We start from the raw sequence: 131,949 nt of genomic DNA on the forward strand, positions 1-131,949 counted from the left end.
TGAAAATTGTCCACAGTGTCCCTATCAATCTAGTTTGAACAGTTCTGTAAAAAATGTATTTCCAGAGTGCAACCAAACATGATTTTAGACCTTGTTTGTGGAAAAGTGGCATTTCTGGAGTTCAATTGCTGCAACTTGCTGAAAATTGTCCACAGTGTCCCTATCATCTAGTTTGAACAGTTCTGTAAAAATGTATTTCCAGAGTGCAACCAAACATGATTTAGACCTTGTTTATGGAAAAGTGGTTATTCCTGTAGTTCAATTGCTGCAACTTGCTGAAAATTGTCCACAGTGTCCCTATCATCTAGTTTGAACAGTTCTGTAAAAAACATTGTTTCCAGAGTGCATCAAACATGATTTTAGACCTTGTTTGTGGAAAAGTGGCATTTCTGGAGTTCAATTGCTGCAACTTACCTATCAACTAGTTTGAAAAGTTCTGTAAAAAATTTATTTCCAGAGTGCAACCAAACATGATTTAGACCTTGTTTATGGAAAAGTGGTTATTTCTGTAGTTCAATTGCTGCAACTTGCTGAAAATTGTCCACAAAGTGTACCTATCAACTAGTTTGAACAGTTCTGTAAAAAATGTATTTCCAGAGTGCAACCAAACATGATTTTAGACCTTGTTTATGGAAAAGTGGTTATTTCTGTAGTTCAATTGCTGCAACTTGCTGAAAATTGTCCACAAAGTGTACCTATCAACTAGTTTGAACAGTTCTGTAAAAAATGTATTTCCAGAGTGCAACCAAACATGATTTTAGACCTTGTTTATGGAAAAGTGGCATTTCTGGAGTTCAATTGCTGCAACTTGCTGAAAATTGTCCACAGTGTCCCTATTACATCTAGTTTGAACAGTTCTGTAAAAAATGTATTTCCAGAGTGCAACCAAACATGATTTTAGACCTTGTTTATGGAAAAGTGGTTATTTCTGTAGTTCAATTGCTGCAACTTGCTGAAAATTGTCCACAAAGTGTACCTATCAACTAGTTTGAACAGTTCTGTAAAAAATGTATTTCCAGAGTGCAACCAAACATGATTTTAGACCTTGTTTATGGAAAAGTGGCATTTCTGTAGTTCAATTGCTGCAACTTGCTGAAAATTGTCCACAAAGTGTACCTTTCATCTAGTTTGAACAGTTCTGTAAAAATGTATTTCCAGAGTGCAACCAAACATGATTTTAGACCTTGTTTATGGAAAAAAAGTTCAATTGCTGCAATTTGCTGAAAATTGTCCACAAAGTGTACCTATCAACTAGTTTGAACAGTTCTGTAAAAAATGTATTTCCAGAGTGCAACCAAACATGATTTTAGACCTTGTTTGTGGAAAAGTGGCATTTCTGGAGTTCAATTGCTGCAACTTGCTGAAAATTGTCCACAGTGTCCCTATATCATCTAGTTTGAACAGTTCTGTAAAAAATGTATTTCCAGAGTGCAACCAAACATGATTTAGACCTTGTTTATGGAAAAGTGGTTATTTCTGTAGTTCAATTGCTGCAACTTGCTGAAAATTGTCCACAAGTGTCCCTATCATCTAGTTTGAACAGTTGTGTAAAAAATGTATTTCCAGAGTTCAACCAAACATGATTTTAGACCTTGTTTATGGAAAATTGCTATTCCTGTAGTTCAATTGCTGCAACTTGCTGAAAATTGTCCACAAGTGTCCCTATCATCTAGTTTGAACAGTTGTGTAAAAATGTATTTCCAGAGTTCAACCAAACATGATTTTAGACCTTGTTTATGGAAAAGTGGTTATTTCTGTAGTTCAATTGCTGCAACTTGCTGAAAATTGTCCACAGTGTCCCTATCATCTAGTTTGACCAGTTCTGTAAAAAATGTATTTCCAAAGTTCAACCAAACATGATTTTAGACCTTGTTTATGGAAAAGTGGTTATTTCTGTAGTTCAATTGCTGCAACTTGCTGAAAATTGTCCACAAAGTGTACCTATCAACTAGTTTGAACAGTTCTCTAAAAAATGTATTTCCAGAGTGCAACCAAACATGATTTTAGACCTTGTTTATGGAAAAGTGGTTATTTCTGTAGTTCAATTGCTGCAACTTGCTGAAAATTGTCCACAAAGTGTACCTATCAACTAGTTTGAACAGTTCTGTAAAAAATGTATTTCCAGAGTGCAACCAAACATGATTTTAGACCTTGTTTTGGAAAAATTTCAATTGCTGCAACTTGCTGAAAAAAAAGTGTACCTTTCATCTAGTTTGAACAGTTGTTGTATTAACAGAGTGCCAAACATGATTTTAGACCTTGTTTATGGAAAATTGCTATTCCTGTAGTTCAATTGCTGCAACTTGCTGAAAATTGTCCACAGTGTCCCTATCATCTAGTTTGACCAGTTCTGTAAAAAATGTATTTCCAAAGTTCAACCAAACATGATTTTAGACCTTGTTTATGGAAAAGTGGTTATTTCTGTAGTTCAATTGCTGCAACTTGCTGAAAATTGTCCACACTGTGTACCTATCAACTAGTTTGAACAGTTCTGTAAAAAATGTATTTCCAGAGTGCAACCAAACATGATTTTAGACCTTGTTTGTGGAAAAGTGGTTATTTCTGTAGTTCAATTGCTGCAACTTGCTGAAAATTGTCCACAAAGTGTACCTTTCATCTAGTTTGAACAGTTCTGTTTAAAACATTGTTAACAGAGTGCAACCAAACATGATTTTACCTTGTTTTGGAAAACAGTTCAATTGCTGCAACTTGTGAAAAAAAATGTACCTTTCATCTAGTTTGAACCAGAGTGCAACCAAACATGATTTTAGACCTTGATTGTGGAAAAGTGGCATTTCTGGAGTTCAATTGCTTCAACTTGCTGAAAATTGTCCATAAGTGTCCCTATATCATCTAGTTTGAACAGTTCTGTAAAAAATGTATTTCCAGAGTGCAACCAAACATGATTTTAGACCTTGTTTATGGAAAAGTGGTTATTTCTGTAGTTCAATTGCTGCAACTTGCTGAAAATTGTCCACACTGTGTACCTATCAACTAGTTTGAACAGTTCTGTAAAAAATGTATTTCCAGAGTGCAACCAAACATGATTTTAGACCTTGTTTGTGGAAAAGTGGCATTTCTGGAGTTCAATTGCTGCAACTTGCTGAAAATTGTCCACAAAGTGTACCTTTCATCAACTAGTTTGAACAGTGCAACCAAACATGATTAAAAAATGTATGTTCAATTGCTGCAGAGTGAAAACCAAACATGATTTTAGACCTTGTTTATGGAAAAGATTTTGGCATTTCTGTAGTTCAATTGCTGCAACTTGCTGAAAATTGTCCAGAAAGTGTACCTATCAACTAGTTTGAACAGTTCTGTAAAAAATGTATTTCCAGAGTGCAACCAAACATGATTTTAGACCTTGTTTATGGAAAAGTGGTTATTTCTGTAGTTCAATTGCTGCAACTTGCTGAAAATTGTCCACAAAGTGTACCTTTCATCTAGTTTGAACAGTTCTGTAAAAATGTATTTCCAGAGTGCATCAAACATGATTTTAGACCTTGTTTATGGAAAAGTGGCATTTCTGTAGTTCAATTGCTGCAACTTGCTGAAAATTGTCCACAAAGTGTACCTATCAACTAGTTTGAACAGTTCTGTAAAAAATGTATTTCCAGAGTGCAACCAAACATGATTTTAGACCTTGTTTATGGAAAAGTGGCATTTCTGGAGTTCAATTGCTGCAACTTGCTGAAAATTGTCCACAGTGTCCCTATTACATCTAGTTTGAACAGTTCTGTAAAAATGTATTTCCAGAGTGCAACCAAACATGATTTTAGACCTTGTTTATGGAAAAGTGGCATTTCTGTAGTTCAATTGCTGCAACTTGCTGAAAATTGTCCACAAAGTGTACCTATCAACTAGTTTGAACAGTTCTGTAAAAATGTATTTCCAGAGTGCAACCAAACATGATTTTAGACCTTGTTTATGGAAAAGTGGCATTTCTGGAGTTAATTGCTGCAACTTGCTGAAAATTGTCCACAAATTGTACCTTTCATCTAGTTTGAACAGTTATGTTTAAAACATTGTTAACAGAGTGCAACCAAACATGATTTAGACCTTGTTTATGGAAAAGTGGCATTTCTGGAGTTAAATTGCTGCAACTTGCTGAAAATTGTCCCAAAGTGTACCTTTCATCTAGTTTGAACAGTTCTTAACAAAAATGATTTAGACCCAGAGTGCTGCAACTTGCTGAACCAAACATGTAAAAATTTGATTTTAGACCTTGTTTATGGAAAAGTGGTTATTTCTGGAGTTCAATTGCTGCAACTTGCTGAAAATTGTCCACAAAGTGTACCTATCAACTAGTTTGAACAGTTCTGTAAAAATGTATTTCCAGAGTGCAACCAAACATGATTTTAGACCTTGTTTATGGAAAAGTGGCATTTCTGGAGTTGATTGCTGCAACTTTTCCACAAAGTGTACCTTTCATCTAGTTTGAACAGTTATGTTTAAAACATTGTTAACAGAGTGCATCAAACATGATTTTAGACCTTGTTTATGGAAAAGTGGCATTTCTGTTGTTCAATTGCTGCAACTTGCTGAAAATTGTCCACAAAGTGTACCTTTCATCTAGTTTGAACAGTTCTGTTTAAAAATTGTTAACAGAGTGCATCAAACATGATTTTAGACCTTGTTTATGGAAAAGTGGCATTTCTGTAGTTCAATTGCTGCAACTTGCTGAAAATTGTCCACAAAGTGTACCTATCAACTAGTTTGAACAGTTCTGTAAAAAATGTATTTCCAGAGTGCAACCAAACATGATTTAGACCTTGTTTATGGAAAAGTGGTTATTTCTGTAGTTCAATTGCTGCAACTTGCTAAAAATTGTCCACAAAGTGTACCTATCAACTAGTTTGAACAGTTTTAGACATTGTTTGTGGAAAAGTGGCATTTCTGGAGTTCAATTGCTGCAACTTGCTGAAAATTGTCCACAAAGTGTACCTATCAACTAGTTTGAACAGTTCTGTAAAAAATGTATTTCCAGAGTGCAACCAAACATGATTTTAGACCTTGTTTGTGGAAAAGTGGCATTTCTGGAGTTCAATTGCTGCAACTTGCTGAAAATTGTCCACAGTGTCATCTAGTTTGAACAGTTCTGTAAAAAATGTATTTCCAGAGTGCAACCAAACATGATTTAGACCTTGTTTATGGAAAAGTGGCATTTCTGTATAGTTCAATTGCTGCAACTTGCTGAAAATTGTCCACAAAGTGTACCTATCAACTAGTTTGAACAGTTCTGTAAAAAATGTATTTCCAGAGTGCAACCAAACATGATTTTAGACCTTGTTTATGGAAAAGTGGCATTTCTGGAGTTAGATTGCTGCAACTTGCTGAAAATTGTCCACAAAGTGTACCTTTCATCTAGTTTGAACAGTTCTGTAAAAATTATTAACAGAGTGCAATCAAACATGATTTAGACCTTGTTTATGGAAAAGTGGCATTTCTGGAGTTAAATTGCTGCAACTTGCTGAAAATTGTCCACAAAGTGTACCTTTCATCTAGTTTGAACAGTTATGTTTAAAACATTGTTAACAGAGTGCATCAAACATGATTTTAGACCTTGTTTGTGGAAAAGTGGCATTTCTGTAGTTCAATTGCTGCAACTTGCTGAAAATTGTCCACAGTGTCCCTATTACATCTAGTTTGAACAGTTCTGTAAAAAATGTATTTCCAGAGTGCAACCAAACATGATTTTAGACCTTGTTTATGGAAAAGTGGCATTTCTGGAGTTCAATTGCTGCAACTTGCTGAAAATTGTCCACAAAGTGTACCTATCAACTAGTTTGAACAGTTCTGTAAAGAATGTATTTCCAGAGTGCAACCAAACATGATTTTAGACCTTGTTTATGGAAAAGTGGCATTTCTGAGTTCAATTGCTGCAACTTGCTGAAAATTGTCCACAAAGTGTACCTTTCATCTAGTTTGAACAGTTCTGTTTAAAAATGTAACAGAGTGCAACCAAACATGATTTTAGACCTTGTTTATGGAAAAGTGGTGGCATTTCTGTAGTTCAATTGCTGCAACTTGCTGAAAATTGTCCACAAAGTGTACCTTTCATCTAGTTTGAACAGTTCTGTAAAAATGTATTTCCAGAGTGCAACCAAACATGATTTTAGACCTTGTTTATGGAAAAGTGGCATTTCTGTAGTTCAATTGCTGCAACTTGCTGAAAATTGTCCACAAAGTGTACCTATCAACTAGTTTGAACAGTTCTGTAAAAAATGTATTTCCAGAGTGCAACCAAACATGATTTTAGACCTTGTTTATGGAAAAGTGGCATTTCTGGAGTTAAATTGCTGCAACTTGCTGAAAATTGTCCACAAAGTGTACCTTTCATCTAGTTTGAACAGTTATTTGTAAAACATTGTTAACAGAGTGCATCAAACATGATTTTAGACCTTGTTTATGGAAAAGTGGCATTTCTGTAGTTCAATTGCTGCAACTTGCTGAAAATTGTCCAGAAAGTGTACCTATCAACTAGTTTGAACAGTTCTGTAAAAAATGTATTTCCAGAGTGCAACCAAACATGATTTAGACCTTGTTTATGGAAAAGTGGTTATTTCTGTAGTTCAATTGCTGCAACTTGCTGAAAATTGTCCACAAAGTGTACCTATCAACTAGTTTGAACAGTTCTGTAAAAAATGTATTTCCAGAGTGCAACCAAACATGATTTTAGACCTTGTTTATGGAAAAGTGGTTATTTCTGTAGTTCAATTGCTGCAACTTGCTGAAAATTGTCCACAAAGTGTACCTATCAACTAGTTTGAACAGTTCTGTAAAAAATGTATTTCCAGAGTGCAACCAAACATGATTTAGACCTTGTTTATGGAAAAGTGGTTATTTCTGTAGTTCAATTGCTGCAACTTGCTGAAAATTGTCCACAGTGTCCCTATTACATCTAGTTTGAACAGTTCTGTAAAAAATGTATTTCCAGAGTGCAACCAAACATGATTTTAGACCTTGTTTATGGAAAAGTGGCATTTCTGTAGTTCAATTGCTGCAACTTGCTGAAAATTGTCCACAGTGTCCCTATTACATCTAGTTTGAACAGTTCTGTAAAAAATGTATTTCCAGAGTGCAACCAAACATGATTTAGACCTTGTTTATGGAAAAGTGGTTATTTCTGTAGTTCAATTGCTGCAACTTGCTGAAAATTGTCCACAAAGTGTACCTATCAACTAGTTTGAACAGTTCTGTAAAAAATGTATTTCCAGAGTGCAACCAAACATGATTTAGACCTTGTTTATGGAAAAGTGGCATTTCTGTAGTTCAATTGCTGCAACTTGCTGAAAATTGTCCACAAAGTGTACCTATCAACTAGTTTGAACAGTTCTGTAAAACATGTATTTCCAGAGTGCAACCAAACATGATTTTAGACCTTGTTTGTGGAAAAGTGGCATTTCTGGAGTTCAATTGCTGCAACTTGCTGAAAATTGTCCACAAAGTGTACCTTTCATCTAGTTTGAACAGTTTTTGTAAAAATTATTAACAGAGTGCAATCAAACATGATTTTAGACCTTGTTTATGGAAAAGTGGCATTTCTGTAGTTCAATTGCTGCAACTTGCTGAAAATTGTCCACAAAGTGTACCTATCAACTAGTTTGAACAGTTCTGTAAAACATGTATTTCCAGAGTGCAACCAAACATGATTTTAGACCTTGTTTATGGAAAAGTGGCATTTCTGTAGTTCAATTGCTGCAACTTGCTGAAAATTGTCCACAAAGTGTACCTATCAACTAGTTTGAACAGTTCTGTAAAAAATGTATTTCCAGAGTGCAACCAAACATGATTTAGACCTTGTTTATGGAAAAGTGGCATTTCTGGAGTTCAATTGCTGCAACTTGCTGAAAATTGTCCACAAAGTGTACCTATCAACTAGTTTGAACAGTTCTGTAAAAAATGTATTTCCAGAGTGCAACCAAACATGATTTAGACCTTGTTTATGGAAAAGTGGCATTTCTGGAGTTAAATTGCTGCAACTTGCTGAAAATTGTCCACAAAGTGTACCTTTCATCTAGTTTGAACAGTTATGTTTAAAACATTGTTAACAGAGTGCATCAAACATGATTTTAGACCTTGTTTATGGAAAAGTGGCATTTCTGTAGTTCAATTGCTGCACTTTGCCGAAAATTTTCCAGAAAGTGTACCTATCAACTAGTTTGAACAGTTCTGTAAAAAATGTATTTCCAGAGTGCAACCAAACATGATTTAGACCTTGTTTGTGGAAAAGTGGCATTTCTGGAGTTCAATTGCTGCAACTTGCTGAAAATTGTCCACAAAGTGTACCTATCAACTAGTTTGTACAGTTCTGTAAAACATGTATTTCCAGAGTGCAACCAAACATGATTTAGACCTTGTTTATGGAAAAGTGGTTATTTCTGTAGTTCAATTGCTGCAACTTGCTGAAAATTGTCCACAGTGTCCCTATTACATCTAGTTTGAACAGTTCTGTAAAAAATGTATTTCCAGAGTGCAACCAAACATGATTTAGACCTTGTTTATGGAAAAGTGGTTATTTCTGTAGTTCAATTGCTGCAACTTGCTGAAAATTGTCCACAAAGTGTACCTATCAACTAGTTTGAACAGTTCTGTAAAAAATGTATTTCCAGAGTGCAACCAAACATGATTTAGACCTTGTTTATGGAAAAGTGGTTATTTCTGTAGTTCAATTGCTGCAACTTGCTGAAAATTGTCCACAGTGTCCCTATTACATCTAGTTTGAACAGTTCTGTAAAAAATGTATTTCCAGAGTGCAACCAAACATGATTTTAGACCTTGTTTATGGAAAAGTGGCATTTCTGGAGTTAGATTGCTGCAACTTGCTGAAAATTGTCCACAAAGTGTACCTTTCATCTAGTTTGAACAGTTATGTTTAAAACATTGTTAACAGAGTGCATCAAACATGATTTTAGACCTTGTTTATGGAAAAGTGGCATTTCTGTAGTTCAATTGCTGCACTTTGCCAAAAATCTTCCAGAAAGTGTACCTATCAACTAGTTTGAACAGTTCTGTGTAAAACATTGTTAACAGAGTGCATCAAACATGATTTAGACCTTGTTTATGGAAAAGTGGCATTTCTGCAGTTCAATTGCTGCAACTTGCTGAAAATTGTCCACAAAGTGTACCTATCAACTAGTTTGAACAATTCTGTAAAAAATGTATTTCCAGAGTGCAACCAAACATGATTTAGACCTTGTTTATGGAAAAGTGGTTATTTCTGTAGTTCAAATGCTGCAACTTGTTGAAAATTGTCCACAGTGTCCCTATTACATCTAGTTTGAACAGTTCTGTAAAAAATGTATTTCCAGAGTGCAACCAAACATGATTTTACACCTTGTTTGTGGAAAAGTGGCATTTCTGGAGTTCAATTGCTGCAACTTGCTGAAAATTGTCCACAAAGTGTACCTATCAACTAGTTTGAACAGTTCTGCAAAGAATGTATTTCCAGAGTGCAACCAAACATGATTTTAGACCTTGTTTATGGAAAAGTGGCATTTCTGGAGTTAGATTGCTGCAACTTGCTGAAAATTGTCCACAAAGTGTACCTTTCATCTAGTTTGAACAGTTATGTTTAAAACATTGTTAACAGAGTGCATCAAACATGATTTTAGACCTTGTTTATGGAAAAGTGGCATTTCTGTTGTTCAATTGGTGCAACTTGCTGAAAATTGTCCACAAAGTGTACCTTTCATCTAGTTTGAACAGTTATGTTTAAAACATTGTTAACAGAGTGCATCAAACATGATTTTAGACCTTGTTTATGGAAAAGTGGCATTTCTGTAGTTCAATTGCTGCAACTTGCTGAAAATTGTCCACAAAGTGTACCTTTCATCTAGTTTGAACAGTTATGTTTAAAACATTGTTAACAGAGTGCATCAAACATGATTTTAGACCTTGTTTATGGAAAAGTGGCATTTCTGTAGTTCAATTGCTGCACTTTGCCGAAAATTTTCCAGAAAGTGTACCTATCAACTAGTTTGAACAGTTCTGTAAAAAATGTATTTCCAGAGTGCAACCAAACATGATTTTAGACCTTGTTTATGGAAAAGTGGCATTTCTGGAGTTCAATTGCTGCAACTTGCTGAAAATTGTCCACAGTGTCCCTATTACATCTAGTTTGAACAGTTCTGTAAAAAATGTATTTCCAGAGTGCAACCAAACATGATTTTAGACCTTGTTTATGGAAAAGTGGCATTTCTGGAGTTAGATTGCTGCAACTTGCTGAAAATTGTCCACAAAGTGTACCTATCAACTAGTTTGAACAGTTCTGCAAAGAATGTATTTCCAGAGTGCAACCAAACATGATTTTAGACCTTGTTTATGGAAAAGTGGCATTTCTGGAGGTAGATTGCTGCAACTTGCTGAAAATTGTCCACAAAGTGTACCTTTCATCTAGTTTTTTATTTTATTTTTATTTCACCTTTATTTAACCAGGTAGGTTTGAACAGTTCTCATTTTCTGCCAACATAAAAAAGCATGTGAACAGACAAACAGAGTTACACATGGAGTAAGCAATTAACAAGTCAATAACACAGTAGAAAAAAATGGGCAGTCTATATACAATGTGTGCAAAAGTCATGAGGAGGTAGGCCAATTTTGCAGATTAACACTGGGTGATAAATGATCAGATGGTCATGTACAGGTAGAGATATTGGTGTGCAAAAGAGCAGAAAAGTAAATAAATAAATAAAATAAAAAAGTTTAAAAACAGTATGGGGATGTAGGTGAAAATGGGTGCTATTTACCAATAGACTATGTACAGCTGCAGCGATCGGTTAAAGCTGATGTTTGAAGTTTGAGGGAGATAAAAGACCTTCATTCCAGTCACAGGCAGCATTACTGAAAGGCGGCCAAATGAGGTGTTGGCTTTAGGGATGATGTATTGAGATACACCTGCTGGAGCGTGTTCGGATGGGTGTTGCCATTGACCAGTGAACAACTTTACCTAGCATGACTTGTAGATGAAGCCAGTGGGTCTGGCTGACGAATATGTAGCGAGGGCCAGCCGACTAGAGCATACAAGTCGCAGTGGTGGGTGGTATAAGGTGCTTTGGTGACAAAACGGATGGCACTATGATAGACTGCATCCAGTTTCTGAGTAGAGTGTTGCCATTTTGTAGAACATTGCGAAATGAGGAAATTCAGTTTTACTAGGGTGTTTACGGCGTATGAAGGAGGCTTTGTTTGAACAGTTCTGATTTGTAAAAATGTTTATTTCAGAGTTTGCAACCAAACATGACTTTAGACCTTATTCAAGGTGGAAATCCAGGGTGGTGATTAGTCATGCGGGTATCGGTTGAAAAGCATGCATTTGGTTTTACTGTTTAAAGCAGTTGGAGGCCACGGAAGGAGTGCATGGCATTGAAGCTCGTTTGGAGGTTAGATAGCACAGTGTCCAATGACGGGCCGAAAGTATATGAATGGTGTTCCGTAGAGGTGGATCAGGAATCGCCCGCAGCAAGAGCAACATCATTGATATATACAGAGAAAAGAGTCAGCCCGAGAATTGAACCCTGTGGCACCCCCATAGAGTTGCCAGAGGAAGCATGCCCTGACACACTGAACTCTGTCTGCAAAGTAATTGGTGAACCAGGCAAGGCAGTCATCCGAGAAACCGAGGCTAGTTTGAACAGTTCTGTAAAAATGTATTGACAGAGTGCAACCAAAGATGATTTTGCACAGTACTTGTTTATGGATGATGGCATTTCTGAGCGTTGAGGTGCACCCGTGACCGGCTCGGAAACCAGATTTGTACGGTGGGATTCGAGATGGTCAGTGACCTGTTTGTTGAAAAGCAGGGCAGGATGGAGGTCTATAGCAGTTTGTCCCTCCCCTTTGAAAGGGGATGACTGCGGCAGCTTTCCAATCCTTGGGGATCTCAGAAATATGAAAAAGGTTGAACAGGCTATCAACTAGTTTGAACAGTTCTGTAAAAAAATGTATTTCCAGAGTGCAACCAAACAGCTCTTTCAGACATCTGCTATCTTTTGGAAAAGTGGCATTTCGAGGAGCTGTTTGCTGCAACTTGCTGAAAATTGTCCACAAAGTGGCCAGCCTTGAGAATGCTAGTTTGAAGCTTTCTGATAATCGTGGATTTTCGGTGGAGAGTGTTACCTAGCCTCAGTGCAGTGGGCAGCTGGGAGGAGGTACTCTTGTTCTCCATGGACTTCACAGTGTCCCAGAACTTTTTGGAGTTGGAGCTACAGGATGAAAACTTCTGCCTGAAGAAGCTGGCCTTAGCTTTCCTGACTGACTGCGTGTATTGGTTCCTGACTTCCCTGAACAGTTGCATAACGGGGGCTATTGTGCTATTGCAGTCCGCCAAGGATGTTTTTGTGCTGAGTCAGGTCTAGTGAACCAAGGGCTGTTTTGAAAACGGGCATGCTTTCTGAGGAAGTTACTTTTAAAGAATGCATTTCAACAGGGATGTCAACCAATACATGATTAGACCTCAACTAGTTTGAACAGTTATGTTTTGTTAACAGAGTGCATCAAACATGATTTTATACCTTGTTTATGGAAAAGTGGCATTTCTGTAGTTCAATTGCTGCAACTTGCTGAAAATTGTCCACAAAGTGTACCTTATCATCTAGTTTGAACAGTTATGTTTAAAAATTTTAACAGAGTGCAATCAAACATGATTTTAGACCTTGTTTATGGAAAAGTGGCATTTCTGTTGTTCAATTGGTGCAACTTGCTGAAAATTGTCCACAAAGTGTACCTTTCATCTAGTTTGAACAGTTTTTGTAAAAATGTATTAACAGAGTGCAATCAAACATGATTTTAGACCTTGTTTATGGAAAAGTGGCATTTCTGTAGTTCAATTGCTGCAACTTGCTGAAAATTGTCCACAAAGTGTACCTTTCATCTAGTTTGAACAGTTCTGTAAAAAATTATTTCCAGAGTGCAACCAAACATGATTTTAGACCTTGTTTATGGAAAAGTGGTTATTTCTGTAGTTCAATTGCTGCAACTTGCTGAAAATTGTCCACAAAGTGTACCTATCAACTAGTTTGAACAGTTCTGTAAAAAATGTATTTCCAGAGTGCAACCAAACATGATTTTAGACCTTGTTTATGGAAAAGTGGTTATTTCTGTAGTTCAATTGCTGCAACTTGCTGAAAATTGTCCACAGTGTCCCTATTACATCTAGTTTGAACAGTTCTGTAAAAATGTATTTCCAGAGTGCAACCAAACATGATTTTAGACCTTGTTTATGGAAAAGTGGCATTTCTGTAGTTCAATTGCTGCAACTTGCTGAAAATTGTCCACAAAGTGTACCTATCAACTAGTTTGAACAGTTCTGTAAAAAATGTATTTCCAGAGTGCAACCAAACATGATTTTAGACCTTGTTTATGGAAAAGTGGCATTTCTGTAGTTCAATTGCTGCAACTTGCTGAAAATTGTCCACAAAGTGTACCTATCAACTAGTTTGAACAGTTCTGTAAAAATGTATTTCCAGAGTGCAACCAAACATGATTTTAGACCTTGTTTATGGAAAAGTGGCATTTCTGTAGTTCAATTGCTGCAACTTGCTGAAAATTGTCCACAAAGTGTACCTATCAACTAGTTTGAACAGTTCTGTAAAAAATGTATTTCCAGAGTGCAACCAAACATGATTTTAGACCTTGTTTATGGAAAAGTGGCATTTCTGGAGTTCAATTGCTGCAACTTGCTGAAAATTGTCCACAGTGTCCCTATCATCTAGTTTGAACAGTTCTGTAAAAAATGTATTTCCAGAGTGCAACCAAACATGATTTTAGACCTTGTTTATGGAAAAGTGGCATTTCTGGAGTTCAATTGCTGCAACTTGCTGAAAATTGTCCACAAAGTGTACCTATCATCTAGTTTGAACAGTTCTGTAAAAAATGTATTTCCAGAGTGCAACCAAACATGATTTTAGACCTTGTTTGTGGAAAAGTGGCATTTCTGGAGTTCAATTGCTGCAACTTGCTGAAAATTGTCCACAGTGTCCCTATTACATCTAGTTTGAACAGTTCTGTAAAAAATGTATTTCCAGAGTGCAACCAAACATGATTTTAGACCTTGTTTATGGAAAAGTGGCATTTCTGTAGTTCAATTGCTGCACTTTGCTGAAAATTGTCCACAAAGTGTACCTTTCATCTAGTTTGAACAGTTCTGTTTAAAAATTATTTAACAGAGTGCATCAAACATGATTTTAGACCTTGTTTATGGAAAAGTGGCATTTCTGTAGTTCAATTGCTGCACTTTGCCGAAAATTTCCAGAAAGTGTACCTATCAACTAGTTTGAACAGTTCTGTAAAAAATGTATTTCCAGAGTGCAACCAAACATGATTTAGACCTTGTTTATGGAAAAGTGGTTATTTCTGTAGTTCAATTGCTGCAACTTGCTGAAAATTGTCCACAGTGTCCCTATCATCTAGTTTGAACAGTTCTGTAAAAAATGTATTTCCAGAGTGCAACCAAACATGATTTTAGACCTTGTTTATGGAAAAGTGGTTATTTCTGTAGTTCAATTGCTGCAACTTGCTAAAAATTGTCCACAAAGTGTACCTATCAACTAGTTTGAACAGTTTTAGACATTGTTTGTGGAAAAGTGGCATTTCTGGAGTTCAATTGCTGCAACTTGCTGAAAATTGTCCACAAAGTGTCCCTATCATCTAGTTTGAACAGTTCTGTAAAAAATGTATTTCCAGAGTTCAACCAAACATGATTTTAGACCTTGTTTATGGAAAAGTGGTTATTTCTGTAGTTCAATTGCTGCAACTTGCTGAAAATTGTCCACAGTGTCCCTATTATCATCTAGTTTGAACAGTTCTGTAAAAAATGTATTTCCAGAGTGCAACCAAACATGATTTTAGACCTTGTTTATGGAAAAGTGGTTATTTCTGTAGTTCAATTGCTGCAACTTGCTGAAAATTGTCCACAAAGTGTACCTATCAACTAGTTTGAACAGTTCTGTAAAAAATGTATTTCCAGAGTGCAACCAAACATGATTTTAGACCTTGTTTATGGAAAAGTGGCATTTCTGTAGTTCAATTGCTGCAACTTGCTGAAAATTGTCCACAGTGTCCCTATTCATCTAGTTTGAACAGTTCTGTAAAAAATGTATTTCCAGAGTGCAACCAAACATGATTTTAGACCTTGTTTATGGAAAAGTGGCATTTCTGTAGTTCAATTGCTGCAACTTGCTGAAAATTGTCCACAAAGTGTACCTATCATCTAGTTTGAACAGTTCTGTAAAAAATGTATTTCCAGAGTGCAACCAAACATGATTTTAGACCTTGTTTATGGAAAAGTGGTTATTTCTGTAGTTCAATTGCTGCAACTTGCTGAAAATTGTCCACAGTGTCCCTATCATCTAGTTTGAACAGTTCTGTAAAAAATGTATTTCCAGAGTGCAACCAAACATGATTTTAGACCTTGTTTATGGAAAAGTGGCATTTCTGTAGTTCAATTGCTGCAACTTGCTGAAAATTGTCCACAAAGTGTACCTATCAACTAGTTTGAACAGTTCTGTAAAAATGTATTTCCAGAGTGCAACCAAACATGATTTAGACCTTGTTTATGGAAAAGTGGTTATTTCTGTAGTTCAATTGCTGCAACTTGCTGAAAATTGTCCACAGTGTCCCTATCATCTAGTTTGAACAGTTCTGTAAAAAATGTATTTCCAGAGTGCAACCAAACATGATTTTAGACCTTGTTTATGGAAAAGTGGTTATTTCTGTAGTTCAATTGCTGCAACTTGCTGAAAATTGTCCACAAAGTGTACCTATCAACTAGTTTGAACAGTTCTGTAAAAAATGTATTTCCAGAGTGCAACCAAACATGATTTTAGACCTTGTTTATGGAAAAGTGGCATTTCTGGAGTTCAATTGCTGCAACTTGCTGAAAATTGTCCACAAAGTGTACCTATCAACTAGTTTGAACAGTTCTGTAAAAAATGTATTTCCAGAGTGCAACCAAACATGATTTAGACCTTGTTTATGGAAAAGTGGTTATTTCTGTAGTTCAATTGCTGCAACTTGCTGAAAATTGTCCACAGTGTCCCTATTACATCTAGTTTGAACAGTTCTGTAAAAAATGTATTTCCAGAGTGCAACCAAACATGATTTAGACCTTGTTTATGGAAAAGTGGTTTTCTGTAGTTCAATTGCTGCAACTTGCTGAAAATTGTCCACAAAGTGTACCTATCAACTAGTTTGAACAGTTCTGTAAAAAATGTATTTCCAGAGTGCAACCAAACATGATTTAGACCTTGTTTATGGAAAAGTGGTTATTTCTGTAGTTCAAATGCTGCAACTTGCTGAAAATTGTCCACAGTGTCCCTATTACATCTAGTTTGAACAGTTCTGTAAAAAACATTGTTTCCAGAGTGCATCAAAACATGATCTTGTTCTGGTTCTGGTCTTGGTTCTTGTTCTGGTCTTGGTCTTGGTTCTGGTTCTGGTCTTGGTCTTGGTTCTGGTCTTGGTTCTGGTTCTGGTCTTGGTTCTGGTTCTGGTCTTGGTTCTGGTTCTGGTTCTTGTCTTGGTCTTTGTCTTGGTTCTGGTCTTGGTTCTGGTTCTGATCTTGGTCTTGGTTCTGGTTCTTGTCTTGGTTCTGGTTCTGGTTCTGGTTCTGGTCTTGGATCTGGTTCTGGTTCTGGTCCTGGTTCTGGTCTTGGTCTTGGTCTTGGTTCTGGCTCTGGTCTTGGTCTTGGTTCTGGTTCTGGTGCTGGTCTTGGTTCTGGTTTTGGTTTTGGTCTTTGTCTTGGTTCTGGTTCTGGTTCTGGTCTTGGTCTTGGTTCTGGTTCTGGGCTTGGTTCTGGTTCTGGTTCTGGTCTTGGTCTTGGTTCTGGTTCTGGTTCTGGTCTTGGTTCTGGTTCTGGTTCTAGTTCTGGTCTTGGTTCTGGTTCTGGTCTTGATCATGGTCTTGGTTCTGGTTCTGGTTCTAGTCTTTTTTCAGGTTCTGGTTCTGGTCTTGGTTCTGGTTCTGGTCTTGGTCTTGGTCTTGGTTCTGGTTCTGGTTCTGGTCTTGGTTCTGGTTCTGGTTCTGGTCTTGGTTCTGGTTCTGGTCTTTTTTCTGGTTCTGGTCTTGGTCTTGGTTCTGGTTCTGGTCTTGGTCTTGGTTCTGGTTCTGGTCTTGGTTTTGGTTCTGGTCTTGGTCTTGGTCTTGGTCTTGGTTCTGGTTCTGGTCTTGGTTCTGGTTCTGGTTCTGGTCTTGGTTCTGGTTCTCGTTCTGGTCTTGGTCTTGGTCCTGGTTCTGGTTCTGGTCTTAGTTCTGGTACTGGTTCTGGTTCTGGTCTTGGTCTTGATTCTGGTTCTGGTCTTGGTTCTGGTTCTGGTTCTGGTCTTGGTCTTGGTTCTGGTTCTGGTTCTGGTCTTGGTTCTGGTTCTGGTTCTGTCTTGGTTCTGGTTCTGGTCTTGGATCTGGTTCTGGTCTTTGTTATGGTTCTGGTATTGGTCTTGGTTCTGGTTTTAGTTCTGGTCTTGGTTCTGGTTCTGGTCCTGGTTCTGGTCTTGGTTCTGGTTCTGGTCTTGGTTCTGGTTCTGGTGCTGGTCTTGGTTCTGGTTTTGGTTTTGGTCTTTGTCTTGGTTCTGGTTCTGGTCTTGGTCTTGGTTCTGGTTCTGGTTCTGGTCTTGGTTCTGGTTCTGGTTCTAGTTATTGTCTTGGTTCTGGTTCTGGTCTTGATCTTGGTCTTGGTTCTGGTTCTGGTTCTAGTCTTGGTTCTGGTTCTGGTTCTGGTCTTGGTTCTGGTTCTGGTCTTGGTCTTGGTTCTGGTTCTGGTTCTGTTCTTGGTTCTGGTTCTGGTTCTGGTCTTGGTTCTGGTTCTGGTCTTGGTCTTGGTTCTGGTCTTGGTTCTGGTTCTGGTTCTGGTCTTGGTTCTGGTTCTAGTTCTGGTCTTGGTTCTGGTTCTGGTCTTGATCTTGGTCTTGGTTCTGGTTCTGGTCTTGGTTCTGGTTCTGGTCTTGGTTCTGGTTCTGGTCTTGGTTCTGATCTTGGTTCTGGCCTTGGTTCTGGTTCTGGTCTTGGTCTTGGTTCTGGCCATGGTTCTGGTTCTGGTCTTGGTCTTGGTTCTGGCCATGGTTCTGGTTCTGGTCTTGGTCTTGGTTCTGGTCTTGGTTCTTGTTCTGGTCTTGGTTCTGGTTCTGGTCTTGGTTCTGATCTTGGTTCTGGCCTTGGTTCTGGTTCTGGTCTTGGTCTTGGTTCTGGCCATGGTTCTGGTTCTGGTCTTGGTCTTGGTTCTGGTCTTGGTTCTTGTTCTGGTCTTGGTTCTGGTTCTGGTCTTGGTCTTGGTTCTGGTTCTGGTTCTGGTTCTGGTCTTGGTTCTGGTTCAGGTCTTGGTTCTGGTTCTGTTCTTGGTTCTGGTTCTGGTCTTGGTCTTGGTTCTGGTTCTGGTTCTGGTCTTGGTTCTGGTTCTGGTCTTGGTCTTGGTTCTGGTTCTGGTCTTGGTTCTGGTTCTGGTTCTGGTTCTGGTCTTGGTTCTGGTTCTGGTCTTGGTTCTGGTTCTGGTCTTGGTCTTGGTTCTGGTTCTGGTCTTGGTCTTGGTTCTGGTTCTGGTCTTGGTTTTGGTTCTGGTCTTAGTCTTGGTTCTGGTTCTGGTCTTGGTCTTGGTCTTGGTCTTGGTTCTGGTTCTGGTCTTGGTTCTGGTTCTGGTTCTGGTCTTGGTTCTGGTTCTCGTTCTGGTCTTGGTCTTGGTCTTGGTTCTGGTCTTAGTTCTGGTACTGGTTCTGGTTCTGGTCTTGGTCTTGATTCTGGTTCTGGTCTTGGTTCTGGTTCTGGTTCTGGTCTTGGTCTTGGTTCTGGTTCTGGTTCTGGTCTTGGTTCTGGTTCTGTCTTGGTTCTGGTTCTGGTCTTGGATCTGGTTCTGGTCTTTGTTATGGTTCTGGTATTGATCCTGGTTCTGGTTTTAGTTCTGGTCTTGGTTCTGGTTCTGGTCCTGGTTCTGGTCTTGGTTCTGGTTACATTTACATTTACATTTAAGTCATTTAGCAGACGCTCTTATCCAGAGCGACTTACAAATTGGTGCGTTCACCTTAAGACATCCAGTGGAACAGCCACTTTACAATAGTGCATCTAAATCTTTTAAGGGGGTGAGAAGGATTACTTTATCCTATCCTAGGTATTCCTGAAAGAGGTGGGGTTTCAGGTGTCTCCGGAAGGTGGTGATTGACTCCGCTCTCCTGGCGTCGTGAGGGAGTTTGTTCCACCATTGGGGGGCCAGAGCAGCGAACAGTCTTGACTGGGCTGCGCGGGAACTGTACTTCCTCAATGGTAGGGAGGCGAGCAGGCCAGAGGTGGATGAACGCAGTGCCCTTGTTTGGGTGTAGGGCCTGATCAGAGCCTGGAGGTACTGAGGTGCCGTTCCCCTCACAGCTCCGTAGGCAAGCACCATGGTCTTGTAGCGGATGCGAGCTTCAACTGGAAGCCAGTGGAGAGAGCGGAGGAGCGTGGTGACGTGAGAGAACTTGGGAAGGTTGAATACCAGACGGGCTGCGGCGTTCTGGATGAGTTGTAGGGGTTTAATGGCACAGGCAGGGAGCCCAGCCAACAGCGAGTTGCAGTAATCCAGACGGGAGATGACAAGTGCCTGGATTAGGACCTGCGCTGCTTCCTGTGTGAGGCAGGGTCGTACTCTGCCGATGTTGTAGAGCATGAACCTACAAGAACGGGCCACCGCCTTGATGTTAGTTGAGAACGACAGGGTGTTGTCCAGGATCACGCCAAGGTTCTTAGCGCTCTGGGAGGAGGACACAATGGAGTTGTCAACCGTGATGGCGAGATCATGGAACGGGCAGTCCTTCCCCGGGAGGAAGAGCAGCTCCGTCTTGCCGAGGTTCAGCTTGAGGTGGTGATCCGTCATCCACACTGATATGTCTGCCAGACATGCAGAGATGCGATTCGCCACCTGGTCATCAGAAGGGGGAAAGGAGTAGATTAATTGTGTGTCGTCTGCATAGCAATGATAGGAGAGACCATGTGAGGTTATAACAGAGCCAAGTGACTTGGTGTATAGCGAGAATAGGAGAGGGCCTAGAACAGAGCCCTGGGGGACGCCAGTGGTGAGAGCTCGTGGTGAGGAGACAGATTCTCGCCACGCCACCTGGTAGGAGCGACCTGTCAGGTAGGACGCAATCCAAGCGTGGGCCGCGCCGGAGATGCCCAACTCGGAGAGGGTGGAGAGGAGGATCTGATGGTTCACAGTATCGAAGGCAGCCGATAGGTCTAGAAGGATGAGAGCAGAGGAGAGAGAGTTAGCTTTAGCAGTGCGGAGGGCCTCCGTGATACAGAGAAGAGCAGTCTCAGTTGAATGACTAGTCTTGAAACCCGACTGATTTGGATCAAGAAGGTCATTCTGAGAGAGATAGCGGGAGAGCTGGCCAAGGACGGCACGTTCAAGAGTTTTGGAGAGAAAAGAAAGAAGGGATACTGGTCTGTAGTTGTTGACATTGGAGGGATCGAGTGTAGGTTTTTTCAGAAGGGGTGCAACTCTCGCTCTCTTGAAGACAGAAGGGACGTAGCCAGCGGTCAGGGATGAGTTGATGAGCGAGGTGAGGTAAGGGAGAAGGTCTCCGGAAATGGTCTGGAGAAGAGAGGAGGGAATAGGGTCAAGCGGGCAGGTTGTTGGGCGGCCGGCCGTCACAAGACGCGAGATTTCATCTGGAGAGAGAGGGAGAAAGAGGTCAGAGCACAGGGTAGGGCAGTGTGAGCAGAACCAGCGGTGTCGTTTGACTTAGCAAACGAGGATCGGATGTCGTCGACCTTCTTTTCAAAATGGTTCGAAGTCATCTGCAGAGAGGGAGGAGGGGGGAGGGGAGGAGGATTCAGGAGGGAGGAGAAGGTGGCAAAGAGCTTCCTAGGGTTAGAGGCAGATGCTTGGACTTTAGAGTGGTAGAAAGTGGCTTTAGCAGCAGAGACAGAAGAGGAAAATGTAGAGAGGAGGGAGTGAAAGGATGCCAGGTCCGCAGGGAGGCGAGTTTTCCTCCATTTCCGCTCGGCTGCCCGGAGCCCTGTTCTGTGAGCTCGCAATGAGTCGTCGAGCCACGGAGCAGGAGGGGAGGACCGAGCCGGCCTGGAGGATAGGGGACATAGAGAATCAAGGGATGCAGAAAGGGAGGAGAGGAGGGTTGAGGAGGCAGAATCAGGAGATAGGTTGGAGAAGGTTTGAGCAGAGGGAAGAGATGATAGGATGGAAGAGGAGAGAGTAGCGGGGGAGAGAGAGCGAAGATTGGGACGGCGCGATACCATCCGAGTAGGGTTCTGGTCTTGGTCTTGGTTCTGGTTCTGGTGCTGGTCTTGGTTCTGGTTTTGGTTTTGGTCTTTGTCTTGGTTCTGGTTCTGGTTCTGTTCTTGGTCTTGGTTCTGGTTCTGGTTCTGGTCTTGGTTCTGGTTCTGGTTCTAGTTCTGGTCTTGGTTCTGGTTCTGGTCTTGATCTTGGTCTTGGTTCTGGTTCTAGTCTTGGTTCTGGTTCTCGTTCTGGTCTTGGTCTTGGTTCTGGTTCTGGTCTTGGTCTTGGTTCTGGTTCTGGTTCTGTTCTTGGTTCTGGTTCTGGTTCTGGTCTTGGTTCTGGTTCTGGTCTTGGTCTTGGTTCTGGTCTTGGTTCTGGTTCTGGTTCTGGTCTTGGTTCTGGTTCTAGTTCTGGTCTTGGTTCTGGTTCTGGTCTTGATCTTGGTCTTGGTTCTGGTTCTGGTCTTGGTTCTGGTTCTGGTCTTTGTTCTGGTTCTGGTCTTGGTTCTGATCTTGGTTCTGGCCTTGGTTCTGGTTCTGGTCTTGGTCTTTGTTCTGGCCATGGTTCTGGTTCTGGTCTTGGTCTTGGTTCTGGCCTTGGTTCTGGTTCTGGTCTTGGTCTTGGTTCTGGCCATGGTTCTGGTTCTGGTCTTGGTCTTGGTTCTGGTCTTGGTTCATGTTCTGGTCTTGGTTCTGGTTCTGGTCTTGGTCTTGGTCTTGGTTCTGGTTCTGGTTCTGGTCTTGGTTCTGGTTCTGGTCTTGGTTCTGTTTCTGGTTCTGTTCTTGGTTCTGGTTCTGGTTCTGGTCTTGGTTCTGGTTCTGGTCTTTGTCTTGGTTTCTAGTCTTGGTTCTGGTTCTGGTCTTGGTTCTGGTTCTGGTTCTGGTTCTGGTCTTGGTTCTGGTTCTGGTCTTGGTTCTGGTTCTGGTTCTGTTCTTGGTTCTGGTTCTGGTTCTGGTCTTGGTTCTAGTTCTGGTCTTGGTCTTGGTTCTGGTTCTGGTCTTGATCTTGGTCTTGGTTCTGGTTCTAGTCTTGGTTCTGGTTCTCGTTCTGGTCTTGGTCTTGGTTCTGGTTCTGGTCTTGGTCTTGGTTCTGGTTCTGGTTCTGTTCTTGGTTCTGGTTCTGGTCTTGGTTCTGGTTCTGGTCTTGGTCTTGGTTCTGGTCTTGGTTCTGGTTCTGGTTCTGGTCTTGGTTCTGGTTCTAGTTCTGGTCTTGGTTCTGGTTCTGGTCTTGATCTTGGTCTTGGTTCTGGTTCTGGTCTTGGTTCTGGTTCTGGTCTTGGTTCTGATCTTGGTTCTGGCCTTGGTTCTGGTTCTGGTCTTGGTCTTTGTTCTGGCCATGGTTCTTGTTCTGGTCTTGGTCTTGGTTCTGGCCTTGGTTCTGGTTCTGGTCTTGGTCTTGGTTCTGGCCATGGTTCTGGTTCTGGTCTTGGTCTTGGTTCTGGTCTTGGTTCATGTTCTGGTCTTGGTTCTGGTTCTGGTCTTGGTCTTGGTTCTGGTTCTGGTTCTGGTTCTGGTCTTGGTTCTGGTTCTGGTCTTGGTTCTGTTTCTGGTTCTGTTCTTGGTTCTGGTTCTGGTTCTGGTTCTGGTCTTGGTTCTGGTTCTCATTCTGGTCTTGGTTCTGGTCTTGGTTCTGGTTCTGGTCTTGTTCTTGGTTCTGGTTCTGGTCTTGGTTCTGGTTCTGGTCTTGGTCTTGGTTCTGGTTCTGGTCTTGGTTCTGGTTCTGTTTCTGGTTTTGGTTCTGGTTCTGGTTCTGGTCTTGGTCTTGGTCTTGGTCTTGGTTCTGGTTCTGGTCTTGGTCTTGGTTCTGGTGCTGGTTCTGGTCTTGGTTCTGGTTCTCATTCTGGTCTTGGTTCTGGTTCTGGTTCTGGTCTTGGTCTTGGTTCTGGTTCTGGTCTTGGTTATTGTTCTGGTCTTGGTCTTGGTTCTGGTTCTGGTCTTGGTCTTGGTTCTGGTCTTGGTTCTGGTTCTGGTCTTGGTTCTGGTTCTGGTCTTGGTTCTGGTTCTAGTCTTGGTCTTGGTCTTGGTTCTGGTTCTGGTCTTGGTTCTGGTTCTGGTTCTGGTCTTGGTTCTGGTTCTGGTCTTGATCTTGGTCTTGGTTCTGGTTCTGGTTCTGGTCTTGGTTCTGGTTCTGGTCTTGATCTTGGTCTTGGTTCTGGTTCTGGTCTTGGTTCTGGTTCTGGTTCTGGTCTTGGTCTTGGTTCTGGTTCTGGTCTTGGTTCTGGTTCTGGTCTTGGTCTTGGTCTTGGTTCTGGTTCTGGTCTTGGTCTTGGTTCTGGTCTTGGTTCTGGTTCTGGTTCTGGTCATGGTTCTGGTTCTGGTTCTGGTCTTGGTTCTGGTTCTGGTCTTGGTTCTGGTTCTGGTCTTGGTTCTGGTTCTGGTTCTTGTCTTGGTCTTGGTTCTGGTTCTGGTTCTGGTCTTGGTTCTGGTTCTGGTCTTGTTCTTGGTTCTGGTTCTGGTCTTGGTCTGGTTCTGGTTCTGGTCTTGGTTCTGGTTCTGGTCTTGGTCTTGGTTCTGGTCTTTGTTCTGTTTCTGGTCTTGGTCTTGGTCTTGGTCTTATTCTGGTTCTGGTTCTGGTCTTGGTTCTGGTTCTGGTTCTGATGTTTGTCTTGGTCTTTGTCTTGGTTCTGGTCTTGGTTCTGGTTCTGATCTTGGTCTTGGTTCTGGTTCTGGTCTTGGTCTTGGTTCTGGTTCTGGTTCTGGTCTTGATCTTTGTCTTGTTCTGGTTCTGGTTTTGGTTCTGGTTCTGGTCTTGGTCTTGGTTTTGGTTATGGTCTTGGTCTTGGTCTTGGTTCTGGTTCTGGTCTTGATCTTGTTCTGGTTCTGGTCTTGGTTCTGGTTCTGGTTCTGGTTTTGGTTCTGGTTCTGGTTCTGGTCTTGTTCTTGGTCTTGGTTCTGGTTCTGGTCTTGGTCTTGGTTCTGGTTCTGGTTCTGGTCTTGGTTCTGGTTCTCATTCTGGTCTTGGTTCTGGTTCTGGTTCTGGTCTTGGTTCTGGTCTTGGTTCTGGTTCTGGTCTTGTTCTTGGTTCTGGTTCTGGTCTTGGTTCTGGTTCTGGTCTTGGTCTTGGTTCTGGTTCTGGTCTTGGTTCTGGTTCTGTTTCTGGTTTTGGTTCTGGTTCTGGTTCTGGTCTTGGTCTTGGTCTTGGTCTTGGTTCTGGTTCTGGTCTTGGTCTTGGTTCTGGTTCTGGTCTTGGTCTTGGTCTTGGTCTTGGTTCTGGTTCTGGTCTTGGTACTGGTTCTGGTTCTGGTCTTGGTTCTGGTTCTCGTTCTGGTCTTGGTCTTGGTCTTGGTTCTGGTTCTGGTTAGTTCTGGTACTGGTTCTGGTCTTGGTCTTGATTCTGGTTCTGGTCTTGGTTCTGGTTCTGGTTCTGGTCTTGGTTCTGGTTCTGGTTCTGGTCTTGATTCTGGTTCTGGTCTTGGATCTGGTTCTGGTCTTTGTTATGGTTCTGGTATTGGTCTTGGTTCTGGTTTTAGTTCTGGTCTTGGTTCTGGTTCTGGTCTTGATCTTGGTCTTGGTTCTGGTTCTGGTCTTGGTTCTGGTTTTAGTTCTGGTCTTGGTTCTGGTTCTGGTCTTGATCTTGGTCTTGTTCTGGTTCTGGTCTTGGTTCTGGTTCTGGTTCTGGTCTTGGTTCTGGTTCTGGTTCTTGTCTTGGTTCTGGTTCTGGTCTTGGTCTTGGTTCTGGTTCTGGTTCTGGTCTTGGTTCTGGTTCTGGTCTTGGTTCTGGTTCTGGTTCTGTTATTGGTTCTGGTTCTGGTTCTGGTCTTGGTTCTGGTTCTGGTCTTGGTCTTGGTTCTGGTTCTGGTCTTGGTTCTGGTTCTGGTTCTGGTCTTGGTTCTGGTTCTGGGTCTGGTTCTGGACTTGGTTCTGGTTCTAGTTCTGGTCTTGGTTCTGGTTCTGGTTCTGGTCTTGATCTTGGTCTTGGTTCTGGTTCTGGTCTTGGTTCTGGTTCTGGTCTTGGTTCTGGTTCTGGTCTTGGTCTTGGTTCTGGTTCTGGGTCTGGTTCTGGTCTTGGTTCTGGTTCTAGTTCTGGTCTTGGTTCTGGTTCTGGTTCTGGTCTTGGTCTTGGTTCTGGTTCTGGTCTTGGTTCTGGTTCTGGTCTTGGTTCTGGTTATGGTCTTGGGCTTGGTTCTGGTTCTGGTCTTGGTTCTGGTTCTGGTTCTTGTCTTGGTCTTGGTTCTGGTTCTGGTTCTGGTCTTGGTTCTGGTTCTGGTCTTGTTCTTGGTTCTGGCCATGGTTCTGGTTCTGGTCGTGGTCTTGGTTCTGGTCTTGGTTCTGGTTCTGTTCTTAGTTCTGGTTCTGGTCTTGGTTCTGGTTCTGTTTCTGGTCTTGGTTCTGGTTCTGGTCTTGGTTCTAGTTCTGGTTCTGGTCTTGGTCTTGGTACTGGTTCTGGTTCTGGTCATGGTTCTGGTTCTGGTCTTGGTTCTGGTTCTGGTCTTGGTCTTGGTTCTGGTTCTGGTCTTGGTTCTGGTTCTGGTCTTGGTCGTGGTCTTTGTCTTGGTCTTGGTTCTGGTTCTGGTTCTGGTTCTGGTCTTGGTACTGGTTCTGGTCTTGGTCTTGGTCTTGGTTCTGGTTCTGGTTCTGGTCTTGGTTCTGGTTCTGGTCTTGGTTCTGGTTCTGGTTCTGGTCTTGGTCTTGGTCTTGGTCTTGGTCTTGTTCTGGTTCTGGTTCTGGTGTTTGTCTTGGTCTTTGTCTTGGTTCTGGTCTTGGTTCTGGTTCTGATCTTGGTCTTGGTTCTGGTTCTGGTCTTGTTCTTGGTTCTGGTTCTGGTTCTGGTCTTGGTCTTGTTCTGGTTCTGGTTTGGTTCTGGTTCTGGTCTTGGTTTTGGTTCTGGTCTTGGTCTTGGTCTTGGTTCTGGTTCTGGTCTTGATCTTGTTCTGGTTCTGGTCTTGGTTCTTGTTCTGGTCTTGGTCTTGGTCTTGGTTCTGGTCTTGGTCTTGGTCTTGGTCTTGGTTCTGGTTCTGGTCTTGGTTCTGGTCTTGGTTCTGGTTCTGGTCTTGGTTCTGGTCTTGGTCTTGGTTCTGGTTCTGATCTTGGTTCTGGTCTTGGTTCTGGTCTTGGTTCTGGTCTTGGTTCTGGTTCTGGTGCTGGTCTTGGATCTGGTTCTGGTATTGGTTCTGGTTCTGATCTTGGCCTTGGTTCTAGTTCTGGTCTTGGTCTTGGTTCTAGTTCTGGCTTTGGTCTTGGTTCTGGTTCTGGTATTGGTTCTGGTTCTGATCTTGGTCTTGGTTCTGGTTCTGGTCTTGGATCTGGTTCTGGTCTTGGTTCTGGTTCTCGTTCTGGTCTTGGTCTTGGTCTTGGTTCTGGTTCTGGTCTTGGTCTTGGTTCTGGTCTTGGTTCTGGTTCTGGTTCTGGTGTTTGTCTTGGTCTTTGTCTTGGTTCTGGTTCTGATCTTGGTATTGGTTCTGGTTCTGGTTCTGGTCTTGGTTCTGGTTCTGGTTCTGGTCTTGGTTCTGGTTCTGGTCTTGGATCTGGTTCTGGTCTTTGTTATGGTTCTGGTATTGGTCTTGGTTCTGGTTTTAGTTCTGGTCTTGGTTCTGGTTCTGGTCTTAATCTTGGTCTTGGTTCTGGTTCTGGTCTTGGTTCTGGTTTTAGTTCTGGTCTTGGTTCTGGTTCTGGTCTTGATCTTGGTCTTGTTCTGGTTCTGGTCTTGGTTCTGGTTCTGGTTCTGGTCTTGGTTCTGGTTCTGGTACTTGTCTTGGTTCTGGTTCTGGTCTTGGTCTTGGTTCTGGTCTTGGTTCTAGTTCTGGTCTTGATCTTGGTCTTGGTTCTGGTTCTGATTCTGGTTCTGGTTCTGGTTCTGGTTCTGGTCTTGGTTCTGGTTCTGGTCTTGGTTCTGGTTCTGGTTCAGTTCTTGGTTCTGGTTCTGGTTCTGGTCTTGGTTCTGGTTCTGGTCTTTGTCTTGGTTTCTAGTCTTGGTTCTGGTTCTGGTCTTGGTTCTGGTTCTGGTCTTGGTTCTGGTTCTGGTCTTGGTCTTGGTTCTGGTTCTGGTCTTGGTCTTGGTTCTGGTCTTGGTCTTGGTTCTGGTTCTGGTTCTGGTTCTGATCTTGGTTCTGGTTCTGTTCTTGGTTCTGGTTCTGGTTCTGGTCTTGGTTCTGGTTCTGGTCTTGGTCTTGGTTCTGGTTCTGGTCTTGGTTCTGGTTCTGGTTCTGGTCTTGGTTCTGGTTCTGGTCTTGGTCTTGGTTTCTAGTCTTGGTTCTGGTTCTGGTCTTGGTTCTGGTTCTGGTCTTGGTTCTGGTTCTGGTCTTGGTCTTGGTTCTGGGTCTGGTTCTGGTCTTGATCTTGGTCTTGGTTCTGGTTCTGGTCTTGGATCTGGTTCTGGTTCTGGTCTTGGTTCTGGTTCTGATCTTGGTTCTGGTTCTGGTCTTGGTCTTGGTCTTGGTTCTGGTCTTGATCTTGGTTCTGGTTCATGTTCTGGTCTTGGTTCTGGTTCTGGTTCTGGTTCTGGTCATGGTTCTGGTTCTGGTTCTGGTCTTGGTTCTGGTCTTGGTTCTGGTTCTGGTCTTGGTTCTGGGTCTGGTCTTGGTTCTGGTTCTGGTGTTGGTCTTGGTCTTTGTCTTGGTTCTGGTCTTGGTTCTGGTTCTGATCTTGGTTTTGGTTCTGGTTCTGGTTCTGGTCTTGGTCTTGGTTCTGGTTCTGGTTCTGGTCTTGGATCTGGTTCTGGTTCTGGTCCTGGTCTTGGATCTGTTTCTGATCTTGGTTTTGGTTCTGGTTCTGGTCTTGGTCTTGGTTCTGGTTCTGGTTCTGGTCTTGGATCTGGTTCTGGTTCTGGTCCTGGTCTTGGTCTTGGTTCTGGTCTTGGTCTTGGTTCTGGTTCTGGTCTTGGTCTTGGTTCTGGTTCTGGTCTTGGTTCTGGTTCTGGTCTTGGTTCTGGTTCTGGTCTTGGTCTTGGTTCTGGTTCTGGTTCTGGTCTTGGTTCTGGTTCTGGTCTTGGTTATGGTTCTGGTATTGGTCTTGGTTCTGGTTCTGGTCTTGGTCTTGGTTCTGGTTCTGGTCTTGGTTCTGGTCTTGGTTCTGGTTCTGGTCTTGGTTCTGGTTCTGGTCTTGGTCTTGGTTCTGGTCTTTGTTCTGGTTCTGGTCTTGGTTCTGGTTCTGGTCTTGGTCTTGGTTCTGGTTCTGGGTCTGGTTCTGGTCTTGGTTCTGGTTCTAGTTCTGGTCTTGGTTCTGGTTCTGGTTCTGGTCTTGATCTTGGTCTTGGTTCTGGTTCTGGTCTTTGTTCTGGTTCTGGTTTTGGTTCTGGTTCTGGTCTTGGTCTTGGTTTCTAGTCTTGGTTCTGGTTCTGGTCTTGGTTCTGGTTCTGGTCTTGGTCTTGGTTCTGGTTCTGGGTCTGGTTCTGGTGTTGGTTCTGGTTCTAGTTCTGGTCTTGGTTCTGGTTCTGGTCTTGATCTTGGTCTTGGTTCTGGTTCTGGTCTTGGTCTTGGTTCTGGTCTTGGTTCTGGTTCTGGTCTTGGTTCTGGTTCTGGTCTTGGTTCTGGTTCTGGTCTTGGTTGTGGTTATGGTCTTGGTCTTGGTTCTGGTTCTGGTCTTGGTTCTGGTTCTGGTCTTGGTTCTGGTTCTGGTTCTGGTCTTGGTTCTGGTTCTGGTTCTGGTCTTGATTCTGGTTCTGGTCTTGGATCTGGTTCTGGTCTTTGTTATGGTTCTGGTATTGGTCTTGGTTCTGGTTTTAGTTCTGGTCTTGGTTCTGGTTCTGGTCTTGATCTTGGTCTTGGTTCTGGTTCTGGTCTTGGTTCTGGTTTTAGTTCTGGTCTTGGTTCTGGTTCTGGTCTTGATCTTGGTCTTGTTCTGGTTCTGGTCTTGGTTCTGGTTCTGGTTCTGGTCTTGGTTCTGGTTCTGGTTCTTGTCTTGGTTCTGGTTCTGGTCTTGGTCTTGGTTCTGGTTCTGGTTCTGGTCTTGGTTCTGGTTCTGGTCTTGGTTCTGGTTCTGGTTCTGTTATTGGTTCTGGTTCTGGTTCTGGTCTTGGTTCTGGTTCTGGTCTTGGTCTTGGTTCTGGTTCTGGTCTTGGTTCTGGTTCTGGTTCTGGTCTTGGTTCTGGTTCTGGGTCTGGTTCTGGACTTGGTTCTGGTTCTAGTTCTGGTCTTGGTTCTGGTTCTGGTTCTGGTCTTGATCTTGGTCTTGGTTCTGGTTCTGGTCTTGGTTCTGGTTCTGGTCTTGGTTCTGGTTCTGGTCTTGGTCTTGGTTCTGGTTCTGGGTCTGGTTCTGGTCTTGGTTCTGGTTCTAGTTCTGGTCTTGGTTCTGGTTCTGGTTCTGGTCTTGGTCTTGGTTCTGGTTCTGGTCTTGGTTCTGGTTCTGGTCTTGGTTCTGGTTATGGTCTTGGGCTTGGTTCTGGTTCTGGTCTTGGTTCTGGTTCTGGTTCTTGTCTTGGTCTTGGTTCTGGTTCTGGTTCTGGTCTTGGTTCTGGTTCTGGTCTTGTTCTTGGTTCTGGCCATGGTTCTGGTTCTGGTCGTGGTCTTGGTTCTGGTCTTGGTTCTGGTTCTGTTCTTAGTTCTGGTTCTGGTCTTGGTTCTGGTTCTGTTTCTGGTCTTGGTTCTGGTTCTGGTCTTGGTTCTAGTTCTGGTTCTGGTCTTGGTCTTGGTACTGGTTCTGGTTCTGGTCATGGTTCTGGTTCTGGTCTTGGTTCTGGTTCTGGTCTTGGTCTTGGTTCTGGTTCTGGTCTTGGTTCTGGTTCTGGTCTTGGTCGTGGTCTTTGTCTTGGTCTTGGTTCTGGTTCTGGTTCTGGTTCTGGTCTTGGTACTGGTTCTGGTCTTGGTCTTGGTCTTGGTTCTGGTTCTGGTTCTGGTCTTGGTTCTGGTTCTGGTCTTGGTTCTGGTTCTGGTATTGGTCTTGGTTCTGGTCTTTGTTCTGGTTCTGGTCTTGGTCTTGGTCTTGGTCTTGTTCTGGTTCTGGTTCTGGTGTTTGTCTTGGTCTTTGTCTTGGTTCTGGTCTTGGTTCTGGTTCTGATCTTGGTCTTGGTTCTGGTTCTGGTCTTGTTCTTGGTTCTGGTTCTGGTTCTGGTCTTGGTCTTGTTCTGGTTCTGGTTTTGGTTCTGGTTCTGGTCTTGGTTTTGGTTCTGGTCTTGGTCTTGGTCTTGGTTCTGGTTCTGGTCTTGATCTTGTTCTGGTTCTGGTCTTGGTTCTTGTTCTGGTCTTGGTCTTGGTCTTGGTTCTGGTCTTGGTCTTGGTCTTGGTCTTGGTTCTGGTTCTGGTCTTGGTTCTGGTCTTGGTTCTGGTTCTGGTCTTGGTTCTGGTCTTGGTCTTGGTTCTGGTTCTGATCTTGGTTCTGGTCTTGGTTCTGGTCTTGGTTCTGGTCTTGGTTCTGGTTCTGGTGCTGGTCTTGGATCTGGTTCTGGTATTGGTTCTGGTTCTGATCTTGGCCTTGGTTCTAGTTCTGGTCTTGGTCTTGGTTCTAGTTCTGGCCTTGGTCTTGGTTCTGGTTCTGGTATTGGTTCTGGTTCTGATCTTGGTCTTGGTTCTGGTTCTGGTCTTGGATCTGGTTCTGGTCTTGGTTCTGGTTCTCGTTCTGGTCTTGGTCTTGGTCTTGGTTCTGGTTCTGGTCTTGGTCTTGGTTCTGGTCTTGGTTCTGGTTCTGGTTCTGGTGTTTGTCTTGGTCTTTGTCTTGGTTCTGGTTCTGATCTTGGTATTGGTTCTGGTTCTGGTTCTGGTCTTGGTTCTGGTTCTGGTTCTGGTCTTGGTTCTGGTTCTGGTCTTGGATCTGGTTCTGGTCTTTGTTTGGTTCTGGTATTGGTCTTGGTTCTGGTTTTAGTTCTGGTCTTGGTTCTGGTTCTGGTCTTAATCTTGGTCTTGGTTCTGGTTCTGGTCTTGGTTCTGGTTTTAGTTCTGGTCTTGGTTCTGGTTCTGGTCTTGATCTTGGTCTTGTTCTGGTTCTGGTCTTGGTTCTGGTTCTGGTTCTGGTCTTGGTTCTGGTTCTGGTCTTGGTTCTGGTTATGGTCTTGGGCTTGGTTCTGGTTCTGGTCTTGGTTCTGGTTCTGGTTCTTGTCTTGGTCTTGGTTCTGGTTCTGGTTCTGGTCTTGGTTCTGGTTCTGGTCTTGTTCTTGGTTCTGGCCATGGTTCTGGTTCTGGTCGTGGTCTTGGTTCTGGTCTTGGTTCTGGTTCTGTTCTTAGTTCTGGTTCTGGTCTTGGTTCTGGTTCTGTTTCTGGTTCTTGGTTCTGGTTCTGGTCTTGGTTTAGTTCTGGTTCTGGTCTTGGTCTTGGTACTGGTTCTGGTTCTGGTCATGGTTCTGGTTCTGGTCTTGGTTCTGGTTCTGGTCTTGGTCTTGGTTCTGGTTCTGGTCTTGGTTCTGGTTCTGGTCTTCTGGTCTTTGTCTTGGTCTTGGTTCTGGTTCTGGTTCTGGTTCTGGTCTTGGTACTGGTTCTGGTCTTGGTCTTGGTCTTGGTTCTGGTTCTGGTTCTGGTCTTGGTTCTGGTTCTGGTCTTGGTTCTGGTTCTGGTATTGGTCTTGGTTCTGGTCTTTGTTCTGGTTCTGGTCTTGGTCTTGGTCTTGGTCTTGTTCTGGTTCTGGTTCTGGTGTTTGTCTTGGTCTTTGTCTTGGTTCTGGTCTTGGTTCTGGTTCTGATCTTGGTCTTGGTTCTGGTTCTGGTTCTTGGTTCTTGGTTCTGGTCTTGGTCTTGTTCTGGTTCTGGTTTTGGTTCTGGTTCTGGTCTTGGTTTTGGTTCTGGTCTTGGTCTTGGTCTTGGTTCTGGTTCTGGTCTTGATCTTGTTCTGGTTCTGGTCTTGGTTCTTGTTCTGGTCTTGGTCTTGGTCTTGGTTCTGGTCTTGGTCTTGGTCTTGGTCTTGGTTCTGGTTCTGGTCTTGGTTCTGGTCTTGGTTCTGGTTCTGGTCTTGGTTCTGGTCTTGGTCTTGGTTCTGGTTCTGATCTTGGTTCTGGTCTTGGTTCTGGTCTTGGTTCTGGTCTTGGTTCTGGTTCTGGTGCTGGTCTTGGATCTGGTTCTGGTATTGGTTCTGGTTCTGATCTTGGCCTTGGTTCTAGTTCTGGTCTTGGTCTTGGTTCTAGTTCTGGTCTTGGTCTTGGTTCTGGTTCTGGTATTGGTTCTGGTTCTGATCTTGGTCTTGGTTCTGGTTCTGGTCTTGGATCTGGTTCTGGTCTTGGTTCTGGTTCTCGTTCTGGTCTTGGTCTTGGTCTTGGTTCTGGTTCTGGTCTTGGTCTTGGTTCTGGTCTTGGTTCTGGTTCTGGTTCTGTGTTTGTCTTGTCTTTGTCTTGGTTCTGGTTCTGATCTTCTTGGTTCTGGTTCTGGTTCTGGTCTTGGTTCTGGTTCTGGTTCTGGTCTTGGTTCTGGTTCTGGTCTTGGATCTGGTTCTGGTCTTTGTTATGGTTCTGGTATTGGTCTTGGTTCTGGTTTAGTTCTGGTCTTGGTTCTGGTTCTGGTCTTAATCTTGGTCTTGGTTCTGGTTCTGGTCTTGGTTCTGGTTTTAGTTCTGGTCTTGGTTCTGGTTCTGGTCTTGATCTTGGTCTTGTTCTGGTTCTGGTCTTGGTTCTGGTTCTGGTTCTGGTCTTGGTTCTGGTTCTGGTACTTGTCTTGGTTCTGGTTCTGGTCTTTGGTTCTGGTCTTGGTTCTAGTTCTGGTCTTGATCTTGGTCTTGGTTCTGGTTCTGATTCTGGTTCTGGTTCTGGTTCTGGTTCTGGTCTTGGTTCTGGTTCTGGTCTTGGTTCTGGTTCTGGTTCAGTTCTTGGTTCTGGTTCTGGTTCTGGTCTTGGTTCTGGTTCTGGTCTTTGTCTTGGTTTCTAGTCTTGGTTCTGGTTCTGGTCTTGGTTCTGGTTCTGGTCTTGGTTCTGGTTCTGGTCTTGGTCTTGGTTCTGGTTCTGGTCTTGGTCTTGGTTCTGGTCTTGGTCTTGGTTCTGGTTCTGGTTCTGGTTCTGATCTTGGTTCTGGTTCTGGTCTTGGTTCTGGTTCTGGTTCTGGTCTTGGTTCTGGTTCTGGTCTTGGTCTTGGTTCTGGTTCTGGTCTTGGTTCTGGTTCTGGTTCTGGTCTTGGTTCTGGTTCTGGTCTTGGTCTTGGTTTCTAGTCTTGGTTCTGGTTCTGGTCTTGGTTCTGGTTCTTCTTGGTTCTGGTTCTGGTCTTGGTCTTGGTTCTGGGTCTGGTTCTGGTCTTGATCTTGGTCTTGGTTCTGGTTCTGGTCTTGGATCTGGTTCTGGTTCTGGTCTTGGTTCTGGTTCTGATCTTGGTTCTGGTTGTGGTCTTGGTCTTGGTCTTGGTTCTGGTCTTGATCTTGGTTCTGGTTCATGTTCTGGTCTTGGTTCTGGTTCTGGTTCTGGTTCTGGTCATGGTTCTGGTTCTGGTTCTGGTCTTGGTTCTGGTCTTGGTTCTGGTTCTGGTCTTGGTTCTGGGTCTGGTCTTGGTTCTGGTTCTGGTGTTGGTCTTGGTCTTTGTCTTGGTTCTGGTCTTGGTTCTGGTTCTGATCTTGGTTTTGGTTCTGGTTCTGGTTCTGGTCTTGGTCTTGGTTCTGGTTCTGGTTCTGGTCTTGGATCTGGTTCTGGTTCTGGTCCTGGTCTTGGATCTGTTTCTGATCTTGGTTTTGGTTCTGGTTCTGGTCTTGGTCTTGGTTCTGGTTCTGGTTCTGGTCTTGGATCTGGTTCTGGTTCTGGTCCTGGTCTTGGTCTTGGTTCTGGTCTTGGTCTTGGTTCTGGTTCTGGTCTTGGTCTTGGTTCTGGTTCTGGTCTTGGTTCTGGTTCTGGTCTTGGTTCTGGTTCTGGTCTTGGTCTTGGTCTTGGTTCTGGTTCTGGTTCTGGCCTTGGTTCTGGTTCTGGTCTTGGTTATGGTTCTGGTATTGGTCTTGGTTCTGGTTCTGGTCTTGGTCTTGGTTCTGGTTCTGGTCTTGGTTCTGGTCTTGGTTCTGGTTCTGGTCTTGGTTCTGGTTCTGGTCTTGGTCTTGGTTCTGGTCTTTGTTCTGGTTCTGGTCTTGGTTCTGGTTCTGGTCTTGGTCTTGGTTCTGGTTCTGGGTCTGGTTCTGGTCTTGGTTCTGGTTCTAGTTCTGGTCTTGGTTCTGGTTCTGGTTCTGGTCTTGATCTTGGTCTTGGTTCTGGTTCTGGTCTTTGTTCTGGTTCTGGTTTTGGTTCTGGTTCTGGTCTTGGTCTTGGTTTCTAGTCTTGGTTCTGGTTCTGGTCTTGGTTCTGGTTCTGGTCTTGGTCTTGGTTCTGGTTCTTCTGGTTCTTGGTTCTGGTTCTAGTTCTGGTCTTGGTTCTGGTTCTGGTCTTGATCTTGGTCTTGGTTCTGGTTCTGGTCTTGGTCTTGGTTCTGGTCTTGGTTCTGGTTCTGGTCTTGGTTCTGGTTCTGGTCTTGGTTCTGGTTCTGGTCTTGGTTGTGGTTATGGTCTTGGTCTTGGTTCTGGTTCTGGTCTTGGTTCTGGTTCTGGTCTTGGTCGTGGTCTTGGTCTTGGTCTTGGTTCTGGTTCTGGTTCTCGTCTTATTCTTGTTTCTGGTTCTGGGCTTGGTTTTGGTTCTGGTTCTGGTCTTGGTCTTGGTCTTGGTTCTGGTTCTGGTCTTGGTCTTGGTTCTGGTTCTGGTCTTGGTCTTGGTTCTGGTTCTGGTCTTGGTTCTGGTCTTGGTTCTGGTTCTGGTCTTGGTTCTGGTTCTGGTCTTGGTCTTGGTTCTGGTTCTGGTTCTGGTCTTGATCTTTGTCTTGTTCTGGTTCTGGTTTTGGTTCTGGTTCTGGTCTTGGTCTTGGTCTTGGTTTTGTTTCTGGTCTTGGTCTTGGTCTTGGTTCTGGTTCTGGTTCTGGTTCTGGTCTTGATCTTGTTCTGGTTCTGGTCTTGGTTCTGGTTCTGGTTCTGGTTTTGGTTCTGGTTCTGGTTCTGGTCTTGGTCTTGGTTCTGGTTCTGGTCTTGGTTCTGGTTCTCATTCTGGTCTTGGTTCTGGTTCTGGTTCTGGTCTTGGTCTTGGTTCTGGTTCTGGTCTTGATTCTTGTTCTGGTCTTGGTCTTGGTTCTGGTTCTGGTCTTGGTCTTGGTTCTGGTCTTGGTTCTGGTTCTGGTCTTGGTTCTGGTTCTGGTCTTGGTTCTGGTTCTGGTCTTGGTCTTGGTCTTGGTCTTGGTTCTGGTTCTGGTCTTGGTTCTGGTTCTGGTCTTGGTTCTGGTTCTGGTTCTGTTATTGGTTCTGGTTCTGGTTCTGGTCTTGGTTCTGGTTCTGGTCTTGTTCTTGGTTCTGGTTCTGGTCTTGCTTCTGGTCTTTGTTCTGGTTCTGGTCTTGGTCTTGGTTTCTAGTCTTGGTTCTGGTTCTGGTCTTGGTTCTGGTTCTGGTCTTGGTTCTGGTTCTGGTTCTGGTTCTGGTCATGGTTCTGGTTCTGGTTCTGGTCTTGGTTCTGGTCTTGGTTCTGGTTCTGGTCTTGGTTCTGGGTCTGGTCTTGGTTCTGGTTCTGGTGTTGGTCTTGGTCTTTGTCTTGGTTCTGGTCTTGGTTCTGGTTCTGATCTTGGTTTTGGTTCTGGTTCTGGTTCTGGTCTTGGTTCTGGTTCTGGTCTTGGATCTGGTTCTGGTCTTTGTTATGGTTCTGGTATTGGTCTTGGTTCTGGTTTTAGTTCTGGTCTTGGTTCTGGTTCTGGTCTTGATCTTGGTCTTGGTTCTGGTTCTGGTCTTGGTTCTGGTTTTAGTTCTGGTGTTGGTTCTGGTTCTGGTCTTGATCTTGGTCTTGTTCTGGTTCTGGTCTTGGTTCTGGTTCTGGTTCTGGTCTTGGTTCTGGTTCTGGTACTTGTCTTGGTTCTGGTTCTGGTCTTGGTCTTGGTTCTGGTCTTGGTTCTAGTTCTGGTCTTGATCTTGGTCTTGGTTCTGGTTCTGATTCTGGTTCTGGTTCTGGTTCTGGTCTTGGTTCTGGTTCTGGTCTTGGTTCTGGTTCTGGTTCAGTTCTTGGTTCTGGTTCTGGTTCTGGTCTTGGTTCTGGTTCTGGTCTTGGTCTTGGTTCTGGTTCTGGTCTTTGTCTTGGTTTCTAGTCTTGGTTCTGGTTCTGGTCTTGGTTCTAGTTCTGGTCTTGATCTTGGTCTTGGTTCTGGTTCTGATTCTGGTTCTGGTTCTGGTTCTGGTCTTGGTTCTGGTTCTGGTCTTGGTTCTGGTTCTGGTTCAGTTCTTGGTTCTGGTTCTGGTTCTGGTCTTGGTTCTGGTTCTGGTCTTGGTCTTGGTTCTGGTTCTGGTCTTTGTCTTGGTTTCTAGTCTTGGTTCTGGTTCTGGTCTTGGTTCTGGTTCTGGTCTTGGTTCTGGTTCTGGTCTTGGTCTTGGTTCTGGTTCTGGTCTTGGTCTTGGTTCTGGTCTTGGTCTTGGTTCTGGTTCTGGTTCTGGTTCTGGTCTTGGTTCTGGTTCTGTTCTTGGTTCTGGTTCTGGTTCTGGTCTTGGTTCTGGTTCTGGTCTTGGTCTTGGTTCTGGTTCTGGTCTTGGTTCTGGTTCTGGTTCTGGTCTTGGTTCTGGTTCTGGTCTTGGTCTTGGTTTCTAGTCTTGGTTCTGGTTCTGGTCTTGGTTCTGGTTCTGGTATTGGTTCTGGTTCTGGTCTTGGTCTTGGTTCTGGGTCTGGTTCTGGTCTTGATCTTGGTCTTGGTTCTGGTTCTGGTCTTGGATCTGGTTCTGGTTCTGGTCTTGGTTCTGGTTCTGATCTTGGTTCTGGTTCTGGTCTTGGTCTTGGTCTTGGTTCTGGTCTTGATCTTGGTTCTGGTTCTGGTTCTGGTCTTGGTTCTGGTTCTGGTTCTGGTTCTGGTCATGGTTCTGGTTCTGGTTCTGGTCTTGGTTCTGGTCTTGGTTCTGGTTCTGGTCTTGGTTCTGGGTCTGGTCTTGGTTCTGGTTCTTCTGGTCTTGGTCTTTGTCTTGGTTCTGGTCTTGGTTCTGGTTCTGATCTTGGTTTTGGTTCTGGTTCTGGTTCTGGTCTTGGTCTTGGTTCTGGTTCTGGTTCTGGTCTTTCTGGTTCTGGTTCTGGTCCTGGTCTTGGATCTGTTTCTGATCTTGGTTTTGGTTCTGGTTCTGGTCTTGGTCTTGGTTCTGGTTCTGGTTCTGGTCTTGGTTCTGGTTCTGGTTATGGTCCTGGTCTTGGTCTTGGTTCTGGTCTTGGTCTTGGTTCTGGTTCTGGTCTTGGTCTTGGTTCTGGTTCTGGTCTTGGTTCTGGTTCTGGTCTTGGTTCTGGTTCTGGTCTTGGTCTTGGTCTTGGTTCTGGTTCTGGTTCTGGTCTTGGTTCTGGTTCTGGTCTGGTTCTGGTCTTGGTTCTGGTTCTGGTCTTGGTCTTGGTTCTGGTTCTGGTCTTGGTTCTGGTCTTGGTTCTGGTTCTGGTCTTGGTTCTGGTTCTGGTCTTGGTCTCTGGTTCTGGTCTTGGTTCTGGTTCTGGTCTTGGTTCTGGTTCTGGTCTTGGTCTTGGTTCTGGTTCTGGGTCTGGTTCTGGTCTTGGTTCTGGTTCTAGTTCTGGTCTTGGTTCTGGTCTGGTTCTGGTCTTGATCTTGGTCTTGGTTCTGGTTCTGGTCTTGGTTCTGGTTCTGGTCTTGGTTCTGGTTCTGGTCTTGGTCTTGGTCTTGGTTCTGGTTCTGGTCTTGGTTCTGGTTCTGGTCTTGGTTCTGGTTCTGGTCTTGGTCTTGGTTCTGGTTCTGGGTCTGGTTCTGGTCTTGGTTCTGGTTCTAGTTCTGGTCTTGGTTCTGGTTCTGGTTCTGGTCTTGATCTTGGTCTTGGTTCTGGTTCTGGTCTTGGTTCTGGTTCTGGTTTTGGTCTTGGTTCTGGTTCTGGTTCTGGTCTTGGTCTTGGTTCTGGTTCTGGTCTTGGTTATGGTTCTGGTCTTGGTCTTGGTCTTGGTTCTGGTTCTGGTCTTGGTCTTGGTTCTGGTCTTGGTTCTGGTTCTGGTTCTGGTCATGGTTCTGGTTCTGGTTCTGGTCTTGGTTCTGGTCTTGGTTCTGGTTCTGGTCTTGGTTCTGGTTCTGGTCTTGGTTCTTGTTCTGGTCTTGGTTCTGGTTATGGTCTTGGGCTTGGTTCTGGTCTTGGTTCTGGTTCTGGTTCTTGTCTTGGTCTTGGTTCTGGTTCTGGTTCTGGTCTTGGTTCTGGTTCTGGTCTGGTTCTTGGTTCTTGGTTCTGGTTCTGGTCATGGTCTTGGTTCTGGTCTTGGTTCTGGTTCTGGTCTTGGTTCTGGTTCTGGTCTTGGTTCTGGTTCTGGTCTTGGTCTGGTTCTGGTTCTGGTTCTGGTTCTGGTTCTGGTTCTGGTCTCTGGTTCTGGTTCTGGTCTTGGTCTTGGTTCTGGTTCTGGTCTTGGTTCTGGTTCTGGTCTTGGTCGTGGTCTTTCTTGGTCTTGGTTCTGGTTCTGGTCTTGGTCTTGGTTCTGGTTCTGGGCTTGGTTCTGGTTCTGGTTCTGGTTCTGGTCTTGGTTCTGGTCTTGGTCTTGGTCTTGGTTCTGGTGGTCTTGGTCTTCTGGTTCTGGTTCTGGTCTTGGTCTTGGTTCTGGTTCTGGTCTGGTTCTGGTTCTTCTGGTCTTGGTTCTGGTTCTGGTCTTGGTTCTTGGTTCTGGTTCTGGTCTTGGTCTTGGTTCTGGTCTTGGTTCTGGTCTTGGTCTTGTTCTGGTTCTGGTCTTGGTTCTGGTTCTGGTCTTGGTCTTGGTCTTGGTTTTGTTTCTGGTCTTGGTCTTGGTTCTGGTTCTGGTTCTGGTCTTGGTTCTGGTTCTGGTCTTGGTTCTGGTTCTGGTCTTGGTCTGGTTCTGGTTCTTGGTCTTGGTTCTGGTTTCTGGTTTTGGTTCTGGTTCTGGTCTTGGTTCTGGTTTCATTCTGGTCTTGGTTCTGGTTCTGGTTCTGGTCTTGGTCTTGGTTCTGGTTCTGGTCTTGATTCTTGTTCTGGTCTTGGTTTTGGTTCTGGTTCTGGTCTTGGTCTTGGTTCTGGTCTTGGTTCTGGTTCTGGTCTTGGTTCTGGTTCTGGTCTTGGTTCTGGTTCTGGTCTTGGTCTTGGTCTTGGTCTTGGTTCTGGTTCTGGTCTTGGTTCTGGTTCTGGTTCTGGTCTTGGTTCTGGTTCTGGTCTTGATCGTGGTCTTGGTTCTGGTTCTGGTTCTGGTCTTGGTTCTGGTTCTGGTTCTTCTGGTTCTGGTTCTTGGTTCTGGTTCTGGTCTTGGTTCTGGTTCTGGTTCTGGTCTTGGTTCTGGTTCTGGTTCTGGTCTTGGTTTCTAGTCTTGGTTCTGGTTCTGGTCTTGGTTCTGGTTCTGGTCTTGGTTCTGGTTCTGGTCTTGGTCTTGGTTCTGGTTCTGGGTCTGGTTCTGGTCTTGGTTCTGGTTCTAGTTCTGGTCTTGGTTCTGGTTCTGGTTCTGGTCTTGATCTTGGTCTTGGTTCTGGTTCTGGTCTTGGTTCTGGTTCTGGTCTTGGTTCTGGTTCTGGTCTTGGTCTTGGTTTCTAGTCTTGGTTCTGGTTCTGGTCTTGGTTCTGGTTCTGGTCTTGGTCTTGGTTCTGGTTCTGGTCTGGTTCTGGTCTTGGTCTGGTTCTGGTTCTGGTCTGGTTCTGGTTCTGGTCTTGGTTCTGGTTCTGGTTCTGGTCTGGTTCTGGTTCTGGTTCTTGGTCTTGGTTCTGGTTCTGGTCTTGGTTCTGGTTCTGGTTCTGGTCTTGGTTCTGGTTCTGGTCTTGGTTCTGGTTCTGGTTCTTGGTCTTGGTTCTGGTTCTGGTTCTGGTCTTGGTTCTTGGTCTGGTTTGGTTCTTGGTTCTGGTTCTGGTCTTGGTCTTGGTTCTGGTTCTGGTCTTGGTTCTGGTCTTGGTTCTGGTTCTGGTTCTGGTCTTGGTTCGTTCTGGTCTTGGTCTGGTTCTGGTTCTGGTCTTGGTGGTCTGGTTCTGGTTCTGGTTGGTCTCTGGTTCTGGTCTTGGTTCTGGTTCTGGTTCTGGTCTTGGTCTTGGTTCTGGTTCTGGTCTTGGTTCTGGTTCTGGTCTTGTTCTGGTCTTGGTCTTGGTCTTGGTTCTGGTTCTGGTTCTTGGTTCTGGTTCTGGTTCTGGTTCTTGGTTCTGGTCTTGGTTCTGGTCTTGGTCTTGGTTCTGGTTCTGGTCTTGGTTCTGGTTCTGGTTCTTGGTTCTGGTTCTGGTCTTGGTTCTGGTCTTGGTTCTGGTGGTCTTGGTTCTGGTCTCTGGTCTTGGTCTTGGTTCTGGGTTCTGGTTCTGGTCTTGGTTCTGGTTCTGGTCTTGGTTCTGGTTCTTCTGGTTCTGGTCTTGGTTCTGGTTCTGGTTCTGGTCTTGGTTCTGGTTCTGGTTCTGGTTCTGGTCTTGGTTCTGGTTCTTCTGGTCTTGGTTCTGGTTCTTGGTTCTGGTTCTGGTCTTGGTCTTGGTTCTGGTTCTGGTCTTGGTTCTGGTTCTTGGTTCTGGTCTTGGTTCTGGTTCTGGTCTTGGTTTGGTTCTGGTCTTGGTCTGGTTCTGGTCTCTGGTTCTGGTCTTGGTTCTGGTTCTGGTCTTGGTCTTGGTTCTGGTTCTTCTGGTTCTGGTCTTGGTTCTGGTTCTGGTTCTGGTTCTGGTTCTGGTTCTTGGTTCTTGGTTCTGGTTCTGGTTCTGGTCTTGGTCTTTCTGGTTCTGGTTCTTGGTCTTGGTTCTGGTTCTGGTCTTGGTCTGGTTCTGGTTCTGGTTCTGGTTCTGGTCTTGGTTCTGGTTCTGGTCTTGGTCTTGGTTCTGGTTCTGGTTCTGGTCTTGGTTCTGGTCTGGTTCTGGTTCTGGTTCTGGTTCTGGTCTGGTTCTGGTTCTGGGTCTTGGTTCTGGTTCTGGTCTTGGTTCTGGTTCTGGTCTTGGTCTTGTTCTGGTTCTGGTTCTGGTCTTGGTTCTGGTTCTGGTCTTGGTTCTGGTTCTGGTCTTGGTCTTGGTTCTGGTTCTGGTCTGGTTCTGGTCTTGGTTCTGGTTCTAGTTCTGGTCTTGGTTCTGGGTTCTTGGTTCTGGTTCTTGGTCTTGGTTCTGGTTCTGGTCTTTCTGGTTCTGGTTCTGGTCTCTGGTTCTGGTCTTGGTCTTGGTTCTGGTTCTGATCTTGGTTCTGGTTCTGGTTCTGGTTCTGGTTCTGGTCTTGGTTCTGGTTCTGGTCTTGGTTCTGGTTCTGGTCTTGGTTCTTGGTTCTGGTTCTGGTCTTTCTTGGTTCTGGTTCTGGTCTTGGTTCTGGTTCTGGTTCTTGGTCTTGGTTCTGGTTCTGGTTCTGGTCTTATTCTTGGTTCTGGTTCTCTTGGTTCTGGTTCTGGTTCTGGTCTTGGTCTTGGTTCTGGTTCTGGTCTTGGTCTTGGTTCTGGTTCTGGTCTTGGTTCTGGTTCTGGTCTGGTCTTGGTTCTGGTTCTGGTCTTGGTTCTGGTCTTGGTTCTGGTTCTGGTCTTGGTCTTGGTTCTGGTTCTGGTTCTGGTTCTGGTCTTGTTTGTCTTGGTCTTTTCTGGTTCTGGTCTTGGTTCTGGTTCTGATCTTGGTCTTGGTTCTGGTTCTGGTCTTGGTCTTGGTTCTGGTTCTGGTTCTGGTCTTGATCTTTGTCTTGTTCTGGTTCTGGTTTTGGTTCTGGTTCTGGTCTTGGTCTTGGTCTTGGTTTTGGTTCTGGTCTTGGTCTTGGTCTTGGTTCTGGTTCTGGTTCTGGTCTTGATCTTGGTTCTGGTTCTGGTTCTGGTCTTGGTTCTGGTTCTCATTCTGGTCTTGGTTCTGGTTCTGGTTCTGGTCTTGGTCTTGGTTCTGGTTCTGGTCTTGGTTCTGGTTCTGGTCTTTCTGGTCTTGGTCTTGGTCTTGGTTCTGGGTTCTGGTCTTGGTTCTGGTTCTGGTTCTTGGTTCTGGTTCTGGTCTTGGTTCTAGTTCTGGTTCTGGTCTTGGTCTTTCTGGTTCTGGTTCTTGGTTCTGGTTCTGGTTCTGGTCTTGGTTCTGGTTCTGGTTCTGGTCTTGGTCTTGGTTCTGGTTCTGGTCTTGGTTCTGGTTCTGGTCTTTCTGGTCTTGGTCTTGGTCTTGGTTCTGGTTCTGGTCTTGGTCTTGGTTCTGGTTCTGGTCTTGGTTTGGTTCTGGTTCTGGTTCTGGTCTTGGTTCTGGTCTTGGTCTTGGTCTTGGTTCTGGTTCTGGTCTTGGTTCTGGTTCTGGTTCTGGTCTTGGTTCTGGTTCTGGTTTGGTCTTGGTTCTGGTCTTGGTTCTGGTTCTGGTCTTGGTTCTGGTTCTGGTCTTGGTTCTGTTCTGGTCTTGGTTCTGGTCTTGGTCTTGGTTCTGGTTCTGGTCTTGGTTCTGGTCTTGGTTCTGGTCTGGTCTTGGTTCTGGTTCTGGTCTTGGTCTTGGTTCTGGTTCTGGTTCTGGTCTTGGTTCTGGTTCTGGTTCTGGTGTTTGTCTTGGTCTTTTCTTGGTTCTGGTCTTGGTTCTGGTTCTTGGTTCTGGTTCTGGTTCTGGTCTTGGTTCTGGTCTTGGTTCTGGTTCTGGTCTTGGTTCTGGTTCTGGTCTTGGTTCTTGTTCTGGTCTTGGTCTTGGTTCTGGTTCTGGTTCTGGTCTTGGATCTGGTTCTGGTTCTGGTCTTGGGTTCTGGTTCTGATCTTGGTTTTGGTTCTGGTTCTGGTCTTGGTCTTGGTTCTGGTTCTGGTTCTGGTCTTGGATCTGGTTCTGGTTCTGGTCCTGGTCTTGGTCTTGGTTCTGGTCTTGGTCTTGGTTCTGGTCTTGGTTCTGGTTCTGGTCTTGGTTCTGGTTCTGGTCTTGGTCTTGGTTCTGGTCTTGGTCTTGGTTCTGGTTCTGGTTCTGGTCTTGGTTCTCGTTCTAGTTCTGGTCTTGGTTCTGGTTATTTTCTTGATCTTGGTCTTGGTTCTGGTTCTGATTCTGGTTCTGGTTCTGGTTCTGGTCTTGGTTCTGGTTCTGGTCTTGGTTCTGGTTCTGGTTCTGGTCTTGGTTCTGGTTCTGGTTCTGGTCTTGGTTCTGGTTCTGGTCTTGGTCTTGGTTCTGGTTCTGGTCTTGGTTCTGGTTCTGGTTCTGGTTCTGGTCTCTGGTTCTTCTGGTTCTGGTCTTGGTCTTGGTTCTGGCTCTGGTCTTGGTCTTGGTCTTGGTTCTGGTTCTGGTCTTGGTCTTGGTTCTGGTTCTGGTCTTGGTTCTGGTCTTGGTTCTGGTTCTGGTCTTGGTTCTGGTTCTGGTCTTGGTCTTGGTTCTGGTCTTTGTTCTGGTTCTGGACTTGGTTCTGGATCTGGTCTTGGTCTTGGTTCTGGTTCTGGGTCTGGTCTTGGTTCTGGTTCTGGTTCTGGTTCTGGTCATGGTTCTGGTTCTGGTTCTGGTCTTGGTTCTGGTCTTGGTTCTGGTTCTGGTCTTGGTTCTGGTTCTGGTCTTGGTTCTTGTTCTGGTCTTGGTCTTGGTTCTGGTTCTGGTTCTGGTCTTGGATCTGGTTCTGGTTCTGGTCCTGGTCTTGGATCTGGTTCTGATCTTGGTTTTGGTTCTGGTTCTGGTCTTGGTCTTGGTTCTGGTTCTGGTTCTGGTCTTGGATCTGGTTCTGGTTCTGGTCCTGGTCTTGGTCTTGGTTCTGGTCTTGGTCTTGGTTCTGGTCTTGGTTCTGGTTCTGGTCTTGGTTCTGGTTCTGGTCTTGGTCTTGGTTCTGGTCTTGGTCTTGGTTCTGGTTCTGGTTCTGGTCTTGGTTCTGTTCTGGTTCTGGTCTTGGTTCTGGTTATTTTCTTGATCTTGGTCTTGGTTCTGGTTCTGATTCTGGTTCTGGTTCTGGTTCTGGTCTTGGTTCTGGTTCTGGTCTTGGTTCTGGTTCTGGTTCTGTTCTTGGTTCTGGTTCTGGTTCTGGTCTTGGTTCTGGTTCTGGTCTTGGTCTTGGTTCTGGTTCTGGTCTTGGTTCTGGTTCTGGTTCTGGTTCTGGTCTTGGATCTGGTTCTGGTCCTGGTTCTGGTCTTGGTCTTGGTTCTGGCTCTGGTCTTGGTCTTGGTCTTGGTTCTGGTTCTGGTCTTGGTCTTGGTTCTGGTTCTGGTCTTGGTTCTGGTCTTGGTTCTGGTTCTGGTCTTGGTTCTGGTTCTGGTCTTGGTCTTGGTTCTGGTCTTTGTTCTGGTTCTGGACTTGGTTCTGGTTCTGGTCTTGGTCTTGGTTCTGGTTCTGGGTCTGGTCTTGGTTCTGGTTCTGGTTCTGGTGTTTGTCTTGGTCTTTGTCTTGGTTCTGGTCTTGGTTCTGGTTCTGGTTCTGGTCATGGTTCTGGTTCTGGTTCTGGTTCTGGTCTTGGTTCTGGTCTTGGTTCTGGTTCTGGTCTTGGTTCTGGTTCTGGTCTTGGTTCTGGTTCTGGTCTTGGTTCTGGTTATGGTCTTTGGGCTTGGTTCTGGTTCTGGTCTTGGTTCTGGTTCTTGTTCTTGTCTTGGTCTTGGTTCTGGTTCTGGTTCTGGTCTTGGTTCTGGTTCTGGTCTTGTTCTTGGTTCTGGCCATGGTTCTGGTTCTGGTCATGGTCTTGGTTCTGGTCTTGGTTCTGGTTCTGGTCTTGGTTCTGGTTCTGGTCTTGGTTCTGGTTCTGGTTCTGGTCTTGGTTCTGGTTCTGGTCTTGGTTCTGGTTCTGGTCTTGGTTCTGGTTATGGTCTTTGGGCTTGGTTCTGGTTCTGGTCTTGGTTCTGGTTCTTGTTCTTGTCTTGGTCTTGGTTCTGGTTCTGGTTCTGGTCTTGGTTCTGGTTATGGTCTTGTTCTTGGTTCTGGCCATGGTTCTGGTTCTGGTCATGGTCTTGGTTCTGGTCTTGGTTCTGGTTCTGGTCTTGGTTCTGGTTCTGGTCTTGGTTCTGGTTCTGGTTCTGGTCTTGGTTCTGGTTCTGGTCTTGGTTCTAGTTCTGGTTCTGGTATTGGTCTTGGTACTGGTTCTGGTTCTGGTCATGGTTCTGGTTCTGGTTCTGGTCTTGGTTCTGGTTCTGGTCTTGGTCGTGGTCTTGGTCTTGGTCTTGTTTCTGGTTCTGGTCTTGGTCTTGGTTCTGGTTCTGGGCTTGGTTCTGGTTCTGGTTCTGGTCTTGGTTCTGGTCTTGGTCTTGGTCTTGGTTTTGGTTCTGGTCTTGGTCTTGGTTCTGGTTCTGGTCTTGGTCTTGGTTCTGGTTCTGGTCTTGGTTCTGGTCTTGGTTCTGGTTCTGGTCTTGGTTCTGGTTCTGGTCTTGGTCTTGGTTCTGGTTCTGGGTCTGGTCTTGGTTCTGGTTCTGGTTCTGGTGTTTGTCTTGGTCTTTGTCTTGGTTCTGGTCTTGGTTCTGGTTCTGGTTCTGGTCATGGTTCTGGTTCTGGTTCTGGTCTTGGTTCTGGTCTTGGTTCTGGTTCTGGTCTTGGTTCTGGTTCTGGTCTTGGTTCTTGTTCTGGTCTTGGTTCTGGTTATGGTCTTGGGCTTGGTTCTGGTTCTGGTCTTGGTTCTGGTTCTGGTTCTTGTCTTGGTCTTGATTCTGGTTCTGGTTCTGGTCTTGGTTCTGGTTATGGTCTTGTTCTTGGTTCTGGCCATGGTTCTGGTTCTGGTCATGGTCTTGGTTCTGGTCTTGGTTCTGGTTCTGGTCTTGGTTCTGGTTCTGGTTCTGGTCTTGGTCTTGGTTCTGGTTCTGGTCTTGGTTCTGGTTCTGGTCTTGGTTCTGGTTCTGGTCTTGGTCGTGGTCTTGGTCTTGGTCTTGGTTCTGGTTCTGGTCTTGGTCTTGGTTCTGGTTCTGGGCTTGGTTCTGGTTCTGGTTCTGGTTCTGGTCTTGGTTCTGGTCTTGGTCTTGGTCTTGGTTCTGGTTCTGGTCTTGGTCTTGGTTCTGGTTCTGGTCTTGGTCTTGGTTCTGGTTCTGGTCTTGGTTCTGGTCTTGGTTCTGGTTCTGGTCTTGGTTCTGGTTCTGGTCTTGGTCTTGGTTCTGGTCTTTGTTCTGGTTCTGGTCTTGGTTCTGGTTCTGGGTCTGGTTCTGGTCTTGTTTCTGGTTCTAGTTCTGGTCTTGGTTCTGGTTCTGGTCTTGATCCTGGTCTTGGTTCTGGTTCTGGTCTTGGTTCTGGTTCTGGTTCTGGTTCTGGTCTTGGTTCTGGTTCTGCTCTTGGTCTTGGTTCTGGTCTTTGTTCTGGTTCTGGTCTTGGTTCTGGTTCTGGTCTTGGTCTTGGTTCTGGTTCTGGGTCTGGTTCTGGTCTTGGTTCTGGTTCTAGTTCTGGTCTTGGTTCTGGTTCTGGTTCTGGACTTGATCTTGGTCTTGGTTCTGGTTCTGGTCTTGGTTCTGGTTCTGGTCTTGGTTCTGGTTCTGGTCTTGGTCTTGGTTTCTAGTCTTGGTTCTGGTTCTGGTCTTGGTTCTGGTTCTGGTCTTGGTTCTGGTTCTGGTCTTGGTCTTGGTTCTGGTTCTGGGTCTGGTTCTGGTCTTGGTTCTGGTTCTAGTTCTGGTCTTGGTTCTGGTTCTGGTCTTGATCTTGGTCTTGGTTCTGGTTCTGGTCTTGGTTCTGGTTCTGGTTCTGGTCTTGGTCTTGGTTCTGGTTCTGGTCTTGGTTGTGGTTATGGTCTTGGGCTTGGTTCTGGTTCTGGTCTTGGTTCTGGTTCTGGTTCTTGTCTTGGTCTTGGTCTTGGTTCTGGTTCTGGTTCTGGTCTTGGTTCTGGTTCTGGTCTTGTTCTTGGTTCTGGTTCTGGTCTTGGTCTTGGTTCTGGTTCTGGTCTTGGTTCTGGTTCTGGTCTTGGTCGTGGTCTTGGTCTTGTTTCTGGTTCTGGTTCTCGTCTTATTCTTGTTTCTGGTTCTGGGCTTGGTTTTGGTTATGGTTCTAGTCTTGGTCTTGGTCTTGGTTCTGGTTCTGGTCTTGGTCTTGGTTCTGGTTCTGGTCTTGGTTCTGGTTCTGGTCCTGGTCTTGGTTCTGGTTCTGGTCTTGGTTCTGGTCTTGGTTCTGGTTCTGGTCTTGGTCTGGTTCTGGTCTTTGTTCTGGTTCTGGTTCTGATGTTTGTCTTGGTCTTTGTCTTGGTTCTGGTCTTGGTTCTGGTTCTGATCTTGGTCTTGGGTCTGGTTCTGGTCTTGGTCTTGGTTCTGGTTCTGGTTCTGGTCTTGATCTTTGTCTTGTTCTGGTTCTGGTTTTGGTTCTGGTTCTGGTCTTGGTCTTGGTCTTGGTTTTGGTTCTGGTCTTGGTCTTGGTCTTGGTTATGGTTCTGGTTCTGGTCTTGATCTTGGTACTGGTTCTGGTTCTGGTCATGGTTCTGGTTCTGGTTCTGGTCTTGGTTCTGGTTCTGGTTCTGGTCTTGGTCTTGGTTCTGGTTCTGGTCTTGGTTCTGGTTCTGGTCTTGGTCGTGGTCTTGGTCTTGGTCTTGGTTCTGGTTCTGGTCTTGGTTCTGGTTCTGGTCTTGGTTCTGGTTCTGGTCTTGGTTCTAGTTCTGGTTCTGGTATTGGTCTTGGTACTGGTTCTGGTTCTGGTCATGGTTCTGGTTCTGGTTCTGGTCTTGGTTCTGGTTCTGGTTCTGGTCTTGGTCTTGGTTCTGGTTCTGGTCTTGGTTCTGGTTCTGGTCTTGGTCGTGGTCTTGGTCTTGGTCTTGGTTCTGGTTCTGGTCTTGGTCTTGGTTCTGGTTCTGGGCTTGGTTCTGGTTCTGGTTCTGGTTCTGGTCTTGGTTCTGGTCTTGGTCTTGGTCTTGGTTCTGGTTCTGGTCTTGGTCTTGGTTCTGGTTCTGGTCTTGGTCTTGGTTCTGGTTCTGGTCTTGGTTCTGGTCTTGGTTCTGGTTCTGGTCTTGGTTCTGGTTCTGGTCTTGGTCTTGGTTCTGGTCTTTGTTCTGGTTCTGGTCTTGGTTCTGGTTCTGGTCTTGGTCTTGGTTCTGGTTCTGGGTCTGGTTCTGGTCTTGGTTCTGGTTCTAGTTCTGGTCTTGGTTCTGGTTCTGGTTCTGGTCTTGATCTTGGTCTTGGTTCTGGTTCTAGTCTTGGTTCTGGTTCTGGTCTTGGTTCTGGTTCTGGTCTTGGTCTTGGTTTCTAGTCTTGGTTCTGGTTCTGGTCTTGGTTCTGGTTCTGGTCTTGGTTCTGGTTCTGGTCTTGGTCTTGGTTCTGGTTCTGGGTCTGGTTCTGGTCTTGTTTCTGATTCTAGTTCTGGTCTTGGTTCTGGTTCTGGTCTTGATCTTGGTCTTGGTTCTGGTTCTGGTCTTGGTTCTGGTTCTGGTTCTGGTTCTGGTTCTGGTTCTGGTTCTGGTCTTGGTTCTGGTTCTGGTCTTGGTCTTGGTTCTGGTCTTTGTTCTGGTTCTGGTCTTGGTTCTGGTTCTGGTCTTGGTCTTGGTTCTGGTTCTGGGTCTGGTTCTGGTCTTGGTTCTGGTTCTAGTTCTGGTCTTGGTCTTGGTTCTGGTTCTGGTCTTGGTTCTGGTCTTGGTTCTGGTTCTGGTCTTGGTCTTGGTTCTGGTCTTTGTTCTGGTTCTGGTTCTGATGTTTGTCTTGGTCTTTGTCTTGGTTCTGGTCTTGGTTCTGGTTCTGATCTTGGTCTTGGGTCTGGTTCTGGTCTTGGTCTTGGTTCTGGTTCTGGTTCTGGTCTTGATCTTTGTCTTGTTCTGGTTCTGGTTTGGTCTCTGGTTCTGGTCTTGGTCTTGGTCTTGGTTTGGTTCTGGTCTTTCTTGGTCTTGGTTATGGTTCTGGTTCTGGTCTTGATCTTGGTACTGGTTCTGGTTCTGGTCATGGTTCTGGTTCTGGTTCTGGTCTTGGTTCTGGTTCTGGTTCTGGTCTTGGTCTTGGTTCTGGTTCTGGTCTTGGTTCTGGTTCTGGTCTTGGTCGTGGTCTTGGTCTTGGTCTTGGTTCTGGTTCTGGTCTTGGTTCTGGTTCTGGTCTTGGTTCTGGTTCTGGTCTTGGTTCTGGTTCTGGTTCTGTCTTGGTCTTGGTCTGGTTCTGGTTCTGGTCTTGGTTCTGGTTCTGGTTCTGGTCTTGGTTCTGGTTCTGGTTCTGGTCTGGTCTTGGTTCTGGTTCTGGTCTTGGTTCTGGTTCTGGTCTTTCTGGTCTTGGTCTTGGTCTTGGTTCTGGTTCTGGTCTTGGTCTTGGTTCTGGTTTCTTGGTTCTGGTTCTGTTCTGGTTCTGGTCTTGGTTCTGGTCTTGGTCTTGGTCTTGGTTCTGGTTCTGGTCTTGGTCTTGGTTCTGGTTCTGGTCTTGGTCTTGGTTCTGGTTCTGGTCTTGGTTCTGGTCTTGGTTCTGGTTCTGGTCTTGGTTCTGGTTCTGGTCTTGGTCTTGGTTCTGGTCTTTGTTCTGGTTCTGGTCTTGGTTCTGGTTCTGGTCTTGGTCTTGGTTCTGGTTCTGGTCTGGTTCTGGTCTTGGTTCTGGTTCTAGTTCTGGTCTTGGTTTGGTTCTGGTTCTGGTTCTTGGTCTTGGTTCTGGTTCTGGTCTTGGTTCTGGTTCTGGTCTTGGTTCTGGTTCTGGTCTTGGTCTTGGTTCTTGGTTCTGGTTCTGGTCTTGGTTCTGGTTCTGGTCTTGGTTCTGGTTCTGGTCTTGGTCTGGTTCTGGTTCTGGTCTGGTTCTGGTCTTGTTCTGGTTCTAGTTCTGGTCTTGGTTCTGGTTCTGGTCTTGATCTTGGTCTTGGTTCTGGTTCTGGTCTTGGTCTCTGGTTCTGGTTCTGGTTCTGGTTCTGGTCTTGGTTCTGGTTCTGGTCTTGGTCTTGGTTCTGGTCTTGGTTCTGGTTCTGGTCTTGGTTCTGGTTCTGGTCTTGGTCTTGGTTCTGGTTCTGGGTCTGGTTCTGGTCTTGGTTCTGGTTCTGGTTCTGGTCTTGGTCTTGGTTCTGGTTCTGGTCTTGGTTCTGGTCTTGGTTCTGGTTCTGGTCTTGGTTCTGGTTCTGGTCTTGGTTCTGGTTCTGGTGTTTGTCTTGGTCTTTTCTGGTTCTGGTCTTGGTTCTGGTTCTGGATCTTGGTCTTGGTCTGGTTCTGGTCTTGGTCTTGGTTCTGGTTCTGGTTCTGGGATCTTTGGTTCTGGTTCTGGTCTTGGTTCTGGTTCTGGTTCTTGGTCTTGGTTTTGGTTCTGGTCTTGGTCTTGGTCTGGTTCTGGTTCTGGTCTTGGTCTTTCTGGTTCTGGTTCTGGTTGGTTCTGGTTCTGGTTCTGGTCTTGGTTCTGGTTCTGGTTCTGGTCTTGGTCTTGGTTCTGGTTCTGGTCTTGGTTCTGGTTCTGGTTCTGGTCTTGGTCTTGGTCTTGGTTCTGGTTCTGGTCTTGGTTCTGGTTCTGGTCTTGGTTCTGGTTCTGGTCTTGGTTCTGGTTCTGGTCTTGGTTCTGGTTCTGGTTCTGGTCTTGGTTCTGGTTCTGGTCTTGGTTCTAGTTCTGGTTCTGGTCTTGGTCTTGGTTCTGGTTCTGGTCTTGGTTCTGGTTCTGGTCTTGGTCGTGGTCTTGGTCTTGGTCTTGGTTCTGGTTCTGGTCTTGGTCTTGGTTCTGGTTCTGGGCTTGGTTCTGGTTCTGGTTCTGGTTCTGGTCTTGGTTCTGGTCTTGGTCTTGGTCTTGGTTCTGGTTCTGGTCTTGGTCTTGGTTCTGGTTCTGGTCTTGGTCTTGGTTCTGGTTCTGGTCTTGGTTCTGGTCTTGGTTCTGGTTCTGGTCTTGGTTCTGGTTCTGGTCTTGGTCTTGGTTCTGGTCTTTGTTCTGGTTCTGGTCTTGGTTCTGGTTCTGGTCTTGGTCTTGGTTCTGGTTCTGGGTCTGGTTCTGGTCTTGGTTCTGGTTCTAGTTCTGGTCTTGGTTCTGGTTCTGTTCTGGTCTTGATCTTGGTCTTGGTTCTGGTTCTGGTCTTGGTTCTGGTTCTGGTCTTGGTTCTGGTTTGGTCTTGGTCTTGGTTCTGGTTCTGGTTCTGGTCTTGGTTCTGGTTCTGGTCTTGGTTCTGGTTCTGGTCTTGGTCTTGGTTCTGGTTCTGGTTCTGGTCTTGTTTCTGGTTCTGGTCTTGGTTCTGGTTCTGGTTCTTGGTCTTGGTTCTGGTTCTGGTCTTGGTTCTGGTTCTGGTTCTGGTTCTGGTTCTGGTCTTGGTTCTGGTTCTGGTCTTGGTCTTGGTTCTGGTCTTTGTTCTGGTTCTGGTCTTGGTTCTGGTTCTGGTCTGGTCTTGGTTCTGGTTCTGGTCTGGTTCTGGTCTTGGTTCTGTTCTAGTTCTGGTCTTGGTTCTGGTTCTGGTTCTGGGTCTTGGTCTTGGTTCTGGTTCTGGTCTTGGTTCTGGTTCTGGTCTTGGTCTTGGTTCTGGTCTTGGTTCTGGTTCTGGTCTTGGTTCTGGTTCTGGTCTTGGTCTTGGTTCTGGTTCTGGGTCTGGTTCTGGTCTTGGTTCTGGTTCTAGTTCTGGTCTTGGTTCTGGTTCTGGTCTTGATCTTGGTCTTGGTTCTGGTTCTGGTCTTGGTTCTGGTTCTGGTTCTGGTCTTGGTCTTGGTTCTGGTTCTGGTCTTGGTTCTGGTTCTGGTCTTGGTCTTGGTCTTGGTTCTGGTCTTGGTTCTGGTTCTGGTTCTCGTCTTGGTCTTGGTTCTGGTTCTGGTTCTGGTCTTGGTTCTGGTTCTGGTCTTGGTTCTGGTTCTGGTTCTGGTCTTGGTCTTGGTTCTGGTTCTGGTCTTGGTTCTGGTTCTGGTCTTGGTCTGGTCTTGGTCTTGGTCTTGGTTCTGGTTCTGGTTCTCTCTTATTCTTGTTTCTGGTTCTGGGCTTGGTTTGGTTATGGTTCTAGTCTTGGTCTTGGTCTTGGTTCTGGTTCTGGTCTTGGTCTTGGTTCTGGTTCTGGTCTTGGTTCTGGTTCTGGTCTTGGTCTTGGTTCTGGTTCTGGTCTTGGTTCTGGTCTTGGTTCTGGTTCTGGTCTTGGTTCTGGTTCTGGTCTTGGTCTTGGTTCTGGTATTTGTTCTGGTTCTGGTCTTGGTCTTGGTCTTGGTTTTGGTTCTGGTCTTGGTCTTGGTCTTGGTTCTGGTTCTGGTTCTGGTCTTGATCTTGTTCTGGTTCTGGTCTTGGTTCTGGTTCTGGTCTTGGTCTTGGTTCTGGTCTTGGTCTTGGTTCTGGTTCTGGTTCTGGTCTTGGTTCTCGTTCTAGTTCTGGTCTTGGTTCTGGTTCTGGTCTTGATCTTGGTCTTGGTTCTGGTTCTGATTCTGGTTCTGGTTCTGGTCTTGGTCTTGGTTCTGGTTCTGGTTCTGGTCTTGATCTTTGTCTTGTTCTGGTTCTGGTTTTGGTTCTGGTTCTGGTCTTGGTCTTGGTCTTGGTTTTGGTTCTGGTCTTGGTCTTGGTCTTGGTTCTGGTTCTGGTTCTGGTCTTGATCTTGGTACTGGTTCTGGTTCTGGTCATGGTTCTGGTTCTGGTTCTTGGTTCTGGTTCTGGTCTTGGTCTTGGTTCTGGTTCTGGTTCTGGTTCTGGTTCTGGTCTTGGTTCTGGTTCTGGTCTTGGTTCTGGTTCTGGTTCTTGTTCTTGGTCTTGGTTCTGGTTCTGGTTCTGGTTCTGGTTCTGGTCTTGGTTCTGGTTCTGGTCTTGGTTCTGGTTCTGGTTCTGTTCTTGGTTCTGGTTCTGGTTCTGGTCTTGGTTCTGGTTCTGGTCTTGGTCTGGTTCTGGTTCTGGTCTTGGTTCTGGTTCTGGTTCTGGTTCTGGTCTTGGTTCTGGTTCTGGTTCTGGTTCTGGTCTTGGTTCTGGTCTTGGTCTTGGTCTTGGTTCTGGTTCTGGTCTTGGTCTTGGTTCTGGTTCTGGTCTTGGTTCTGGTCTTGGTTCTGGTTCTGGTCTTGGTTCTGGTTCTGGTCTTGGTCTTGGTTCTGGTCTTTGTTCTGGTTCTGGTCTTGGTTCTGGTTCTGGTCTTGGTCTTGGTTCTGGTTCTGGTTCTGGTCTTGGTTCTGGTTCTGGTTCTGTTTGTCTTGGTCTTTGTCTTGGTTCTGGTCTTGGTTCTGGTTCTGGTTCTGGTCTTGGTTCTGGTTCTGGTTCTGGTCTTGGTTCTGGTCTGGTTCTGGTTCTGGTCTTGGTTCTGGTTCTGGTCTTGGTTCTGGTTCTGGTCTTGGTTCTGGTTATGGTCTTTGGTCTTGGTTCTGGTTCTTCTTGGTTCTGGTTCTTGTTCTTGTCTTGGTTCTTGGTTCTGGTTCTGGTTCTGGTCTTGGTTCTGGTTATGGTCTTGTTCTTGGTTCTTGGTTCTGGTTCTGGTCATGGTCTTGGTTCTGGTCTGGTTCTGGTTCTGGTCTTGGTTCTGGTTCTGGTCTTGGTTCTGGTTCTGGTTCTGGTCTTGGTTCTGGTTCTGGTCTTGGTTCTGGTTCTGGTTCTTTGGTCTTGGTTCTGGTTCTGGTCTTGGTTCTGGTTCTGTTCTTGTCTTGGTCTTGGTTCTGGTTCTGGTTCTGGTCTTGGTTCTGGTTCTGGTTCTTGGTTCTGGTCTTGGTTCTGGTTCTGGTCTGGTCTTGGTTCTGGTCTTGGTTCTGGTTCTGGTCTTGGTTCTGGTTCTGGTCTTGGTTCTGGTTCTGGTTCTGGTCTTGGTTCTGGTTCTGGTCTTGGTTCTGGTTCTGGTTCTCTTGGTCTTGGTTCTGGTTCTGGTTCTGGTCATGGTTCTGGTTCTGGTTCTGGTCTTGGTTCTGGTTCTGGTCTTGGTCTGGTCTTGGTCTTGGTCTTGGTTCTGGTTCTGGTCTTGGTCTGGTTCTGGTTCTCTTGGTTCTGGTTCTGGTTCTGGTCTTGGTTCTGGTCTTGGTCTTGGTCTTGGTTCTGGTTCTGGTCTTGGTCTTGGTTCTGGTTCTGGTCTTGGTCTTGGTTCTGGTTCTGGTCTTGGTTCTGGTCTTGGTTCTGGTTCTGGTCTTGGTTCTGGTTCTGGTCTTGGTTCTGGTTCTGGTTCTGGTCTTGGTCTTGGTTCTGGTTCTGGTTCTGGTGTTCTGGTCTTGGTCTTTGTCTTGGTTCTGGTCTTGGTTCTGGTTCTGGTTCTGGTCTGGTTCTGGTTCTGGTTCTGGTCTTGGTTCTGGTCTTGGTTCTGGTTCTGGTCTTGGTTCTGGTTCTGGTCTTGGTTCTTGGTTCTGGTCTTGGTTCTGGTTCTTGGTCTTGGTTCTGGTTCTGGTCTTGGTTCTGGTTCTGGTTCTGGTCTTGGTCTGGATTCTGGTTCTGGTTCTGGTCTTGGTTCTGGTTCTGGTCTTGTTCTGGTTCTGGTCTTGGTTCTGGTTCTGGTTCTTGGTTCTGGTCTTGGTTCTGGTTCTGGTCTTGGTCTTGGTTCTGGTTCTGGTCTTGGTCTTGGTTCTGGTTCTGGTCTTGGTTCTGGTCTTGGTTCTGGTTCTGGTCTTGGTTCTGGTTCTGGTCTTGGTCTTGGTTCTGGTTCTGGTTCTGGTCTTGGTTCTGGTTCTGGGTCTGGTTCTGGTCTTGGTTCTGTTCTGGTCTTGGTTCTGGTTCTGGTCTTGATCTTGGTCTTGGTTCTGGTTCTGGTCTTGGTTCTGGTTCTGGTTCTGGTTCTGGTCTTGGTTCTGGTTCTGGTCTTGGTCTTGGTTCTGGTCTTTGTTCTGGTTCTGGTCTTGGTTCTGGTTCTGGTCTTGGTCTTGGTTCTGGTTCTGGTCTGGTTCTGGTCTTGGTTCTGGTTCTAGTTCTGGTCTTGGTTCTGGTTCTGGTTCTGGTCTTGATCTTGGTCTTGGTTCTGGTTCTGGTCTTGGTTCTGGTTCTGGTCTTGGTTCTGGTTCTGGTCTTGGTCTTGGTTCTGGTTCTGGTTCTGGACTTGATCTTGGTCTTGGTTCTGGTTCTGGTCTTGGTTCTGGTTCTGGTCTTGGTCTTGGTTCTGGTTCTGGGTCTGGTTCTGGTCTTGGTTCTGGTTCTAGTTCTGGTCTTGGTTCTGGTTCTGGTCTTGATCTTGGTCTTGGTTCTGGTTCTGGTCTTGGTTCTGGTTCTGGTTCTGGTCTTGGTCTTGGTTCTGGTTCTGGTCTTGGTTCTTGGTCTTTCTTGGTTCTGGTTCTGGTCTTGGTTCTGGTTCTGGTTCTTGTCTTGGTCTTGGTTCTGGTTCTGGTTCTTCTTGGTTCTGGTTCTGGTCTTGTTCTTGGTTCTGGTTCTGGTCTTGGTCTTGGTTCTGGTTCTGGTCTTGGTTCTGGTTCTGGTCTTGGTCTGGTCTTGGTCTTGGTTCTGGTTCTGGTCGTCTGGTTCTTGTTTCTGGTTCTGGGCTTGGTTTGGTTCTGGTTCTAGTCTTGGTCTTGGTCTTGGTTCTGGTTCTGGTCTTGGTCTTGGTTCTGGTTCTGGTCTTGGTTCTGGTTCTGGTCTTGGTCTTGGTTCTGGTTCTGGTCTTGGTTCTGGTCTTGGTTCTGGTTCTGGTCTTGGTCTTGGTTCTGGTCTTTGTTCTGGTTCTGGTCTTGGTCTTGGTCTTGGTCTTATTCTGGTTCTGGTTCTGGTCTTGGTTCTGGTTCTGGTTCTGATGTTTGTCTTGGTCTTTGTCTTGGTTCTGGTCTTGGTTCTGGTTCTGATCTTGGTCTTGGGTCTGGTTCTGGTCTTGGTCTTGGTTCTGGTTCTGGTTCTGGTCTTGATCTTTGGTTCTGGTTCTGGTTTTGGTTCTGGTTCTGGTCTTGGTCTTGGTCTTGGTTTTGGTTCTGGTCTTTCTGGTCTTGGTTATGGTTCTGGTTCTGGTCTTGATCTTGGTCTGGTTCTGGTTCTGGTTCTGGTTCTGGTTTGGTCTTGGTTCTGGTTCTGGTTCTGGTCTGGTCTTGGTTCTGGTTCTGGTCTTGGTTCTGGTCTTGGTTCTGGTTCTGGTCTTGGTTCTGGTTCTGGTCTTGGTTCTGGTCTTGGTTCTGGTTCTGGTCTTGGTTCTGGTTCTGGTCTTGGTCTTGGTTCTGGTTCTGGTTCTGGTCTTGGTTCTGGTTCTGGTTCTGGTCTTGGTTCTGGTTCTGGTTCTGGTCTTGATCTTGGTCTTGGTTCTGGTTCTAGTCTTGGTTCTGGTTCTGGTCTTGGTTCTGGTTCTGGTCTTGGTCTTGGTTTCTAGTCTTGGTTCTGGTTCTGGTCTTGGTTCTGGTTCTGGTCTTGGTTCTGGTTCTGGTCTTGGTCTTGGTTCTGGTTCTGGGTCTGGTTCTGGTCTTGTTTCTGATTCTAGTTCTGGTCTTGGTTCTGGTTCTGGTCTTGGTCTTGGTTCTGGTTCTGGTCTTGGTTCTGGTTCTGGTTCTGGTTCTGGTTCTGGTCTTGGTTCTGGTTCTGGTCTTGGTCTTGGTTCTGGTCTTTGTTCTGGTTCTGGTCTTGGTTCTGGTTCTGGTTCTGGGTCTGGTTCTGTTCTTGGTTCTGGTTCTAGTTCTGGTCTTGGTTCTGGTTCTGGTTTTGGACTTGATCTTGGTCTTGGTTCTGGTTCTGGTTCTGGTTCTGGTTCTGGTCTTGGTCTTGGTTCTGGTTCTGGGTCTGGTTCTGGTCTTGATTCTGGTTCTAGTTCTGGTCTTGGTTCTGGTTCTGGTCTTGATCTTGGTCTTGGTTCTGGTTCTGGTCTTGGTTCTGGTTCTGGTTCTGGTCTTGGTCTTGGTTCTGGTTCTGGTCTTGGTTGTGGTTATGGTCTTGGGCTTGGTTCTGGTTCTGGTCTTGGTTCTGGTTCTGGTTCTCGTCTTGGTCTTGGTTCTGGTTCTGGTTCTGGTCTTGGTTCTGGTTCTGGTCTTGTTCTTGGTTCTGGTTCTGTCTTGGTCTTGGTTCTGGTTCTGGTCTTGGTTCTGGTTCTGGTCTTGGTCTGGTCTTGGTCTTGGTCTTGGTTCTGGTTCTGGTTGGTCTTATTCTTGTTTCTGGTTCTCTGGTTTTGGTTTGGTTCTAGTCTGGTCTTGGTCTTGGTTCTGGTTCTGGTCTTGGTCTTGGTTCTGGTTCTGGTCTTGGTTCTGGTTCTGGTCTTGGTCTTGGTTCTGGTTCTGGTCTTGGTTCTGGTCTTGGTTCTGGTTCTGGTCTTGGTTCTGGTTCTGGTCTTGGTTCTGGTTCTGGTCTTTGTTCTGGTTCTGGTCTTGGTCTTGGTCTTGGTTTTGGTTCTGGTCTTGGTCTTGTCTTGGTTCTGGTTCTGGTTCTGGTCTTGATCTTGGTTCTGGTTCTGGTCTTGGTTCTGGTTCTGGTCTTGGTCTTGGTTCTGGTCTTGGTCTTGGTTCTGGTTCTGGTTCTGGTCTTGGTTCTGGTTCTGGTCTTGGTTCTGGTTCTGGTCTTGATCTTGGTCTTGGTTCTGTTCTGTTCTGGTTCTGGTTCTGGTCTTGGTTCTGGTTCTGGTCTTGGTTCTGGTTCTGGTTCTGGTTCTGGTTCTGGTTCTGGTTCTGGTCTTGGTTCTGGTTCTGGTCTTGGTCTTGGTTCTGGTTCTGGTCTTGGTTCTGGTTCTGGTTCTGGTCTTGGTTCTGGTTCTGGTCTTGGTCTTGGTTTCTTCTTGGTTCTGGTTCTGGTCTTGGTTCTGGTTCTGGTCTTGGTTCTGGTTCTGGTTCTGGTCTTGGTTCTGGTTCTGGTCTTGGTCTGGTTCTGGTTCTGATCTTGGTTCTGGTTCTGGTCTTGGTCTTGGTCTTGGTTCTGGTTCTGGTTCTGGTCTTGATCTTGTTCTGGTTCTGGTCTTGGTTCTGGTTCTGGGATCTTGGTCTTGGTTCTGGTTCTGATTCTGGTTCTGGTTCTGGTCTTGGTTCTGGTTCTGGTTCTGTTCTTGGTTCTGGTTCTGGTTCTGGTCTTGGTTCTGGTTCTGGTCTTGGTCTTGGTTCTGGTTCTGGTCTTGGTTCTGGTTCTGGTTCTGGTCTTGGTTCTGGTTCTGGTCTTGGTTTCTGGTTCTGGTTCTGGTCTTGGTTCTGGTTCTGGTGGATCTGGTCTGGTTCTGGTCTTGGTTCTGGTTCTGGTCTTGGTTCTTGGTTCTGGTTCTGTCTTGGTTCTGGTTCTGGTCTTGGTCTTGGTCTTGGTTCTGGTTCTGGTCTTGATCTTGGTTCTGGTTCTGTTCTGGTCTTGGTTCTGGTTCTTGGTTCTGGTCTGGTTCTGGTTCTGGTTCTGGTCTTGGTTCTTGTCTTGGTTCTGGTTCTGGTCTTGGTTCTGGTTCTGGTCTTGGTTCTGGTTCTGGTGTTGGTCTTGGTCTTTGTCTTGGTTCTGGTCTTGGTTCTGGTTCTGATCTTGGTTTTGGTTCTGGTTCTGGTTCTGGTCTTGGTTCTGGTTCTGGTCTTGGTCGTGGTCTTGGTCTTGGTCTTGGTTCTGGTTCTGGTCTTATTCTTGTTTCTGGTTCTGGCTTGGTTTTGGTTATGGTTCTGGTCTTGGTCTTGGTCTTGGTTCTGGTTCTGGTCTTGGTCTTGGTTCTGGTTCTGGTCTTGGTTCTGGTTCTGGTCTTGGTTCTGGTCTTGGTTCTGGTTCTGGTCTTGGTTCTGGTTCTGGTCTTGGTCTTGGTTCTGGTCTTTGTTCTGGTTCTGGTCTTGGTCTTGGTCTTATTCTGGTTCTGGTTCTGGTCTTGGTTCTGGTTCTGGTTCTGATGTTTGTCTTGGTCTTTGTCTTGGTTCTGGTTCTGGTCTTGGTTCTGGTTCTGGTCTTGGTTCTGGTTCTGGTCTTGGTCTTGGTTCTGGTTCTGGTCTTGGTTCTAGTTCTGGTTCTGGTATTGGTCTTGGTACTGGTTCTGGTTCTGGTCATGGTTCTGGTTCTGGTTCTGGTCTTGGTTCTGGTTCTGGTTCTGGTGTTTGTCTTGGTCTTTGTCTTGGTTCTGGTCTTGGTTCTGGTTCTGGTTCTGGTCATGGTTCTGGTTCTGGTTCTGGTCTTGGTTCTGGTCTTGGTTCTGGTTCTGGTCTTGGTTCTGGTTCTGGTCTTGGTTCTGGTTCTGGTTCTGGTCTTGGTTCTGGTTCTGGTCTTGGTTCTAGTTCTGGTTCTGGTCTTGGTCTCTGGTTCTGGTTCTTGGTTCTGGTTCTGGTTCTGGTCTTGGTTCTGGTTCTGGTTCTGGTCTTGGTCTTGGTTCTGGTTCTGGTCTTGGTTCTGGTTCTGGTTCTGGTCTTGGGTTCTGGTTCTGGTCTTGGTCTTGGTTCTGGTTCTGGTCTTGGTTCTGGTTCTGGTCTGGTCTTGGTTCTGGTTCTGGTTCTGGTGTTTGTCTTGGTCTTTGTCTGGTTCTGGTCTTGGTTCTGGTTCTGGTCTTGGTCTTGGTTCTGGTTCTGGTCTTGGTTCTGGTCTTGGTTCTGGTTCTGGTCTTGGTCTGGTTCTGGTCTTGGTCTTGGTCTTTGTTCTGGTTCTGGTCTTGGTCTGGTCTTGGTTCTGGTTCTGGTCTTGGTCTTGGTTCTGGTTCTGGTTCTGGTCTTGGTTCTGGTTCTGGTCTTGGTTCTGGTTCTGGTCTTGGTCTTGGTTCTGGTTCTGGTCTGGTTCTGGTCTTGGTTCTGGTTCTAGTTCTGGTCTTGGTTCTGGTTCTGGTTCTTGTCTTGGTCTTGGTTCTGGTTCTGTTCTGGTTCTCTGGTTCTGGTTCTGGTTCTGGTCTGGTTCTGGTTCTGGTTCTGGTCTTGGTCTTGGTTCTGGTTCTGGTCTTGGTTCTGGTTCTGGTCTTGGTCTTGGTTCTGGTTCTGGTCTTGGTTCTGGTTCTGGTCTGGGTGGTCTTGGTCTTGGTCTTGGTTCTGGTTCTGGTTCTGGTTCTTATTCTTGTTTCTGGTTCTTGGTTTTGGTTCTGGTTCTAGTCTTGGTCTTGGTCTTGGTTCTGGTTCTGGTCTTGGTCTTGGTTCTGGTTCTGGTCTTGGTTGTGGTTATGGTCTTGGGCTTGGTTCTGGTTCTGGTCTTGGTTCTGGTTCTGGTTCTTGTCTTGGTCTTGGTTCTGGTTCTGGTTCTGGTCTTGGTTCTGGTTCTGGTCTTGTTCTTGGTTCTGGTTCTGGTCTTGGTCTTGGTTCTGGTTCTGGTCTTGGTTCTGGTTCTGGTCTTGGTCGTGGTCTTGGTCTTGGTCTTGGTTCTGGTTCTGGTTCTCGTCTTATTCTTGTTTCTGGTTCTGGGCTTGGTTTTGGTTATGGTTCTAGTCTTGGTCTTGGTCTTGGTTCTGGTTCTGGTCTTGGTCTTGGTTCTGGTTCTGGTCTTGGTTCTGGTTCTGGTCTTGGTCTTGGTTCTGGTTCTGGTCTTGGTTCTGGTCTTGGTTCTGGTTCTGGTCTTGGTTCTGGTTCTGGTCTTGGTCTTGGTTCTGGTCTTTGTTCTGGTTCTGGTCTTGGTCTTGGTCTTGGTTTTGGTTCTGGTCTTGGTCTTGGTCTTGGTTCTGGTTCTGGTCTTGATCTTGTTCTGGTTCTGGTCTTGGTTCTGGTTCTGGTCTTGGTCTTGGTTCTGGTCTTGGTCTTGGTTCTGGTTCTGGTTCTGGTCTTGGTTCTCGTTCTAGTTCTGGTCTTGGTTCTGGTTCTGGTCTTGATCTTGGTCTTGGTTCTGGTTCTGATTCTGGTTCTGGTTCTGGTCTTGGTTCTGGTTCTGGTCTTGGTTCTGGTTCTGGTTCTGTTCTTGGTTCTGGTTCTGGTTCTGGTCTTGGTTCTGGTTCTGGTCTTGGTCTTGGTTCTGGTTCTGGTCTTGGTTCTGGTTCTGGTTCTGGTTCTGGTCTTGGTTCTGGTTCTGGTCTTGGCCTTGGTTTCTAGTCTTGGTTCTGGTTCTGGTCTTGGTTCTGGTTCTGGTCTTGGATCTGGTTCTGGTTCTGGTCTTGGTTCTGGTTCTGGTCTTGGTCTTGGTTCTGGTTCTGATCTTGGTTCTGGTTCTGGTCTTGGTCTTGGTCTTGGTTCTGGTTCTGGTTCTGGTCTTGATCTTGTTCTGGTTCTGGTCTTGGTTCTGGTTCTGGTCTTGGTCTTGGTTCTGGTCTTGGTCTTGGTTCTGGTTCTGGTTCTGGTCTTGGTTCTCGTTCTAGTTCTGGTCTTGGTTCTGGTTCTGGTCTTGATCTTGGTCTTGGTTCTGGTTCTGATTCTGGTTCTGGTTCTGGTCTTGGTTCTGGTTCTGGTCTTGGTTCTGGTTCTGGTTCTGTTCTTGGTTCTGGTTCTGGTTCTGGTCTTGGTTCTGGTTCTGGTCTTGGTCTTGGTTCTGGTTCTGGTCTTGGTTCTGGTTCTGGTCTTGGTCTTGGTCTTGGTCTTGGTTCTGGTTCTGGTTCTGGTCTTATTCTTGTTTCTGGTTCTGGGCTTGGTTTTGGTTATGGTTGGTCTTGGTCTGGTCTTGGTTCTGGTTCTGGTCTTGGTCTTGGTTCTGGTTCTGGTCTTGGTTCTGGTTCTGGTCTTGGTCTTGGTTCTGGTTCTGGTCTTGGTTCTGGTCTTGGTTCTGGTTCTGGTCTTGGTTCTGGTTCTGGTCTTGGTCTTGGTTCTTCTTTGTTCTGGTTCTGGTCTTGGTCTTGGTCTTGGTTTTGGTTCTGGTCTTGGTCTTGGTCTTGGTTCTGGTTCTGGTCTTGATCTTGTTCTGGTTCTGGTCTTGGTTCTGGTTCTGGTCTTGGTCTTGGTTCTGGTCTTGGTCTTGGTTCTGGTTCTGGTTCTGGTCTTGGTTCTGTTCTAGTTCTGGTCTTGGTTCTGGTTCTGGTCTTGATCTTGGTCTTGGTTCTGGTTCTGATTCTGGTTCTGGTTCTGGTCTTGGTTCTGGTTCTGGTCTTGGTTCTGGTTCTGGTTCTGTTCTTGGTTCTGGTTCTGGTTCTGGTCTTGGTTCTGGTTCTGGTCTTGGTCTTTCTGGTTCTGGTCTTGGTTCTGGTTCTGGTTCTGGTCTTGGTTCTGGTTCTGGTCTTCTGGTCTTGGTTCTGGTTCTGGTCTTGGTTCTGGTTCTGGTCTTGGATCTGGTTCTGGTTCTGGTCTTGGTTCTGGTTCTGGTCTTGGTCTTGGTTCTGGTTCTGTCTTGGTTCTGGTTCTGGTCTTGGTCTTGGTCTTGGTTCTGGTTCTGGTTCTGGTCTTGATCTTGTTCTGGTTCTGGTCTTGGTTCTGGTTCTGGTCTTGGTCTTGGTTCTGGTTCTGGTCTTGGTTCTGGTTCTGGTCTTTCTGGTCTTGGTCTTGGTCTTGGTTCTGGTTCTGGTTCTGTCTTATTCTTGTTTCTGGTTCTCTTGGTTTTGGTTATGGTTCTAGTCTTGGTCTTGGTCTTGGTTCTGGTTCTGGTCTTGGTCTTGTTCTGGTTCTGGTCTTGGTTCTGGTTCTGGTCTTGGTCTTGGTTCTGGTTCTGGTCTTGGTTCTGGTCTTGGTTCTGGTTCTGGTCTTGGTTCTGGTTCTGGTCTTGGTCTGGTTCTGGTCTTTGTTCTGGTTCTGGTCTTGGTCTTGGTCTTGGTTTTGGTTCTGGTCTTGGTCTTGGTCTTGGTTCTGGTTCTGGTTCTGGTCTTGATCTTGTTCTGGTTCTGGTCTTGGTTCTGGTTCTGGTCTTGGTCTTGGTTCTGGTCTTGGTCTTGGTTCTGGTTCTGGTTCTGGTCTTGGTTCTCGTTCTAGTTCTGGTCTTGGTTCTGGTTCTGGTCTTGATCTTGGTCTTGGTTCTGGTTCTGATTCTGGTTCTGGTTCTGGTCTTGGTTCTGGTTCTGGTCTTGGTTCTGGTTCTGGTTCTGTTCTTGGTTCTGGTTCTGGTTCTGGTCTTGGTTCTGGTTCTGGTCTTGGTCTTGGTTCTGGTTCTGGTCTTGGTTCTGGTTCTGGTTCTGGTCTTGGTTCTGGTTCTGGTCTTGGCCTTGGTTTCTAGTCTGGTTCTGGTTCTGGTCTTGGTTCTGGTTCTGGTCTTGGATCTGGTTCTGGTTCTGGTCTTGGTTCTGGTTCATGTTCTGGTCTTGGTTCTGGTTCTGGTTCTGGTTCTGGTCATGGTTCTGGTTCTGGTTCTGGTCTTGGTTCTGGTCTTGGTTCTGGTTCTGGTCTTGGTTCTGGTTCTGGTCTTGGTTCTGGTTCTGGTGTTGGTCTTGGTCTTTGTCTTGGTTCTGGTCTTGGTTCTGGTTCTGATCTTGGTTTTGGTTCTGGTTCTGGTTCTGGTCTTGGTTCTGGTTCTGGTCTTGGTCGTGGTCTTGGTCTTGGTCTTGGTTCTGGTTCTGGTTCTCGTCTTATTCTTGTTTCTGGTTCTGGCTTGGTTTTGGTTATGGTTCTGTCTTGGTCTTGGTCTTGGTTCTGGTTCTGGACTTGGTCTTGGTTCTGGTTCTGGTCTTGGTTCTGGTTCTGGTCTTGGTTCTGGTCTTGGTTCTGGTTCTGGTCTTGGTTCTGGTTCTGGTTCTGGTCTTGGATCTGGTTCTGGTTCTGGTTCTGGTCTTGGTTCTGGTTCTGTCTTGATTTTGGTTCTGGTTCTGGTCTTGGTCTTGGTTCTGGTTCTGGTTCTGGTCTCTGGTTCTGGTTCTGGTCCTGGTCTTGGTCTTGGTTCTGGTCTGGTCTTGGTTCTGGTTTAGTTCTGGTCTTGGTTCTGGTTCTGGTCTTGATCTTGGTCTTGGTTCTGGTTCTGGTCTTGGTTCTGGTTTTGGTTCTGGTCTTGGTTCTGGTTCTGGTCTTTCTGGTCTTGTTCTGGTTCTGGTCTTGGTTCTGGTTCTGGTCTTGGTCTTGGTTCTGGTTCATGTTCTGGTCTTGGTTCTGGTTCTGGTTCTGGTCATGGTTCTGGTTCTGGTTCTGGTCTTGGTTCTGGTCTTGGTTCTGGTTCTGGTCTTGGTTCTGGTTCTGGTCTTGGTTCTGGTTCTGGTGTTGGTCTTGGTCTTTGTCTTGGTTCTGGTCTTGGTTCTGGTTCTGATCTTGGTTTTGGTTCTGGTTCTGGTTCTGGTCTTGGTCTTGGTTCTGGTTCTGGTTCTGGTCTTGGATCTGGTTCTGGTTCTGGTCCTGGTCTTGGATCTGGTTCTGATCTTGGTTTTGGTTCTGGTTCTTCTTGGTCTTGGTTCTGGTTCTGGTTCTGGTCTTGGTTCTGGTTCTGGTTCTGGTTTGGTCTTGGTCTGGTTCTGGTCTTGGTCTTCGTTCTGGTTCTGGTCTTGGTTTTGGTGCTGGTCTTGGTTCTGGTTTTGGTTTTGGTCTTTGTCTTGGTTCTGGTTCTGGTTCTGGTCTTGGTCTTGGTTCTGGTTCTGGGCTTGGTTCTGGTTCTGGTTCTGGTTCTGGTCTTGGTCTTGGTTCTGGTTCTGGTTCTGGTTCTGGTCTTGGTCTTGGTTCTGGTTCTGGTTCTGGTTCTGGTCTTGGTTCTGGTTCTGGTTCTGGTCTTGGTCTTGGTTCTGGTTCTGGTTCTGGTCTTGGTTCTGGTTCTCGTTCTGGTCTTGGTCTTGGTCCTGGTTCTGGTTCTGGTCATGGTTCTGGTTCTGGTTCTGGTCTTGGTTCTGGTCTTGGTTCTGGTTCTGGTCTTGGTTCTGGTTCTGGTCTTGGTTCTGGTTCTGGTGTTGGTCTTGGTCTTTGTCTTGGTTCTGGTCTTGGTTCTGGTTCTGATCTTGGTTTTGGTTCTGGTTCTGGTTCTGGTCTTGGTTCTGGTTCTGGTCTTGGTCGTGGTCTTGGTCTTGGTCTTGGTTCTGGTTCTGGTTCTCGTCTTATTCTTGTTTCTGGTTCTGGGCTTGGTTTTGGTTATGGTTCTAGTCTTGGTCTTGGTCTTGGTTTTGGTTCTGGACTTGGTCTTGGTTCTGGTTCTGGTCTTGGTTCTGGTTCTGGTCTTGGTTCTGGTCTTGGTTCTGGTTCTGGTCTTGGTTCTGGTTCTGGTTCTGGTCTTGGATCTGGTTCTGGTTCTGGTCCTGGTCTTGGATCTGGTTCTGATCTTGATTTTGGTTCTGGTTCTGGTCTTGGTCTTGGTTCTGGTTCTGGTTCTGGTCTTGGATCTGGTTCTGGTTCTGGTCCTGGTCTTGGTCTTGGTTCTGGTCTGGGTCTTGGTTCTGGTTTTAGTTCTGGTCTTGGTTCTGGTTCTGGTCTTGTCTTGGTCTTGGTTCTGGTTCTGGTCTTGGTTCTGGTTCTGGTCTTGGTTCTGGTTCTGGTCTTGATCTTGGTCTTGTTCTGGTTCTGGTCTTGGTTCTGGTTCTGGTCTTGGTCTTGGTTCTGGTTCATGTTCTGGTCTTGGTTCTGGTTCTGGTTCTGGTCATGGTTCTGGTTCTGGTTCTGGTCTTGGTTCTGGTCTTGGTTCTGGTTCTGGTCTTGGTTCTGGTTCTGGTCTTGGTTCTGGTTCTGGTGTTGGTCTGGTTCTTTGTCTTGGTTCTGGTCTTGGTTCTGGTTCTGATCTTGGTTTTGGTTCTGGTCTGGTTCTGGTCTTGGTCTTGTTCTGGTTCTGGTTCTGGTCTTGGATCTGGTTCTGGTTCTGGTCCTGGTCTTGGATCTGGTTCTGATCTTGGTTTTGGTTCTGGTTCTGGTCTTGGTCTTGGTTCTGGTTCTGGTTCTGGTCTTGGATCTGGTTCTGGTTCTGGTCCTGGTCTTGGTCTTGGTTCTGGTCTTGGTCTTGGTTCTGGTTCTGGTCTTGGTTTTGTGTGGTCTGGTTCTGGTTTTGGTTTTGGTCTTTGTCTTGGTTCTGGTTCTGGTTCTGGTCTTGGTCTTGGTTCTGGTTCTGGCTTGGTTCTGGTTCTGGTTCTGGTTCTGGTCTTGGTCTTGGTTCTGGTTCTGGTTCTGGTTCTGGTCTTGGTCTTCTGGTTCTGGTTCTGGTTCTGGTCTTGGTTCTGGTTCTGGTTTCTGGTTCTGGTTCTGGTCTCTGGTCTTGGTTCTGGTTCTGGTTCTGGTCTTGGTCCTGGGTTCTGGGTTCTGGTCTGGTTCTGGTTCTGGTCTTGGTCTTGGTTCTGGTTCTGGTCTTGGTTCTGGTTCTGGTCTTGGTTCTGGTTCTGGTCTTGGATCTGGTTCTTCTGGTTCTGGTATTGGTCTTGGTTCTGTTTAAGTTCTGGTCTTGGTTCTGGTTCTGGTCTTGATCTTGGTCTTGGTTCTGGTTCTGGTCTTGGATCTGGTTCTGGTTCTGGTCTTGGTTCTGGTTTTGGTTCTGGTCTTGGTTCTGGTTCTGGTTCTGGTCTTGGTCTTGGTTCTGGTTCTGGTTCTGGTTCTGGTCTTGGTTCTGGTTCTGGTTCTAGTTCTGGTTTTGGTTCTGGTTCTGGTCTTGATCTTGGTCTTGGTTCTGATTCTGGTTCTAGTCTTGGTTCTGGTTCTGGTTCTGGTCTTGGTTCTGGTTCTGGGTCTGGTTCTGGTCTTGTTTCTGGTTCTAGTTCTGGTCTTGGTTCTGGTTCTGGTCTTGATCTTGGTCTTGGTTCTGGTTCTGGTCTTGGTTCTGGTTCTGGTTCTGGTTCTGGTCTTGGTTCTGGTTCTGGTCTTTCTTGGTTCTGGTCTTTGTTCTGGTTCTGGTCTTGGTTCTGGTTCTGGTCTTGGTCTTGGTTCTGGTTCTGGTCTGGTTCTGGTCTTGGTTCTGGTTGGTTCTGGTCTTGGTTCTGGTTCTGGTTCTGACTTGATCTTGGTCTTGGTTCTGGTTCTGGTCTTGGTTCTGGTTCTGGTCTTGGTCTGGTTCTGGTCTTTGTTCTGGTTCTGGTCTTGGTTCTGGTTCTGGTCTTGGTCTTGGTTCTGGTTCTGGGTCTGGTTCTGGTCTTGGTTCTGGTTCTAGTTCTGGTCTTGGTTCTGGTTCTGGTCTTGATCTTGGTCTTGGTTCTGGTTCTGGTCTTGGTTCTGGTTCTGGTTCTGGTCTTGGTCTTGGTTCTGGTTCTGGTCTTGGTTTGGTTCTGGTCTTGGCTTGGTTCTGGTTCTGGTCTTGGTTCTGGTTCTGGTTCTTGTCTTGGTCTTGGTTCTGGTTCTGGTTCTGGTCTTGGTTCTGGTTCTGGTTCTTGGTTCTGGTTCTGGTGGTCTTGGTTCTGGTTCTGGTCTTGGTTCTGGTTCTGGTCTTGGTCTTGGTTCTGGTTCTGGGTCTGGTTCTGGTCTTGGTTCTGGTTCTAGTTCTGGTCTTGGTTCTGGTTCTGGTTCTGGACTTGATCTTGGTCTTGGTTCTGGTTCTGGTCTTGGTTCTGGTTCTGGTCTTGGTCTTGGTTCTGGTCTTTGTTCTGGTTCTGGTCTTGGTTCTGGTTCTGGTCTTGGTCTTGGTTCTGGTTCTGGGTCTGGTTCTGGTCTTGGTTCTGGTTCTAGTTCTGGTCTTGGTTCTGGTTCTGGTCTTGATCTTGGTCTTGGTTCTGGTTCTGGTTCTGGTCTTGGTTCTGGTTCTGGTTCTGGTCTTGGTCTTGGTTCTGGTTCTGGTCTTGGTTGTGGTTATGGTCTTGGGCTTGGTTCTGGTTCTGGTCTTGGTTCTGGTTCTGGTTCTTGTCTTGGTCTTGGTTCTGGTTCTGGTTCTGGTCTTGGTTCTGGTTCTGGTCTTGTTCTTGGTTCTGGTTCTGGTCTTGGTCTTGGTTCTGGTTCTGGTCTTGGTTCTGGTTCTGGTCTTGGTCGTGGTCTTGGTCTTGGTCTTGGTTCTGGTTCTGGTTCTCGTCTTATTCTTGTTTCTGGTTCTGGGCTTGGTTTTGGTTATGGTTCTAGTCTTGGTCTTGGTCTTGGTTCTGGTTCTGGTCTTGGTCTTGGTTCTGGTTCTGGTCTTGGTTCTGGTTCTGGTCTTGGTCTTGGTTCTGGTTCTGGTCTTGGTTCTGGTCTTGGTTCTGGTTCTGGTCTTGGTTCTGGTTCTGGTCTTGGTCTTGGTTCTGGTCTTTGTTCTGGTTCTGGTCTTGGTCTTGGTCTTGGTTTTGGTTCTGGTCTTGGTCTTGGTCTTGGTTCTGGTTCTGGTCTTGATCTTGTTCTGGTTCTGGTCTTGGTTCTGGTTCTGGTCTTGGTCTTGGTTCTGGTCTTGGTCTTGGTTCTGGTTCTGGTTCTGGTCTTGGTTCTCGTTCTAGTTCTGGTCTTGGTTCTGGTTCTGGTCTTGATCTTGGTCTTGGTTCTGGTTCTGATTCTGGTTCTGGTTCTGGTCTTGGTTCTGGTTCTGGTCTTGGTTCTGGTTCTGGTTCTGTTCTTGGTTCTGGTTCTGGTTCTGGTCTTGGTTCTGGTTCTGGTCTTGGTCTTGGTTCTGGTTCTGGTCTTGGTTCTGGTTCTGGTTCTGGTCTTGGTTCTGGTTCTGGTCTTGGCCTTGGTTTCTAGTCTTGGTTCTGGTTCTGGTCTTGGTTCTGGTTCTGGTCTTGGATCTGGTTCTGGTTCTGGTCTTGGTTCTGGTTCTGGTCTTGGTCTTGGTTCTGGTTCTGATCTTGGTTCTGGTTCTGGTCTTGGTCTTGGTCTTGGTTCTGGTTCTGGTTCTGGTCTTGATCTTGTTCTGGTTCTGGTCTTGGTTCTGGTTCTGGTCTTGGTCTTGGTTCTGGTCTTGGTCTTGGTTCTGGTTCTGGTTCTGGTCTTGGTTCTCGTTCTAGTTCTGGTCTTGGTTCTGGTTCTGGTCTTGATCTTGGTCTTGGTTCTGGTTCTGATTCTGGTTCTGGTTCTGGTCTTGGTTCTGGTTCTGGTCTTGGTTCTGGTTCTGGTTCTGTTCTTGGTTCTGGTTCTGGTTCTGGTCTTGGTTCTGGTTCTGGTCTTGGTCTTGGTTCTGGTTCTGGTCTTGGTTCTGGTTCTGGTCTTGGTCGTGGTCTTGGTCTTGGTCTTGGTTCTGGTTCTGGTTCTCGTCTTATTCTTGTTTCTGGTTCTGGGCTTGGTTTTGGTTATGGTTCTAGTCTTGGTCTTGGTCTTGGTTCTGGTTCTGGTCTTGGTCTTGGTTCTGGTTCTGGTCTTGGTTGTGGTTATGGTCTTGGGCTTGGTTCTGGTTCTGGTCTTGGTTCTGGTTCTGGTTCTTGTCTTGGTCTTGGTTCTGGTTCTGGTTCTGGTCTTGGTTCTGGTTCTGGTCTTGTTCTTGGTTCTGGTTCTGGTCTTGGTCTTGGTTCTGGTTCTGGTCTTGGTTCTGGTTCTGGTCTTGGTCGTGGTCTTGGTCTTGGTCTTGGTTCTGGTTCTGGTTCTCGTCTTATTCTTGTTTCTGGTTCTGGGCTTGGTTTTGGTTATGGTTCTAGTCTTGGTCTTGGTCTTGGTTCTGGTTCTGGTCTTGGTCTTGGTTCTGGTTCTGGTCTTGGTTCTGGTTCTGGTCTTGGTCTTGGTTCTGGTTCTGGTCTTGGTTCTGGTCTTGGTTCTGGTTCTGGTCTTGGTTCTGGTTCTGGTCTTGGTCTTGGTTCTGGTCTTTGTTCTGGTTCTGGTCTTGGTCTTGGTCTTGGTTTTGGTTCTGGTCTTGGTCTTGGTCTTGGTTCTGGTTCTGGTCTTGATCTTGTTCTGGTTCTGGTCTTGGTTCTGGTTCTGGTCTTGGTCTTGGTTCTGGTCTTGGTCTTGGTTCTGGTTCTGGTTCTGGTCTTGGTTCTCGTTCTAGTTCTGGTCTTGGTTCTGGTTCTGGTCTTGATCTTGGTCTTGGTTCTGGTTCTGATTCTGGTTCTGGTTCTGGTCTTGGTTCTGGTTCTGGTCTTGGTTCTGGTTCTGGTTCTGTTCTTGGTTCTGGTTCTGGTTCTGGTCTTGGTTCTGGTTCTGGTCTTGGTCTTGGTTCTGGTTCTGGTCTTGGTTCTGGTTCTGGTTCTGGTCTTGGTTCTGGTTCTGGTCTTGGCCTTGGTTTCTAGTCTTGGTTCTGGTTCTGGTCTTGGTTCTGGTTCTGGTCTTGGATCTGGTTCTGGTTCTGGTCTTGGTTCTGGTTCTGGTCTTGGTCTTGGTTCTGGTTCTGATCTTGGTTCTGGTTCTGGTCTTGGTCTTGGTCTTGGTTCTGGTTCTGGTTCTGGTCTTGATCTTGTTCTGGTTCTGGTCTTGGTTCTGGTTCTGGTCTTGGTCTTGGTTCTGGTCTTGGTCTTGGTTCTGGTTCTGGTTCTGGTCTTGGTTCTCGTTCTAGTTCTGGTCTTGGTTCTGGTTCTGGTCTTGATCTTGGTCTTGGTTCTGGTTCTGATTCTGGTTCTGGTTCTGGTCTTGGTTCTGGTTCTGGTCTTGGTTCTGGTTCTGGTTCTGTTCTTGGTTCTGGTTCTGGTTCTGGTCTTGGTTCTGGTTCTGGTCTTGGTCTTGGTTCTGGTTCTGGTCTTGGTTCTGGTTCTGGTCTTGGTCGTGGTCTTGGTCTTGGTCTTGGTTCTGGTTCTGGTTCTCGTCTTATTCTTGTTTCTGGTTCTGGGCTTGGTTTTGGTTATGGTTCTAGTCTTGGTCTTGGTCTTGGTTCTGGTTCTGGTCTTGGTCTTGGTTCTGGTTCTGGTCTTGGTTCTGGTTCTGGTCTTGGTCTTGGTTCTGGTTCTGGTCTTGGTTCTGGTCTTGGTTCTGGTTCTGGTCTTGGTTCTGGTTCTGGTCTTGGTCTTGGTTCTGGTCTTTGTTCTGGTTCTGGTCTTGGTCTTGGTCTTGGTTTTGGTTCTGGTCTTGGTCTTGGTCTTGGTTCTGGTTCTGGTTCTGGTCTTGATCTTGTTCTGGTTCTGGTCTTGGTTCTGGTTCTGGTCTTGGTCTTGGTTCTGGTCTTGGTCTTGGTTCTGGTTCTGGTTCTGGTCTTGGTTCTCGTTCTAGTTCTGGTCTTGGTTCTGGTTCTGGTCTTGATCTTGGTCTTGGTTCTGGTTCTGATTCTGGTTCTGGTTCTGGTCTTGGTTCTGGTTCTGGTCTTGGTTCTGGTTCTGGTTCTGTTCTTGGTTCTGGTTCTGGTTCTGGTCTTGGTTCTGGTTCTGGTCTTGGTCTTGGTTCTGGTTCTGGTCTTGGTTCTGGTTCTGGTTCTGGTCTTGGTTCTGGTTCTGGTCTTGGCCTTGGTTTCTAGTCTTGGTTCTGGTTCTGGTCTTGGTTCTGGTTCTGGTCTTGGATCTGGTTCTGGTTCTGGTCTTGGTTCTGGTTCATGTTCTGGTCTTGGTTCTGGTTCTGGTTCTGGTTCTGGTCATGGTTCTGGTTCTGGTTCTGGTCTTGGTTCTGGTCTTGGTTCTGGTTCTGGTCTTGGTTCTGGTTCTGGTCTTGGTTCTGGTTCTGGTGTTGGTCTTGGTCTTTGTCTTGGTTCTGGTCTTGGTTCTGGTTCTGATCTTGGTTTTGGTTCTGGTTCTGGTTCTGGTCTTGGTTCTGGTTCTGGTCTTGGTCGTGGTCTTGGTCTTGGTCTTGGTTCTGGTTCTGGTTCTCGTCTTATTCTTGTTTCTGGTTCTGGGCTTGGTTTTGGTTATGGTTCTAGTCTTGGTCTTGGTCTTGGTTTTGGTTCTGGACTTGGTCTTGGTTCTGGTTCTGGTCTTGGTTCTGGTTCTGGTCTTGGTTCTGGTCTTGGTTCTGGTTCTGGTCTTGGTTCTGGTTCTGGTTCTGGTCTTGGATCTGGTTCTGGTTCTGGTCCTGGTCTTGGATCTGGTTCTGATCTTGATTTTGGTTCTGGTTCTGGTCTTGGTCTTGGTTCTGGTTCTGGTTCTGGTCTTGGATCTGGTTCTGGTTCTGGTCCTGGTCTTGGTCTTGGTTCTGGTCTGGGTCTTGGTTCTGGTTTTAGTTCTGGTCTTGGTTCTGGTTCTGGTCTTGATCTTGGTCTTGGTTCTGGTTCTGGTCTTGGTTCTGGTTTTAGTTCTGGTCTTGGTTCTGGTTCTGGTCTTGATCTTGGTCTTGTTCTGGTTCTGGTCTTGGTTCTGGTTCTGGTCTTGGTCTGGTTCATGTTCTGGTCTTGGTTCTGGTTCTGGTTCTGGTCATGGTTCTGGTTCTGGTTCTGGTCTTGGTTCTGGTCTTGGTTCTGGTTCTGGTCTTGGTTCTGGTTCTGGTCTTGGTTCTGGTTCTGGTGTTGGTCTTGGTCTTTGTCTTGGTTCTGGTCTTGGTTCTGGTTCTGATCTTGGTTTTGGTTCTGGTTCTGGTTCTGGTCTTGGTTCTGGTTCTGGTTCTGGTTCTGGTCTTGGATCTGGTTCTGGTTCTGGTCCTGGTCTTGGATCTGGTTCTGATCTTGGTTTTGGTTCTGGTTCTGGTCTTGGTCTTGGTTCTGGTTCTGGTTCTGGTCTTGGATCTGGTTCTGGTTCTGGTCCTGGTCTTGGTCTTGGTTCTGGTCTTGGTCTTGGTTCTGGTTCTGGTCTTGGTTTTGGTGCTGGTCTTGGTTCTGGTTTTGGTTTTGTCTTTGTCTTGGTTCTGGTTCTGGTTCTGGTCTTGGTCTTGGTTCTGGTTCTGGGCTTGGTTCTGGTTCTGGTTCTGGTCTTGGTCTTGGTTCTGGTTCTGGTTCTGGTTCTGGTCTTGGTTCTGGTTCTGGTTCTGGTCTTGGTCTTGGTTCTGGTTCTGGTTCTGGTCTTGGTTCTGGGTTCTGGTCTTGGTCTTGGTCCTGGTTCTGGTTCTGGTCTTAGTTCTGGTTCTGGTCTGGTCTTGGTTCTGGTTCTGGTCTTGGTTCTGGTTCTGGTTCTGTCTTGGTTCTGGTTCTGGTCTTGGATCTGGTTCTGGTCTTTGTTATGGTTCTGGTCTTGGTTCTTGGTTCTGGTTTAAGTTCTGGTCTTGGTTCTGGTTCTGGTCTTGATCTTGGTCTTGGTTCTGGTTCTGGTCTTGGATCTGGTTCTGGTTCTGGTGCTGGTCTTGGTTCTGGTTTTGGTTTTGGTCTTTGTATTGGTTCTGGTTCTGGTTCTGGTTCTGGTCTTGGTCTTGGTTCTGGTTCTGGTTCTGGTTCTGGTCTTGGTTCTGGTTCTGGTTCTAGTTCTGGTTTTGGTTCTGGTTCTGGTCTTGATCTTGGTCTTGGTTCTGATTCTGGTTCTAGTCTTGGTTCTGGTTCTGGTTCTGGTCTTGGTTCTGGTTCTGGTCTTGGTTCTGGTTCTGGTTCTGGTCTTGGTTCTGGTTCTGGTTCTGGTTCTGGTCTTGGTTCTGGTTCTGGTCTTGGTTCTGGTTCTGGTCTTGGTCTTGGTTCTGGTTCTGGTCTTGGTCTTGGTTCTGGTTCTGGTCTTGGTTTTGGTTCTGGTCTTGGTCTTGGTTCTGGTTCTGGTCTTGGTCTTGGTCTTGGTTCTGGTTCTGGTCTTGGTTCTGGTTCTGGTTCTGGTCTTGGTTCTGGTTCTCGTTCTGGTCTTGGTCTTGGTCTTGGTTCTGGTTCTGGTCTTAGTTCTGGTACTGGTTCTGGTTCTGGTCTTGGTCTTGATTCTGGTTCTGGTCTTGGTTCTGGTTCTGGTTCTGGTCTTGGTTCTGGTTCTGGTCTTGGATCTGGTTCTGGTCTTTGTTATGGTTCTGGTATTGGTCTTGGTTCTGGTTTAAGTTCTGGTCTTGGTTCTGGTTCTGGTCTTGATCTTGGTCTTAGTTCTGGTTCTGGTCTTGGATCTGGTTCTGGTTCTGGTGCTGGTCTTGGTTCTGGTTTTGGTTTTGGTCTTTGTATTGGTTCTGGTTCTGGTTCTGGTTCTGGTCTTGGTCTTGGTTCTGGTTCTGGTTCTGGTTCTGGTCTTGGTTCTGGTTCTGGTTCTAGTTCTGGTTTTGGTTCTGGTTCTGGTCTTGATCTTGGTCTTGTTCTGGTTCTGGTCTTGGTTCTGGTTCTGGTCTTGGTCTTGGTTCTGGTTCATGTTCTGGTCTTGGTTCTGGTTCTGGTTCTGGTCATGGTTCTGGTTCTGGTTCTGGTCTTGGTTCTGGTCTTGGTTCTGGTTCTGGTCTTGGTTCTGGTTCTGGTCTTGGTTCTGGTTCTGGTGTTGGTCTTGGTCTTTGTCTTGGTTCTGGTCTTGGTTCTGGTTCTGATCTTGGTTTTGGTTCTGGTTCTGGTTCTGGTCTTGGTCTTGGTTCTGGTTCTGGTTCTGGTCTTGGATCTGGTTCTGGTTCTGGTCCTGGTCTTGGATCTGGTTCTGATCTTGGTTTTGGTTCTGGTTCTGGTCTTGGTCTTGGTTCTGGTTCTGGTTCTGGTCTTGGATCTGGTTCTGGTTCTGGTCCTGGTCTTGGTCTTGGTTCTGGTCTTGGTCTTGGTTCTGGTTCTGGTCTTGGTTTTGGTGCTGGTCTTGGTTCTGGTTTTGGTTTTGGTCTTTGTCTTGGTTCTGGTTCTGGTTCTGGTCTTGGTCTTGGTTCTGGTTCTGGGCTTGGTTCTGGTTCTGGTTCTGGTTCTGGTCTTGGTCTTGGTTCTGGTTCTGGTTCTGGTTCTGGTCTTGGTTCTGGTTCTGGTTCTGGTCTTGGTCTTGGTTCTGGTTCTGGTTCTGGTCTTGGTTCTGGTTCTCGTTCTGGTCTTGGTCTTGGTCCTGGTTCTGGTTCTGGTCTTAGTTCTGGTACTGGTTCTGGTTCTGGTCTTGGTCTTGGTTCTGGTTCTGGTCTTGGTTCTGGTTCTGGTTCTGTCTTGGTTCTGGTTCTGGTCTTGGATCTGGTTCTGGTCTTTGTTATGGTTCTGGTATTGGTCTTGGTTCTGGTTTAAGTTCTGGTCTTGGTTCTGGTTCTGGTCTTGATCTTGGTCTTGGTTCTGGTTCTGGTCTTGGATCTGGTTCTGGTTCTGGTGCTGGTCTTGGTTCTGGTTTTGGTTTTGGTCTTTGTATTGGTTCTGGTTCTGGTTCTGGTTCTGGTCTTGGTCTTGGTTCTGGTTCTGGTTCTGGTTCTGGTCTTGGTTCTGGTTCTGGTTCTAGTTCTGGTTCTGGTCTTGATCTTAGTCTTGGTTCTGATTCTGGTTCTAGTCTTGGTTCTGGTTCTGGTTCTGGTCTTGGTTCTGGTTCTGGTCTTGGTCTTGGTCTTGGTTCTGGTTCTGGTTCTGGTCTTGGTTCTGGTTCTGGTTCTGGTTCTGGTCTTGGTTCTGGTTCTGGTCTTGGTTCTGGTTCTGGTCTTGGTCTTGGTTCTGGTTCTGGTCTTGGTCTTGGTTCTGGTTCTGGTCTTGGTTTTGGTTCTGGTCTTGGTCTTGGTTCTGGTTCTGGTCTTGGTCTTGGTCTTGGTTCTGGTTCTGGTCTTGGTTCTGGTTCTGGTTCTGGTCTTGGTTCTGGTTCTCGTTCTGGTCTTGGTCTTGGTCTTGGTTCTGGTTCTGGTCTTAGTTCTGGTACTGGTTCTGGTTCTGGTCTTGGTCTTGATTCTGGTTCTGGTCTTGGTTCTGGTTCTGGTTCTGGTCTTGGTTCTGGTTCTGGTCTTGGATCTGGTTCTGGTCTTTGTTATGGTTCTGGTATTGGTCTTGGTTCTGGTTTTAGTTCTGGTCTTGGTTCTGGTTCTGGTCTTGATCTTGGTCTTGGTTCTGGTTCTGGTCTTGGTTCTGGTTTTAGTTCTGGTCTTGGTTCTGGTTCTGGTCTTGATCTTGGTCTTGTTCTGGTTCTGGTCTTGGTTCTGGTTCTGGTCTTGGTCTTGGTTCTGGTTCATGTTCTGGTCTTGGTTCTGGTTCTGGTTCGGGTCATGGTTCTGGTTCTGGTTCTGGTCTTGGTTCTGGTCTTGGTTCTGGTTCTGGTCTTGGTTCTGGTTCTGGTCTTGGTTCTGGTTCTGGTGTTGGTCTTGGTCTTTGTCTTGGTTCTGGTCTTGGTTCTGGTTCTGATCTTGGTTTTGGTTCTGGTTCTGGTTCTGGTCTTGTCTTGGTTCTGGTTCTGGTTCTGGTCTTGGATCTGGTTCTGGTTCTGGTCCTGGTCTTGGATCTGGTTCTGATCTTGGTTTTGGTTCTGGTTCTGGTCTTGGTCTTGGTTCTGGTTCTGGTTCTGGTCTTGGATCTGGTTCTGGTTCTGGTCCTGGTCTTGGTCTTGGTTCTGGTCTTGGTCTTGGTTCTGGTTCTGGTCTTGGTTTTGGTGCTGGTCTTGGTTCTGGTTTTGGTTTTGGTCTTTGTCTTGGTTCTGGTTCTGGTTCTGGTCTTGGTCTTGGTTCTGGTTCTGGGCTTGGTTCTGGTTCTGGTTCTGGTTCTGGTCTTGGTCTTGGTTCTGGTTCTGGTTCTGGTTCTGGTCTTGGTTCTGGTTCTGGTTCTGGTCTTGGTCTTGGTTCTGGTTCTGGTTCTGGTCTTGGTTCTGGTTCTCGTTCTGGTCTTGGTCTTGGTCCTGGTTCTGGTTCTGGTCTTAGTTCTGGTACTGGTTCTGGTTCTGGTCTTGGTCTTGGTTCTGGTTCTGGTTCTGTCTTGGTTCTGGTTCTGGTCTTGGATCTGGTTCTGGTCTTTGTTATGGTTCTGGTATTGGTCTTGGTTCTGGTTCTGGTCTTGGTCTTGGTCTTGGTTCTGGTTCTGGTCTTGGATCTGGTTCTGGTTCTGGTCCTGGTTCTGGTCTTGGTTCTGGTTCTGGTCTTGGTCTTGGTTCTGGTTCTGGTGCTGGTCTTGGTTCTGGTTTTGGTTTTGGTCTTTGTATTGGTTCTGGTTCTGGTTCTGGTTCTGGTCTTGGTTCTGGTTCTGGTCTTGGTTCTGGTTCTGGTCTTGGTTCTGGTTCTGGTCTTGGTTCTGGTTCTGGTCTTGGTCTTGGTTTCTAGTCTTGGTTCTGGTTCTGGTCTTGGTTCTGGTTCTGGTCTTGATTCTGGTTCTGGTCTTGGTCTTGGTTCTGGTTCTGGGTCTGGTTCTGGTCTTGGTTCTGGTTCTAGTTCTGGTCTTGGTTCTGGTTCTGGTTCTGGTCTTGATCTTGGTCTTGGTTCTGGTTCTGGTCTTGGTTCTGGTTCTGGTCTTGGTTCTGGTTCTGGTCTTGGTTCTGGTTCTGGTTCTGGTCTTGGTTCTGGTTCTGGTCTTGGTTCTAGTTCTGGTTCTGGTCTTGGTACTGGTTCTGCTTCTGGTCATGGTTCTGGTTCTGGTTCTGGTCTTGGTTCTGGTTCTGGTTCTGGTCTTGGTCTTGGTTCTGGTTCTGGTCTTGGTTCTGGTTCTGGTCTTGGTCGTGGTCTTGGTCTTGGTCTTGGTTCTGGTTCTGGTCTTAGTCTTGGTTCTGGTTCTGGGCTTGGTTCTGGTTCTGGTTCTGGTTCTTGTCTTGGTTCTGGTCTTGGTCTTGGTCTTGGTTCTGGTTCTGGTCTTGGTCTTGGTTCTGGTTCTGGTCTTGGTCTTGGTTCTGGTTCTGGTCTTGGTTCTGGTCTTGGTTCTGGTTCTGGTTCTGGTCATGGTTCTGGTTCTGGTTCTGGTCTTGGTTCTGGTCTTGGTTCTGGTTCTGGTCTTGGTTCTGGTTCTTGTCTTGGTTCTTGTTCTGGTCTTGGTTCTGGTTATGGTCTTGGGCTTGGTTCTGGTTCTGGTCTTGGTTCTGGTTCTGGTTCTTGTCTTGGTCTTGGTTCTGGTTCTGGTTCTGGTCTTGGTTCTGGTTATGGTCTTGTTCTTGGTTCTGGCCATGGTTCTGGTTCTGGTCATGGTCTTGGTTCTGGTCTTGGTTCTGGTTCTGGTCTTGGTTCTGGTCCTGGTCTTGGTTCTGGTTCTGGTTCTGGTCTTGGTTCTGGTTCTGGTCTTGGTTCTAGTTGTGGTTATGGTCTTGGTCTTGGTACTGGTTCTGGTTCTGGTCATGGTTCTGGTTCTGGTTCTGGTTCTGGTCTTGGTTCTGGTCCTGGTCTTGGTCTTGGTTCTGGTTATGGTTCTGGTCTTGATCTTTGTCTTGTTCTGGTTCTGGTTTTGGTTCTGGTTCTGGTCTTGGTCTTGGTCTTGGTTTTGGTTCTGGTCTTGGTCTTGGTTCTGGTTCTGGTTCTGGTCTTGATCTTGTTCTGGTTCTGGTTTTGGTTCTGGTTCTGGTCTTGGTCTTGGTCTTGGTTCTGGTTCTGGTCTTGGTCTTGGTTCTGGTTCTGGTTCTGGTCTTGGTTCTGGTTCTCATTCTGGTCTTGGTTCTGGTTCTGGTTCTGGTCTTGGTCTTGGTTCTGGTTCTGGTATTGGTTCTTGTTCTGGTCTTGGTCTTGGTTCTGGTTCTGGTCTTGGTCTTGGTTCTGGTCTTGGTTCTGGTTCTGGTCTTGGTTCTGGTTCTGGTCTTGGTTCTGGTTCTGGTCTTTGTCTTGGTCTTGGTTCTGGTTCTGGTCTTGGTTCTGGTTCTGGTTCTGGTCTTGGTTCTGGTTCTGGTCTTGATCTTGGTCTTGGTTCTGGTTCTGGTTCTGGTCTTGGTTCTGGTTCTGGTCTTGATCTTGGTCTTGGTTCTGGTTCTGGTCTTGGTTCTGGTTCTGGTTCTGGACTTGGTCTTGGTTCTGGTTCTGGTCTTGGTTCTGGTTCTGGTCTTGGTCTTGGTCTTGGTTCTGGTTCTGGTCTTGGTCTTGGTTCTGGTCTTGGTTCTGGTTCTGGTTCTGGTCATGGTTCTGGTTCTGGTTCTGGTCTTGGTTCTGGTCTTGGTTCTGTTTCTGGTCTTGGTTCTGGTTCTGGTCTTGGTTCTGGTTCTGGTCTTGGTTGTGGTTATGGTCTTGGGCTTGGTTCTGGTTCTGGTCTTGGTTCTGGTTCTGGTTCTTGTCTTGGTCTTGGTTCTGGTTCTGGTTCTGGTCTTGGTTCTGGTTCTGGTCTTGGTTCTGGTTCTGGTCTTGATCTTGGTCTTGGTTCTGGTTCTGGTCTTGGTTCTGGTTCTGGTTCTGGACTTGGTCTTGGTTCTGGTTCTGGTCTTGGTTCTGGTTCTGGTCTTGGTTCTGGTCTTGGTTCTGGTTCTGGTCTTGGTCGTGGTCTTGGTCTTGGTTCTGGTTCTGGTTCTCGTCTTATTCTTGTTTCTGGTTCTGGGCTTGGTTTTGGTTCTGGTTCTGGTCTTGGTCTTGGTCTTGGTTCTGGTTCTGGTCTTGGTCTTGGTCCTGGTTCTGGTTCTGGTCTTAGTTCTGGTACTGGTTCTGGTTCTGGTCTTGGTCTTGGTTCTGGTTCTGGTTCTGTCTTGGTTCTGGTTCTGGTCTTGGATCTGGTTCTGGTCTTTGTTATGGTTCTGGTATTGGTCTTGGTTCTGGTTCTGGTCTTGGTCTTGGTCTTGGTTCTGGTTCTGGTCTTGGATCTGGTTCTGGTTCTGGTCCTGGTTCTGGTCTTGGTTCTGGTTCTGGTCTTGGTCTTGGTTCTGGTTCTGGTGCTGGTCTTGGTTCTGGTTTTGGTTTTGGTCTTTGTATTGGTTCTGGTTCTGGTTCTGGTTCTGGTCTTGGTTCTGGTTCTGGTCTTGGTTCTGGTTCTGGTCTTGGTTCTGGTTCTGGTCTTGGTTCTGGTTCTGGTCTTGGTCTTGGTTTCTAGTCTTGGTTCTGGTTCTGGTCTTGGTTCTGGTTCTGGTCTTGATTCTGGTTCTGGTCTTGGTCTTGGTTCTGGTTCTGGGTCTGGTTCTGGTCTTGGTTCTGGTTCTAGTTCTGGTCTTGGTTCTGGTTCTGGTTCTGGTCTTGATCTTGGTCTTGGTTCTGGTTCTGGTCTTGGTTCTGGTTCTGGTCTTGGTTCTGGTTCTGGTCTTGGTTCTGGTTCTGGTTCTGGTCTTGGTTCTGGTTCTGGTCTTGGTTCTAGTTCTGGTTCTGGTCTTGGTACTGGTTCTGCTTCTGGTCATGGTTCTGGTTCTGGTTCTGGTCTTGGTTCTGGTTCTGGTTCTGGTCTTGGTCTTGGTTCTGGTTCTGGTCTTGGTTCTGGTTCTGGTCTTGGTCGTGGTCTTGGTCTTGGTCTTGGTTCTGGTTCTGGTCTTAGTCTTGGTTCTGGTTCTGGGCTTGGTTCTGGTTCTGGTTCTGGTTCTTGTCTTGGTTCTGGTCTTGGTCTTGGTCTTGGTTCTGGTTCTGGTCTTGGTCTTGGTTCTGGTTCTGGTCTTGGTTCTGGTCTTGGTTCTGGTTCTGGTCTTGGTTCTGGTTCTGGTCTTGGTTCTGGTTCTGGGCTTGGTTCTGGTTCTGGTTCTGGTTCTTGTCTTGGTTCTGGTCTTGGTCTTGGTCTTGGTTCTGGTTCTGGTCTTGGTCTTGGTTCTGGTTCTGGTCTTGGTCTTGGTTCTGGTTCTGGTTCTGGTCTTGGTTCTGGTTCTGGTCTTGGTTCTGGTTCTGGTCTTGATCTTGGTCTTGGTTCTGGTTCTGGTCTTGGTTCTGGTTCTGGTTCTGGACTTGGTCTTGGTTCTGGTTCTGGTCTTGGTTCTGGTTCTGGTCTTGGTTCTGGTCTTGGTTCTGGTTCTGGTCTTGGTCGTGGTCTTGGTCTTGGTTCTGGTTCTGGTTCTCGTCTTATTCTTGTTTCTGGTTCTGGGCTTGGTTTTGGTTCTGGTTCTGGTCTTGGTCTTGGTCTTGGTTCTGGTTCTGGTCTTGGTCTTGGTCCTGGTTCTGGTTCTGGTCTTAGTTCTGGTACTGGTTCTGGTTCTGGTCTTGGTCTTGGTTCTGGTTCTGGTTCTGTCTTGGTTCTGGTTCTGGTCTTGGATCTGGTTCTGGTCTTTGTTATGGTTCTGGTATTGGTCTTGGTTCTGGTTCTGGTCTTGGTCTTGGTCTTGGTTCTGGTTCTGGTCTTGGATCTGGTTCTGGTTCTGGTCCTGGTTCTGGTCTTGGTTCTGGTTCTGGTCTTGGTCTTGGTTCTGGTTCTGGTGCTGGTCTTGGTTCTGGTTTTGGTTTTGGTCTTTGTATTGGTTCTGGTTCTGGTTCTGGTTCTGGTCTTGGTTCTGGTTCTGGTCTTGGTTCTGGTTCTGGTCTTGGTTCTGGTTCTGGTCTTGGTTCTGGTTCTGGTCTTGGTCTTGGTTTCTAGTCTTGGTTCTGGTTCTGGTCTTGGTTCTGGTTCTGGTCTTGGTTCTGGTTCTGGTCTTGGTCTTGGTTCTGGTTCTGGGTCTGGTTCTGGTCTTGGTTCTGGTTCTAGTTCTGGTCTTGGTTCTGGTTCTGGTTCTGGTCTTGATCTTGGTCTTGGTTCTGGTTCTGGTCTTGGTTCTGGTTCTGGTCTTGGTTCTGGTTCTGGTCTTGGTTCTGGTTCTGGTTCTGGTCTTGGTTCTGGTTCTGGTCTTGGTTCTAGTTCTGGTTCTGGTCTTGGTACTGGTTCTGCTTCTGGTCATGGTTCTGGTTCTGGTTCTGGTCTTGGTTCTGGTTCTGGTTCTGGTCTTGGTCTTGGTTCTGGTTCTGGTCTTGGTTCTGGTTCTGGTCTTGGTCGTGGTCTTGGTCTTGGTCTTGGTTCTGGTTCTGGTCTTAGTCTTGGTTCTGGTTCTGGGCTTGGTTCTGGTTCTGGTTCTGGTTCTTGTCTTGGTTCTGGTCTTGGTCTTGGTCTTGGTTCTGGTTCTGGTCTTGGTCTTGGTTCTGGTTCTGGTCTTGGTTCTGGTCTTGGTTCTGGTTCTGGTTCTGGTCATGGTTCTGGTTCTGGTTCTGGTCTTGGTTCTGGTCTTGGTTCTGGTTCTGGTCTTGGTTCTGGTTCTTGTCTTGGTTCTTGTTCTGGTTCTTGTCTTGGTCTTGGTTCTGGTTCTGGTTCTGGTCTTGGTTCTGGTTATGGTCTTGTTCTTGGTTCTGGCCATGGTTCTGGTTCTGGTCATGGTCTTGGTTCTGGTCTTGGTTCTGGTTCTGGTCTTGGTTCTGGTCCTGGTCTTGGTTCTGGTTCTGGTTCTGGTCTTGGTTCTGGTTCTGGTCTTGGTTCTAGTTGTGGTTCTGGTCTTGGTCTTGGTACTGGTTCTGGTTCTGGTCATGGTTCTGGTTCTGGTTCTGGTTCTGGTCTTGGTTCTGGTCCTGGTCTTGGTCTTGGTTCTGGTTATGGTTCTGGTCTTGATCTTTGTCTTGTTCTGGTTCTGGTTTTGGTTCTGGTTCTGGTCTTGGTCTTGGTCTTGGTTTTGGTTCTGGTCTTGGTCTTGGTTCTGGTTCTGGTTCTGGTCTTGATCTTGTTCTGGTTCTGGTTTTGGTTCTGGTTCTGGTTCTGGTCTTGGTCTTGGTCTTGGTTCTGGTTCTGGTCTTGGTCTTGGTTCTGGTTCTGGTTCTGGTCTTGGTTCTGGTTCTCATTCTGGTCTTGGTTCTGGTTCTGGTTCTGGTCTTGGTCTTGGTTCTGGTTCTGGTATTGGTTCTTGTTCTGGTCTTGGTCTTGGTTCTGGTTCTGGTCTTGGTCTTGGTTCTGGTCTTGGTTCTGGTTCTGGTCTTGGTTCTGGTTCTGGTCTTGGTTCTGGTTCTGGTCTTTGTCTTGGTCTTGGTTCTGGTTCTGGTCTTGGTTCTGGTTCTGGTTCTGGTCTTGGTTCTGGTTCTGGTCTTGATCTTGGTCTTGGTTCTGGTTCTGGTTCTGGTCTTGGTTCTGGTTCTGGTCTTGATCTTGGTCTTGGTTCTGGTTCTGGTCTTGGTTCTGGTTCTGGTTCTGGACTTGGTCTTGGTTCTGGTTCTGGTCTTGGTTCTGGTTCTGGTCTTGGTCTTGGTCTTGGTTCTGGTTCTGGTCTTGGTCTTGGTTCTGGTCTTGGTTCTGGTTCTGGTTCTGGTCATGGTTCTGGTTCTGGTTCTGGTCTTGGTTCTGGTCTTGGTTCTGTTTCTGGTCTTGGTTCTGGTTCTGGTCTTGGTTCTGGTTCTGGTCTTGGTTGTGGTTATGGTCTTGGGCTTGGTTCTGGTTCTGGTCTTGGTTCTGGTTCTGGTTCTTGTCTTGGTCTTGGTTCTGGTTCTGGTTCTGGTCTTGGTTCTGGTTCTGGTCTTGGTTCTGGTTCTGGTCTTGATCTTGGTCTTGGTTCTGGTTCTGGTCTTGGTTCTGGTTCTGGTTCTGGACTTGGTCTTGGTTCTGGTTCTGGTCTTGGTTCTGGTTCTGGTCTTGGTTCTGGTCTTGGTTCTGGTTCTGGTCTTGGTCGTGGTCTTGGTATTGGTTCTGGTTCTGGTTCTCGTCTTATTCTTGTTTCTGGTTCTGGGCTTGGTTTTGGTTCTGGTTCTGGTCTTGGTCTTGGTCTTGGTTCTGGTTCTGGTCTTGGTCTTGGTTCTGGTTCTGGTCTTGGTTCTGGTTCTGGTCTTGGTCTTGGTTCTGGTCTTTGTTCTGGTTCTGGTCTTGGTCTTGGTCTTGGTCTTATTCTGGTTCTGGTTCTGGTCTTGGTTCTGGTTCTGGTTCTGATGTTTGTCTTGGTCTTTGTCTTGGTTCTGGTCTTGGTTCTGGTTCTGATCTTGGTCTTGGTTCTGGTTCTGGTCTTGGTCTTGGTTCTGGTTCTGGTTCTGGTCTTGATCTTTGTCTTGTTCTGGTTCTGGTTTTGGTTTTGGTTCTGGTCTTGGTCTTGGTTTTGGTTCTGGTCTTGGTCTTGGTCTTGGTTCTGGTTCTGGTCTTGATCTTGTTCTGGTTCTGGTCTTGGTTCTGGTTCTGGTTCTGGTTTTGGTTCTGGTTCTGGTTCTGGTCTTGGTCTTGGTCTTGGTTCTGGTTCTGGTCTTGGTCTTGGTTCTGGTTCTGGTTCTGGTCTTGGTTCTGGTTCTCATTCTGGTCTTGGTTCTGGTTCTGGTTCTGGTCTTGGTCTTGGTTCTGGTTCTGGTCTTGGTTCTTGTTCTGGTCTTGGTCTTGGTTCTTGTTCTGGTCTTGGTCTTGGTTCTGGTTCTGGTTCTGGTCTTGATCTTGTTCTGGTTCTGGTCTTGGTTCTGGTTCTGGTTCTGGTTTTGGTTCTGGTTCTGGTTCTGGTCTTGGTCTTGGTCTTGGTTCTGGTTCTGGTCTTGGTCTTGGTTCTGGTTCTGGTTCTGGTCTTGGTTCTGGTTCTCATTCTGGTCTTGGTTCTGGTTCTGGTTCTGGTCTTGGTCTTGGTTCTGGTTCTGGTCTTGGTTCTTGTTCTGGTCTTGGTCTTGGTTCTTGTTCTGGTCTTGGTCTTGGTTCTGGTCTTGGTTCTGGTTCTGGTCTTGGTTCTGGTTCTGGTCTTGGTCTTGGTTCTGGTCTTGGTTCTGGTTCTGGTCTTGGTCTTGGTTTCTAGTCTTGGTTCTGGTTCTGGTCTTGGTTCTGGTTCTGGTCTTGATTCTGGTTCTGGTCTTGGTCTTGGTTCTGGTTCTGGGTCTGGTTCTGGTCTTGGTTCTGGTTCTAGTTCTGGTCTTGGTTCTGGTTCTGGTTCTGGTCTTGATCTTGGTCTTGGTTCTGGTTCTGGTCTTGGTTCTGGTTCTGGTCTTGGTTCTGGTCTTGGTCTTGGTTTCTAGTCTTGGTTCTGGTTCTGGTCTTGGTTCTGGTTCTGGTCTTGGTTCTGGTTCTGGTCTTGGTCTTGGTTCTGGTTCTGGTCTTGGTTCTGGTTCTAGTTCTGGTCTTGGTTCTGGTTCTGGTCTTGATCTTGGTCTTGGTTCTGGTTCTGGTTCTGGTCTTGGTTCTGGTTCTGGTTCTGGTCTTGGTCTTGGTTCTGGTTCTGGTCTTGGTTCTGGTTCTGGTCTTGGTCTTGGTCTTGGTTCTGGTTCTGGTCCTGGTCTTGGTTCTGGTCTTGGTTCTGGTTCTGGTTCTGGTCATGGTTCTGCTTCTGGTTCTGGTCTTGGTTCTGGTCTTGGTTCTGGTTCTGGTCTTGGTTCTGGTTCTGGTCTTGGTTCTGGTTCTGGTCTTGGTTGTGGTTATGGTCTTGGGCTTGGTTCTGGTTCTGGTCTTGGTTCTGGTTCTGGTTCTTGTCTTGGTCTTGGTTCTGGTTCTGGTTCTGGTCTTGGTTCTGGTTCTGGTCTTGTTCTTGGTTCTGGTTCTGGTCTTGGTCTTGGTTCTGGTTCTGGTCTTGGTTCTGGTTCTGGTCTTGGTCGTGGTCTTGGTCTTGGTCTTGGTTCTGGTTCTGGTTCTCGTCTTATTCTTGTTTCTGGTTCTGGGCTTGGTTTTGGTTCTGGTTCTGGTCTTGGTCTTGGTCTTGGTTCTGGTTCTGGTCTTGGTCTTGGTTCTGGTTCTGGTCTTGGTTCTGGTTCTGGTCTTGGTCTTGGTTCTGGTTCTGGTCTTGGTGCTGGTCTTGGTTCTGGTTCTGGTCTTGGTTCTGGTTCTGGTCTTGGTCTTGGTTCTGGTCTTTGTTCTGGTTCTGGTCTTGGTCTTGGTCTTGGTCTTATTCTGGTGCTGGTTCTGGTCTTGGTCTTGTTCTGGTTCTGGTCTTGGTTCTGGTTCTGTTTCTGGTTTTGGTTCTGGTTCTGGTTCTGGTCTTGGTCTTGGTCTTGGTCTTGGTTCTGGTTCTGGTCTTGGTCTTGGTTCTGGTGCTGGTTCTGGTCTTGGTTCTGGTTCTCATTCTGGTCTTGGTTCTGGTTCTGGTTCTGGTCTTGGTCTTGGTTCTGGTTCTGGTCTTGGTTCTTGTTCTGGTCTTGGTCTTGGTTCTGGTTCTGGTCTTGGTCTTGGTTCTGGTCTTGGTTCTGGTTCTGGTCTTGGTTCTGGTTCTGGTCTTGGTTCTGGTTCTGGTCTTGGTCTTGGTCTTGGTTCTGGTTCTGGTCTTGGTTCTGGTTCTGGTTCTGGTCTTGGTTCTGGTTCTGGTCTTGATCTTGGTCTTGGTTCTGGTTCTGGTTCTGGTCTTGGTTCTTGTTCTGGTCTTGATCTTGGTCTTGGTTCTGGTTCTGGTCTTGGTTCTGGTTCTGGTTCTGGTCTTGGTCTTGGTTCTGGTTCTGGTCTTGGTTCTGGTTCTGGTCTTGGTCTTGGTCTTGGTTCTGGTTCTGGTCTTGGTCTTGGTTCTGGTCTTGGTTCTGGTTCTGGTTCTGGTCATGGTTCTGGTTCTGGTTCTGGTCTTGGTTCTGGTCTTGGTTCTGGTTCTGGTCTTGGTTCTGGTTCTGGTTCTTGTCTTGGTCTTGGTTCTGGTTCTGGTCTTGGTCTTGGTTCTGGTTCTGGTCTTGGTTCTGGTTCTGGTCTTGGTCTTGGTTCTGGTTCTGGTCTTGGTGCTGGTCTTGGTTCTGGTTCTGGTCTTGGTTCTGGTTCTGGTCTTGGTCTTGGTTCTGGTCTTTGTTCTGGTTCTGGTCTTGGTCTTGGTCTTGGTCTTATTCTGGTGCTGGTTCTGGTCTTGGTCTTGTTCTGGTTCTGGTCTTGGTTCTGGTTCTGTTTCTGGTTTTGGTTCTGGTTCTGGTTCTGGTCTTGGTCTTGGTCTTGGTCTTGGTTCTGGTTCTGGTCTTGGTCTTGGTTCTGGTGCTGGTTCTGGTCTTGGTTCTGGTTCTCATTCTGGTCTTGGTTCTGGTTCTGGTTCTGGTCTTGGTCTTGGTTCTGGTTCTGGTCTTGGTTCTTGTTCTGGTCTTGGTCTTGGTTCTGGTTCTGGTCTTGGTCTTGGTTCTGGTCTTGGTTCTGGTTCTGGTCTTGGTTCTGGTTCTGGTCTTGGTTCTGGTTCTGGTCTTGGTCTTGGTCTTGGTTCTGGTTCTGGTCTTGGTTCTGGTTCTGGTTCTGGTCTTGGTTCTGGTTCTGGTCTTGATCTTGGTCTTGGTTCTGGTTCTGGTTCTGGTCTTGGTTCTTGTTCTGGTCTTGATCTTGGTCTTGGTTCTGGTTCTGGTCTTGGTTCTGGTTCTGGTTCTGGTCTTGGTCTTGGTTCTGGTTCTGGTCTTGGTTCTGGTTCTGGTCTTGGTCTTGGTCTTGGTTCTGGTTCTGGTCTTGGTCTTGGTTCTGGTCTTGGTTCTGGTTCTGGTTCTGGTCATGGTTCTGGTTCTGGTTCTGGTCTTGGTTCTGGTCTTGGTTCTGGTTCTGGTCTTGGTTCTGGTTCTGGTTCTTGTCTTGGTCTTGGTTCTGGTTCTGGTTCTGGTCTTGGTTCTGGTTCTGGTCTTGTTCTTGGTTCTGGTTCTGGTCTTGGTCTTGGTTCTGGTTCTGGTCTTGGTTCTGGTTCTGGTCTTGGTCTTGGTTCTGGTCTTTGTTCTGTTTCTGGTCTTGGTCTTGGTCTTGGTCTTATTCTGGTTCTGGTTCTGGTCTTGGTTCTGGTTCTGGTTCTGATGTTTGTCTTGGTCTTTGTCTTGGTTCTGGTCTTGGTTCTGGTTCTGATCTTGGTCTTGGTTCTGGTTCTGGTCTTGGTCTTGGTTCTGGTTCTGGTTCTGGTCTTGATCTTTGTCTTGTTCTGGTTCTGGTTTTGGTTCTGGTTCTGGTCTTGGTCTTGGTTTTGGTTATGGTCTTGGTCTTGGTCTTGGTTCTGGTTCTGGTCTTGATCTTGTTCTGGTTCTGGTCTTGGTTCTGGTTCTGGTTCTGGTTTTGGTTCTGGTTCTGGTTCTGGTCTTGGTCTTGGTCTTGGTTCTGGTTCTGGTCTTGGTCTTGGTTCTGGTTCTGGTTCTGGTCTTGGTTCTGGTTCTCATTCTGGTCTTGGTTCTGGTTCTGGTTCTGGTCTTGGTTCTGGTCTTGGTTCTGGTTCTGGTCTTGTTCTTGGTTCTGGTTCTGGTCTTGGTTCTGGTTCTGGTCTTGGTCTTGGTTCTGGTTCTGGTCTTGGTTCTGGTTCTAGTTCTGGTCTTGGTTCTGGTTCTGGTCTTGATCTTGGTTCTGGTTCTGGTCTTGGTTCTGGTTCTGGTTCTGGTCTTGGTCTTGGTTCTGGTTCTGGTCTTGGTTCTGGTTCTGGTCTTGGTCTTGGTCTTGGTTCTGGTTCTGGTCCTGGTCTTGGTTCTGGTCTTGGTTCTGGTTCTGGTTCTGGTCATGGTTCTGCTTCTGGTTCTGGTCTTGGTTCTGGTCTTGGTTCTGGTTCTGGTCTTGGTCTTGGTTCTGGTTCTGGTCTTGGTGCTGGTCTTGGTTCTGGTTCTGGTCTTGGTCTTGGTCTTGGTCTTATTCTGGTTCTGGTTCTGGTCTTGGTCTTGTTCTGGTTCTGGTCTTGGTTCTGGTTCTGTTTCTGGTTTTGGTTCTGGTTCTGGTTCTGGTCTTGGTCTTGGTCTTGGTCTTGGTTCTGGTTCTGGTCTTGGTCTTGGTTCTGGTGCTGGTTCTGGTCTTGGTTCTGGTTCTCATTCTGGTCTTGGTTCTGGTTCTGGTTCTGGTCTTGGTCTTGGTTCTGGTTCTGGTCTTGGTCTTGGTTCTGGTTCTGGTCTTGGTTCTTGTTCTGGTCTTGGTCTTGGTTCTTGTTCTGGTCTTGGTCTTGGTTCTGGTCTTGGTTCTGGTTCTGGTCTTGGTCTTGGTTCTGGTCTTGGTTCTGGTTCTGGTCTTGGTCTTGGTTTCTAGTCTTGGTTCTGGTTCTGGTCTTGGTTCTGGTTCTGGTCTTGATTCTGGTTCTGGTCTTGGTCTTGGTTCTGGTTCTGGGTCTGGTTCTGGTCTTGGTTCTGGTTCTAGTTCTGGTCTTGGTTCTGGTTCTGGTTCTGGTCTTGATCTTGGTCTTGGTTCTGGTTCTGGTCTTGGTTCTGGTTCTGGTTCTGGTTTTGGTTCTGGTTCTGGTCTTGGTCTTGGTCTTGGTTCTGGGTCTGGTCTTGGTCTTGGTTCTGGTTCTGGTTCTGGTTCTGGTCTTGGTACTGGTTCTCATTCTGGTCTTGGTTCTGGTTCTGGTTCTGGTCTTGGTCTTGGTTCTGGTTCTGGTCTTGGTTCTTGTTCTGGTCTTGGTCTTGGTTCTGGTTCTGGTCTTGGTCTTGGTTCTGGTCTTGGTTCTGGTTCTGGTCTTGGTTCTGGTTCTGGTTCTGGTCTTGGTTCTGGTTCTCGTTCTGGTCTTGGTTCTGGTTCTGGTCTTGATCTTGGTCTTGGTTCTGGTTCTGGTTCTGGTCTTGGTTCTGGTTCTGGTCTTGGTTCTGGTTCTGGTCCTGTTATTGGTTCTAGTTCTGGTTCTGGTCTTGGTTCTGGTTCTGGTCTTGGTCTTGGTTCTGGTCTTGGTTCTGGTCTTGGTTCTGGTTCTGGTCTTGGTCTTGGTTTCTAGTCTTGGTTCTGGTTCTGGTCTTGGTTCTGGTTCTGGTCTTGGTTCTGGTTCTGGTCTTGGTCTTGGTTCTGGTTCTGGGTCTGGTTCTGGTCTTGGTTCTGGTTCTAGTTCTGGTCTTGGTTCTGGTTCTGGTTCTGGTCTTGATCTTGGTCTTGGTTCTGGTTCTGGTCTTGGTTCTGGTTCTGGTTCTGGTCTTGGTTCTGGTTCTGGGTCTGGTTCTGGTCTTGGTTCTGGTTCTAGTTCTGGTCTTGGTTCTGGTTCTGGTCTTGATCTTGGTCTTGGTTCTGGTTCTGGTCTTGGTTCTGGTTCTGGTCTTGGTCTTGGTTCTGGTTCTGGTCTTGGTTCTGGTTCTGGTCTTGGTCTTGGTCTTGGTTCTGGTTCTGGTCTTGGTTCTGGTCTTGGTTCTGGTTCTGGTTCTGGTCATGGTTCTGGTTCTGGTTCTGGTCTTGGTTCTGGTCTTGGTTCTGGTTCTGGTCTTGGTTCTGGTTCTGGTCTTGGTTCTGGTTATGGTCTTGGGCTTGGTTCTGGTTCTGGTCTTGGTTCTGGTTCTGGTTCTTGTCTTGGTCTTGGTTCTGGTTCTGGTTCTGGTCTTGGTTCTGGTCTTGTTCTTGGTTCTGGCCATGGTTCTGGTTCTGGTCGTGGTCTTGGTTCTGGTCTTGGTTCTGGTTCTGGTCTTGGTTCTGGTTCTGGTTCTGGTCTTGGTTCTGGTTCTGTTTCTGGTCTTGGTTCTGGTTCTGGTCTTGGTTCTAGCCATGGTTCTGGTTCTGGTCGTGGTCTTGGTTCTGGTCTTGGTTCTGGTTCTGGTCTTGGTTCTGGTTCTGGTCTTGGTTCTGGTTCTGTTTCTGGTTCTGGTTCTGGTTCTGGTCTTGGTTCTGGTTCTGGTCTTGGTCTTGGTTCTGGTTCTGGTCTTGGTTCTGGTTCTGGTCTTGGTTGTGGTCTTGGTCTTGGTTCTGGTTCTCGTCTTATTCTTGTTTCTGGTTCTGGGCTTGGTTTTGGTTCTGGTTCTGGTTCTGGTCATGGTTCTGGTTCTGGTCTTGGTCTTGGTCTTGGTTCTGGTCTTGGTCTTGGTTCTGGTTCTGGTCTTGGTTCTGGTTCTGGTCTTGGTCTTGGTTCTGGTTCTGGTCTTGGTTCTGGTCTTGGTTCTGGTTCTGATCTTGGTTCTGGTTCTGGTCTTGGTCTTGGTTCTGGTCTTTGTTCTGGTTCTGGTCTTGGTCTTGCTCTTGTTCTGGTTCTGGTTCTGGTCTTGGTTCTGGTTCTGGTTCTGGTGTTTGTCTTGGTCTTTGTCTTGGTTCTGGTCTTGGTTCTGGTTCTGATCTTGGTCTTGGTTCTGGTTCTGGTTCTGGTCTTGGTTCTGGTCTTGTTCTTGGTTCTGGCCATGGTTCTGGTTCTGGTCGTGGTCTTGGTTCTGGTCTTGGTTCTGGTTCTGGTCTTGGTTCTGGTTCTGGTTCTGGTCTTGGTTCTGGTTCTGTTTCTGGTCTTGGTTCTGGTTCTGGTCTTGGTTCTAGCCATGGTTCTGGTTCTGGTCGTGGTCTTGGTTCTGGTCTTGGTTCTGGTTCTGGTCTTGGTTCTGGTTCTGGTCTTGGTTCTGGTTCTGTTTCTGGTCTTGGTTCTGGTTCTGGTCTTGGTTCTAGTTCTGGTTCTGGTCTTGGTACTGGTTCTGGTTCTGGTCATGGTTCTGGTTCTGGTTCTGGTTCTGGTCTTGGTTCTGGTTCTGGTCTTGGTCTTGGTTCTGGTTCTGGTCTTGGTTCTGGTTCTGGTCTTGGTTGTGGTCTTGGTCTTGGTCTTGGTTCTGGTTCTCGTCTTATTCTTGTTTCTGGTTCTGGGCTTGGTTTTGGTTCTGGTTCTGGTTCTGGTCTTGGTTCTGGTTCTGGTCTTGGTCTTGGTCTTGGTTCTGGTCTTGGTCTTGGTTCTGGTTCTGGTCTTGGTTCTGGTTCTGGTCTTGGTCTTGGTTCTGGTTCTGGTCTTGGTTCTGGTCTTGGTTCTGGTTCTGATCTTGGTTCTGGTTCTGGTCTTGGTCTTGGTTCTGGTCTTTGTTCTGGTTCTGGTCTTGGTCTTGGTCTTGTTCTGGTTCTGGTTCTGGTCTTGGTTCTGGTTCTGGTTCTGGTGTTTGTCTTGGTCTTTGTCTTGGTTCTGGTCTTGGTTCTGGTTCTGATCTTGGTCTTGGTTCTGGTTCTGGTCTTGGTCTTGGTTCTGGTTCTGGTTCTAGTCTTGATCTTGGTCTTGTTCTGGTTCTGGTTTTGGTTCTGGTTCTGGTCTTGGTCTTGGTCTTGGTTCTGGTTCTGGTTCTGGTCTTGATCTTGTTCTGGTTCTGGTCTTGGTTCTGGTTCTGGTTCTGGTTTTGGTTCTGGTTCTGGTCTTGGTCTTGGTCTTGGTTCTGGTTCTGGTTCTGGTCTTGGTTCTGGTTCTCATTCTGGTCTTGGTTCTGGTTCTGGTTCTGGTCTTGGTCTTGGTTCTGGTTCTGGTCTTGGTTCTTGTTCTGGTCTTGGTCTTGGTTCTGGTCTTAGTCTTGGTTCTGGTCTTGGTTCTGGTTCTGGTCTTGGTTCTGGTTCTGGTCTTGGTTCTGGTTCTGGTCTTGGTCTTGGTTCTGGTTCTGGTCTTGGTTCTGGTTCTGGTTCTGGTCTTGGTTCTGGTTCTCGTTCTGGTCTTGGTCTTGGTCTTGATTCTGGTTCTGGTCTTGGTTCTGGTTCTGGTCTTGGTCTTGGTTCTGGTTCTGGTTCTGGTCTTGGTTCTGGTTCTGGTCTTGGATCTGGTTCTGGTCTTTGTTATGGTTCTGGTATTGGTCTTGGTTCTGGTTTTAGTTCTGGTCTTGGTTCTGGTTCTGGTCTTGATCTTGGTCTTGGTTCTGGTTCTGGTCTTGGTTCTGGTTTTAGTTCTGGTCTTGGTTCTGGTTCTGGTCTTGATCTTGGTCTTGTTCTGGTTCTGGTCTTGGTCTGGGTACTGGTTCTGGTTCTGGTCATGGTTCTGGTTCTTGTTCTGGTCTTGGTTCTGGTTCTGGTCTTGGTCGTGGTCTTGGTCTGGTTCTGGTCTTGGTCTTGGTTCTGGTTCTGGTTCTGGTTCTGGTCTTGGTTCTGGTTCTGTTCTTGGTCTTGGTTCTGGTTCTGGTCTTGGTCTTGGTTCTTGTTCTGGTCTTGGTTCTGGTTCTGGTCTTGGTTCTGGTTCTGGTTCTGGTCTTGGTTCTGGTTCTGGTCTTGGTTCTGGTTCTGGTCTTGGTCTTGGTTCTGGTTCTGGTCTTGGTTCTGGTTCTGGTTCTTGTCTTGGTCTTGGTTCTGGTTCTGGTTCTGGTCTTGGTTCTGGTTCTGGTCTTGTTCTTGGTTCTGGCCATGGTTCTGGTTCCTAGTCGTGGTCTTGGTTCAGGTCTTGGTTCTGGTTCTGGTCTTGGTCTTGGTTCTAGTTCTGGTTCTGGTTCTGGTCTTGGTCTTGGTACTGGTTCTGGTTCTGGTCTTGGTCTTGATTCTGGTTCTGGTTCTGGTCTTGGTTCTGGTTCTGGTCTTGGTTCTGGTTCTGGTTCTGGTCTTGGTCTTGGTTCTGGTTCTGGTTCTGGTCTTGGTCTTGGTTCTGGTTCTGGTCTTGGTCTTGGTCTTGGTTCTGGTTCTGGTCTTGGTTCTGGTCTTGGTTCTGGTTCTTGTCTTGGTCTTGGTCTTGGTCTTGGTTCTGGTTCTGGTTCTGGTCTTGGTTCTGGTTCTGGTCTTGGTCTTGGTTCTGGTTCTGGTCTTGGTTCTGGTCTTGGACCGTGTTCCCAACAGAAGGGGGCAATCCCGTGACAAAATCCAGGGCCAGATGCGACCAAGGTCGCCGAGGAATAGGTAGGGGGTGAAGAAGCCCAGAGCTGGGCCGATTGGTACTTTTGTTCTGAGCACAAACAGTACATGCGGCAACGGCAACAAACCTCCGGGTATCTTCTCCCATGGCAAGCCACCAAAATCGTCTGCACTGTAGCGCCATAGTATGAGCAACGCCAGGGTGACAAGCTATCTTGCTGGCGTGGGACCACTGAAGAACTTAACGGACCTCAGGCACAAACAACCGACCGGGTGGACGGGGTTTCTGGTTCTGAAGGGCCGCCATCACATCCTCCTCAATCCTCCATGTAACGGCTCCCACGACAAGGTTCTGGGAAGAATTCAGTCTTGGCCCCACTCTCATCCGTCTTGAGAACATCCGGGACAAGGCGTCTTTGGTTCTTCGACCCAGGTCGGAACGTCAGGGGTCTTGAAGCGTCCAAAAACAAAGCCCACCTGGCCTGACGGGAGTTGAGACGTTTAGCCGATTGCACGTAAGCCAGATTCTTGTGGTCAGTCCAGACCACAAACGGTTGCTCCGCTCCCTCCAACCAGTGACGCCACTCCTCCAAGGCAAGCTTCACAGCGAGAAGCTCCCAGTTACCCACATCGTAGTTTCTCTCAGCTGGTGAAAGACGACAAGAGTAGAAGGCGCAGGGTTTACCGTCAGTGGAGCTACGCTGGGACAGGATGGCGCCCACTCCCACATCAGACGCGTCCACCTCAACAACAAACTGACGGGAAGTGTCAGGTTGAGAGAGAATCGGCACGTTGGTGAATCGGCTCTTCAAGTTCAGAAATGCACCTGAATCGATGAAAGCGTTAATCGCTAAACTCTGATTCTTATTTATGAGGGTAGCAGGAAAACGAGGTCTGACAGGGCTCTTGAGAGGTTGAAACTGGCTCGCTAACAAACCTCCCAAACTTAACGAGCCGAGCAGTTTAACGGGCGCTGAGGACAAACGGAGATGTAATGTCCCGAACTACCACAGTCTAGAGGCAGCTGTTGGTCTCACGTCTACGTTGGCGCTCGTCCTTAGTTAACCCGTGCCGCCCCACTTGCATAGGTTCAGGATCTGGCGGCAGGACTCCTCCACTAATCCCGTGTGAAGGAAAATGGTTCTGGTCCACTTCCTGACCCGAATGGTAACCGAGTCTCAGATTGATTAGATGGACCCCACTGCTTCTCCCTCCTTCTCTCTCGGACTCTATTATCTACCCGAATAGCTAAGGTGACCAAACTATCTAGGTCACTAGGCTCTGGATAGGAGATCAGCTCGTCTTGAGTTGCTCGACAACCCCTGGTAAAAAACCGCTTGTAGTGATTCCTCATTCCAACCACTCTCCACAGCCAATGTCCTGAATTCTATCACAAAGTCTGCCACACTGCGAGCTCCTTGGCGAAGAGAGAACAAACGTTTAGCTGCGTCCTTACCTCGGACTGGATGGTCAAAAAGCTTTCTCATCTCTGCCGTGAAACCCTGGTATGACGTCATGCATGTGTCCCGTCGTTCCCAAACAGCTGAAGCCCATTCCAGAGCTCTACCACGCAGCAGCTCAATAACAAAAGCTATCCTAGCCTTATCTGTGGCGTAAGAGTAGGGCTGCAGATCAAAAACCAACCCACACTGTAAAAGAAATGAACGGCATCCTCCCAGATCTCCCTCGTACTTCTCCGGTGGCGGAACCTTGGGCTCACGGAAGGAAACCGCACCAGACACGGCAGATGAGATGGGTGAAACAGGTGGTGAATGAATCGCCGGCAAACTGAGCTGATCTTGGATTTGTGTCAAGCTAGCAGATAAGTTCTGGATTGAACCCGCTATCTCCTGTAGCGCCGTCTTGTGTTGTCCCAATGTCTTCCCCTGCTGGGTAATGGCATGGCAAACGGAGTCCAGGTCCGCTGGGTTCATCCTTGGCCGGATCGTTCTGTCACGTTCTTTCAAAATCGAACCCAGAAGCAGACCAGGACAAGGAGAGTAGGAAGAAGGTGAGTATTTATTTACAAGTGAATGTGAATGGGTAGATATATCCAGGTGGCGTAGCGGGCAGCGGTGGTGAGTTGATGGGAGTAAATAGGTGGATCCAATGGGGTAGCGGAATCCTCCGACGACCAGGCGGGAATGGGGTAAATGATCCGGGTGAGTAACTGAAGACAGAACAAACGGAGGTAAGTTTAAGGCAAGCAATACGTAAAAAACAACAAAACAAAATCTATCCAACTTGAGGCTGATACTATGGCACAACATACTGTTCATGGCTAACGATCCGGCAGGGAATGGATGTCAGGTCAGAGCGTTTGAAGGGGAGAGGTGATGATCAGGACAGGTGTGCAGATTACTGATGGGATACAGGTGCGGGTGAACATCGATCTCCCAACAAGCTAATTCGCCCGGCAACCAGACAGGGTGCGTTCCAAGACACCGGAAACACACTCCAGGACAGAAACACAGGCAAACACAGACTCAGGAAGCGGGATTCGTGACAAAAAAGATTTGGCATTGGTCCTCAGATCCTCAAAAGGTTATACAGCTGCACCATCGAGAGCATCTTGACTGGTTGGCAACTGCTTGCCTCCGACCGCAAGGGTAGTGTGTACGGCCAGTACATCACTGGGGCCAAGCCTTGCGCCATCCAGGACCTCTAAACCAGGTTGTGTCAGAGGAAGGCCCTAAAAATGGTCAAAGACTCCAGCCACCCTAGTCATAGACTGTTCTCTCTGCTACCGCACGGGTTAGCAATCAATGTTCCCTCAAACATTTTTTGGCACTGAGCAGGTCTGCTGAGCACTTGAAGGTTGGAAAATTCTGTGCAACTTCCAGCGCGCATTTCCTGTGAACACTGAGGCTGTACCTGCTTTAAGTTACAGTTTTAACAGTGACCAAGTAGGCTACTGTGGCTATTTGATCGTAATGTGGGCCTACCAGTGGCCTACCATAAAAAGCAATAGAGGAAAAGCATCCCATAGCATTTTAACATAGAAACAGCTGTTCTATCATTCAACCATCATTATGTGGTGTTCAATGTAGGCCTAAATTCCATGAGACTTTGAAAAAGACATGCAGGGCTTGACAATAACCTGTTCATCCACTTGTCCTTCAGACAAGGTGACTGAAAATAAAATGCTTTTTGTATTCCCATACCATTATTACAGAGAATCAGACAAATTGTGCTACCCTCTGCCTATTGGCCACATAGCTTACTCATGCCTCTCTCAAAATATAACACTGCCCATTTAAGACAAAAAAAAGCTTCTAGACATCGCTTTTCAAAGATGTCTAGAACTGGACACGTTTTGTGTTCTTGTAGGAAGCAATCACTCCCCTATTGCTGACTACAAATGATATATAACTGGGCTAATAACTCCCTAACTAGAAAAGGATATTAACTAAATGTACACACGTGGTTACATGCAGCTCTCACTTTGATCTCAAAACAAGTCCAGTTCAAAGTAAATGGTACAGATCCATATATGGCAATGGTCTATTTGCATATAGGTCTACAGCAGCCCTGAATGGTATTTAAAAAAAATGATATATAAAAAAATTGAGGTAGACTATATGATAACACTAGTAATAGATCCATTGTTGTATTACTTGTGAGGCACAGCTGAGTGAGCATACATTTAAATCATTTTATTTTTATTTTACTGGGCTTGCATCTGATGGTCAGTCTCAGCGGAGGGAGAGAGCAGCAGACTGAGGGTCCACCTCTCAACATTCCCCAACTGACACTGACCAAAAAGGGACACCGTCTTCCAGCTGATGGCGTAACTCGAGTCGCACAACATTATTTCTGCCTCATGCACAAAACATAAGAACATGAAGAATGGTCAGTGGCGATCTAAAGAATAATAATGGCATTATGGGTTGTTATTTTGTGATGTCCTTAAAAATGTCATAAATGAAATACTGTAACTTGAAAGGTATATAACACTACATGTACGGCGTCTCCATCCTCTACATTGTATATGAAATATGAACAATTATGAAAGTATTTTGATAATATATGAATGTGATATTAGGAGCCATAATAGAATTTGTCTCCTATAAACTTTGCACAGTAAGTAGCCAAATCCCATGTGACGTCAGAGCGTGTCAGCCTAACGGAACCATCCCTGTTGACCAGAGTGCAAAAAAGGATTGGTAAAGAAATGAACATTTAGACCAGTACAACTCTTCTCAAATCACTGTATTCTACTACTTTCATCACTAATGGGAACTGTCGGCATGGCTGGCTAGCCAATCTTCCAAGGAGCATCTTCCAGAGTGAACAACAGTAGAAGACGGGGGAGGGGGACCCCTTTTGAACAATCAGAGCCTTACAAGCGTGCCGCTGAAAGGCCCAACACTCTTCCTAAGGAGAGCTGGTTCTGACAGAGATCCACTGCGAACAAAGGAATTCACATGTAAATACATTCATGATTTCTTACTCCAAACGGGCGGCGGTTCGTGTGCAAACTAGGAATGCCTTGGAGATCCACCAGTTAATCGCAATTAACCGGTTGGTGACCACTGTTCTAGAAAGTTGAGTGAAGTTCAATTTTGTGCTTCTCTGTGTGGGCTGATGTTTCTTCAGTGCAGCAGTCCTGGGGGAGCTGCACAGAAGTCTCTGGACTACTGTACGCCCGTGCCCGCGTGCAGTTTAGAGGGAACATTGTTATTCATAATTTGTAGAGTGGCTTTATTTGCCCTCATTATGTTTTTTCACTATTCTGAATGTCTGAAGAATCCATATGTTGTTCAGAAATATGAAAACAGAAATACTGTACATTTTGAACTCTTATTATGGCGGTGATTTGCCAAAAATATGAACACAGAAATACTGGAAATTTTGAATTCTTATGGAGAAGAAAGTGTTGCTTGGTATTCCCCCTCAAAATAATAAATATTTTGTTAGTAGAGACCCTATTGAGTATTTTCCACCCCGCTTAAACTGAGACAGGTAGTAAGGTTCCCTCTCTACAGTGCTATATTTTTACCGTATAGCGCAAAGGAGGTTGGTGACACCTTAATTGGGGAGAACCGGCTTGTGGTAATGGCTGGAGTGGAATTAATAGAATGGTATCAAATACATCAAACACATGGATGGCCCTTCCATTTGCTCCGTTCCGGCCATTACTAAGAGCCGTTCTCCCCTCAGCAGCCTCCTGTGGTATAGTGTCCCGGTGCCCATGCAACCTATTTGACCACAGTAAAAAAGTCCACTTGCTATGACCTAACTTTTTGTTAAAACTCCCCTGTGGGGACACTAGTGAGTAGACAGGATCCTGGTTTTACGGACACAACCAATAATTTCTTCTGGACAATGCAATTGGTTTGTGCAATACAACAAAAATACGATGAGACTTTCTAAACATTACATTTAAAAATTGCATCCTTGAACAAAAGTACCAGTAAATAAACAGGAATCATACAATCAATATGATTGTAATTGTATCTTATTTTTTTTTCACCAGAAGGCTATTATGCTCTTGACATTCATTTACATATGCTCCAACCATTTCTCTCTGCTCTACCTTATATTCTTTATCTTATATAAAGTAGCAATTCTCTTTCATTTAGATTTTCCCCACTGTAGTTATAATTTGTTTTTACATAAATTATGCACGTTGCAAAGCTGCAAAAAAATATTGATTTCGTGTCATACACATAACGTTTTTACAACGGACCTTTATTTTGAAGGCAAAACCCCAAAACCGGAAGTCTTAATGTGGTTAGGATCCAGCTAGTGTTGCTTCAGGGAAGCTAATGCCAAAGACAGTACAGTATTGTCAAAGACGGAACAATGAGACAGATATTTCACCGGATGTATAAATGTGAAGCATCCGCTTGGTGTTTCCACTCACATGGTAGTGAGAGGAAGCACAGTAGCCGGCGGTGGGAGAGGATGGAACAGATGGATTTTAGCCGATATTCTACAAATGTTCTCATAGGTGAAACATTTGATCTCAAAATAAAGTCTGGTTGTAGTCAACCAGTTTGCAAATCTGACAAATACGAGTTCAGAACTCGTGAACGCGGCATTAGAAGATAGGGTAAAACTGCTTCTACAATAGAAATCCCCGATCACACTTGTAGGCGATGTCATGGCAAGATTGGGTAGCACAGCTCATGAGTAGACACACGTCATTGGGTCTGTCTCACTCCGAGCTGCGCAGGCCATCAAATCAAAGGCAATCTGATATTAAGACAAAAATAGAAACGTGTCAGTTTGTCACTTTCACGAGGTTGAAGTAATAACATGTTCAACTACTTAAGACATTGGCTCGAATCTAGTTTGTGCCTTTAGATTGAGAGAAAATTAACCAAAAGGGAGAATATTTCACTTCTCATTGACTTTTCAAACCCGGGCCTGGTCTGTTTCGCAGGCCTCTGCTTTTAGAAACGCCGTGCTAATCAGCATCTCGTCAGCAATCTTGTCTGCAACACAAAGCATTTTTTATTTTATTTAAGTGCCCCACTTAATAGTAGAAAAGTGTCAATAACCTGTATTTATTCATGATATGTGAAATATAATTGTCTAAACAGATCGGAACCCTGGCCCATTGATCCTATTGCATGAGAGTCGAGTAAGTCAGGAATTGTGGTGGCCTTTTCCTTTAAACTGTTTATTTCACAAAATCCTAAATTGTCAGGGGCAATTAAACTTTAAAAAAACAATTAAACTGTTCTGTTGTGTGCAACAGAATATATATTTAAAAATTGAGTTGGAGGACTGTTTTTCCTAAAGAGAGGTAGTACTTATATATATATATATATATTTTATACACACACACACCAGTCAAAAGTTTGGACACGCCTACTCATTCAAGGGTTTTTATTTTTACTGCTTTATACATTGTAGAATAGTGAAGACATCAACACTTAGAAAAAAACAAATATGGAATCATGTAGTAACCAAAAAAGTGTTAAACAAATCAAAATCCATTCTCTGTATTTGAGATTCTTCAAAGCAGCCACCCTTTGCCTTGATGACAACTTTGCACACTCTCTGGCTTTCTCTCAACCAGCTTCATGAGGTAGTCACCTGGAATGAAATTCAATTAACAGGCGTGCATTGTTAAAATTTAAAATTTATTTTTTGAACATTCCTTCTTAATGCATTAGAGCGATTCAGTGGTGTTGTGACAAGGTAGAGGGGTATACAGAAGATAGCCCTATCTGGTAAAAGAACAAGTCCATATAATGTCAAGAACAGCTCAAATAAGCAAAGAGAAATGACACTCCATCATTACTTTAAGACGTGAAGGTCAGTCAATCTGGAAAATTTAAAAAACAGTCTCAAAAATCATCAAGAGCTATGGTGAAACTGGCTCTCATGAGGACCTCCGCAGGAAAGGAAGACCGAGAGTTACCTCTGCTGCAGAGGATAAGTTAATTAGAGTTGCCAGCCTCAGAAATTGTAGCCCAAATAAATGCGTCACAGAGTTCAAGTAACAGACACATCTCAACATCAACTGTTCAGAGGAGACTATGTGAATTAGGCCTTCATGGTTAAATTGCTGCAAAAAAACACCACTAAAGAAAACCGTAAGAAGAAGAGACTTGTTTTGACCAAGAAACATGAGCAATGGACATTAGACCGGTGGAAATCTGTCCTTTGGTCAGATGAGTCCAAATTTGAGATTTTTGGTTCCAACCGCCGCATTTTTGTGAGACGCAGAGTAGGTGAACGGGTGATCTCTGCATGTGTGGTTCCCACTGTGAAGCATGGAGGAGGATGTGTGATAGTGTCACCAGCAAAGCAGACCCACACCATCAGTGATGTATTTAGAATTCAAGGCACACTTAACCAGCATGGCTACCACAGCATTCTGCAGCGGTACGCCATCCCATCTGGTTTGCGCTTAGTGGGACTATCATTTGTTTTTCAACAGGACAATGACCCAACACACCTCCAGGCTGTGTAAGGGCCATTTGACCAAGAAGGAGAGTGATGGAGTGCTGCATCAGATGACCTGGCCTCCACAATCACCCGACCTCAACCCAATTGAGATGGTTTGGGATGAGTTGGACCGCAGAGTGAAGGAAAAGCAGCCAACAAGCACTCAGCTTGTGGGAACTCCTTCAAGACTGTTGGAAAAGCATTCTAGGTGAAGCTGGTTGAGAGAATACCAAGAGTGTGCAAAGCTGTCATCAAGGAAAAGGGTGGCTACTTTGAAGAATACCAAAACATTTCCGCAGCATTAAAGGTCCCCAAGAACACTGTGGCCTCCATCATTCTTAAATGGAAGAAGATTGGAACCACAAACTCTTCCTAGGGCTGGCAGCCCGGCCAAACTGAGCAATATGGGTAGAAGGGCCTTGGTCAGGGAGGTGACTCTGACAGAGCTCCAGAGTTCCTCTGTGAAGATGTGAGAACCTTCCAGAAGGACATCCATCTCTGCAGCACTCCACCAACCAGGCCTTTATGGTAGAAGCCACTCCTCAGTAAAAAGGCACAACAGGAGTTTGCCAAAAGGCCCCCGAAAGACGCTCAGACTATAAGAAACAAGATTCTCTGGTCTGATGAAAACAAGATTGAACTTTGGCCTGAATGCCAAGATTCACGTCTGGAGGAAACGTGGCACCATCCCTACGGTGAAGCATGGTGGTGGCAGCATCATGCTGTGGGGATTTTTTCAGCAGCAGGTACTGGGAGACTAGTAGGGAAATATGAACAGAGCAAAGTACAGAGAGATCCTTGATGAAAACCTGCTCCAGAGCACTCAGGACCTCAGACTGGGGCGAAGGTTCACCTTCCAACAGCACAACGAACCTAACCACACAGCCAAGACAGCGCAGGAGTGGCTTTGGGGCAAGTCTCTGAATGTCCTTGAGTGGCCCAGCCAGAGCCCGGACTTGAACATCTCTGGAGAGACCTGAAAATAGCTTGAGAGGATCTGCAGAGAAGAATGAGAGAAACTCCCCAAATACAGGTGTGCCAAGCTTGTAGCGTCATACCCAAGACGACTCAAGGCTGTAATCACCACCAAAGGTATGTCAACAAAGTACTGGGTAAAGGGTCTGAATACTTATCTAAATGTGATATTTTAGTTTAATATATACAAACTAGGGATGCACAATATAGTCAGTGAACATATCGGAATTGGACGATATTAGCTAAAAATGCAAACATCTGTATTGGCTGATGTCTAGTTTAACGCCGATGTTTAAAAACCAATGTCAAAAGGTACTGACAATACCTATATAACGTAGGTACATGACATAATGACGCCACGTAAAATTTTGCACTACACGTGCAACACAGCATTCCTAACCTAGCCCACAATGCCTGCTGTGTGGATCGAGCAGTCAACAAGTCAAGCAGTCATTTGAAAGAGTAAGACAATTTCAGCGAGACAACTCAAAGGGAAATCCATTAAAGCCAAGATAATGAAAGTCATTGCTCTTGACAATCAACCGTTCTCTGTCGTGGGTGATGTTGGCTTTTGCCGACTGATCGAGCAACGGTACACACTACCAAGTGCGCTATTTTTCAGATGTTGCCCCACCGGAGTTACACAGTTACACACTTCAATTAGCTTCATGACATACATACTATGGAACGCCGTTTGGGTCTTTGCCTGTCAAAAAAAAATACAGTAAGTAAGCAAACACCAGCCACGAACGATGTGTTTACAATACCGCGTTGGTAATAAAGCATAATTTGTTAGAGCACAACTTCTGGTACCTAGCTAGCTCCAATACAACCAGCCTGAAAACACTGACCAGTAGAAACTGCAGTCATTTTTAAGGGCTTTCAATTGATGAAAGCACATTGTCATAATTAAATTATACTAACAACAAATGAACAATGAAACAGCACAGCAAGTAAGTGAAAGAAATAGGTTTTGATTATGTTTTACTGGTAATGGGGACATACACAAATGCCAACAAAATAACATTTTGTTCAGTGTGGTGTGTGTAACCTTTTAACTAGGTAAGTCAGTTAAGAACAAATTCTTATTTACAATGACAGCCCAATTGTGCGCCACCCTATGGGACTCCCAATCACGGCCGGATGTGATACAGCCTGGAATTGAACCAGGGACTGTAGTGACACCTCTTGTACTGAGATACAGTGCCTTAGACCGCTGTGTCCATGTGTGTGTGTTAACTATTTAACTGTACTAGAATGCTTAAAAGACTGCAAAAATGTAATATCCGTATTGTTTTTTTTTGCAAGGAAAATATCGGATATCGAACAAAAATGTCATATCGGTGCGTCAATACTACAAACATTTCTGTAAACCAGTTTTTGCTTTGTCATTATGGGGTATTGTGTGTAGATTGATGAGAATTTTTTTATATTTTTTTTATCCATTTTAGAATAAGGCTGTAAATGTGGAAAAAGTCAAGGGGACTGAATACTTTCAGAATGCACTGTAGCAACTGAATGAGTTAAACATGGGAACTGACCTCTTCAATCTCCAGCGGTTATTGTTATGCCATTCCTTTTATGACCAGTGTTCTCCTGCTGCGACTGATTTGGATGGAGACCTTCACCTGGTGGGACTGCTTCTGTAACAACAGCTTGAGTTCTCGCTTTCCCATCGCGTCATTGGGAAATTATAGGTCCTCATTTTCCTTTCTAATTGCAAAATTGCATAACCTTCATCAACAACTTCACAGATGTCAGCCACTGCTGCCTTGGTCAACACACCAAAGCAGGATGCAAACTGCTTGTGCAAAGCCTTGGAATTCCACATGGGTCCGGGTATCTGTTCATTTTCAGGGCTAGTCTGTTAGTTTGTTTGACACTTTAAAATGTCAAATTATATTTGGGTGGTACTATGGATTTGGAAATGCCAATGTGTGAATAATTTGTCCATCTGGAGAATAGTATGCCACAAACAATAGGAAAGGGGCGAAGAAAAGATACTGCCTGTACCCAAGTTTTAAAACAGCAGCCTTGGTGACAGCCTGTGTTCTCATCACACAAATATTGCAGGTGGAACCTCTGAAGCTACACAGGCAAGAACCAGATAAATGTGGTTAGGTTCTCTTTATTATACAGTTGCAAGAAAAAGTATGTGAACCATTTGGAATTACCTGGATTTCTGCGTAAATTGGTCATCACATTTGATCTAATCTTCATCTAAGTCCCAACAGACAAGCAGTGTGCTTAAAACTAATAACAAACATTCAGTGTAGGTTGGGAAAAGTATGTGAACCCCTACGCTAATGACTTCTCCAAAAGCTCATTGGAATCAGGAGTCAGCTAACCAGATGTCCAATCAATGAGACGAGACGAAAAACACTCACAAAATTTGAGTTTGCTATTCACCAGAATCATTGCCTGATATGAACCATGCCCCGAACAAAAGAGATCTCAGAAGACCTAAGATTAAGAATTGTTGACTTGCATAAAGCTGGAAAGGGTTACAAAAGCATCTCTAAAAGCCTTGATGTTCATCAGTCCACGGTAAGACAAATTGTCTATAAATGGAGAAAGTTCAGCACTGTTTTTACTCTCAGGAGTGGCCGTCCTGCAAAGATGACTGCAAGGGCACAATAATACAAACATTTCTGTAAACCAGTTTTTGCTTTGTCATTATGGGGTATTGTGTGTAGATTGAGAAAAAAAAACAATTTCATCCATTTTAGAATAAGGCTGTAATGTGGAAAAAGATGATGCTCAATGAGGTTAAGAATTCTAGTGTCAGCTAAAGACGTACAGAAATCTCTGGAACATGCTAACATCTCTGACAAGTCTACAATACTTAAAACACTAAACAAGAATGGTGTTCATGGGAGGACACCACGGAAGAAGCTACTGCTGTCCAAAAAAAAACATTGCTGCACGTCTGAAGTTTGCAAAAGTGCACCTGGATGTTCCACAGCGCTACTGGCAAAATACACTATGGACAGATGAAACTACAGTTGAATTGTTTGGAAGGAACACACAACATGCGTGGAGAAAAAAAAAGGCACAGCACACAAACATCAACCTCATCCCAACTGTAAAGTATGATGGAGGGAGCATCATGGTTTGGGGCTGATTTGTTGCCTCAGGGCCTGGACAGCTTGCTATCATCAACAGAAATGTATTCCCACGTTCATTAAGACATTTTTCAGGAGGATGTAAGGTTCTGTCCGCCAATTGAAGCTCAACAGAAGTTGGGTGATGCAACAGGACAACGATCCAAAACACGGAAGTAAATCAACAACAGAATGGCTTTAACAGAAGAAAATACACCTTCTGTCAGAGCCCAGTCAGAGTCCTGACCTCAACCCAATTGAGATGCTGTGGCATGACCTCAAGACAGCAGTTCACACCAGACATCCCAAGAATATTCCTGAACTGAAACAGCTTTGTAAAGAGGAATGGTCCAAAATTCAATAAAGACAAGAAAACATATCATTGTTTGTGTGTTATTAGTTTAAGCAGACTTTGTTTGTCTATTGTTGTGACCTAGATGAAGATTAGATCAAATGTTATCAATTTATGCAGAAATCCAGGTATTTCCAAAAGGTTCACATACTTTTTCTTGCCACTGTATACAAGTCTTGTTTTTAAATTGTGAAGTATATTATGTGACAGTTATGTAAATGCATTATAAAAGGAACTCTGAATTTACAAGACAGATATTCATGAATATTAGAAATATATTGCAATGCAGAAGTTCAACAATTGCCTGATGGTGAGCTAGAATTGACTTATTCCTGACTTTTTTTTATTGCATATGAACAACTAATAAAACATTGTTCTGACTCACTAATTTCAGACATATTATGGAAGTTATTCAACCTTCAATGTCAACACACTGCCAAACCCAAATATTGACAATCACGTACTAAATAAACAGGTAAATCAATACATTTAAAAAGGTTGAGTAAATTAGAATTTTATCCAAACATATCCACATTTCTATGATCTGCAAATAGTTAGTGAATGCCATAACGTAGTTATTTTGTTAGATACTGTACTTTTAGGGTTTAGCTGAAATTGTATTTTGTTCAAACTGCTGTTTGACAAATATAAATATTCTCAGTCTTATCCATAATAATCTCATCATGTAGACTAGCATACTGTATCTGCGAGCTGTTGGCTAGAGCACACGTGTCAAGACCAGAGTAGGCACATTTGCTATTTAATGCAACAGTTTGTTACAAAGCTATCGGTAGAGTTGAAAATGCAATGGAAACACATTGAACACATTTTATTCGGTACCTGAAAACTTAAACGGAAAAGTAAATTGTATGCACTACGTCATCAGGCACTGATTTGTATACGCAACAAGTCAGTTTGGTGAAAACAGACCACTGGTTGGAAAACGCGCATTTTCGTCATGCAGATTTTATAATTTTGCATGAAAATCGCCAATTGGATGGAAACCTAGCTACTGACCCACAAAACGTCTTTGTAGATTCATGATAGTGTTATTAGACAAAACAATGAAAGTGAACTTCAAAACATGTTGTTTAACTGGGAATTGCAGCTGTTGGCAAGTAATGAATCTTCTAGCTTCTGAACTGACTCATCCTTTAAATAAACTTTCCTACTGTCTGTATTATAAAAATGTAAGTTTACTGGGAGAACACATTTTCTCTTACAGTTCTGGCCTGACATCTTCTTGCAAGCACACTAATAATGTTATATTGTTTACAACCCTTTGTAAAGCACAGATTTATTGAGAATTTCCATAGTAGGATATGATGCACTCTATAGTTCTTATTAAGACTTTATGTATGCTATATTAAGCCTTTATGAATTGTGGTAAATTTAAAGTGTGACCATTATCCTAACAACTTATATGGAAGGACTGTTCCATTTTCAAAATACATTCCAGTGGTAATAATGTCTCATCAAATAGCTTTGTTTCATTGGGTTAAATATTATCAATTGTATCATTTCAAAGGCAATTAAATGGAACAAAAATTGAAATTAGAGCATTGCAATGTTAGACCATGTTTTTCACCTCCACCATTCTTGCAGAGTCAAAACATATCATGAGTGTGAAAATACAAAATAGCCTTTTCTTCATGACTAATGTTCAAACTTAGATGTCAAACAGTGTCACGGTTCTGGTCTAATGCTTCTAAAAATGTTAGGCATAACGGTTCGTGGAGCTCTCAACTAGCCTTACACCTCACAGATTAGGGTGGTTTTTCTGTTGGTGTAACCTCAAATTCTGTTTCCCTGCAAACCTTTTACCACACTGCTCACAGGCAAATGGCCGCTCTCCGGTGTGTACGCTCTGATGCGTTTTCAGATGGCCAGACTGGGTGAACCTCTTCCCGCACTGGGTGCAGCTGTATGGTCTCTCTCCCGTGTGAACCCGTAGGTGTGTCTCCAGATTTCGCGACGATGTAAAACACTTGCTGCAGAAGGTACAAATAAAACGCTTGCTGTCTCTGCTGTCATATTTGGCTGCAGCGTGAAGTCCGGCGGCAGTCATTTGATAATGGGCAGAGCTCAAGTCTGCAACCTTGTCAAGCAGCAATTCCCTGCGGTCCGGTTTCAGGTATTTCCCGTCCTGCATGGAAATCATTCCCAGCATATCCTGGTTGCTCCATGAAGAACACATATCCAGTTCCACGTCGTAGGGTAGAGCGCTGACCATGGAAACTTCTCTTTTCATTTCGAAATTCCCAGCGAGAGAATTTGGACTACTGTCTGGTTCAAAGGGAAACCGCTTCCCTGTCGGGTGAGTAGAGGGGACGGTGTCGGTTTCTGAAGGGAAATCATAAACGGGTTCCACTGTCTCCATTTCATTATTCCCCCCCGGTGGACTGGACCCAGACTCACTAGGTGTCTCATGCAGCGTGTAGTTAAGGCTCAGGGGGTTCCATCTTCCGGCCGTGAATTTAGAACGCAAAAACTGGGGAGTCCTCTGAGAACTCTCATTCCCCTGCTCGGATCGGTGGCCACTATCCTCTCCACTTCTGTCCCACTCCCTCGTAGTTATGGTGGAGGAGGTTATTCTGGAAGGCCCTTCCCCGTCATCCACTTCACCATACGACGCCTCAGTACCTTAGGGAAGAGATTGGAGCAAATAGCGATGTCAAACACAGCAATGTACCTGTGTTTCCATTGTTTTGTAAGGGGAGAAGTAGGAGATGTGGCTGGCAACAGGGTGGGGGTACATATAGCCCTACACAAGCAATAATAATGTAGATAAAGCTTTTTCCTATGTCTCAAAAACATTTAAAATTGGGTTGTAGCTCAGCCATCTACAACTAATGTCAGGGAGACGCAGTCGAACCAGTTTGGGCCACAACGCTCACGACAAATGACTGTCAGCATTGATGCGGGGAGCAATATTGCCAGTAATGGGGGACATTGTGTAGGCCTACACTTACTTTTGTGTGTGATAATGTTAGGAGTGTGATTCAACTAAGTTCACTTTACCACTTGACATCGGGGAGAGAAAAGCAGTTGACATAACAGACAATTTGCAACGTCCATGCAATTCCACCTGGCTAACAATTCATGTGTACACGTTTCACTTACCCTTCTCACTGAATAGCAGAACATCCTGTGTGTCATTACTACTATCCAAGTCCCCGCCCAGCTTCTCCTCCTTGATCAAGACTATGTCAGGTCCGATCTTCTCCTCTTCAGGTACCTGCAAAACCACCTGATATGGCGAGAGAGCATATTTAATTGAAAATACAGGAAGATGCAGGGTTTGCAGAATGAGTTGTAGAGGCAGCAAAATTGGGGGCATGTTTGTCTTTTACCTTTTAATCATTACTTACAGTACAAGACATTAATACCATAACATTTTTGTACAGACCAGGGGTTGCATATGGTTTCAATCCACACTGAAAGTACTAAAACCCAATAAAATGGAACTATATTAATAATCTCTTCACTCTGTCCAACTTGCTAACAATTACCATAATAAATGTTAGGTCAGGGAGGATTGAAAATTCTGAAAATAATGGATAGAGGACTAGCACATTTTGAAGGAAATATAAACACATTTTCAGTGCGTTCCTCCGGAGCTCCCAAGTGGCGCAGTGGTCTAAGGCACATCTCAGTGCTAGAGGCATCACTACAGACACCCTGGTTTGAATCCAGGCTGTATCACAATCGGCCATGATTGGGAGTCCCATAGGGCAGAACACAATTGGCCCAGCGTCGTCCGGGTTTGGCTGGTGTAGGCCGTCATTGTAAAATAAGAATTTGTTCTTAACTGACTTGCCTAGTTAAATAAATAGAAAAATAAAATAAAAAATTGAAGACCGAATGCAGCCTGCAGGGCAAAATTAGTTGACACCCCTGGTATAGACATTGTGATTTCACCAGTAGAGACCATTACTTCCTAATGGAAAATGTCTCAAGACACTCAATGTAATGGAACCACCAAGTAATGGTTGTAGTGGAAACCATTAGACTGCGGTCTAGTGGTCACTGATGTTTTTTTAAGTTGGGCTCTCAACAGGATTTATCATCAATAAAACATGGATGGCAAAACAGAACATGAGAAAGCCATAAACCAGCTCTAATAAAGCTTCATGTAGATTTTTTTTATAGATTTTTTTATTTACCTCTTTATTTTCAGACTGTTCTGTGGCTTCCCGAACAGCTGTGATCTTTCCAGCTCTTCTTAGATTTTCATTTGACTGCTTGGTACAGGCAGCCCTTCCAGATGAAGAGGAATGTTCTAGGACAAAGTGAGAAGTAGGCCTGATAACTAAGTAAGCTACAATATTGTAATGAAGACAGTATGTGCCATCAATGAATCACACATGATGGACAAGACCATCAAAACACACACACGACCAAAAATTTGAGGACACCTGCTCGTCTCATTCCAAAATCATGGGCATTAATATGGAGTTGGTCCTCCCTTAGCTTCTATAACAGCCTCCACTCTTGTGGGAAGGCTTTCACTAGATGTTAGAACATTGCTGCAGGGACTTGCTTCCATTCAGCCACACAAGCATTAGTGAGGTTGGGCACCGATGTTGGGCGATTAGGCCTGGCTCGCAGTCGGCGTTCCAATTCATCCCAAAGGTGTTCGATGGAGTTGAGGTCAGGACTTTGTGCAGGCCAGTCAAGTTCTTCCACTCCAACTGAGCACGGGGGCACAAAGTTGGAAGCACTGAAACGTCTAGAATGTCATTGTATGCTGTAGCGTTAAGATTTCCCTTCACTGGAACTAAGGGGCCTAGCCGGAACCATAAAAAACAGCCCCAGACCATTAATCCTCCTCCACCAAACTTTACAGTTGGCACTATACATTGGGGAAGGTAGCTTTCTTCTGGCATCTGCCAAACCCAGGTTTGTCTGTCGGACTGCCAGATGGAGCATGATTCATCACTCCATAGAACGCATTTCCAGTGCTCCAGAGTCCAATGGCAACAAGGTTTACACCACTCCAGCAGACACTTGGCATTGCGCATGGTGATCTTAGGCTTGTGTGTGGCTCCTCTGCCATGGAAACCGATTTCATGAAGCTCCCAACAAACAGTTCGGCTGACGTTGCTTCCAGAGGCAGTTTGGAACTTGGTAGTGAGAGTTGCAACCGAGGACACAATTTTTTTGCTCTACGCGCTTCAGCAGTTCCGTTCTGTGAACTTGTGTGGCCTACCACTTCACAGCTGAGCCGTTGTTGCTCCTAGACGTTTCTACTTCACAATAACAGCACTTACAGTTGACTGGGGCAGCTCGAGCAAGGCAGAAATTTGACGAACTGACTTGTTGGAAAGTTAAAATCCTATGATGGTGACACATTGAAAGTCACTTTGCGCTTCAGTAAGGCCATTCTACAGCCGATGTTTGTCTATGGAGATTGTATGGCTGTGTGCTCGACTTTATACACCTGTCAGCAATGGGTGTGGCTGAAATGGCCGAATCCACTAATTTGAAGGGGTGTGCACATATATTATTTTGTGTGTATGTATGTATACACAAAAAAGTTTGGTTTTTGAAAGCACATTTTTCGTCTATTAAGGTAACATCAAATTGATCAGAATTAGTGTAGGCATTGTTAATGTTTTAATGACTATTGTAGCTGGAAACAAGATTTTTAACGAAATATCTACATAGGCACACAGAGGCCCATTATCAGCAACCATCACACCTGTGTTCCAATGGCACGTTGTGTAAACTAATCCAAGTTAATAATTTAAAAGGCTAATTGATAAATAGAAAACCCTTTTACAATTATGTTAGCACAGGTTTATTTTTAATATTCTCTACATTGTAGAATAATAGTAAATACATCAACTATGAAATATAGCATATGGAATCATAAAGTAACCATAAAAGTGTTAAAAATATCAAAATATATTTTACATTTGAGATTCCTCAAAGTTGCCACCCTTTGCCTTGATGACAGCTTTGCACCCTCTTGGCATTCTCTTAACCAGCTTCACCTGGAAAGCTTTTCCAACAGTATTGAAGGAGTTCCCACATATGCTGGGCACTTTTACTTTACTCTGCGGTCAAACTCATCCCAAACGATCTCAATTGGGTTGAGGTGTGATTGTGAAGGCCAGGTAACCTGATGCAGCACCATCCCTCTCCTTATTAGTCAAATAGCCCTTACACAGTCTGGACGTGTGTTGGGTCATTGTCACGTTGAAAAACAAATGATAGTCCCACTAAGCGCAAACCAGATGGGATGGCGTTTATCTGAGCTGTTCTTGCCATAATATGGACTTGGTCTTTTACCAAATAGGACTATCTTCTGTATACCACCCCTACCTTGTTGCAACACAACTAATTGGCTCAAACACATTAAGGAAAGAAATTCCACAAATTAACTTTTAACAAGGCACACCTGTTAATTGAAATGAAGCTGGTTGAGAGAATGCCAAGCGTGTGCAAAGCTGTCAAGGCAAAGGGTGGCCACTTTGAGGAATTTCAAATATAAAATATATTTTGATTTGTTTTAACAATTACTACATGATTCCATGAGTTATTTCATAGTTTTGATGTATTCACTATTGTTCAACAATGTAGAAAAAAATATATTAAAAAAATAAAGCAAGACCCTTGAATGAGTAGGTGTCCAAACCTTTGACAGGTACTGTATATATACACACTGACTTCGGAAAGTATTCAGACCACTTGACTTTTCCAGATTTTGTTAGGTTACAGCCTTATTCTAAAACAGATTAAATTGTTTCCCCCCCTTATAAATATATACACAATACCCCCATGATGATAGCAAAGGGTCTGAATACTTATGTAAATAAGGTATCAGAATTTATAATTTTTAAATTATACATTTGCAAAAATGTCTAATGACCTGTTATCTTTGTCATTATGGGGTATTGTAGTTAACTAATGCACTTTTGTACATTGCGCTGTAACGTACAATTTACCTTATTTTAGTGCCCTAAAAAACATAATATGAATACCATTGTAAAGCACAAATTCTCCCCTTTCCAACAAAATCCAAGACGAGACCTTCATGCTGCCTGTCTTTGCATGATTGAAGGAGGCAATGAGTTCCGTCGGGTCTTTTTAAAAATGTCAGGTGGGGAAGCGATACCTACTGCGTGATAGTGAAAGGGGGAGATCAGCCGTGTGGGGAAACAGCTTTTTTTCACCCAATCTGTCCAACTAATCACCTCTAAAATGTAAATAAAACACTATAAAGAGTTTATATTAGTGTCATTACATATCTACTTTGAAGGTTTGTGTCGAATTATAAATCGGGGTTTTAGGGCGGCGCTACAGTTATCTTCAGAAGTAAACAGCGGCTGTGGCGGCTTTTGAGTCTTGATGGCTTGCAGTGACAACGCAAAAAATGCATGCATTCAGTTGTACAATTGACTAGGTATCCCCGTTATCCTGTCCCTTTCTTGTTTTTAATTTGTGAGAGAAGCGCTACACCTGGTAGAGAAGCTGTACGACACAGAGTTGCATTGCATTGCATGACACATCACAATTTAACGTACAGCTTCAGAGGGGTCCGTTTTTTCAACTCTTCTCCAATACTATCGGGTTATTCCCATGTCAATCAACGCTTGAACAGAAACGTAGTTCACACCCCGGATTTTGAAGCCAACACAGTCACTACAGTCCATTAGTTTTCATTGCAGTCTCGTTTGTGCGTAATGGGGTTAGTCAACAGTAGATTGATGAGGAAAAAATCTATTTAATACATTTTAGAATAAGACTGTAACGTAACAAAATGTTGAAAAGGGGAAGGGGTCTGAATACTTTCCGAATGCACTGTGTTTATATATAAATACATTGGGACAGTTAAATTGCACTTCAGAACGATTCTGGGACAGTGATGAAAAAGGTTATAGTTTGGAGCCCTGTATGTAGCAAGCTAGCTACCTAACATTGCCCAAAAGTCTCCTGCAGGTGAGGACAGAGAGGAACTGATTAACTCTATTACTGACTATCAAATTATAAAAGTTGATGAATTGATCGTAGAATGAAACAATGTACTTGACTCATTATGAATACAGTGGGGCAAAAAAGTATTTAATCAGCCACCAATTGTGCAAGTTCTCCCACTTAAAGATGAGAGGCCTGTAATTTTCATCATAGGTACACGTCAACTATGACAGACAAAATTATTTAAAAAATCCAGAAAATCACATTGTAGGATTTTTAATGAATTTATTTGCAAATTATGGTGGAAAATAAGTATTTGGTCACCTACAAACAAGCAAGATTTCTGACTCTCACAGACCTGTAACTTCTTTAAGAGGCTCCTCTGTACTCCACTCATTACCTGTATTAATGGCACCTGTTTGAACTTGTTATCAGTATAAAAGACACCTGTCCACAACCTCAAACAGTCACACTCCAAACTCCACTATGGCCAAGACAAAAGAGCTGTCAAAGATCACCAGAAACAAAATTGTAGACCTCACCAGGCTGGGAAGACTGAATCTGCAATAGGTAAGCAGCTTGGTTTCAAGGCATCAACTGTGGGAGCAATTATTAGGAAATGGAAGACATACAAGACCACTGATAATCTCCCTCAATCTGGGGCTCCAGGCAAGATCTCACCCCGTGGGGTCAAAATGATCACAAGAACGGTGAGCAAAAATCCCAGAACCACACGGGGGGACCTAGTGAATGATCTGCAGAGAGCTGGGACCAAAGTAACAAATCCTACCATCAGCAAGGGCATTGAAGATGAAACGTGGCTGGGTCTTTCAGCATGACAATGATCCCAAACACACCGCCTGGGCAACGAAGGAGTGGCTTCGTAAGAAGCATTTAAGGTCCTGAAGTGGCCTAGCCAGTCTCCAGATCTCAACCCCATAGCAAATCTTTGGAGTGAGTTGAAAGTCCGTGTTGCCCAGCAACAGCCCCAAAACATCACTGCTCTAGAGGAGATCTGCATGGAGGAATGGGCCAAAATACCAGCAACAGTGTGTGAAAGCTTTCTGTAAGTCTTCAGAAAGTTATGTCAATACTAACAAAGGGTATATAACAAAGTATTGAGATAAGTATTTGGTCAATAACAAAAGTTTATTTTCCACCATAATTTGCAAATACATTCATTAAAAATCCTACAATGTGATTTTCTGGATTTTTTTTTCTTTTCTCATTTTGTCTGTCATAGTTGAAGTGTACCTATGATGAAAATTACAGGCCTCTCTCATCTTTAAGTGGGAGAACTTGCACAATTGGTGGCTGACTAAATACTTTTTCTGCCCCACTGTATCTTCGCTTTCCATCTTAAGAGGGATAGATGACTGGGACGTCAGGCTACAGCCATACATGAATTACATTTTTTTATGAAATGCAAACGGTTGGGGCTTTTTGATTTACATACTCCTGTTGAAAATGTGACTTGTATTATTACTATTTCACAATGTTTTCTGGGGGGGGGGGAACATACATATTACCAATCACTTCTATGGTTCAGATTAAAATAAGTTGGTATGATTAATCAATAACGAAGGGAGAAATGCTGAGAACAAGGTAAAGCAAGTTTACCAGTTGTATTTAGATTGTCCTTATGGAGACACCTATTGGAATAATGTGGCAACTTCATTTTAGGGTTAAGTTTTCAGGCTTTGCAGGCATGTTAATTTCAGATAGAGCTGGCCACACACACACACACACACACACACACACACACACACACACACACACACACATACACACATACATACATACATACATACATACATACATACCGGCATTGAGGGAATCAATGTTAGCTTGGTGGTTTGTTTCTGCCATATTCCCTCTCTGTCCACGCGCAATGATGGTCTCGATCAACTCGAGTTTCCTTCTCAATGCCTCATTCTCTTTGTGGCTTCGAGAGATTTCCAATTGTAAAACAGCATAACTGTCATCTACGAGCTCGCAGATATCTGCCACCGCCGCTTTGGTCAATGCATCCATGATGGACGACAGTTGTGTATGAAAAGCTCTGTAGTTGGTCATTGTGTTAGGTAGAAATTGGCGCACAGCTAGCATCTTCTCCAGCTACCATAGGTGTTCTCCCGTGGAAATATGGTGTAAACAGCCTCTTCGAGTTGAAACCTAATCTGCGTTTTTGATATCTGTGAATTTAGCAAGTGCTGGTCGTAGATAATTGAGCTAGCTATCTAACAAGTTGTCCTCCTGAACCGCAACAAATAAAATAGATTTTCCGTTTTTTTTCTTCTTCTGTGGTTTTGTTGGCGTTCACGAACTTTCAAAATAAAAGCCCTCATCTATGAAATTCGCCAGCCAGAGAGGATAAGCATCGAAGGGCACGGCAGTGGCGATTTTAGCATGTAAATCTTCTTAGGGCAAACTATCCCAAAAAATGTATATGCCTGCCAGCAAAGCCACTAAACAACACAACACAACACTAAACAATATATTAATTGCACTATAACGGCGACAAGCAGTGCCCACAAACTGTTCGGGCCTACATAAAGCTGTCCCAACAGCAGGGCTCTCTTTTCAGCACCATGGAGTGAATCCTTACCACTGCTACACCTGGCTATCAGTGGAGCCTTGTCTGGCAGCAAAGCAAGGAATTCAGCCTCGCTTACTGCCTTTAAAAAAACATAGCTGATATAGCTGACTTGATTAAACAAATGTAGTTTCTACCGACAATTGAGATTTACAAACTATGGCATTAAAGAACGATGAGTGGATAAGAGGCATTCCGTAATTTTGATTAAGACATTAATGAGCGAGCTAAGACAGACGTAGTCAATATAATGTGTTCAGCACTTTTAAATTGTACAGTGACATAATTCAGAACATGGGCTGCTCTTACAGTATTTTCCCTGTACACCAAGTCAAAACCGTAGGATAAATAAAGGGGCCATATAAGCAGACATTGAAAGCTCTTAATATTAGATGATGACATTTCTCAAAAACAGCTACATGTGCATCGCCGAGTCAGAACAGTAATGATAGGCGAAATTAAGAGGTGAAAATAGACCAAATTATTAGGGTGAGGGTGATGCTCCTATTTTCTGCTGGCTCGCCACACCATCACAGAAAGCACTGAGCTAGGCTGAAACACCTGCATTTTGGATCTGCCTTACTCAAGAAAACAAAAGAAAGACCACGTTTGTGCACGGTTTTATTAACTTAATGATATATATATATAGTTTACATTGTTTGCAAATTGATATGTGACTCGTATTAATGCCAAAATAACATGCAAAACAGGCAAGCCCCTACTGCCCTGAATGACGGGTCGCCATTGGGCACGGCTGTTATTATTTTAATTGCAACAAAACACAAAACATATCAATACAAAAAAGCATTATTATAGGTGGACCCTTGTTCAACAGGCAGTGATATAAAGGGTAAAATACCGTATAATAAATCTGATTTTAGTAGGCCACATTCCAATAGTAAATTCAGCTGTGAGCAGCAATGAACTGATTTCACAGGATGACAGAAACCCAGTTATCAATAAGCACTCAGGAGGCCGGTGTCCCTCCAGAGTGGTCGAGTGCCGTGCGACAGCTTTTTTGCCCTTTGGCCTCATTCACGGCCTCTTTCTCAAGCGGCAGCCGTGCTCCTGCTGTTCACGTGCCGTTTCCTCACACAGCCCACCTGCCATTCTCCAGACCGACGACACTACAGCTGCCAGGTGGAGACGAGACACTTTTTCATCTTGAAGCCATCGGTTTTCCTACTAACTGTCGCCACTTATTTGTATATATTGATTGATTTTTATTATTTAAGATACATTGGAAGCTATTTGAAAAACGTATGTGGAATAGTACTGTAAATGATTGTGTGTGCTAAATATATCAGATATCAAGGGCCAGTCCTGGTCACCTGGATCCACTGGTAACGACAAATCAAATCCAAATCCAGTCAAATCAAATGTTATTATCATATACTTGCAGGCTTCTCACACAGTGTGACAAAAGTGACATAGTAATCAAATAAGTAACATAGGAAAGCATTGAAATATAAAACAAAGTAATATGCAGATAAAAGAAAATAAGATTTAAAAATTGCCTGTAGACATTGTTTGCCCATGTGCATAGTGAGTGGAATAAGGTACAGTGCAGTAGCAGCATAGAATTATATGAAAGTACAGTGCCTTGCGAAAGTATTCGGCCCCCTTGAACTTTGCGACCTTTTACATTTACATTTACATTTAAGTCATTTAGCAGACGCTCTTATCCAGAGCGACTTACAAATTGGTGCGTTCACCTTAAGACATCCAGTGGAACAGCCACTTTACAATAGTGCATCTAAATATTTTAAGGGGGGTGAGAAGGATTACTTTATCCTATCCTAGGTATTCCTGAAAGAGGTGGGGTTTCAGGTGTCTCCGGAAGGTGGTGATTGACTCCGCTGTCCTGGCGTCGTGAGGGAGTTTGTTCCACCATTGGGGGGCCAGAGCAGCGAACAGTTTTGACTGGGCTGCGCGGGAACTGTACTTCCTCAGTGGTAGGGAGGCGAGCAGGCCAGAGGTGGATGAACGCAGTGCCCTTGTTTGGGTGTAGGGCCTGATCAGAGCCTGGAGGTACTGAGGTGCCGTTCCCCTCACAGCTCCGTAGGCAAGCACCATGGTCTTGTAGCGGATGCGAGCTTCAACTGGAAGCCAGTGGAGAGAGCGGAGGAGCGGGGTGACGTGAGAGAACTTGGGAAGGTTGAACACCAGACGGGCTGCGGCGTTCTGGATGAGTTGTAGGGGTTTAATGGCACAGGCAGGGAGCCCAGCCAACAGCGAGTTGCAGTAATCCAGACGGGAGATGACAAGTGCCTGGATTAGGACCTGCGCTGCTTCCTGTGTGAGGCAGGGTCATACTCTGCGGATGTTGTAGAGCATGAACCTACAAGAACGGGCCACCGCCTTGATGTTAGTTGAGAACGACAGGGTGTTGTCCAGGATCACGCCAAGGTTCTTAGCGCTCTGGGAGGAGGACACAATGGAGTTGTCAACCGTGATGGCGAGATCATGGAATGGGCAGTCCTTCCCGGGAGGAAGAGCAGCTCCGTCTTGCCGAGGTTCAGCTTGAGGTGGTGATCCGTCATCCACACTGATATGTCTGCCAGACATGCAGAGATGCGATTCGCCACCTGGTCATCAGAAGGGGAAAGGAGAAGATTAATTGTGTGTCGTCTGCATAGCAATGATAGGAGAGACCATGTGAGGTTATGACAGAGCCAAGTGACTTGGTGTATAGCGAGAATAGGAGAGGGCCTAGAACAGAGCCCTGGGGGATGCCAGTGGTGAGAGCGCGTGGTGAGGAGACAGATTCTCGCCACGCCACCTGGTAGGAGCGACCTGTCAGGTAGGACGCAATCCAAGCGTGGGCCGCGCCGGAGATGCCCAACTCGGAGAGGGTGGAGAGGAGGATCTGATGGTTCACAGTATCGAAGGCAGCCGATAGGTCTAGAAGGATGAGAGCAGAGGAGAGAGAGTTAGCTTTAGCAGTGCGGAGGGCCTCCGTGATACAGAGAAGAGCAGTCTCAGTTGAATGACTAGTCTTGAAACCTGACTGATTTGGATCAAGAAGGTCATTCTGAGAGAGATAGCGGGAGAGCTGGCCAAGGACGGCACGTTCAAGAGTTTTGGAGAGAAAAGAAAGAAGGGATACTGGTCTGTAGTTGTTGACATCGGAGGGATCGAGTGTAGGTTTTTTCAGAAGGGGTGCAACTCTCGCTCTCTTGAAGACAGAAGGGACGTAGCCAGCGGTCAGGGATGAGTTGATGAGCGAGGTGAGGTAAGGAGAAGGTCTCCGGAAATGGTCTGGAGAAGAGAGGAGGGAATAGGGTCAAGCGGGCAGGTTGTTGGGCGGCCGGCCGTCACAAGACGCGAGATTTCATCTGGAGAGAGAGGGAGAAAGAGGTCAGAGCACAGGTTAGGGCAGTGTGAGCAGAACCAGCGGTGTCGTTTGACTTAGCAAACGAGGATCGGATGTCGTCGACCTTCTTTTCAAAATGGTTGACGAAGTCATCTGCAGAGAGGGAGGAGGGGGGAGGGGGAGGAGGATTCAGGAGGGAGGAGAAGGTGGCAAAGAGCTTCCTAGGGTTAGAGGCAGATGCTTGGAATTTAGAGTGGTAGAAAGTGGCTTTAGCAGCAGAGACAGAAGAGGAAAATGTAGAGAGGAGGGAGTGAAAGGATGCCAGGTCCGCAGGGAGGCGAGTTTTCCTCCATTTCCGCTCGGCTGCCCGGAGCCCTGTTCTGTGAGCTCGCAATGAGTCGTCAAGCCACGGAGCAGGAGGGAGGACCGAGCCGGCCTGGAGGATAGGGGACATAGAGAATCAAGGGATGCAGAAAGGGAGGAGAGGAGGGTTGAGGAGGCAGAATCAGGAGATAGGTTGGAGAAGGTTTGAGCAGAGGGAAGAGATGATAGGATGGAAGAGGAGAGAGTAGCGGGGGAGAGAGAGCGAAGATTGGGACGGCGCGATACCATCCGAGTAGGGGCAGTGTGGGAAGTGTTGGATGAGAGCAAGAGGGAAAAGGATACAAGGTAGTGGTCGGAGACTTGGAGGGGAGTTGCAGTGAGGTTAGTGGAAGAACAGCATCTAGTAAAGATGAGGTCGAGCGTATTGCCTGCCTTGTGAGTAGTGGGGGAAGGTGAGAGGGTGAGGTCAAAAGAGGAGAGGAGTGGAAAGAAGGAGGCAGAGAGGAATGAGTCAAACTTTGCGACCTTTTGCCACATTTCAGGCTTCAAACATAAAGATATAAAACTGATGGACCTGCCTGGTGTGTTCCTTGTTCTTCATGATGCTCTCTGCGCTTTTAACGGACCTCTGAGACTATCACAGTGCAGGTGCATTTATACGGAGACTTGATTACACACAGGTGGATTGTATTTATCATCATTAGTCATTTAGGTCAACATTGGATCATTCAGAGATCCTCACTGAACTTCTGGAGAGAGTTTGCTGCACTGAAAGTAAAGGGGCTGAATAATTTTGCATGCCCAATTTTTCAGTTTTTGATTTGTTAAAAAAGTTTGAAATATCCAATAAATGTCGTTCCACTTCATGATTGTGTCCCACTTGTTGTTGATTCTTCACAAGAAAATACAGTTTTATATCTTCATGTTTGAAGCCTGAAATGTGGCAAAAGGTCGCAAAGTTCAAGGGGGCCGAATACTTTCGCAAGGCACTGTATATACATTAGTACTGCAGGAATGTGACATAACTATTTCATTGGTCCGGTAGACAAAGGTAATTTCAGTGTGTACAGAATATAAATAAATGGTAAGTGTGTGGTAAGGTGCAGCCCAGGGTTCAGCTGTTGGAACAGTCTCGTGGCTTGCAGGTTGAAGCTGGCTTTGAGACAGATGGTCTGAGACTTGATGTTGACCCTCACTGCGGCGGATCCCTCTCCGACGTGCGCCACCGCCTCCCACATTCACAATCAGAGGCCCCTTTCATGTAATGGGTGACCTAAATCTGGACCCCCTCATCCGTGCCATCCCTGGTTGGAGCATTCTTCCGAATGGAAAGGAAAGAACATTGAGTTACATTTGAATCGCACATGGTCTTACACATGAGTTTAAGAATTTACTTAAAAATAGAGAAAACAAGTGTTACACATTTAATAATATTAATTCTTACTGTGAAGAATGGTCTTCAGAAACAAATCTCTGAAACAGGTCTTATACCCTGCCCCAGTCCAGGTTGTGGCGATGGCAAGACGGTTTGACAGAATGCAGGGGGGGGCTAGCATGTTGGAGTGAACAGCCGTGTTTGAGAGAGGCTCCCGCAACGTTTTATGAAGCAGTCTACCTACTTTACTGCACTTTTTGCACCATAAGTCTCTTTTTAATACAATAGTATAATTTTTATGACAACATGTTGGGTTGTAAGCGACTAAAGGCCTCCTCCCTACCGCACAATGAGACAGCTATAGCGGAAGGCACATGTAATAACGTGAAACTTTCAGAACTTACCCTGGCTCTGGGAGAATTACGTGTTGCTATAGCTGAGAATTTCAAGGCTGCTATTGCTAAACTGGATGCCAAAATCATGAACGCTAACCGAACGGTTGCTTCGCAGGGCCAGAGTATTGTGGATGTTGAGAAGGCTGCTGAATTCAACGCTGGTAGGCTTGATGAGTTAGAGAAGCTATGGACGTCTTTTCAGGAGAGTGTGCAGAGGCTTTCCGTGAAAGTGGTCGACTTAGAGGGCCGGTCTAGACATCATAACCTTCGCATTGTTGGTCTAGCAGAGGGTGGATGCTGGATCTCGCCATACCAACGTCTTGCCTGTTTGATTGGCTTGCCAGGTCTGATCATTGACACTTTCGAATGAATGTCCTTAAATTCACCCCTTTTTGTTTTTATTTTGTTAGTTATTTGTTTATATATTTGTACATTGTTTTTTTTCGGAGGTCCGGGCATGTATGTGTTCATTAGCCAGCCTGCCAGCTTAGTGGAGTCTGCTACTAGCACAGTCAGTGTAGTCAGTTCAGCTATCCCCATTGAGACCGTGTCTGTGCCTCGACCTTGGTTGGGCAAAACTAAACATGGGGGGTGTTCGCCTTAGCAATCTCACTAGGATAAAGACCTCCTCCATTCCTGCCATTATTGAAAGAGATCGTGATACCTCACATCTCAAAATAGGGCTACTTAATGTGGACACCAGGCGAGGCCACACAGATTCCTGTTGAACACTGTCTCTTTAACTTCCTTACTTTCTCAATAACAGTCTCTCCTTCACTTCATCCCTCTCTCCCCTTCTCCCTAAATCCTCAAGGTTATATCAGCTGTGTCGGTGAAACCATTCCCACATCTGAGCTGGGCACAGCATGATCAGAGGTGAGAGGTCACTTGGTCAGGTCAACAGGAAGTATTATTAAAGAGATGCTTTACATTGAAAATATGTAGTCCCAGAGTTAATGATTCATTCATTTTTTAATTTTTTTTTATCTGTCGGCCACAGCCGCGAACTCAGGCTCTATGTGTAGATAACCGACCCTCTCTGCCCATTCATCACCATTTTACCTGTTGTTGTTTTAGCTGATTAGCTGTTGTCTCACCCGTTGTTGTCATAGTTAGCACTCCAAATCAACACCTGTGATTACTCTATGCCTCGCTGTATGTCTCTCTCATATGTCAATATGCCTTGTATACTGTTGTTTAGGTTAGTTATCATTGTTTTAGTTTACAATGGAGAGCCTATTCCACTCATTATACCTCTGATACCTCCTTTGTCGCCACCTCCCACACATTCGCTGACCTCATCCATTATAACCAGCTTATCCAGAGATACAACCTCTCTCATCATCACTCAGTGCCTGGTCTTACCTCCGCTGTACCTGCACCCCACCATTCCCCTGTCTGCACATTATGCCCTGAATCTATTCTACCACGCCCAGAAATCTGCTCCTTTTATTCTTTGTCCCCAACGCTCTAGGCGACCAGTTTTAATAGCCTTTAGCCGTACCCTCATCCTACTCCTCGTCTGTTCCTCGGGTGATGTGGAGGTAAACCCAGGCCCTGCGTGTCCCCAGGCACCCTCATTTGTTGACTTCTGTGATCGAAAAAACTTTGGTTTCATGCATGTCAACATCAGAAGCCTCCTCTCTACGTTTGTTTTACTCACTGCTTTAGCACACTCCGCAACCCTGATGTGTTTGAATCCTGGCTTAGGAAGGCCACCAACAATTCTGAGATTTCCATACCCAGCTACAACATTTTCCGTCAAGATAGAACTGCCAAAGGGGGAGGAGTTGCAATCTAATGCAGAGATAGCCTGCAAAGTTCTGTCATACTTTCCAGGTCTATACCCAAACAGTTTGGGTATAAAAAATGTACCTCTCCAGAAATAAGTCTCTCACTGTTGCCGCCTGCTATCGACCCACCTTCCGCTCCCAGCTGTGCCCTGGACACCATTTGTGAATTGATCTCCCCCATCTAGCTTCAGAGTTCGTTCTGTTAGGTGACCTAAACTGGGACATGCTTAACAGTCCTACAATCTAAGCTAGATGCCCTCAATCTCACACAAATTATCAAGGAACCCACCAGGTACAACCCTAAATCCGTAAACATGGGCACCCTCGTAGACATTATCCTGACCAACTTGCCCTCCAAACACACCTCCGCTGTTTTCAAATCAAATTTATTTATATAGCCCTTCGTACATCAGCTGATATCTCAAAGTGCTGTACAGAAACCCAGCCTAAAACCCCAAACAGCAAACAATGCAGGTGTAAAAGCACGGTGGCTAGGAAAAACTCCCTAGAAAGGCCAAAACCTAGGAAGAAACCTAGAGGAACCAGGCTATGTGGGGTGGCCAGTCCTCTTCTGGCTGTGCCGGGTAGAGATTATAACAGAACATGACCAAGATGTTCAAATGGTCATAAATGACCAGCATGGTCGAATAATAATAAGGCAGAACAGTTGAAACTGGAGCAGCAGCACAGTCAGGTGGACTGGGGACAGCAAGGAGTCATCATGTCAGGTAGTCCTGGGGCACGGTCCTAGGGCTCAGGTCCTCCGAGAGAGAGAAAGAAAGAGAGAATTAGAGAGAGCATATGTGGGGTGGCCAGTCCTCTTCTGGCTGTGCCGGGTGGAGATTATAACAGAACGTGGCCAAGATGTTCAAATGTTCATAAATGACCAGCATGGTTGAATAATAGTAAGGCAGAACAGTTGAAACTGGAGCAGCAGCATGGCCAGGTGGACTGGGGACAGCAAGGAGTCATCATGTCAGGTAGTCCTGGGACATGGTCCTAGGGCCCAGGCCAGTTGAAACTGGAGCAGCAGCATGGCCAGGTGGACTGGGGACAGCAAGGAGTCATCATGTCAGGTAGTCCTGGGGCATGGTCCTAGGGCTCAGGTCCTCCGAGAGAGAGAAAGAAAGAGAGAAGGAGAGAATTAGAGAACGCACACTTAGATTCACACAGGACACCGAATAGGACAGGAGAAGTACTCCAGATATAACAAACTGACCCTAGCCCCCCGACACATAAACTACTGCAGCATAAATACTGGCGGCTGAGACAGGAGGGGTCAGGAGACACTGTGGCCCCATCCGAGGACAACCCCGGACAGGGCCAAACAGGAAGGATATAACCCCACCCACTTTGCCAAAGCACAGCCCCCACACCACTAGAGGGATATCTTCAACCACCAACTTACCATCCTGAGACAAGGCCGAGTATAGCCCACAAAGATCTCCGCCACGGCACAACCCAAGGAGGGGGCGCCAACCCAGACAGGCTGACCACAACAGTGAATCAACCCACCCAGGTGACGCACCCCCCCCAGGGACGGCATGAGAGCCCCAGTAAGCCAGTGACTCAGCCCCCGTAACAGGGTTAGAGGCAGAGAATCCCAGTGGAAAGAGGGGAACCGGCCAGGCAGAGACAGCAAGGGCGGTTCGTTGCTCCAGAGCCTTTCCGTTCACCTTCCCACTGTTTTCAATCAGGATCTCAACGATCACTGCCTCATTGCCTGTATCCGCTATGGGTCCACGGTCAAACGACCACTCCTCATCACTGTCAAACGCTCCCTAAAACACTTCTGCGAGCAGGCCTTTCTAATCAACCTGGCCCGGGATGAGGATATTGACCTCATCCCGTCGGTCGAGGATGCCTGGTCATTCTTTAAAAGTAATTTCCTCACCATCTTAGATAAAAATGCCCCGTTCAAAAAATGCAGAACTAAGAACAGATATAGCCCTTGGTTCACTCCAGACCTGACTGCCCTTGACCAGCACAAAAACATCCTCTGGCGGTCTGCAATAGCATCGAATAGTCCCCACGATATGCAACTGTTCAGGGAAGTTAGGAACCAATACACACAGTCAGTCAGGAAAGCAAAGGCTAGCTTTTTCAAGCAGAAATTCGCATCCTGTAGCTCTAACTCCAAAACGTTTTGGGACACTGTAAAGTCCATGGAGAACAAGAGCACCTCCTCCCAGCTGCCCACTGCACTGAGGCTAGGTAACACAGTCACCACTGATAAATCCATGATAATCGAAAATTTCAATAAGCATTTCTCAACGGCTGGCCATGCCTTCCTCCTGGCTACTCCAACCCCGGCCAACATCTTCGCCTCCTCCGCAGCTACTCGCCCAAGCTTCCCCAGCTTCTCACTGACCCAAATCCAGACAGCAGATGTTCTGAAAGAGCTGCAAAACCTGGACCCGCACAAATCAGCTGGGCTAATCAATCTGGACCCTCTCTTTCTAAAACTATCCACCACCATTGTTGCAACCCCTATTACCAGCCTGTTCAACCTCTCTTTCATATCGTCCGAGATCCCTAAAGATTGGAAAGCTGCCACGGTCATCCCCCTCTTCAAGGGGGGTGACATCCTAGACCCAATCTGTTTGAGACCTATATCCATCCCGCCCTGCCTATCTAAAGTCTTCGAAAGCCAAGTTAATAAACAGATCACTGACCATTTCGAATCCCACCATACCTTCTCCGCTTTGCAATCCGGCTTTCGAGCCGGTCACGGGTGCAACTCAGCCACGCTCAAGGTACTAAACGATATCATAACCGCCATTGATAAAAGACAGTACTGTGCAGCCGTCTTCATTGACCTGGCCAAGGCTTTCGACTCTGTCAATCACCGTATTCTTATCGGCAGACTCAATAGCCTTGGTTTTTCTAATGACTGCCTCGCCTGGTTCACCAATTACTTTGCAGACAGAGTTCAGTGTGTCAAATCGGAGGGCATGTTGTCCGGACCTCTGGCAGTCTCTATGGGGGTACCACAGGGTTCAATTCTCGGGCCGACTCTTTTCTCTGTATATATCAATGATGTCGCTCTTGCTGCGGGCGATTCCTTGGACACTGTGCTAACTAACCTCCAAACAAGCTTCTATGCCCTACAACACTCCTTCTGTGGCCTCCAACTGCTCTTAAACGCTAGTAAAACCAAATGCATGCTTTTCAACCGTTCGCTGCCCGCACCCGCCCGCCCGACTAGCATCACCACCCTGGAAGGTTCTGACCTAGAATATGTACCTAGGTAAATACCTAGGTGTCTGGCTAGACTGTAAACTCTCCTTCCAGACTCATATTAAACATCTCCAATCCAAAGTCAAATCTAGAATCGTCTTTCTATTTTGCAACAAAGCCTCCTTCACTCACGCCTCCAAACTTACCCTAGTAAAACTGACTATCCTACCGATCCTCGACTTTGGAGATGTCATCTACAAAATAGCTTCCAACACTCTACTCAGCAAATTGGATGCAGTCCATCACAGTGCCATCCGTTTTGTTACCAAATCACCTTATACCACCCACCACTGCGACCTGTATGCTCTAGTCTGCTGGCCCTCACTACATATTCGTCGCCAGACCCACTGGCTCCAGGTCATCTATAAGTCTATGCTAGGTAAAGCTCCACCTTATCTCAGTTCACTGGTCACGATAACAACACCCACCCGTAGCACACATTCCAGCAGGTATATCTCACTGATCATCCCTAAAGCCAACACCTGATTGGCCGCATTTCCTTCCAGTTCTCTGCTGCCAGTGACTGGAACGAATTGCAAAAATCGCTGAAGTTGGAGACTTTTATTTCCCTCACCAACGTTAAACATCAACTATCTGAGCAGCTAACCGATTGCTTCAGCTGAACATAGTCCATCTGTAAATAGCCCACCCAATCTACCTACCTCATCCCATACTGTTTTTATTTTATTTACTTTTCTGCTCTTTTGCACACCAGTATCTCTACTTGCACATCATCATCTGCTCATTTATCACTCCAGTGTTAATCTGCTAAATTGTAATTATTCGCTCCTATGTCCTATTTATTGCCCACCTCCTCATGCCTTTTGCACACACTGTATATTCTTTTTTCTACTGTGTCATTGACTTGTTTATTGTGTTATTGGCTTGTTTATTGTTTACTCCATGTGTAACTCTGTGTTGTTGTCTGTGTCACACTGCTTTGCTTTATCTTGGCCAGGTCGCAGTTGCAAATGAGAACTTGTTTCCAACTAGCCTACCTGGTTAAATAAAGGTGAAATTTAAAAAATACAATTTCACCTCCTGATGATTGATGACTGGCAGAATAAAAAATAAAAAACAAGGCTTAAACATGCTCTCTATTTCCATCTGTCTCTCGTCTGCAGGCATATTAAGATGTGAGAGAGGATAGCAACCCCCAGTCCTGTCATCACCACCTCACCCGTTCTTAAGATAACCTGTGGGCTGACTGGGAGCCCAAGGCTGGTTAGGAGACACCACTAGAGACACTATTATGTAATTGTGATGAACTGAGAGAATATTAGTGTAGCACTGTGATTCATTAATCATATGCTGTCTTCCCTGATCCTCTGTTACCTCTGTTACCTCTTTCCCATTCTCTTTTACATTTCTCTCGCCACCTCTTTCTTCCTGTTTTTATAATGCACACTAGATGTGCATTGAAGTACAGATTGAACTTGTATTTATAAAATTACAATTATAATACATGTATTATGTATTCATAACACTTGGATAATTAACTTTCAATAAATCGTTTCACATTCTCTAATGGTTGAAATTCAGTCTCATTTGATTAAATGCTACACCTATCCTGTGTTTCTCAGATCAATGCAGATGAAGGAAATTAGATATTGAGACTAACAGGTTTTAGAGTATTTACATGATACAAAGTAAGTGTAGTGTACTGTTTTTTATATTCTATTTCTGTATATATGAATTAGAAATCAGCCTTTAACTGGTTAAATCATGTTTATAGTCTTTTTTTTAGGACATTTTACAACTCAAACTATGGATTTTACACAAGAGGCTACAAGATTTTCCTATTCCCATGAAGAGGGCCAAAGGATTATTACCACTACCTCATTGCTAGATGAGATGACAGCCACAGAGAATACTGGAATGGATTTTAACAAGGCTTAGAGACTTGCAACACCTTATGGAGAAAGATACCAAACTTGACCTCAATTATATCGCCTTGTGTGACTATTGGAGGAAATGCCTAATCCCCAGAGGCCTCCGTATTATGGAGTTTCCAGCTAATGGAGCACAAGGTAAAACTGAATTTAGAGATAAATGGGAGGCTATTCTCAACAAGTGTTCTTTTGACCTAATGCTACTTCTAATAGAAGAATCTAAAAAGGACAAATAAATAGCCCAAACTGTCACGCCCTGACCTTAGTTATCTTTGTTTTCTTTATTGTTTTGGTTAAGTCAGGGTGTGACAAGTGTGGTTGGTTTTGTTTTTGTATTGTCTGGGTGTTTTTGTATATCTATGGGGTTTTAGTATGTCTAGGTATATGTAGGTCTATGGTGGCCTGAATTGGTTCCCAATCAGAGACAGCTGTTTATCGTTGTCTCTGATTGGGGATCCTATTTAGGTTGCCATTTTCCATTTTGGTTTTGTGGTTTATTTTCTATGTGTAGTTGCATGTCATCACTCCTTATTATCAGCGGTTTGTTTCGTGTTATTCGTAATAAAGAAGAATGTATTCAAATCCGGCTGCGCCTTGGTCTCATCGTTACGACGAACGTGACACAAACAGAAATTGAAGAAGTAAAAAGGGAAATCACAGAACACAGTGACAATTCTAACAAAGCACAATGTGATGAGATCTTGAAAGAGAAAGTAGACACATTCACTCTGACATTGAATCAAGACAAGCTAAGAAAATTTAGAAGGGAAGAAGTAGACCATAGAGATGGCAAGGTCTTTGCCTGGAGAAAACCAACACGCAAGACTTCAGAATAACATCTGCAGAGAAGGAAGCCTAGAAATGTTTCTTTCAACTTTACAAGCAGTGACGATGAGGATCACCCCAGACGCTCAGAGGCCAGCTCCTCCCAAGATTTTTTAGATCAGGAAGAGGAGTCACGCAGGTTCCTCAACAAGAGGGGGAGAGGACGCGGAAGAGGCCAACATGGAGGGGGAAGAAGAAATCAAGACTATCCAACCACACGGAGCAGGACAAGAACAAGGCTGTGATCAACATTTCTGGAGAACCCCTTTCTGATGATTGCATAAGGGTATTGTCTAAAGGACTGTCCTTTGCCCCCACATATTCAACTAATGAATTTAATACAAAGATTGACCTATTTAGTTTCTACAGGAATCTACATCTGAAGGCCTGGTACAAGCAGAACATCTGTCAAACTACAGACGCCAGTGTCTCAGGTCAGGCAGTTTCTGTTCCCTCAAAAACACCTTTCAAGCCCAAGTCCACTTTTTGTCCCATCGTCCAGAATGCCACACTAAATACATTTGCCAAGAAAGTGAATTTTGATGTGGAGAATATGTTTAAGGGAGAGAGGGATGCAGTTGAATCATTGTTGAATCATTATCCAAAAATGTCCAAAAATGAGCGGATATAGTTAAAAAAGCAGACAAAGGTGGTGCTACAGTAGTGTGGAGTAAAGACAAATACACTGCTCAAAAAATAAAGGGAACACTTACACAACACAATGTAACTCCAAGTCAATCAAACTTCTGTGAAATCAAACTGTCCACTTAGGAAGCAACACTGATTGACAATAAATTTCACATGCTGTTGTGCAAATGGAATAGACAAACAGGTAGAAATTATAGGCAATTAGCAAGACATCCCCAATAAAGGAGTGGTTCTGCAGGTGGTGACCACAGACCACTTCTCAGTTCCTATGCTTCCTGGCTGATGTTTTGGTCACTTTTGAATGCTGGCGGTGCTTTCACTCTAGTGGTAGCATGAGACGGAGTCTACAACCCACACAAGTGGCTCAGGTAGTGCAGCTCATCCAGGATGGCACATCAATGCGAGCTGTGGCAAGAAGGTTTGCGGTGTCTGTCAGCGTAGTGTCCAGAGCATGGAGGCGCTACCAGGAGACAGGCCAGTACATCAGGAGACGTGGAGGAGGCCGTAGGAGGGCAACAACCCAGGACCACTACCTCCGCCTTTGTGCAAGGAGGAGCAGGAGGAGCACTGCCAGAGCCCCTGCAAAATGACCTCCAGCAGGCCACAAATGTGCATGTGTCTGCTTAAACGTTCAGAAACAGACTACATGAGGGTGGTATGAGGGCCTGACATCCACAGGTGGGGGTTGTGCTTTATAGCCCAACACCGTGCAGGACGTTTGGCATTTGCCAGAGAACACCAAGATTGGCAAATTTGCCACTGGCGCCCTGTGCTCTTCACAGATGAAAGCAGGTTCACACTGAGCACATGTGACAGACGTGACAGAGTCTGGAGACGCCGTGGAGAACATTCTGCTGCCTGCAACATCCTCCAGCATGACTGGTTTGGCGGTGGGTCAGTCATGGTGTGGGTTTGCATTTCTTTGGGGGGCCGCACAGCCCTCCATGTGCTCGCCAGAGGTAGCCTGACTGCCATTAGGTACTGAGATGAGATCCTCAGACCCCTTGTGAGACCATATGCTGGTGCAGTTGGCCCTGGGTTCCTCCTAATGCAAGACAATGCTAGACCTCATGTGGCTGGAGTGTGTCTGTAGTTCCTGCAAGAGGAAGGCATTGATGCTATGGACTGGCCCGCCCGTTCCCCAGACCTGAATCCAATTGAGCACATCTGGGACATAATGTCTCGCTCCATCCACCAACGCCACATTGCACCACAGACTGTCCAGGAGTTGGCGGATGCTTTAGTCCAGGTCTGGGAGGAGATCCCTCAGGAGACCATCCGCCACCTCATCAGGAGCATGCCCAGGTGTTGTAGGGAGGTCATACAGGCACGTGGAGGCCACACACACTACTGAGCCTAATTTTGACTTGTTTTAAGGACATTACATCAAAGTTGGATCAGCCTGTAGTGTGGTTTTCCACTTTAATTTTGAGTGTGACTCCAAATCCAGACCTCCATGGGTTGATAAATTTGATATATCAATATTCCATTGATAATTGTTGTGTGATTTTGTTGTCAACACATTTAACTGTGTAAAGAAAAAAGTATTTAATAAGAATATTTCATTCATTCAGATCTAGGATGTGTTATTTTAGTGTTCCCTTTATTTTTTTGAGCAGTGTATGTGACAGAAGCCTACAATCAGTTAGACAATGATGAATTCTACCAATCTCTTACCTTCAAGCCTACAGAGGAACTAAAAACTGAATTGAAAGGGATCCTCACAGAAGCTAAGGAGAATGGCTACATTTCAGACAATGAGTTCAAATTTCTTTTCAATGGCAGTCCGCGTATGGCTTCTTTTTACCTTCTTCCAAAAGTCTTGAAAATCCCCCAGGCAGACCAGTCATTAGTGGTAATGAAAGTCTGAAAGAACCAATCTCTAAGTACATTGATTACTTTATTAAGCCTTTTCTGACGTCACTCCCAGCCTATCTTCAAGATACCACAGATCTTGAACAATATGGGTACCGCTTCCTTTTTAGTCACCATGGATGTGGAGTCTCTATACACCACCATTGAGCATGAACAAGGTTTGGCAGCTATGCACCATTTCTTGAGTACCCGACCTGAAACTGAGATGCCTCCTACAGAATTCATTGTCTCACTGACTGAATGGACTCTTAAATATAACATATTTTCTTTCAGGACCATATTTTTAAATCAGGTCAAAGGATGTGCCATGGGATCTTGCTTACAGCCCTTCCTATGCTGGTTTGTAAATGGGAAAATGACTTCATTTTGAATCATTCTAATAACCAGTTCTTTGACCGGATTATATGGTGGGGACGCTATATTGATGATGTTTGCCTGTTTTGGTCCGGCTCAGAAGATTAATTTATTTCCTTCCACCAATACCTTCACAGCATTAACCCTAACATCAAACTAACTATGGAGTACAGCAAGGATAACATTCATTTTTTGGACCTCGATATTAGTAAAAATGACAAAGGTTGTTTGCACACATCAAGCTTTAGGAAACCTAAAGATGGGAATACCATTCTGAGGGCAGACAGCATTCACCCCAAAAGGCTAAAAGAGAATATTCCATATGGCCAATTCCAAAGAGTCTGCAGAATTTGCGATCGGGAAACAGACTACAGTGTCAAATCTGCTGAAATGGAGAATAGCTTTTTGCTACAGCATTCAGGTCCTGAAAAATGCAGGTATAAAGACTTGATTACTTGACAGAGAGAACTTGTTGCGAAGGGGAGTGCCTTGTGATACATCAGAGAGAGTGTATTTTGTTACAAAATACAGTACTGAAGCAGAGAACATTAAAAGAATCATTAAAAATAATTGGGGAATCATCCAAAGTGATACGCTACTACGCCAAGTCTTTCCTGAGCCACCAGTCATAAGCTTTAAGAGATGTCCTACCCTGAATGACAAATTAGTCCACAGTCATCTTCTGGGTGACTCTCACAAACCCAAGGGCTCTTTTAAATGTAACCAATGCAACCATTGCAGAAATATTGCAAATAAGTATTTTGTTGACACAGCTTCCAAAATGGAGTATTACGTCAAGCATTTAATTAACTGCAAAACCACTCCTGTCATCTATAGATTGGAATGTCCACAGTGCAAGGTGTTCTACATTGGACAGAGAAAGAGACGCCTTCAAGACCGCTAAGCGGAACACAAGTACGCCATACGGGTAGGCAATGAAGACTACCCCATGGCAAGTCCTTACACCATGGCAACCCTGCCTCCCTACAAGCTATGGGTATTGATCATATTCCGGCCTCTATTAGAAAAGGGGACCGTCTTAAACAGTTAATCCAAAGGGAATGTTTTTGGATTTACAAACTACAGGCCAAAAAAGACCCTGGTTTAAATGAAGATATGGATTTCTCACCCTTCCTGTAGGGTCATGATAGGTCCATTTGCTGTCATCTAGTGGACATTTTGTTCAATTGCCCTCAGCTATGTTTAGACGGTTGTTGTTCATGTTTTGCTGTGTTCTAGTGTACTATGGAATATATTGCTTTAATATTCTTGACACTTCTCCCAGTCATATTTAAGGTTAGAACTACCTTTCTAAGTGTTCTGATACTTCTAGCTTGGAGTTGTATTTGTATGATAATCTAGCTACGGTATTTCACCTTTTAATGTGTATAGTATTGCTTACTAGGTGTGCCTAATCAATGTTGTAACCACTCCCT

General features: G+C 45.6%; 4 protein-coding genes and 20 pseudogenes across 4 annotated transcripts; 3 read left to right on the top strand and 21 right to left on the bottom strand.

Moving 5' to 3' along the window:
* Window positions 1–15,959: 15,959 nt before the first annotated feature.
* Window positions 15,960–17,401, bottom strand: LOC135574775 (uncharacterized; annotated as a pseudogene).
* Window positions 17,341–18,745, bottom strand: LOC135574599 (uncharacterized; annotated as a pseudogene).
* A 3,254-nt stretch (window positions 18,746–21,999) lies between these two features.
* Window positions 22,000–23,427, bottom strand: LOC135574776 (cell surface glycoprotein 1-like; annotated as a pseudogene).
* Window positions 23,428–24,089: 662 nt separating this feature from the next.
* On the bottom strand, window positions 24,090–25,682 carry LOC135574777 (cell surface glycoprotein 1-like; annotated as a pseudogene).
* A 1,798-nt stretch (window positions 25,683–27,480) lies between these two features.
* LOC135574778 (fibroin heavy chain-like) lies at window positions 27,481–37,247 on the top strand (the record flags this gene model as incomplete). Its single annotated transcript, XM_065026984.1, has 6 exons — window positions 27,481–28,310; window positions 28,546–28,769; window positions 30,356–30,514; window positions 33,283–34,120; window positions 36,316–36,531; window positions 37,091–37,247. Coding segments are annotated over 6 exons (2,424 nt in total), but the record flags the coding sequence as incomplete, so codon positions are not given.
* Window positions 37,248–37,650: 403 nt separating this feature from the next.
* Window positions 37,651–39,123, bottom strand: LOC135574600 (basic proline-rich protein-like; annotated as a pseudogene).
* Window positions 39,124–43,232: 4,109 nt separating this feature from the next.
* On the top strand, window positions 43,233–45,861 carry LOC135574601 (fibroin heavy chain-like; the record flags this gene model as incomplete). The annotated part of the gene is made up of 3 exons (XM_065026051.1): window positions 43,233–43,590; window positions 44,726–45,200; window positions 45,525–45,861. Coding segments are annotated over 3 exons (1,170 nt in total), but the record flags the coding sequence as incomplete, so codon positions are not given.
* Window positions 45,862–50,048: 4,187 nt separating this feature from the next.
* Window positions 50,049–64,020, bottom strand: LOC135574779 (basic proline-rich protein-like; annotated as a pseudogene).
* Window positions 60,003–61,037, bottom strand: LOC135574602 (protein TsetseEP-like; annotated as a pseudogene).
* Window positions 64,021–66,256: 2,236 nt separating the features above from the next.
* LOC135574603 (protein TsetseEP-like) lies at window positions 66,257–67,326 on the bottom strand (annotated as a pseudogene).
* A 146-nt stretch (window positions 67,327–67,472) lies between these two features.
* LOC135574604 (cell surface glycoprotein 1-like) lies at window positions 67,473–68,642 on the bottom strand (annotated as a pseudogene).
* A 209-nt stretch (window positions 68,643–68,851) lies between these two features.
* Window positions 68,852–69,925, bottom strand: LOC135574606 (protein TsetseEP-like; annotated as a pseudogene).
* A 173-nt stretch (window positions 69,926–70,098) lies between these two features.
* LOC135574780 (cell surface glycoprotein 1-like) lies at window positions 70,099–71,402 on the bottom strand (annotated as a pseudogene).
* Window positions 71,403–71,644: 242 nt separating this feature from the next.
* On the bottom strand, window positions 71,645–72,814 carry LOC135574605 (proteoglycan 4-like; annotated as a pseudogene).
* Window positions 72,815–72,975: 161 nt separating this feature from the next.
* LOC135574607 (uncharacterized) lies at window positions 72,976–74,426 on the bottom strand (annotated as a pseudogene).
* Window positions 74,427–74,549: 123 nt separating this feature from the next.
* On the bottom strand, window positions 74,550–75,728 carry LOC135574781 (uncharacterized; annotated as a pseudogene).
* Window positions 75,729–75,834: 106 nt separating this feature from the next.
* On the bottom strand, window positions 75,835–76,899 carry LOC135574608 (protein TsetseEP-like; annotated as a pseudogene).
* An 86-nt stretch (window positions 76,900–76,985) lies between these two features.
* LOC135574782 (cell surface glycoprotein 1-like) lies at window positions 76,986–78,079 on the bottom strand (annotated as a pseudogene).
* Window positions 78,080–78,514: 435 nt separating this feature from the next.
* On the bottom strand, window positions 78,515–80,929 carry LOC135574783 (cell surface glycoprotein 1-like; annotated as a pseudogene).
* An 86-nt stretch (window positions 80,930–81,015) lies between these two features.
* On the bottom strand, window positions 81,016–82,115 carry LOC135574784 (cell surface glycoprotein 1-like; annotated as a pseudogene).
* Window positions 82,116–82,643: 528 nt separating this feature from the next.
* Window positions 82,644–83,997, bottom strand: LOC135574785 (cell surface glycoprotein 1-like; annotated as a pseudogene).
* A 1,158-nt stretch (window positions 83,998–85,155) lies between these two features.
* Window positions 85,156–94,286, top strand: LOC135574786 (fibroin heavy chain-like; the record flags this gene model as incomplete). Its single annotated transcript, XM_065026985.1, has 4 exons — window positions 85,156–85,729; window positions 87,950–88,339; window positions 91,215–91,441; window positions 94,152–94,286. Coding segments are annotated over 4 exons (1,326 nt in total), but the record flags the coding sequence as incomplete, so codon positions are not given.
* Window positions 89,186–90,817, bottom strand: LOC135574631 (cell surface glycoprotein 1-like; annotated as a pseudogene).
* Window positions 94,287–103,984: 9,698 nt separating the features above from the next.
* On the bottom strand, window positions 103,985–114,177 carry si:dkey-7l6.3 (zinc finger protein 37). The gene is made up of 4 exons (XM_029665515.2): window positions 113,704–114,177; window positions 108,124–108,239; window positions 107,081–107,207; window positions 103,985–106,600 (listed from the first exon to the last, which is right to left on the bottom strand). The coding sequence occupies exons 1-4, from the start codon at window positions 113,987–113,989 to the stop codon at window positions 105,717–105,719; spliced, it is 1,413 nt and encodes a 470-aa protein (XP_029521375.1). The 5' UTR covers window positions 113,990–114,177; the 3' UTR covers window positions 103,985–105,716.
* Window positions 114,178–131,949: the final 17,772 nt, after the last annotated feature.

This window comes from Oncorhynchus nerka, linkage group LG13 (assembly GCF_034236695.1).
Source record: "Oncorhynchus nerka isolate Pitt River linkage group LG13, Oner_Uvic_2.0, whole genome shotgun sequence".
Lineage (NCBI taxonomy): Eukaryota > Metazoa > Chordata > Actinopteri > Salmoniformes > Salmonidae > Oncorhynchus > Oncorhynchus nerka.

Coding starts and splice junctions, on each gene's coding strand:
- si:dkey-7l6.3 (XM_029665515.2), bottom strand. CDS start 113,989: ATGCTAGCTGTGCGCCAATTTCTACCTAACACAATGACCAACTACAGA. Junction 108,240..113,703: donor CATTGATTCCCTCAATGCCG/GTATGTATGTAT, acceptor ACTTTGTCCTAG/AACATTCCTCTTCATCTGGA. Junction 106,601..107,080: donor TCTGCTATTCAGTGAGAAGG/GTAAGTGAAACG, acceptor CTCTTCCCTAAG/GTACTGAGGCGTCGTATGGT.